The 117487-nt window shown below is 43.8% G+C and overlaps 4 protein-coding genes across 8 annotated transcripts; 2 read left to right on the plus strand and 2 right to left on the minus strand.

Annotated features, from left to right (window-relative positions):
- Positions 1-6176: 6176 nt before the first annotated feature.
- Positions 6177-31454, minus strand: LOC134427649 (protein spinster homolog 3-like). Its single transcript, XM_063173672.1, has 11 exons — positions 31117-31454; positions 27162-27227; positions 26544-26680; positions 25887-26038; positions 24950-25016; positions 24017-24207; positions 22008-22160; positions 18113-18302; positions 15515-15580; positions 10758-10856; positions 6177-7227 (listed from the first exon to the last, which is right to left on the minus strand). The coding sequence occupies exons 1-11, from the start codon at positions 31322-31324 to the stop codon at positions 7060-7062; spliced, it is 1497 nt and encodes a 498-aa protein (XP_063029742.1). The 5' UTR covers positions 31325-31454; the 3' UTR covers positions 6177-7059.
- A 15537-nt stretch (positions 31455-46991) lies between these two features.
- On the plus strand, positions 46992-72372 carry UBE2G1 (ubiquitin conjugating enzyme E2 G1). 2 transcript variants are annotated; one of them, XM_063174150.1, is made up of 6 exons: positions 46992-47277; positions 61758-61860; positions 64512-64609; positions 65673-65851; positions 68994-69117; positions 71175-72372. In XM_063174150.1, the coding sequence occupies exons 1-5, from the start codon at positions 47232-47234 to the stop codon at positions 69078-69080; spliced, it is 513 nt and encodes a 170-aa protein (XP_063030220.1). In that variant the 5' UTR covers positions 46992-47231; the 3' UTR covers positions 69081-69117; positions 71175-72372. The 2 variants fall into 2 exon arrangements, with proteins under 2 accessions (XP_063030220.1, XP_063030221.1); XM_063174151.1 differs by lacking the exon at positions 46992-47277 and having other exon boundaries at positions 64517-64609.
- A 3389-nt stretch (positions 72373-75761) lies between these two features.
- Positions 75762-109067, plus strand: ANKFY1 (ankyrin repeat and FYVE domain containing 1). 4 transcript variants are annotated; one of them, XM_063173748.1, is made up of 25 exons: positions 75762-75859; positions 80376-80568; positions 82653-82771; positions 85121-85259; positions 86704-86827; positions 88004-88153; positions 88633-88798; positions 90820-91024; positions 91768-91836; positions 92565-92764; positions 93160-93257; positions 93657-93882; positions 94824-94922; positions 95292-95445; positions 96351-96519; positions 97678-97796; positions 98139-98295; positions 99262-99462; positions 100693-100869; positions 101978-102125; positions 102387-102477; positions 102867-102991; positions 103238-103384; positions 103868-103958; positions 104927-109067. In XM_063173748.1, the coding sequence occupies exons 1-25, from the start codon at positions 75850-75852 to the stop codon at positions 105057-105059; spliced, it is 3510 nt and encodes a 1169-aa protein (XP_063029818.1). In that variant the 5' UTR covers positions 75762-75849; the 3' UTR covers positions 105060-109067. The 4 variants fall into 4 exon arrangements, with proteins under 4 accessions (XP_063029818.1, XP_063029819.1, XP_063029820.1 ...); XM_063173749.1 differs by having other exon boundaries at positions 85124-85259; XM_063173750.1 differs by lacking the exons at positions 75762-75859; positions 80376-80568 and adding an exon at positions 83034-83115 and having other exon boundaries at positions 82729-82771; positions 85124-85259.
- LOC134427700 (neuferricin) lies at positions 108649-115401 on the minus strand. The gene is made up of 4 exons (XM_063173753.1): positions 115179-115401; positions 114444-114584; positions 113779-113965; positions 108649-111526 (listed from the first exon to the last, which is right to left on the minus strand). Exons 1-4 carry the CDS (start codon positions 115399-115401, stop codon positions 111310-111312), a joined length of 768 nt encoding a protein of 255 aa, XP_063029823.1. The 3' UTR covers positions 108649-111309.
- Positions 115402-117487: the final 2086 nt, after the last annotated feature.

Here is a 117487-nt window from a genome sequence, read left to right on the forward strand (position 1 = left end):
CTGCCAGGCCTGGGCATTTTGCTGAATGGCACTAAAACTGCATTGCTCCTCTAATCTGTGTTAGGAAAAGAGCTGGAAATCCAGGGGCACTGCCAGGGAAAAGCCTCAGGGACACTCTGAGCCTGTCTGGGGCTGCTGCCACAGGGTGAGCTCAGAGAGAAGCACAGAGCAGGGAACAAACAGCCTGAGAGTTCAGTCAGGCTCAAATCCCAGCTCTACCTGAGCAAGACACTTCTCTGGGCTTTACTGCCATTAAAAACAACCCTGCAGATGACACTGTTCCCTCTCAGTAAAATACTGCTCAGTTGGGGGGTTTTTGGTTACTTACAAGGCAATTAAGTATTAAACTCTTCCTTCCCTCCCATTTCCTTTCTTTTTTTTTTTTTTTTTTCAAGAGACACAATTTCAAAAGATGGGAGAAACTGCAATTCTGGTGCCAAAGTCCTCCTGTTGGTCTCTTCAGAAGCTGAGAACTGCTGGCACTAGCCCAGGAAAAGCAACAAAGAACAGGAGGAGTCTGGAGAGCAGCTAGACTTGCAAACCCCAGAGTAGTGTAGAATTAACCCAACACAAAACAGAAAGATGATTGGCAGGGATGGGATGACTCTGCTGCTGGAAATGAAAGTGCTATGAATAATCAGGCACCTCTGACCCAGGAAAACATTGACTTCATTTGCAACACAAAACTGATTGCAGATGGTATTTGGGGAGGGGAATCCAGCTATTCACTGTGCTTTCCCCCCACCAGAAAAATTCATTTCCTCTCTACTGTTGAGCAATGAAATGCACCTGATTGGACCTGCTGAGACAGGTCCACATAGAAGGTCTGGGATGAAAAACTAAAGAGTCCATGGGGTTGATGCTAAAGGTAATCCTATTAAAACAGTGGGCTGAGGGGGGGATGCACATATAACTCCTATTTTAATAAAGAATTAAAACAAATCCCTTAAAGGAACAAATTTATTTGAACATTTCTTTGAAGATAATAAGATTGTTGCTGAATTGGATGCTGGATGTCAGTGCACAAACAAGGACATCCCTCCCAGTTGTTCCTGTTGCTGCTCATTATTCCTATTGCTGCTCACTTGTTCCTATTGCTGCTCACCCCTTCCTGCTCCCTGCTCCCACCTGGCTGTGCTGGGCACACCTGCCAGCCCCCTCTGCCCTGGCTCACAGCCCTGGGAGTGCTCCTGGTGCCCCTGTGCAGGGACAGGTGCCTGCAGCCCCTGGGGCTCTCAGTGACACATTTCCACAGCCAGGGCTCCGAGAGAGAAGGGAGAGCAGCAGCAGAGCCCATCCTTGCAGCAGGCTGATGGCCCTGGCTGCTCCTGCCCAACACCCTGTCCTGTCCCCAGCTGACACCACAAGAGTGAGGCAGCTCCCACTGGGAAGAAGCCTGAAGGTACAGAATTACATTACCCCTCCTCACTTCTGGGCTCAGGGGAGGACAGGGTGGAGCAAAGCCTGGCTGGCAGCAAAACAGCTCAGACTGTTCTGAGTCCCTCTGGCACCTCCATCCCTTCAGCAGGTGCATGTGTGACCTGCACAGCTCCTGGCTGCAGCTCAGCTGTCACAGACCCTCTGAACAAATGAGTTTAACACTGCCTTTCCAGGGCCACCAGAAATAAAGCCCAGGGAGGAGGAGGAGGACAAGGACAAGGAGGAGGACAAGAAGGAGGAGGACAAGGAGGAGGAGGATGAGGAGGACAAGGAGGAGGAGGATGATGATGCATTTAGATTTTTTTCTTGCACCCCCTCAGCATCACTGGAGGGCAGATGTTTGTCACATCAGGAAATAAAATGGGGGAAGGAGTAGGAAGCTCAGCTTGAGTTTAAGGCAGGTTTGCCTCAAGAAGAAACAGATATTTTCCTGTTGCAACACAAGCAGAATATTTTCCTTTCTTTTCCTAAAGAAAATGCCTACAACCAAGATTTCAAATGCATGTGACTGAGATTAGTCAGTTCTCAGTCAGTCCTCAACCAATAATTAAATCTTTAAGCAAATGGCCTGATCTTCTTCAGTGTTGATCACACAGTGACTTAACCCACCTTCATTAGGAACTGAGGGATGCAGGGCTCTTGGGAAAACAGGAATGAAAAAAGAAAAAAGTCAGGCCCCTTCCTAGGGTACATGCTGGTAGAATTTAACAGGTACCTTGAAGTCAGCACTTTCAAAAATTATTCCCTCCCTCCTTTTACAGTTTCAAGCCTACTGCCCAACACATTTGATACTGAAAAGCAAATTATACCTGCATACATGAATGCATAAATTTACCTCTGAATTCAATTGAAAAGAATTTTCCACAGTAATACAGAGAAATATTAACTGTAGGAAAAGCCTCACCAGAGTGTATGAGCAGCTTAAGTCAGACCTTGGTGCCACAGTGTGAGCTGAGTCCTGGGCAGGTTGGGTTTGCTCATTGCACTCCTGGTTTTAGGGAATTTGTTTCCCAAGCCTGCTCCAGCTCCTTGGGCAGGGTCAGGCCTGCTGGGACACAAACACATTCCAAACCTGGGCACTTCCAACAGGGCTTTTACAAAGCACCTTCCTGCCATGGGATTTGACAGCATGCACATTAATCTCTGCAATTACAGCCATTTGACTCTTGCAGGGTATGTAGGCAATTTACATATTAATAAAAAATCTGTTAGGAAACATGAAATTACACAAAGTGAGACTCACACAATTTTGATCAGCTACACAGCATCAGGATCAAGAGCCTCCTCATATTAACCTTTGTTTCCCTTGTAAGCCAAAAGCTTTCTAAGAACCTTTCCAAGGCTTTATTGGATTACAAAGAGGGTAATTATAGCACTGAGATGAATCCAGTGGCTCTCTTGTAATGGAATAAAGCCAGTTCCAGCTACTTGACAGCCAGCCTGCCTTGGCAGGGCCCCACAGACACTGTTCTTTTGTGGGTTTTTGCCTGTTCCAAGGGATGAGGTGACTGCACCCCTGTCCCAGGCACCCTCACAGGCAGAATGGGAGAACCCGGTGCTCAAAGGAGGTCTGAAGAATGAACAATGTTTGCAATCAAGCAGAAGGATCTCTCAAGAAAACTTTTTCCATGAAAGTTTGGGGATAATGGAGGGTTTTTAGCTTTCTTGAGTTATTTCAGAATTTATTTCAACAGACACTGCATGTGCATTGTATTGTGGGGAAGAGAAAGAAAGAGCAGAGGTGATGGATCTACTGCTAAGAAAAACTAAAATCAGCTACAGCATAAATATGGTTGATTGGGCCTTTCTGCACTCCTGTGATGCTATTCTCAGATGGAGAGTGTCTATCTCCTTTAGCTTGCTCCCCATACAGCAATTCTACAGCTTCTGAGCCAAGAGGACACATGTACCTAAGGGTGAAGGCACAGGTGAGCTCCAGTCACTGGACACTGCAGGGCTGCAAGGGGAGAGGAACAAGACAGAATTCAGCCATCTATTCTGAAAGAGTATGGGGGAAACACCAATTTTCATTACTAGAGTACTGACCCAGGGCACCTGTGCTGGTGCTGAATTTTTCAGTGGATGTTAGCAATGAGTTAGTAAAAAATCAGCCATCAGGGCTGGTACAACTCTGAGTAGTCATGGCTGACCCAGGCTCAGCACCATCAGAACCATCCCGAGCCTTTTTTCCCACTTTTGACACCCAGGGCTATATCAACAGCATTATACAGTTCACAGTTGTTCTAGAAAACAGCTTGCAGAAGACATTTCAGCTGCAGAAGCAATGAGGGCAAAGAGGAATAAACCACAAGATGTTCTTAGGAACAACCCAGGCAGGATCTCCAAAGCTGCTGCCTGGGAGGCCAAGCTGCACCTTCAGCTGTGGCACAGGGTGTTCCTGAGGGGCTGTGAGATCCCCTCCCAGGGCAGAGCACAGGCTGCTGGTGTGGGAAGGAGAGAAAAACTCACATGAAACATCTTTGGCAATTCAATTCCTGCTGGCAGCAATGTCACACCACGTCACTAGTGGAAGAAGTGAACCCTCTGGAGAAGTGGTTACACAACCTGGTATTGTGACTTAGACATTTCCTGTCCACTGGATGCCTTTGCAGGCATTTGGCAGAACCTAGAAATAATCACAGCTCTGAGGGCAATTTTTATGCAAAGCAGAGCTCTAAAACTTGTTTAAAAAATATCCACACAAACAGCAATAAAGGTCACCTGTCCCTGCTTTGGGAATGAGAGAAGATGAGGAAAAGATCAAAGGATTACCTGAATGGACTTATAAAATCCCACCTTTTGGAGCTGTTTCAAAATTCCTCTTACTCACTATCTTCAGTGGAAAGAGCCAAGAACAAATCTTAATAGTAGGAGGCTAATATACAAACAATTACAGAAAATATACATTTTAACAACTTGTTTGATTATCATTCAGTTGCTCCAAGGGACAGATTCCCTGCAGCAGGAATGCTGCAAAACAATCTCAAACAACCAGCAGCAGCTCTTTCCAATGCAGACAGAGCAGCTGATTTAGTAACTTTATTTAAAGCCCTCCATTTTTCTCTTATTTGTACTTAATTAGAACTATAGAAAACAACTGGTATTTCAGTTGAGGCCTGAAAATCTCAGTTCCTCCACTGGCCATGGCCAGGACTCTGTGACTTTCCCCAACACAGGTTGTTGGTGGCATGACAAGACTGGAATGTCTGAAATAGCTCCAGTGCAGCACAGCCCCCTCCAGCACTAAGGGAACCCCTCCATGCAGAGTTTGGTGACACCCACTAGGAAGCAAAATCAAGATACGCAAAAAATGTTAAGAAATGCTACTCATACAAATCCTAGTGAGGGAGTTCCATCTTTAGGAGACAGGACCAAGCAGCTGATGGAAGCAGCTCCCTGGGCTGTTCCAGGCAGGGGCTGCATCTCTCCTTGGCCTCTGCCAGCAGCTCTCAGTGAGACAGGGCAGCTCCAGGGAGGCCCAGGCACAGCTCAGATTATCCACTTGTTAGTCCTGCTAAATGCAGAAAAAAATAACAAAAACACACCTTCTTTGCCCATAAATTGAAATGAAAAGAGGCAGGCATTTGACAAGATGGGATGACTAGTCAGTGTGATCCTGCTCATTTCTAGGCACTGACTTTCACAGAGGAGATTGGAGTAGGAGGAGGGAGGAGTTTGCTTGTACCATTTACAGAACAGCATTTGGCATCTCTTGCTCATATGTCAAATACGTGCCTGCACAGTGGGCCAGGTGCAGCTCCTGATGAATTTTTTAAAGAGGAATTTAATGCTGACATAACAAAAGTGATAAATTACTCAACTGTTTGCAGGGCAAATCCTGAATGTACCAATAGAGAAGCACATGGAGCTGCTGAAATCCTGCCATGGCTGAAGCACTTAGGACCTTTGCAAGCATTCATATCCAAGAGCAAAATCCCTTCTTGGATATGAGGTCCCTGGCAGCACAGGGATTTCCAAAAGGTCAGTGCTATAATGGCCATGGCTAGTTTTACAACCAGAAAAAGTTGCTCAATCTTTCAGAATACAAACTTTTATTTTAAAGACAATTATTACAATCTCACTGAGTACCACAAAGTTTCTCTATTATTTCCCACAATGGTCACATTTCACTACCTAGGTTTAAGACAGATTTCAGAACAGATTTTTTTAAATACTAGGTAGACAGAGGGAAGAACAAAAACCTGCAGTAACTGAATTATGCTATTTACAGTGACATTAGATATTTATTACAGGAATATTGTGCTTATGATTTACTGGGAAAATCATGCAAAATTTACAACACTTTACAATTCACTTGCCAATATCTTGCTTGGGCTTTAAGGTGCTACTGGGAGCTAAGCCAGGACAAACAGTGGAAATTGGCCACAGTGGTCATGTCCTGTTTGGTACCTGGCATAATATTGTGACAACAGATAGCACATCCAAAATCCCCTTCACTTTGGAGATTAGAGTTCAAATGGACAGTTGTAGTTAAGTGGTTCTACAGGTGCTACTGCTCACTCATGAGAGGAGATACTTACCCAAGGCCTGAGGATACAGTGAGGAGCCTCCAAGTATTAGGAAGAGGCACACCATTAAGATGTTACATATAAAATAATCCCAACCCTCCAGTCTTGAATCTGACACGACTTTGATTGTTTCTGCTTCTCTTGGTCATTTTAGACAACTTAAACCACTCTTTTTAGTACCTACATGTTCCAAATTCTACAGGCAAGTCTCATCCTGCTGAGAGCTCACAGGCCTCCCTGACCTCCAGGAGATGTTGTGCCTCAAGAGGTTCTGCCTTGTTGAGGTCAGCAGTCCTGCTGGTGACAGCTCTGTAAAACACCCTCTGGAGCTCCCCAGCCCACAGAGGACAAGGGCCTGGTTATGGATGGGGGAGGAGTTGCCATATGCCAAAGCATGAGCAATTTTGACTTGCAGTCAAAAGCATCCAAAAATTCAGTATGCAGGATTTGGTGCCATATGGAGAAATTGTGATTTGGCCTTTTCCCCAGCTGTATCTCATTAAGCAAAAAGGGAAAGAAAAAAGGGAGGACATTCTTTTCTTCTGGGCAAACTCTCTCCCAGAGTTCATCTTCCTTTGAGGGACAGTTCATTGCTGGTACCTAGAAAACCAAGCCTGAGCAGAAGGGGGCTGTAAGAATCCAGGTGCTTGAGGACAGGTCTCTGTCCAGTTCAAAAGGTTTTTTGTAAATCTTTTTACTTTGAACATGACTTCTTTTAGGAAAGAGGGAGAAGTGCTACAGAGAGACAGGACTGGTTCTACAGGGCTGAGAAAAATCAGAGTAGAAAAAGAACCTGATGTTCCATGAAGTCTGCAGGGGTGCACTACAGTAAAGGATGTTGTTTCCATGTACTGCAGCATTTTGCACTAACAGCATTTTGCTTGTGAGCTCTGTGGTCTGTTTTGCTCAGTGTGAAAGGTTTGTTTAATCTGAGACTTCACTGAGATTTTGTCCTTATCTTTTTTATAGAGACTGATGTGGCATTACCATAAGGCAGACATTAACATGGTTTGATGTTACAGAGACAATCCCATGGCTGGTGTCACACAGGTGACCACATCCAGGTTTCAAAGTTACAAACACAGACACCTCAGAGCCTCTGTGCTTCTTTCCGATCTTCCTCGACGTAGAAAGATGTCAGGAGGAAAAATCCTCCTCCAAAGACCCCCACAAAGGCACAGGTGACAAAGCTGTACTGCATGCTCCTGAAACTCCACTGCAGCGAGGGCACGTTCCTGGCCTGGATGGCATTGGAGATCTGGGGAGGGAACAAGGCTGCATTAATCTGGAATAACACCTCCATCCTCTCCTGCTTGAAACTGACTCTTCACACTGTGAGCCTTGAAAAGAATAAAAGAGGCAGGCAGGGATGAGAGTTTGCTCCCAAAGTTTGCCAAACCAGTACCCAGCACAGCTGTACTGCACTGCTCTCCAGCTTATCCTTATCCATCCTTATTCTGTGATTCTGTGATTCCAAAGGGTCAAGAAATCTCATGTTGTTTTACACCTTCAGTGCCTCCAGTCACAAGAGCAGGAAACATTTTACCATTTTCTAGCCCACCTCCAGACTACCAGCACAGGCTGGGCCTTGGGCAGTGACCTTTGGCATTTCTTGATCCTGTTCAGTAACTTCTGCCTCCCTTGTTGAAACTCAATGTATAGAAACAGAGAGTCAAGCAGCAATACAGGCACAAGAACACTCATAAGACAGGGAAAAGATTGAAATTAACCTAAGACAAGAGTGGGGTCTGCTTTTGAGCCAAAAGGCATTTGAGGAGTTATGGAGTGACACTGTGAGTAAGTGGGAGGAAGAAAATACCAGGCAGGTGCTTTTTGCACTGGTGGGAGAATGAGGGTGTAAAGGCTATAAATGATAAACATTAATTTTATTTTTGTAGACAGAAGGAAAATCTGATTTCCAGAAACTCAGTTAGATTCAATACTTAACCCAGGAACCTGAAATCTCTTCTCAGCATAAACAAAAAGATAAATGGTGAAAGCAGTCATTTTTATTCCCACATTTGTTCTTGAAGGTTAGAATATACTGTGTGACTTGAAATGCATAAATACAAGACTCTTCAACCTTTGCTGGGTTTCTATGATTATTTATGACAGTTTAGGAAGATAAGAGGAAGATCAACTCTAAATGGGTACCTAGGGATTACAGCAAGCATAATGGCCATGATACAAACCTAATACATTTAATTTTAAAATGTTTAGTGAAAAAAATCTCTGGGGTGCAGAGGGAAGAAAAACAGGCTTTGAAAAAGAAAATTCCCTGATTCTTCAGATAGATTTTTAAGCTAAAAGTTTGGCTGAAGCAGGTTAGGAAACACTATCAGGACATGAAAGTAGAAGATTGGTGTTTCACCTTCAGCAGTCATGGGAAGTGTTGGTGTAAGGGCTCACAGAACATTCCAGAGGACAGAATGGGTGCTCCATACACAGGAACCCACTTGGACACAGAGCAGTTTTATTCCTGGGTTTAATGCCTCTGTTCTGAGATTAATCTCATCTGGATAAGCTTTTTTTAGGTTTTAGGGTTTTTTAGGGTCTTCACTCTTTCAAGAGCTGCTCTTTAAGGTGACTTCTGCTGGTCCTGCACACAGTGACAGGCAGGATCAGCACAAAGCCTCAGTTCTGCCCAAACAGGGCAAAGCACAGAGCAAGGGGCACAAACAGTTTCATCTTTCAGGTAGAAAGCCTAAATCAATACATTGGTCAAAGGGAGAATGAACAAGACACATTTCAGCTGCTGGGGTACCTCCCATTTTTGCATCCCATCTCAGCATTTTCCACAGGGATGTTGGTTGTTGTGTTCTCACACATGTACAGTCAGATATGTGTGAGAGCAGGAGTTCCCTAACACCAAGAAGCAAAGTGATTTCTTCATTTGCCAAAAAAAGGAAGTCAGCAGGGGTAATCCCTCAGGGAGAGAGGCTCTCTTCTCTTCCAGACAGATGACACAGTTGAGACTCTGGGTTTCACCCAGCTGAGGACAAGGGGAACCCCCTGTGTGGCTGGGCCAGCAGCAGCTGTGCAGGCACAGCTCACTTGGGCATTGCTGGCCCTGTCTCACCCTGACACTGTTAACAGGGGGTGAACTCTTTAAATAAACTTTCATAAAAACTAAACTTTAAATCACTGACAAAGACTCAATCTCCCATGTCAAGTAAAGCAGAAAATTCAAAATGGGTCCTTTGTTAGCTACTTAAAATAAATGGAGGAAGGAAATGATACTGACAGGGTCCACTGGAACTAAAATTAATGAACTGCACAGAGAAAGCAGAATGAGGCTGATTTGCACAGAAGCACCTAAGATCAAGTAAATGTAGGAAGGGCAGAGAAATCAGGTCTCAAGGAATGTGGGAATTCAGGGTTAAGGTGATTTGAGACCACAGCTTTAAAGGTCAAGTAGTATTTAAAGACAACCATTGCACCACTTTTGTTCTGATTTTCAAGACTTATTGCAAGATTTCAAACTTCAAGATTTGAACTAAGTCTTGGGTTTTAACACATTGAATTAATTTCCATGAAACTCTCAAACTTAGCAGAAAGTGCTTAAATCCTATGACACTGTCTCTGCAAAAATGTATGCCTCAAAAAATATATGAGTCTGTAAATTTCTACACACTGCATAGAACTATTCACACCTGCAAGCAGTGTCACAGGACCAAGTGCTTCATGCAGGTAAAAAACATTTAGGAAAATATCTCTGTGTCTTAGACTCAGGGCCAGCAATTTGAGTAATTTCTGGTGTTGGACCAGGTAGTGCCCATGATTCTGTGAGTATCTGTCTATTAGTTTCTAGAAGTTTTACCCTAAGGAAAATTCAGTAAGGAAAGAATTCACTTACAGCCTTGATGAGGTATGGGCTGCCTGCATCTCCCAGCAAATGGCTGACCAAAATCTGCAAAAATGCATGCCTCTAAAAATATATGAGTTTGTAAATTTCTACACAGTGCATAGAACTATTCTCACCTACAAGCAGTGTCACAGGACCAAGTGCTTCATGCACTTAAAACAATGTCTCTGTGTCTTAGACTCAGGGCCAGCAATTTGAGTAATTTCTGGTGTTGGATCAGGTAGTGCCTGTGATTCTGTGAGTGTCTATCAATTTCTAGAAGTTTTACCCCTCAGTAAGGAGAGAATTCACTTACAGCTCCAATGAGGAATGGGCTGCCTGCATCTCGCAGCAAATGGCTGACCAAAATCTGCAAAAATGCATGCCTCTAAAAAGATATGAGTTTGTAAATTTCTACACACTGCATAGAACTATTCACACCTGCAAGCAGTGTCACAGGACCAAGTGCTTCATGCAAGTAAAAAGGAAAATGTGTCCTAGACTCAGGGCCAGCAATTTGAGTAATTTCTGGTGTTGGACCAGGTAGTGCCCATGATTCTGTGAGTATCTGTCTATTAGTTTCTAGAAGTTTTACCCTAAGGAAAATTCAGTAAGGAGAGAATTCACTTACAGCCTTGATGAGGTATGGGCTGCCTGCATCTCCCAGCAAATGGCTGACCAAAATCTGCAAAAATGCATGCCTCTAAAAATATATGAGTCTGTAAATTTCTACACACTGCATAGAACTATTCTCACCTACAAGCAGTGTCACAGGACCAAGTGCTTCATGCACTTAAAACAATGTCTCTGTGTCTTAGACTCAGAGACAGCAAATTGAGTAATTATTTGGTTTGGACTGGGTAGTGCCTGTGATTCTGTGAGTGTCTATCAATTTCTAGAAGTTTTACCCTAAGGCAAATTCAGTAAGGAGAGAATTCACTTACAGCTCCAATGAGGTATGGGCTGCCTGCATCTCCCAGCAAATGGCTGACCAAAATCTGCAGGGCAATGGCTGTGGATTGTCGCCTCGGTGCCACCACGTACTGAAACAAAGCAGAGCCCACAGAGAGGGAACATCAACACAGGAACTTCAGCAGTGCCCAGCTGCTTCCAGAATATCCCAGAGACATGGACAGAGCAACACTGATGTACTTCAGATTCAAACACTGTTTACAACTTTGTAAGACAAATTTCACAGAAAAGCACTGTGATGTCATGTTGCCATGACACTGCATCCAGTCCCCAGGCAGTGTAGGAGCAGAGCTGTGTGAGATTGGCTGTTCTGAAATCCTGGCCACCCATGGGATGGAGGAACAATCCAACAGCTCCTCCTCACTGAGGCCAAAGCACACCATGGCCTACACTGAGGCTCTGCAGTCTACCCACTTCTTTTTTCTCTCTCAGAACCTACCTGGATGATGAGCATGCACACTTTGTGAACAGGCTCTCTTGTGCAGAGACAAAAAAACTACAATAGGAAACTCTGAGCTTGGGGAGCAGACCTGGCTGTGACAGACTGTACTAGACTGGAGCCTGTCAGCTCTTGGCTCTCTGAGGTTTTCATGTCATCTGTCCTAGACTCAAATTTCTTTTATGGATAATGACAGGCTGTGTTTGAGAGATGCAAATCAAATATTGTTATGCACTCAATATATCATGGGCATTGCAAGCATGAGAAAGGCTAAATGTACTTTGTCTCTCCAGTGCCTTGCACCACTTCCTTACTACCTTTATTTAATATCCCATATCTGCAACTACAAGAGATGGAACAAAACTGTAACAAGAAAAACACAAGAGAAGGATGGGGCATTTCCTATAGTTTCAGGGCTCATGCAAACTCTGCTATCACTCAGGTTCCTCTGCACAACAGAAACTATTCTCAAGAGCTCAAGGCCCTGTGGGATCCACCAGGAAAAGAAGAAACAAAACAGAGTTCCACAGGGACTCTGAGGAAGCCGTGGGGTCCTGCCTGGTCACAATGACTGCCCAGGACCCCACACCATGGCAGGAGTGGAGGTGACATCCTGCACACTTCTCCTCTGAGGAGATCCAGCCCAGATACTGAACAGAAGCAGGTGCCCCAACAGGAGCAGTTTGCAGATCCCTTGTGCTGCCTCTGGAGGTTTGAGACCTCCTGCAGACTCTGCCTCAGAGCTGTCAGCTGAAAAAGCAGATGGAACACACAGACTGGTGAACACTTGTGTACCTCCCAGGGCACTTCCAAAGACAGGGACGCCTTGGTAGCCTTCCCAAACCCCTCCAATTCCAACATCTCCTACACTATTAGCTGCCAAAACCCTAAAAAATAGAGTTCCACAACCTCACAGATGGCAAACATTTCATAAGGAACACTCCAAGAACAGCCTCTGAACAAACCAGCAAGGCAGCTACAGCACTTCTCCACTTGCACATGAGGATTGCAGTGGTTCAGCAGGTACCTTTGTGTTTACACTGAATAGGAGGCACAAAGGTGGCTACATGCAATGCCTCTTGATGAATAGGCCACAAAGGGAGAAGTCCTTATCATTCAGGCAGCATCTTCCTTGCCTTCAGCTCCACAGGTCGCAGGAGAAATGAATTCCTGGCTACATTGTGTGGTTATAGTACCATGGGAAGAAAGAAAAGTCATTTTCATGGCACACTAAGAACATGCATTAGCAAATCCAGCTACATTATCAGAGATCCTACCAGTTCATACAGGAAACAAGGCAGAAAGAGAAATTACTGCTGTTTTCTATGGCACCCTTCAGTCAATATAACAGCAGTAATACACTGAGCCCATGGGGTTTGAACAGGATGAAACCCAACTCCCAAATGAGATTGCCACTGAATGAGCAGACATCTACAAATTCAGCTCAATTCCATCATTTTCTGATAAAATAATTAGTAGCATTTAGAATTCAAGAGATCCAACCCAAAGCACATTTGTGGTAATAAAATTGATATCTGTTCCCAGGGTAACACAGCACCCCAGTGCTCTGCTATGCCAAACTTTTCAGCTCCCCACTTGTTCCCAGTTGATACAATATTGCTGCTAACTAACCCCACAATATTCTAAAATAAATGGAAGTGAGGGATGTTGGTCACCTGGGAGACAACTTCCTTCATTTCTAGATTTACATGGATCCAGGATATGGCAATGATGCTCCCCACAGATTTCCTGCAGGCTGCAATGTGATGCAGCATTCCCTCAGAAAGCTGAGATTGGAGTGATGGAAGTGAACAAAAGCTCTGTTTGGATTCAGTAAGGAATTGAAATAAAGAGCTGATAGCAACTATCTGCCTCTCTCTCCTCACCATGTATCACCATTTCCTAACTCAGTGATGTCACCTTCCTCTTTAACAGTGACAGAGGACAGAATTAAAATACAGATGTAGGAGTTCAAAGAAAAGTAAATTGAGAAACTTAAAAAAGTTGGTGCCTCAACTCATGTAAAAAGAATGGCAATGGTATTTATACTTGCTTCTGGTGCAAAAAACCCCAATTATTTTAAAATAAACTGAAACAGAAGATAAGTAAACCCATCAGTCTGGACCAGTGATAGTTGTTCTGCACCTGTTCACTGCTGCAATTATCTCATAGGATAATTCTTTCTGACCATTCTGTGAGAGTTAAATAAGAATCAAAACCCTCCTGGCTGCTGGCTGAGATTTTAAGCAAGCAGCCAATTGACTAATGCTGACTGCATTATTTACTATTTTATTAAAATTCCAGAGTGCAGAAAACTGACATGTAGAGAGCAGCACCGTGAAAGAGAACATAATGCACAGTCAGTGTCAGCAGGACTTTGCTGAAGACCCATGAAATGTCAGTAGTTCCATTCCTTCATCTCAATCAGAATGTAAAGAGAGGTTCTTCAGCTAGGAAATACAGAGATAAACAGACTCACAGCAAGGCAGGGTCAGGCAGTGCAAGGAGAGCTCTGTAGCGCTTCCCAGCTGGTCCCTTTGGTCACTACAGAGTGCTCAGCATTTGGCAATGTGCTTTCTGATCCTTTTACACTGTAATAGGGGTACTTTCATCTCTGCTCAGCTTGTCCACTTCTAGGGTTCAGTTAGCCAGTAGAGATACCAAGCAATTTGTATATCTGAGCAACTCAGACACAGTGCCAGCAATTTCCAGCTCCTGTGATAGCAAGGGCCACTGACCTGTGCTCCACTGGAGCCACAGGCTGCAATGGTTTTTCCTTTCCTTCTTGTGAACTGCTATTGTGCACCTCTGCATGTTGTGCTACACATGAATGCACTCACTGTGGTTCTTAAATAAAACTTTTATTATGACCATGAAGTTTGCAGCAGCAACCTGCAAATAGATTTCAGCTCCCTTAGAATGAAACACTATTACATAAAATGGGGAACACTCTCATTTGCTTGGGAATAAACAAAGATCTCTGTTCTGCTGTCCCTTAACTTTGTGCCTTCTCTCACTTGTCCTGATGACTTTACACAATTTCCCCACCTTCAGTGCCACCTGCAGCAGCATTGTGCCAGTACCACACTTGTCTGAACAGTCCCTGTCTCACAGGGAGCCTGCTTGAAATATTAGGGTTACCATCACATCCACAGTTTCTCAGCACAGAGATCCCAAAGTAGAGTTTGGGTCCCTTGGGTGATCTACGCCTCAGAGAAAAGGGTAATGTTAATTTTAATATTTTGTTTTATGCCCACAAGTAGCAACAAAAGAACTGTCAATCATATAAATAATTTACTTTGGTATTTAAATCAGCTTTCTGCAGTCTATCAGATATGAGCATTTTTTTGCTTATTGCACTGATAAACCATATTCAAATTGTTCATATTATGGGTTATTAAAAAAAAGTCATATAAACTACTTGATAAGACTATAATGATCTGTGTAGTGCAGCAATCACAGTATCTGCCCCAGGGTTTACACAGACATCTATTAGTGACTGTGGAGCTACAACCTAAATGAAAGGTTGCCAAATTTTTATTTACAGTAAAAACCTTTGAAATGATAAAAAGAAGCTGCTCATCACAGTCTAGACAAACTGTGCTACAAGATGTGTGCTATTCACATCACTCCTTTCTGAAGAAATTACTGATGACAGAATCCAAATGAAACCATGCACTGCTATTCCCTGGCTTGTGGTGTCAGTCCTGGAATTCCCAGGAGTCCCTTAAGCATCACTGCTGGCCTGATGCTCTGGCAGTGTAGCACACTTCTGAACTGGACTTGCAAGAGCTGGAATTCATCTGCCCTGTATTCTGAACTAAGGGAACTTGCTAATAGTTCATGGACTATCAACTTTGCCTCATTTGGATCATCCTTTCAAATCTCTGGAAAACAAATAGAAAACCTGATTATAGGCACAAAATTACCTTGTTTCTGGTGCAGGCCATTTTCTAGTAGATATCTGACAACACAGAGCTGTACAGAAGCCAAAATACAATGGGTACACACAGCACTAGAGAATACCATGTGCATGACTTCCATCCAAATCAGGACATCTTCCTGGGATTATAATAACTTGGACTACTGCACCACCACACCCTTATTGCCACTGGCATCCTTGCCCAGCAGTACATTGTGGCAGTGATTCCAAGCAGGATTCCAACAAGGGGATTCTCTGTAGGAGTTTTTTTCAGCTGTCCCCAGAATGCCACCAAGATGATGCAGGCTTAGGAACAATATTACATTGTCAAAACCTTGAAATAAGGAAATAGTTGCATGAGCACTTACCAGCAGTATGTCTGTCACAACAGCCCAGTTTACAGACAAAAACAGTTCTCCAAATGCAATAAAAATCTGCAAAACAGAAAAAAAGCAGTGACTATACTATGCTATACTCTGCTGTACTCTGCATTGCCCCTCTATATTGTGAAGATGAGGCAGGCTCACTGACTCTGCTTATCTATGCAAGAGTTGTCCTACTTCTAAATTACTTCTAAATTAAACACCTCTGTCTATGCTTACAAACACTAACTTCATCTTAAAGGTGGGGAAAAGAACCAAAGAAGGTGTTTGAGTCACAAATCCTCAGCAGAAGAGCCAAAATAGGAAACATATACCACCCTCCCAAATGAACTGCTATGAACTACTGAACCCAAGAAGAGAAAAGCAAGATCTATGGAAGAGGAAGACTCAGCACAGGTTTACAAAGTGCACAGGGATGGAAATGAAGCCAAGTGAACACCTCTGGGTCAGTACAAGTACTCTTAAGGCCTCCTCCAGAGAGAGAACCTCCAAAATGGGATGGACTCCAAGGAACAGGCAGTCTCCAAACCGTGGTGTCCTGTGGGAAATCTCTAATCCATCACAGATGGAGACCCAGCCATGAGGAAAAGGGGTAGGGCACTGAACAGTTCTTATAGCTGAGGGCCTCAGAAAATATTAACCCTTTCAGCCAGCCCTGGACACAGATTGGAGCAGCCTGCCCAGACTGAGCAAGACTTAAAGGAGGAAAAGGATTAAAGTTACACCATTGAGGTGGAGCAGTGCTAGAAAACAGAATCTCTTCAGAAATACAGGTCACACAGTCACATGGCACGGGGCACAATGTTCTTATCTACTAATCAGACTGATGGCACATTGTTACAACAGGTGCCAGCACTGTGTTTGGTAAGGTCTTGGTCAGGATGTTGTCCCTGGTTGATAAAAACACAGCATAGGAAAGGCACAGTGACAAACTCAGGTATTTTTGTAGGGGTTGCTTTCATTCTCCTAAGGAGAACTAGACCTAGAATACCCAGGATACCTATAGATATCCTGTAGGTAATAAATATAGATAATAGACCTAGGATATCCATACATCCTGTGGTTCTTCTCTGTTCTGTTCATTTGTTTTCTTCCCAAGCCAGTTTGGGGGAAAAAGTTCCTTGAAGCACTGATATACTTAGTACAAACCATTATCCAGACATCTTCTCCTTCACAATGCTTTAGATACAGATATTATGATTAATGTATTAAATTATTAGATACAAGGAAGAAATTCTTCCCTCTGAGGGTGCTGAGGCCCTGGCACAGGGTGTCCAGAGCAGCTGTGGCTGCCCCATCCCTGCAAATGTTCAAGGCCAGGTTAGACAGGGCTTGGAGCAACCTGGTCTAATGGAAAGTGTCACTGCCCATGACAGGGGAGTGGAACTAGATGAGCTATAAGGTTCTTTCCAACCCCAAACCTGATTCTATTATTCTGTGATTCTATGATTCTAATAAAAGGTATGTTTTGATAGTTCCAACCAAATATATTGATTCACTCATCTAACACAGACTGGCAAATCAAACTGCTGTTCTCTACCTCCAGTCTACCTGGAGCCTGTGGGACTCTGAGGAGCAGAAAAAGACAATGTGTAATTCTTGTGGGCACTCAGATCCCCACTATTGAATCCAAAATAAACTTCACATTTCACATTCTGCTTTGTGTAGACACACTCAGGCAAATCCACTTGTGTTTTCTTTTGGTGTAAAGGTGTTTTTCCACAGGAATACACATTCCTGACGAGTCAGAAGGAAAACCTCTTTGAACAAGCATTATTCTTAGAAGCAAAAAACATGCAAAGTGCCCTTTTGCAGAGAACTGTTGATTACTGTAATTTACTTTACTTTACATGTTAATCATGGTGATTTTGGCTGTGGAGTCAGAAAAATGCACAGGAGTCTTTCCCCAGCTGTTACCAGATTACAGTTGAAATAGGGTTTACATTCAGTTCCCTCTTACAGGGATTTTTTTCTCATTCCTAGTAAGTTTCTGTTTTCCCTTTGACTGAGAATGGAATTTAAGTGATTTATACTTCAGTTTGTATTGCCAAAAGCTTGACTTTGAAGATCAGCTAGTGATCTGGGCCTTTGAAGGTGAGGGCTAAATTATTCTTAGCAAGAACAGTGTATATTGCACAGCCCCAACTACACCAACCTTTAAGTACTCAGAGAGCAAAAATAAATAAGAATACTAAATTAGGCACAAAGCATTAAAAATTAACATAAGATTGAGACTTGCTTTAACTACATTTTTGCATAAGGGCCATGTTTCAACCCAGCTAAATGCATAGTTACTATTCTGTTCTTCAGTGTGGGCACTCTGCAGGACCCCAGGCCCAGGTTTTGTGCTCTGTCTGCTCTTTATTCTGTACCAAGGACTGCCCAGTGTGGCTCTCACAGGACAGATCTCAGCTATGGGAGCATCAGAGCCCTCAGCTTACCTGGAAACCTTGCCACAAGTCACTGAAACCTCTTGATGGTCTGAAAGACTGCAGAAAAATCTGCAAAATCACCCCTTGCCTCCTCCTCCCCCTTCCCATTCTCCCTAGGAGGCCAAAAGACATTTTGCTAATTGTCACTTACAAAAGTGGAAAGGATGTTTGTCTGGGCCACCATCAGAGCTATGTAGAGGCACAGGGCAGAAAGGAACATGCTCGTGGCACAGATCAGAGGATCAGCTTTGTTGTTTATCTTCCTTAAATGTCTTGCAGCTTCTGCCCCAGCAATAATACCCAGGATTCCTGTCCCAATGGTGATGCCTCCAAATATTAGGCTGGTGACAAAGCAAAGGATTCAGCTGAGCATTGTAAAACTGTACTGTGGAAAAATAAATGGTGTTAGCTTGTACCTGTAGTTTTAGAGGAATCTTTAATAGGGAAGCTGAATTTTATTCCATTTGATGTGACCCTCCCACTCCTTCTAAATGGATGCAGTCCCAAGCCCCAGCTGAAGCTGTGGCTTTGCAATGGTGGCTGTATCCCCTGGAGAAGATATTTTCCCATTTGCAGAGCAGGTGTTGTGCACCCAGGCTCAGGCAGGGCTCTGCTCAGTACAATCTGGCCTGGACATGCTGTGATTTAGAGGAGACAGAGTCATTGTGGTTACCCTGTGAATCAATCCAGCCAACCATCCCTGAAACACAGATGGAGTAACCCTGTATCACAATCTGCTGCCTTGGAAGGGATCCTAGCACGTGGAATGATCCACATCTAAATTACAACCCTCTGCTTAGCACAGCTGAGATGAGTCACTTCTCTGACTATGGGAAACACCTACCACTTCCCAGAAGAGTTCAAAGAGTACTGAATAGGTCACTACTGGCAGCTCCATGTAGCATTTTCTGAACACAGGGTTTCCAATACCATTCAGCTTTGTGTGTCTGCAAATGCAAATGTGTTCTTCAGGAACCACAAGTTCATGTTTTAAAAGAACATGTCAGAATAGTTGAGAAGATTCAGCTTCCAAAGGGACTTGCATGTGTGCTTTTTGTCTCTCTCCCAGTGAGATCCCCCCAATGACAAACAAATCTCTTGCACAAGATCACTGGTGCCACTGCACCATAATTCTCTGGAGGCAAGCAGGGGCAGGATCAATGTATTCTGAGCACAAGCACTTCTGAATATTTTAGAGTGCTACATGGCAAGTTCTGTACATTTTCCTGAACTTTTCTAACTGCAAAGCAAAGTAACCAGCTGGGACATGATCTGTTCCTTTAAACTACAGAACATCCACTTCTTAATTTCTTTCTGGCTGATTAGGAACTCAATAATGCTACAAGGAAAAAAAAAAAAGGTATTGCTATGCAAGATAACAAACTTTAAGAAAATTTGTACTCTCCCTGCATGTTCTTCAGGATTCTGATCCATCACTGACTATAGCTTGATAGTGACATTATAGATTGTCACTTGGCAGAATAATCTCAGACATTTGTTCAAGAGAGGCAAGTTCCAAGGTGACATTAGTTGATTGAAGCATTCATGGAATTGTGTTTAGAATGCTCATGTGTAAACTGTAGTTGAAATAAACCTGCAGCTGGAATAAAAGAGAATGGCCAAAACTAAACCCAAGCACAGTTCAGTTGACAGGGAGTAGGAAAGTACAGAAGCCTGGTACTGGGGAAAGGCTCCTATGGGATCCTTCAGGGGCTGAGAATGCTCACTTATCTCTCTGATCTGTTTGAAAGTGTTTGCACAAAGACCTGAACAAAAACTTCACACTGCCTATTTATCTACCTTGAAAGCATCGAGACTTGAATCAGTTGTGGTGCCATTTGAGTCTGTGTTTCCAAGGAGTCTGTGACACAGTCCTGATCCTTAAACAAAGTCTGCAAGTGCTGAACAGCCAGAGGGAAAAACATCTTTAAAAGTATCCCTGGGCAGGTCTGGTAATGTGCAGCTCAGTTCCTCCAGCACCATCAGGTCTGACACAGTAGTTTATGTTCTCTTTCTTTACATCCCCTTGGAATAACAGTCCAAAGCCAGCCTTATGCTGCTTCTGGCATGAGCTTATGCCAAGGTTATTTTTAAAGCATCCTATAAGAAGCTGTACATGAGGTTAAACTATCAAATGCTCTGTTTCACTTCCCTGAAGACCATGTCTGGTCTAGCAACACTACTGTGGAATAATAATTCAGAAGTGGATTAGAAAACAAACTAGAGGCCAACACCTTCAAATTAACAAAGGAAGTACTTAAACTGCATGTGTGAACAGATACAGACAAACATCTTAAACTGTTCAGCTTCCCTCATCTGCCTACCCTGAGCCAGACTCCTGGGCTTCACTCCCTTCCTAGTACTGTTCATTGATAAGGAATGTGCCACTGGTGGCATCCTGGAAGGACAATTGATTTCCCTTGAAAGGATTTTGGGATGACTCTTCAATCCATCTGGTTTTGCTACAACTGAGAAATCACATCTGAGTTGACTCAATTATTCCATTGCAGAAAACCAGAAAAATCCCATTAGCAGAGGATACATTGAAGGTGTGATTACTGCTTTTCCCTTTAATTGTTTTTATCTGGAAAGGCCATGCAATAAGCACTTAGTTCTCTGAAATCCATTACAAAAGCAGAGACTGAAACAAGACTTGGGATACCTCTGGGAGAAAGGGATATTTGTATGGAGACCACTGCCAGGAGTCAGCCCCAGTGCTCACTGTGACTGAGGGAAGCTGTGAAGACTCAAGAGGAACACTGAATACATATTTGTATTCTGGACAACACACTGTGAAGAAAAACTTCTCTTTCTTGGTGGGGAAAAGGGATCTACAAAAAGGTGTGTCATGACTACTTCAAATTGTTCTACTAGTGTAAATTCCCCTTCCTTTACAATATTTGATACTATTCATGAATCTTCATTGGTCTGGACATGCTTTGTAAGCAGAGCTCTGCTGGCAGCTATTCACAAGATCCTGGTTTGATGTGATGATCTGATACTACATCAAAATCAGCAAGCTTTCTTCAAGCTGGGACCCACAGTGAACTCACCAATATGGCATGGATTACAAAAACAGAATAAGAAGATAATAGACAAGTTACTACAACACAGGATTTAAATATACTTAAATGGATATTTAAGTAACTTGGGGTGCACAGCCATTTGTCAACTAAAAACTCCTTGCTAAAGCTGCTCCCTTTTCCCCACAACTGTTGCTATTACAGCTTCTTCCCATTTTACTGAAATAGGGCTGGCAGCATCTTTCCAGTAAACTGAGTGATTATAAACAAACAACCAAAGGGGAGTGTCTCAGATAACTGGAGGCAATTTAACATTCACACCCCATTGCCTTCCCAAGAAGTGCCTGGTCACATCATGTGCAAACCCAGGGCACACAGGGAATATTTCTCTGTCTGCTCTGGGATGTCCTGACCCACAGGGGAGCACTGACTTTGACCCTCATTCATGGAGAAAGTTTCCTAAACTCCAGAATAGACTGGAATCCATAAAAATGTGAAATAGATTATAGAGAGTAGTGTAGGTATATCACTTGGTGAGAAATTGAGGTTTTGGGATTTTTGGTGAGTTGTGGATGGAAGCAAGATGGAGGGCACAGGGTGTCATCCTGGGTTTCTTCTTCTTCCTTCTTCTTCCTCCTTCTCCATGGGTTTGGATGGCATTTTGTAATTGGGCAGGAAAGTCTGCATTGAGGGCTCTTGGGATCAGTTACTGGGTTAAAAGGGAAAATAATCCAGGTGTCAGTTCTTAATTGGATAGTTTAGTCTTAAAAGACCTTGGAACAAGAGATTGTTGGCCATTTTGTGCCTTCTAATGAAAAGCTGCAGAACTCACAGTAGTGAGACTGTTTTACTGATAAGAAATAACAAACACCTGAGTCCAAACACGAACTTCTGTCCTGAGTGCCTTCAATCCAGACCCAGAGAAACCACAACTGGAACCACCACAGCATCCTCCCCTCAGGAAAGCAGCTGTGATTGAGCCCCCTGCAGTGTTTCCAGGAATGCTCCCAAGGCACAGCTCACCTGTTAGATGAATTGCAGGAGTCCTGGAGGCATGGTGGGACAAGGCCCTGGACAACCTGAGCTCTGTACAGAAACAGTGGCATCCACATTCCCAGGGCTCCAGTGACAAAGGCCATGGCAGTCAGACCCAGTGAGGAACAGACAAAACTACAGCTGAAAGTATGAAAAAACCAAAAAACAGCTGAGAGATATTAGAATGAATGGTGTGTGAGGAAAAAGGGAAAACCTACCTGCAACACCCAGGATTTCAAGCAATAACACAATAACAAAACAATGTGTTCAGACATCTGGTAATCAAAATCCCCTCCCTTGAATATCTGAACTCTGATCAGGCTTTATTATGAAATTCAACAATAAAGTACTAATTAGAGCAAAGGGTATGACCTACTGATTTGATGTTAAATCCTGGTCTCTTGCAGATTTCATGCCAACTTCTGCCAAAACAATTGCTGTGAATATTTTGATAGCAGAAGTGTAACAATAGAGAGTGAGCAATAATTTAATGGTTTTGTATAGCTTAGTACCTAAAGGAAAGGGTTCTATGTTCAAGTTTGAATGCCTCGGGTTTTAAGCTGTTTCTGTAACCAGTATAAATGAGAGCAACATCTGGGTTTGGGCTGGGCTGGAGCACTCCTTAACTCTACCTGAGTAAAAACAGACTCAATCTCCACAGCAAGGTTCAGACAAAAGGAGAAGCATTTTTGAAAACTGTCCAAACCTTGTCTCCTTCCTGCCCTGTTCTAGGAGAAAATTAAATTTTTGCCAGACTCTTTGTCATTAATACTTCAGGAGAAAATCCCCTTTGAGGTCAATAGGGATGTATGAAATCTAAAGACTGCTGCAAATGATCAGGTGACCACCAAACTAGAGGATTTGTTAAGAAATTAACCTAATTCTCCATTTCCTAAAGATAAAGTGCTCTTGGACTTGATTAAAAGTGCAACCACATAGTTTTTCAGCAGTATGTCTTTATGCTTTGGAAATCAATTGCCCAAGGAAAAGAAAATGAGAATCAATTGCTAAAGGAAAATAAAATTAAAAGATATTTTTTTACACTGGAACATCTCTGTAGGAAAGCAATTTTGGAGATAGTCTAGTTGTTGAAATGTCAGAAAGGTTCATTTGGGTTTTTGATTCAGGAAAATGTATTTTTTATTCAGTTCTGGATGTAGTGCCTACAAATTGTGATCCCACAAAATTGATCTCTAATGTACCCGCTGATCAGGATGTAAAGAGGATGCAGATTCAGCCGGCAGTTGGAAAACGCTGGACGGTCTGGAAGAACACTCCAAAGAGAAACGATGTCCCAAGACAGCAAGTCTTGAAACGAAAAGCGCCGGACTGGAAGGCAGCGGCAGGCGCAGCCGGCTCCGGCGCAGCTGCACAGCGGCACCTGCTGTTCCCTGACCGCTGCAGCGCCTCGTCCTGCCCTGGCACCGCCTGGCACCGCCTGGCACCGCCCGGCTGCGGGGCACAGCACCGAGCAACCTGTCTATTCCACCCTGCAGGGCAGCTGCATCTTTAATTTTTATGTGATTAAAAGGAAGATGTCATCTGCCAGCCACAGCTCAGCCCATCAAAACACATGGATAATTACTTTATAAAGCATATCCCACAAACTTTGACTTCATGCACAGCAGGTTCCCAAATATCACAGAGTGCCTGAGATATCCTAATCCAACCTTCCTCAGGTGCTAAGAATTATAAATAAATTTACATCAGAAAATTATGCACTTTCACCAATCTAGCTTCTGTAGGAAAGGGAAAATTTAGTAAAAAGTAGAGCTTTGGATTCAAATAGGAGCAAACTGCCATCATAACTTCTCCCCTTTCCCCCTCCTCAAAATGGGAGGATAGAAGAAGCAAAGAAATTTTTTATCTCTTTTGCAGAATTACTTTTAAAAAGTAGAAGAAAACTTTTTACTAATGGTGTTTCCACCCTCTTTCATAGAGCATGTGGCTCAAAGGGGCAAAGTGGACTCAATGGACATATTTCTTATACCACTTACTTCTTGACAAGTGACCCCACATCTTGACACCAACTAGTCCTGGTAGCTCTGTAGACATCTGGCTTCTCATCTGCTCCTCCTATCATGCCAGAGATGCTCAGGGCTCTGTGGGCTGCTGTCTTTCTCTGGATCTTGTGAGGGACCAGTAGAAGCAGGAGAAGCAGTGCCAGGCCTCCCATGCAAGGAGTTACCTGTAGACACAAGGTTGGTTAGATCAAAGATCTGTTTTCTTATAGTGAGAACTCCACAGAAATTCCAGTTGCATTAGAATCACTAGTAGAAAATTGCAGATATGTTCAGAAATAGATATGTGCTGGTTTAGGTCATATTTGTAAAGAAAAATAGTGACTTTGGTGGCTTTGAAGAAAAGATAATAGAGTCTTCCTCTCTATCATACAGGTACCTAATTGCTCCTCCCTCTGATTAAAAAAAAAACATGTGAAAAGAAAACTGTACTGTATTCTAGCCACAAACACAAGAATCACTGATGCAGCCACCAATGTTACCTGAACAGCATCAGAGTTATTCCAATAAATACTCTGCCCCACTCACCTGCATGTGTTAGCTGATTTTGTATTCAAAGGAGTTGTTCCCAACAGCATTCCAGAACTCTGGTGCTACCAGTATAGTGATAATTTTACCTTCAAATTCCTCTGTTTGAGGAGGTCTTGGTGCAGTAACAACCATTCCAAATGTGCCCTCAGGTAAGAGGAACATCAGCACCTGCCTGGCTGCTGTACAATTTCACCTACACCTATCAGAGCTAGGCAGAAAGCTGCCACTTGTCCTGCAGGAAAACTTCTCCTAAACAGCACATTCCTGACCTGTCAGAGGGTAGGAAGTCCTCCCACTGCTCACCTTTAACACAATGAACATAAAAGAATCCAAACCCCAGTGATGATTTTGATTTTACAGTGGATTAAAGTGACTCACCCTGAATGCCCAGTGCCAGTCTCCCGTGCTTTTTGCCATGCCAGCTGCCAGCATATAACCACAGCCACTGCAAACAACAGAGAGGAATGGTCAGTAAGCACCAGTGAATTTTGGATGGCTGAAATGACATGTCCTGCCAGCTAAGGAGAATGTTCTGTCATCGTTTTCCAAAGGGATAAACAGAAATAACCCCCATGGTGTGTGCTAGTCTGCTTGCCAGCCAGTATTAAAAAGAGAGTCAAACCTCCTCAGAGCAGACTTGAGATGATGACAGAAATGTCCCAGATTCCCCTTGGAATACATATTCTGTAGAATGACACTGCAAACCCGGATCAAAGAGCCCATAAAACATTTTATTACCTACTCCCTCCTGTGCTAGCCAAAGGAATTATGCCCTGCAGGAATTTCTTTAGTTTTTTTCTACCTTCTGGGCCCAGCCTTGGCTGCCTGCTCTGATACAGAGTATGCCTCTAAACCATTTGAAAAGCTCTTCTCCACCTTTTCTTCAGATGTGAATTTAACTAAAAGAGAAGAGGGAAGTAACCAGCTCTTCCTTGGGAGACACTTAATGGAGGGTTTTTTAAAAATCTGTCAAATGAACTAATATCTAAAAGCTTTTGTCTCCCAAAACACAGAAATAAATTACATACTCTTGTGCACATATTTCTTTTAGAAAAGATTCAATATTTTATTCAAAGCCAGAGTTTCCGGAGTCTAGACTCTCCCTAAAAATGTTAGGGGGGAAAAGTGAATTTTTCTCAAGGTAAGTAGAGAAATACAACTAATCAGCTCTATTCAAACTTGCCAAGGAAGTGACAAATCCCTTTGTAAGAGCCAATGAAGAAATACATCAAAATAAATCTGATTAGGGCTCAGGGTATATTGAATTGCAGGTGTGGTCAGACAGAATTTCAAAAGGCCACTGCAAGAAACCAACCTGCCCACTGGAATGAAGATGTAGAAGATAGATAACACTGTGGTCCTTTTTCCTTCCTCAAACAAGTCTGCAATGATGGTAGGTGCTATGGTGGAGTAACTGGCAGAGCCAATGCCAACCAGTCCTCGTGAAAGAACAAATATCTTGTAATGCTGCAGGGAAAAGACATATTAAAGTCAAAAAAAGTCCATGCAAGAAAGAAAAGAGGGGCATTTTAGTGGTGAAATCAAGCAGAGGAAATCAGAATTCAACTGCCTTTTGCCTGTGTCTGTATTCCCTCCACTCACACCTGCTCCCCTCACTTCTCACTGCTTGGCTTTCTCTTTCTGCACAGCAGTGACTTCCCAGAGTGACACCCAGAGGGAATTTCAGGACAGGGTGAATAGAGCACATGTAACCAACAAGCTGCCACACTGTAAGGTCATAAACAAAAATCATTCACGACAACAATGAAACCCCATCAATCACAGCAATAATGTGTGGGTTCTCTATTGCCTAGGCTGGACTCCAGAGTCCTGGAGTATATTTAGTCCAAGCTTAAGGCTTGGGAAATGAGTGGTCACTGATGCTTTTCCAAATGTGATTAGAGAAGAAATCTATCAAGTGCTGCAAGATGTGTGCAGTTATTTTCATGGCACCCTCTAAAAAGCAACATACTGACTGAGTGATGAACGAGCTCCCCAAGGTCACACCAGACCAGAAGAAAATCCCAGCTCCAAGGATGATCTTCCTGTTGTAGCGATCTCCCAGGTACCCAAAGATGGGGGCAGCCAGCATGTAACACAAGGTGAACACTGAAAATCCAACAATGAACAAAGACAATATTGATCTGAATATTTTTGTCATTTATGTACTGCTCAGCCCTCAGATAAACTCAGGTTATTTTACAGCAGGGGTTAAAGGCAGGCTGAGTTTCTAGGATTAGGAGGAGGATTGATATTTGGAAAAAGACAAATGCAGACTCAAAATATCTATTCAGCAATAAAATGGATGTGAATTGAATTAAACAATGTGAATGTATGTGAATTACTCAACTTTCTTGAGAAACCCTTCATCTTTTGTGATTCACATACTCACATACTGTGGGATTTTTGAAGAACCCAACTCCAGTGTGACATTCAGTTTTGCACTATAGTCAGCCTGCCCACAAGTGGAAGTGAGCAATGCCACATAGAAGGAGGAACTAGAGGAGCTAAGTAACTGGTCTGTGTTTTAGGAGCAGACCACAGGGGGGCAAGGCAAATTCAGCTCTCTGGACTGAGGAGATTTTATTACCTGTCTGCAGTAGACCTGTCTTCCCATCACTGAGCCCAAAGTATTTCTGTATATCCAACAGGATCCCTGCAACAGAGGCACACATTGAATGACAGCAAAGCACCCTGCTCATCCTGGTTACTGCTAACCCAAAACCAGGGCTTGCAAGAACTGCAGCACATTTAGATTTTAGTTTAGATATAAGCCATTACTGTACCACAAGCAGGAGATGCACAGAGGATTAAGAATTCTTATCAATATAGATAAAAATAATGATCTTCCACTATAAGGGTCTTATGAGAGTTAGTTTACCCACTGTTTCAACCACTCCTGTTCTGCTTCTTTTGCACCATTAGCACCTAAGAACATGAAAAATTTAGATTTCAAAGTTTAATGGGCACAATGCAGAACAAAACAGTGGATGTTCAGACAAAAAAGTCATTTTCTTCTCTATACCATGCCAGAGCTGCAGATCTTCCATCTCTTCCATCTCACCTCTTGTATTTCTATTTACACTGCTGAAAACCAACTGAAAATACAAGATACTACTTTGAAAAACCATACCTGTACTCCAGTGTTGAAAGATATCAATTATAAAAGACATTTACTTCTCATGCCACTTCAATTTTGTCAAAATAGATGAAGTCATAACATTGTTAAGAGGATGAAACCACCACCACTTAAGAGAACAAGTTCTGTGTAGTTTGCCTGCTGTGCTCACAGGAGCTCATCTGCAGCAGAAGGGAGTGGGTGAGGTCAGCAGGAGGCCCCCCCTTCTCCCTTCTTCCCTTCTGTGTTTTACACATTGCGCCATGAACTACACTGCTCCAGCCACTTAAAAGCAGTGTGGGATCACTAATTTAAAGCTAAATCCATTTTCTCCCCATGGCTGCAGCATCACTCCACTCACTATTTACTGATGTGACTTCAAGTCACTCTAGATCGAGGTCCAGCCTAACAGCAGCTCCAGAGGTTTACAGCTGTTTCTCAGTGACTCTTGAACAAATTTCACATTTAGGGGTTTCCTAACGGTTTTAAAAGTTTAAACAAAAGATTTAATTCAAACATTTTGCATCATTAAAACAGGACAATCAATTATATCCTTCCTTTCTGGCAGCCAGTGATCAATGCACAGAAATACTATATTAGAGGAATTCAGGTTTGGTCTCGTGGAGTATTTAGAAAAAATCACAGCTACCAAGCCTTGAACAGAACCACAACTTCATCTCAAACTAACATTCACACTGAGCACCATTAAAATGTCATCCTCTCCACGTAACTAAAATAACTGACCCTTCCAGATCCTGGCAAATTATAAGGAATGGTTTTGAGCAGTTTGGTGGACAGAAAAGAGGGGAAAGGTCTGCATGGTCACTAGTTTCAACAGAAACTCCCACACTCGGGGCACGGCCCCACACTCGGGCATAGCCCCACACTCGGGGCACAGCCCCGCACTCCTGAGGCACGGCCCCACACTCGGGCACGGCCCCACACTCGGGCACGGCCCCACACTCCTGAGGCACAGCCCCACACTCGGGCACAGCCCCACACTCAGGGCATAGCCCCGCACTCCTGAGGCACGGCCCCACACTCGGGCACAGCCCCACACTCAGGGCATAGCCCCGCACTCAGGGCATAGCCCCGCACTCAGGGCACGGCCCCACACTCCTGAGGCACAGCCCCACACTCGGGCACAGCCCCACACTCGGGCACAGCCCCACACTCAGGGCATAGCCCCGCACTCCTGGGGCACGGCCCCACACTCGGGCACAGCCCCACACTCCTGGGGCACGGCCCCACACTCGGGCACAGCCCCACACTCAGGGCATAGCCCCGCACTCCTGGGGCACGGCCCCACACTCGGGCACAGCCCCACACTCCTGGGGCACGGCCCCACACTCCTGAGGCACAGCCCCACACTCGGGCACGGCCCCACACTCCTGAGGCACAGCCCCACACTCCTGGGGCACGGCCCCGCACTCCTGAGGCACGGCCCCACACTCGGGCACGGCCCCACACTCGGGCACAGCCCCACACTCCTGGGGCACGGCCCCGCACTCCTGAGGCACGGCCCCACACTCGGGCACGGCCCCACACTCGGGGCACAGCCCCGCACTCCTGAGGCACGGCCCCACACTCCTGAGGCACAGCCCCACACTCCTGAAATCAGCAGACAGCTAAGGGGAAGAGCTTGTTTTCTGTGATGCAAACACTGTCACAGCCTGGGAGCAGAACTATCCGGAAACCACAGCTTGGTAACTGCTGCCAGTTCACTTCTGAGCAGATCCTCACACCTCCCCTTCCTCCCCTTCCTGTGAGCTGAATCTGACAGCATGGTCACACACTGGGACAGCCAAACTCAAATGTGCTGCTGCAAGAATTCTGCAGTGGCACTGAATTCCAGCAGGTGAGCAGTCAGTGCATATTGCTGTGTATAAACTGCAGCTGACAGACTTCCCCATGGCCCAGCAGTCACAGAACCCAGTAAAATGGGGTTTGGTCATGTAGTGTAATTAAAGAGGATGTTTCAAAGGGCTGGGCACTGTCCCCACCTCTGCTCTTGAATTCTTGCATGTCCCTGAAGGTACCTCACTCACAAGAGCACAGTGGGAGAATTTTAAGCTCTTAACTGGTTCAGGAGCCCCTGAATAGTTGAAAGCCTGGAATGAGCCAAATGGTTTCTTACTCTTAACCCTCCAAGGGGATACCTTTCTAGCATCCAAGCTCTTCCTTGAAGGTATTTTCATTCTCTTCTGTCCCCTGCCCTTCTCCAAGGAAAGCTACTTCACAACAGAAGGCACACACAGGAGTTTTTCACTCACAGCCTTGCAGTGACATTCAGCATGCACTCCTACTGCACTCCTACTCTGCTTCCTTCCCTCTTGTGTTGTTAAAAAGTACTCAAAAAACCAAGCTCAAACTCTTAAACCCACTACACTCTCCATTTCTAAAGACACTGACTGAATGTCCTAAATTTCTGAATGGTCAAAGTAGCAAAATTACTTTGTATACTGTAACTAGGTATTAATTCCAAATCAATAATCCATCCTTTGGGTTTTTTCAAGGTTTAAAACAATTCTGTTTCCCAGCCACTCAGAAGTAAAATACAGCAAGCTCACAACAAGTGTTTTCCCTATTTTCTAAGTCAGATCCCTGGAAGCATGGGAGATGCTTAGGAGTAGTACTAAATAGAAGAATTTACATAGACCACAATTTATGTGGGAGAAAAACCCCATATTTTCCCTCCAGTTTACTGTAAGCAACTCTTGGTTGTTTTCAGCTGGGAAAAAATAGTTTAAAAATCATATTTAGGAGGAAGCATATTATTTATTAGACAACAAGTCATAACTTGGGTGGGGGAAGGCTTAAGGAAGTGGGTCTCCATTCTTTTTCCACAATCATGTTTCACTCTTAATTGCAGAAATCACATGGCTGCCAGCAGCTCACAAGGAAGTTAAGCCTCCCCTAAGCAAACTACACTACCATGGATAACAAAGTTATCACAAAGATCACATAGTTCTTGAATTTGTAATGGAGGGAATAGCATCAGTATTCTTCAGCTAAAAGAATAACATATAGAATCTGCTAGGTGCAAAGAAGGCCTTGTAAACTGCTCTGCACAGTAAAGAGAAGCTCCCTACTCACATTTCTGTAGAATCCAGCCACAAAAATGGACCAGTTGCCCTGTATGCTAAAGTCTGTTTACAAGAGACCTAGATTTTAAAGTACTCTTTTATTTTTATAAGCATTCTACTAACTATTAATACCTAATAAATCCCTCCTACCTAATAAATCCCTCCTAGGTATTTCCAGATTTATAACTGGAAGCTTCATTAAGAGCATGATCAACAGGTTAAAGCAGATAAATGAGAGAAAGTAAAAAGACATAAAGCATATCCTTACTTTAGAAACATTTGTAGAGAGCTGCTAAGAAATTAAATTTCTTTTTCTTTAGAAGAGAAAAATGGGTTCTCACCTGGCACAATGAACCAATCAATGAAATTTATCAAATTCCCAAAGCACAGCACAGCAACAACCAGGCAATCTCTCTTTGCTGGGCTGTTCCTTGGCACAGCCACTGATGGACACTGGGTCCCATCTGCTGCAGCAGCTCCATAACTCTGTCCCTCCAACAGTGGCTGGAGCAGCAGGTTTGTGTCTTCATGCTCACAGGGGGGTTGCATGGCTCAGTGCAGACACTCAGCAGGGATGTTGAAGCATTTCCTCACACAAAATTGATGTGTTGGGGCTATGAGGAACTTCAATCACTACGGTCATTTCCGGACTGAAGCACAGGCACCAAGAACTGAAATGTTCCTTGCAGTCAGAAGAACTTAAAAGAAAAAAAACTTCAGTGCTGTGTTTTGCAAAAGTGGCCTTGAAGACAAGGCAAAGTAAGTGTAAACAAAAGCAAAGTAATCCATTGTGCACCCAAGAAATAAAACAACTCCACAGTGTTCACACAGAAAGTACAAATGCAAAAATAACAGTATTCTATGTTGTCAGTGAGTTGTCAGAGCTAGAAATAGTCTTTCTGCAGAAGAAAGAAAGAAAGAAAGAAAGAAAGAAAGAAAGAAAGAAAGAAAGAAAGAAAGAAAGAAAGAAAGAAAGAAAGAAAGAAAGAAAGAAAGAAAGAAAGAAAGAAAGAAAGAAAGAAAGAAAGAAAGAAAGAAAGAAAGAAAGAAAGAAAGAAAGAAAGAAAGAACACAATCAGCCTTTAAAACAGGGATGTTTTCCCCTTTCTCCCCCAAACAACAGGTCCAAAAGGGGAGGAGGAGAGGGCACAGGAAGGCATTCTTGCTCTTTTGGTGCATGTAGACACTTTTATCTGCCTTTTTTCTTCTGTCCACTCACATTTTTAGAAGTATTCAGTCACATGTCTTTTGAGCGACTTTGTGGATTACAACTTGAGAAGCTAATTTATTTTTTGCACTCTGTTAATAAAATTTAAAGTGAAAATTACCAGCAAACTCTAAGAGTTTAAGAGTGAGGCAGCTAATTTGAAGAAGGACTGCTTATGGTTCGTGACTCATGCATGAAGACACAGGTCTGTGGTTGGGCTTTTTTTAAGAACTGGGTATTTTACACTTTAGACTAACTGATAAACAAAATAGCACCTACCATTTTTGGCCCTTTTGCAAAATGCACACTCCTTTGCTTCCATGTGCCCAACTCTACTATTTCATTCTGTCTTCTTCTTTTATCTCCCCTATTCTCTGCTGTAGACCACAGGATGTTCTCTGAGCGATGTCACCCTATCCCAGTGCTTAACTAACACAGCGAAATCAAGAGTTCCTTGGAAGTTCTGGGAACCAATAAAGAATCAACACAATATTGTAGACAGTAAGAGTTTTATCTCAACCCCAGTGGTGCACAAAGGCAAATCTGAACCACAATTCCATCACCAATTCACTGCCTGTGAGCAGCTGGAGCTGTGGCTGTGCTGGATTCACCGCTGGGTGAATCAGAACCACTATTGGTCTTGGCTATTTGCCTTAATCAGAACCACTCTGCTGGGCTGGGGGAGTTCTGAATTTGTTCATGGGGAAAGTTCCAGACAAAAGGGTCAGAGAATTCCTTCAGGATTTGGCCCATCTCCTCCCATTTCCCACACCACTTAGGATTTTCCACACCTGGGTCTACTCCCAAGTCAGGGGTCTCATCAGCCCGTCTAGAAATCTGAGCCCTCATTCTGGAGAAGCTGCAGATTGTATAGAGGAAGCTTACCAGACTGAATACCAGAAAGATGGTCTCTTTTACATTCAGGGGAAACTGAACTTTCTCCAATAGTGATGTAACAGATTCAGAGGAGAAGAAGGAAAGCAAAGGCTGAAAAGCCCTCCACCTGCTCCTCCTCTAACAAACTGGATGCATAACCATAGCCATGAATTCATACCTGGAGCAGACCCCAGCATGTTTATAAACTTCTTACAAGTCATTACCACCACCCAGCAGGATAGCTATTCTGGTCACTGCCAGAATAAAAACTGGTAAAACTGGTAAAATCTGCTGTAAAAACTATGTATTAGGGACAATACTAGAGCTATTTCTGGATAAGAAAATAAACCTAGGGACCATAGAGATATTAAGATCTCAAAGAAACCCCTAGGGACCAGAAATTCATGCAAGCCTTCACCCCAAGAGACATTATGAATTCAAAAAGCATGGCTATTAACTGCTTTATATAAACACAGAGTAATGGCAACCAAAATGCACTCAAAACAGGGTTTTTTCCACTTCTCTCCGAGGAATCCTTCCCGAACCGGTTGCGGGGAGGGGCCGTGTGGGTTTGCTTTCTGGAGGGGCCCCCTTTTGGAGGTTTTCTCCCAAATTTGCCCTAAACCAGAACAAAATTTGGCGAATCAGAAGCACAATTCCATCACCGATTCGCTGCCCGTGAGCAGTGGGAGCTGTGGCTGCGCTGCCCCGCTGGGTGGCGCCCCAAGGCCGGCACGGCGCCCGCCCGGCCCCGAATCCTTGCCCGGGAATGTTTTCCATGTTTGATGCCCAGGCACAGCTCAGGCCTTGTAAGGAAGGACTCAGGGGCAGCTCATCAGGGTTTAACTCTCACTTTGGATAGTTTCAGTCTCTCTTGATCCAAGCGTTGTCGGAGTATCCAGGGCAAATCCTGTATTGCTCTCAGTGTCGTTCACTGCTGGAGCTGATGTTTTGACATGGCCAAAAGCAGGTTTCTAATGTAACTGCTGTGGCAGAACACGATTCTGCTTTTATAGAGCAGAACTTCCAAATTCTGACTCTTTCTTTGGAAAATCTGGAAATTAGAAGGGCATATAGAAGGCCACTATACAAGTCAACTTTTGTCAGAGCAGAACTTCCAAATTCTGACTCTTTCTTTGGAAAATTTGGAATTTGGAAATTAGAAGGGCATATAGAAGGCCACTATACAAGTCAACTTTTGTCAGAGCAGAACTTCCAAATTCTGACTCTTTCTTTGGAAAATTTGGAATTTGGAAATTCTGCTCTATAAAAGCAGAATCATGTTCTGCCACAGCAGTTACATTGGAAACCTGCTTTTCGTCATTTCAAAACATCAGCTCTAGCAGTGAACGTCACCAAGAGCAATACAGGAAAAAGTCAGATTAAACAAAATGTTCCTCACAAACACAAAACCATCAGTTCTGAGCACTTCTTTTGATTCTCTTTTTGCCCTTCATTAAAGTTTCCAGATACCACTTGATGCTTTTTGTTGCTGTAGTACCTGGCCACTGGTGCCATCACCTCTGTCTACACATCCCCTTCTGCCTTCCCTCGATGTCACAAGCACCTCCTTCCAGCCACTCTGGGTTTCACTGCTGGGTACAAATCTGCAGTGGTTTTTGGAAGGGCCCCTGTGACTTTGCCTTCCTCAGCTCCTATAGCCATCATTCCCTGAGAGCCACCCTGCCTTAACTGCATGCTTGTCCCGTTCTCCAACCACAGTTTTCATGTTTGCACCAAAAACTCCCACCCAAAGTTTGTGACAATCCCCATTGTGGGCATATAGAATGCCACTTTACAATACAAGTCAACTTTTGTCAGGCAAGATCACAGCTCACTTTGTTATAGCCAATTAAATTTTTTCCTTATTTGTTCTGTCAGTCAGGCAGTTCCTTTCTTGGAACAAAGTGCAGTGTTTGCCTCCACAGCTTACCCTGTCGGTGCCAGGTGCCCATGCAATATAAAAAGCAGCTTTTTATGCCTGTCATACTCCTTCAGGAGCTCTGTTCTCTTGGTGGCTCATTTGAGCACAAGATCTCATAGCTGTGCCATGCAGTTAAACCCTCCCATGAGAGCAGCAAGTCACAACCTCATTATTCTCATGTTTGGCACTACTCCTGACACAGAGCAACATATTTTCTTACACTATTTGGAATCTGGCTGAGGTACCAAAAGTTGTTTTGGTGGCTGAACCTGACAGAGGCAACTGAGCCCCCCCAGATGAGCAGAGATGTTTGGTGATAGTTAAAGGGGTTGGCTGATCCTCAGCAGGACAACAAACGTGCCATGCCTGAATCCTGACAGGACTGCTTACACTCAACCTATGTGAGAGCTTCTGGCTTTCCCTGAGAGGATTTCCAAGTATTTACTACAAAATGCCTTTGAATGCATTTATTTATCCAAATATCCTCTAATGGTGGATGCTGCCACATCTGTGAACAGCTCTGGAGGTTTGCCAGAGCTTTCCCAGAAAGATACATCAGAAGGGCATTAATAGTGAACCAAGATGTCAGAAAGATATAAATTGAAAATATATTCTTATCCTGACTCACTCTAAACCATTTTCATGCATGTAAAGAAAAAAAGCTTATTAAGCCACTGAATAGCAAACAGCAACAAAATCTAAACTAAATTAAAAACTAAGTATGAAAATAATATTCATTGTTGACTAGATGTAACAATACTGATTTTAGGAAGAAAGAAATAAGCTGTTTTTGGTATCTCTGTCCTGCATTACCCAGCCAGAGAACATAAAGTAACCAAAAGAAAATATATACTTGTGTGTATTTGCAGGTATATATTTAATTGCTGCAATATAGTTAGAACCAACAAGCATGCATTTAATGCAGAACATATAAGACTGGTCTGCATTTTAAGGTGTATGTATTTTAAGCCTGTTGTGATGGAAGCAAATTCATAAATCATGAGATTCTGCAAATAATTGACATTTGGATTGGTTCACAACATAATAATTTTAGTGTCTGACAAGATCAAAAAAGTGAAATTTAACATCCATCTGTAGACAGACAGCTCAATAAATGCATGTCCAGACCCACGTGAAATATTCCACTCCAAGAAGATTCAAAGAAAATTATAGTGACTGCAAAAGAGCTGCAGAGTGAGACATTCAGGTAAGAGGCTGTGGGGGTTTAAGGTTTGTCACTACTTGTACAAAGGCTGCACCATAACTCACTTTGGTTTGGAACCCAGTCTGCAGTGCTAAAACACAAAGGCAGACTTGGAGTGAGACATGAACACCTGGGCTGCATGTCTGCAGGGGCAGAGGTTTGACAGCTCAAACCAAGCAGTGACCAGCCTGACAGGAGGGCAGGCAGCTCAAGAAGTGTAATCATGTGTAAAAGTAGCATAATTTTCAGTTACAGATTTATTACAGAATCAACACTTGATCCTGTTCTCATAAAAGTCTATATTACAAAACTCCAGAGATGACTCATCTACTAATGTGGATATTTTTCTTGCCTTTCAGCCCTCCAGACTGATGCACATTTGCCAAGCTGTTATTGCCTTGGAATACACAGCTGAGAGGGAGCACAAGCACTCTCCTTCCAAGGGAAGTTTGAGAAATTCTACACCTGGACTTTGTTGAATCTGCTCTATCTCTGTGTGCTGTTTGCAGCTACATTAGCCATGATGTCAAAAGCTGTTAGGAAATATTTAGTATTTTAGCATGAAATTTCATACCTGAATAATCAAAACTAGATTGCCAACAGTCTTTCTTCACCTTTGCAGGCAGAACTACATGTGTGAGCCATTATTTGATTTGAGTCTTTGTCCATATCTGCCAGACTAACAATCTTTATAGTAGTCCACTACTACCAAAAACTTCAAGAAAACCAGTAGGACAAGCTGATCCACTATACACTTAATTGGAAAATATCTGTTAGGAGGATTCTCATTCTGTGAGTTTCAATAAATGCTGATTTTAGTCACCACATCCTTTTTTTTACCTCCTCACCCTGAATTTCTTTCTAAAATGCTCTCTTTCTTATTGCCTGAGTAATAGCACAAAACCCAGGGTGGATTCACTGGAACATATTCTAGCATTGTGATAGCAGCAAATAAAATTTAAAAAGTATAAAACCTACTATTTCAATATTACTGACAAAGCTCTGTATAGATTCCTACTTCCTGGAATGCAGATGATGCTTTTGGTTGGGCAGGGAAGCCAGTTCAGACTCTTCTCCTTCATCTTTTAAATTAGGAAACAAACTGCAGCTTTACAAAAAAGTTCTTGGGGTGCTTACCTAGATAACTTATCTCCCAGGTGACATTCTCCTTGGTTGTATCCCTATAATTCTGTCCCAAAAAGTATAGCAGAAGAAATTACAGTTCCAGCACATAATCACAGAGCAGCAAAAGATGAAGACACTTCAATTCTATTAACTGCTCCCTTCTTCTTCTGTGGGAAAACAGAAAGAAAAGCAAAGACCTCCTTTGCAAATGAGAATATTTTGCATTAATATCAGACAAAGGAGAAAGCTACACATTGCTGGAACAGAGCTGCCTCTTCCAGCTGAGATTTAGTCAAGCACAGAGCAGCTCATGGAGGTCAAGAGAAGTGAGGAATTGTAGTAACTGTGCACCAAAGATACTATTTCACCAACCAGTTTATCTGCTTTGGCCTTTACCATTATTTAAAGCTTATCTTTGTTGGTACAGCTGATAAGAGAATTTCTTGCATTTTGGGATTCTGGATGCTTCTGACACAATTATAGCAGAAAAGGGCTGTGACATCTGCTTGGATTCTGGAAGAAAACAGTGGAATTAAATGTCTATTTAACCTGTGTTTGACCTTTAGACCACAGTGAAACATTCATCCCCAGAAGAATCATTAGTTGACCACTGCAGTCTTCACTGTGATACACGAGAGTCCTTTTCATTAAGACAACAGCAAAGGAGACAGGAACCATTTATTATGAGACATGACAAACAGACAAGCACTGACAGAACAGAAATGGAGGCCTTTCCCTATGAGGCCTCTCTCTTTCCAGCCTCACTACCTCCAGACTGAAAGGGAAGAACTGCAATGAACACAGTATTTTAATCACTACAGAGAATGTTAAGGTCAGGGTTAACTAAGAATTAGAATAAACATTGATTTAAATTAAAAATAGTCTAATTAAGTATTGAGAATGTCTTTATTTCCCAGAAGTAAATCCTGCACAAAGAGATTTACTGTCACTCTCAGTGCTTCCAGCAAGGCACAGTGAGGCTGTGCTCACCCTTTTGGGAAGGGTAGGTCCATGAATTCACTAAAGCCATGCTTCATTCACAGCACTGGGAAACAAATTCTGACAGCAACAAAAGAAACTTGGTCATTTTTAAGCACTAACCCCAGGATGTTGATTTTTATGATAGTTATCATGCAAATTTTTTGAAGTTTTTAAAGGTATAGTGCAATTTAGATAGGGAATTGGGATTAAAATACCTCTATAGTATCATTGATAGGTACCCACCTTAGGCAGAGGGCAGCTCCCAGTTCAACAGCAAGAGAACAAATGGAGAAAGTAGCTAAAGTCACTCTTTCCTGGGCATCTTCTGTTTGATTTTAATCCAACAGAGTTTTAAAGTCTGTAAAAATCTTTACCAGTCAAATATCTACTTTTAATGAAGTAAAATACAAAAAAAAAAAAAAGTATTAGAAAATAAAGAACATGGAGAAAAATCATCTATCAGTTATATTGTAAGAAAAGGGAGAAAAGAGTTGGGAAGAACTCCTTTCTCTTCTCTAACTTCCTTTGCTAAAGCAAAGGGACCTCAAGCCTGATGTCCTAAAGCAAATGGCACCATAAATAATTTAAAGGGAGAAAGAAAACAATAAAGAGTAAAACTTTGAAACACTTGCACAGTTCTATTTAACATCTGATTCATGTTAACTAATGTACAAGATGTTTTCAGGCTTCAGCACTTGGTTCTCAAAGCTCTGGTTTGAATACAGTGTTCTTCACAAAATTTAAAACCAGAGTAATAAAATTATTATATGAATCATTTATTAATTACTTAGCAATATTACAGTAAAACTATAGACATTAAACTTCTTTCTATTCATTTCATTCACAATCTCCTTCCATTGACTCTTGATACCAGAAATTTTACCTGCTCTGAAGATGGTCCCAGGATGTTTTACATGTAAGATGCTGAGGTATATGAATAAACTCTGGCCTTTCTGTTTTTCCTGGAGTCATGCAAATGTTGGCATTTGCACACTTCACACACTTTTGAGAAAGTATAAGAACACAGAATCTCAGGCTGCTAATAAAAGAATTTTATTGACATTATTTTAGAAGCTACTTTTGCTTAAAACAAGCTCAGTACCAGTGGAAGAACTATTATCTCTTTATTCCTATGAGCCAGCAAGCAGCAAAGTCTCCTTGCCATACTTCAAAGTAGCTTTTTGGATACTGTTCATAATAGAGCATTAATATCAACTTCAGCTGATACATTTGCTTGAAAAAAAAAGTGTCAGGAGATTTATTATTGTAAATCCTGAAGTTAAATGAAGCTAAGAAGAGGCTTTGTTTCAAAGTTCAGAATGGTTGCAGGAATTAACTGGCAGTGATGGAAGAACTGAAATAAATCAGTTTGCTAAATTATCAAAAGAAAAAACAAAAAAACTTTACCTTCCAAAAAGCCTTATGTCAATAGAATGTCTTCTGACTTAGTTCATTAAAATGTTTCCTTAAGAAATGATTTAAAAGTACAGAATAAGGACAGTGTAAATCAACAAAGTGATTAATCTGTTCAAGAAGCCAAATATAACTGAAGCCACCTGTGTTTTCACTGCCTCCATTCCCCCTCCCCCTTTTCTCCTCCTCCAACAAGTTGTGAGCCCTGACAGAAACCAAAGCAGTCCTACACAGCCCCACACTGACATCACCAGACTGGTCCCAGCTCTTCATCCCTTTTGTCCTCCCACCTGTTTCCACCACAGACCTGCCTGCTGCTCCACAGCCCAGCTCTCCCCTGGCCTTCAGGTGAAATTCAATTCAGTTCCTGTGGATAATATAAGAATTGTGCTTATATAATTTTCTACTAGAGGCAAATATTATATTTTATGATACCAGTCTAGCCCATTGATGGCTGGACTTGCACTATCTTAACCTATTTTGCCTCCCTGAGGGGACTAATCCTCACGTAACATCTCTAAGTGCATCCACATTAAGGGATTTGGCCCCTGAGCTGTGCAGTGCAGGTCGTGCTGCTCGTGCTCTCCTTGTGCAGGTTACACCTGAATTCCCTGCTCCCTCCATCTCTGGGCAGCTCTATCCAATCCCTCCCTGGTTGCACACATATTTCCTTCCCTTTTGTGCACTGCACTAATTTTGTACTTGCAAAGGCACCAGAATGTGTCAGGTACAAATATGAGAATATCTCAAAGAACTGCAAGTTTACTGCTCCAGGAAAAAATTGACTTTCTTGCCAAGCCCTTTATATATATCTCATAATCAACAATTTCCAGCCACAATTTGAGGTAAGAGGCATCAACCGGGATGCATTTTGCAAAATTAATTTCTGGGATATATTTTATAAAATGTGAGCAAAATAAAGAATTTAGCAAGTTAAACGGAAAAACAACTTTTAAAGTGTAATTCTTTATTTTAAACCAAGTATGTCTGTTCTTTTAAAAACAGCCCTATCTAAAATAAAATGTGAAATAAGGGCAGCCCACACGCCATGGAATCCAGCATCACAAAGTACAGAATATACCAGTAGTTCAGGCTTGCTGCAGAAATTTCAGAGAAAGTCAAAACACTGAACTGGTGGGTGTAACTGAGTAAGTGGCTGGAAATAGCATGTGGAGTGCTGAACCAGCTCCTTCCAGCAGAGCTTCATCTGCAGGTGCAGAAAGAAATTTCTTCATCTGAGTTTATTCAACAAGTCCATTTTGATGCCGGGTTCATTAAGAGATGGAAAGCAAACATGGATTTGGAAAAGGAAGGCAGTTTGATTTTTCCTTTTCCAAACTTTGTGCAAAATCAAGGTGTGGGATGCTTAGCTCTAACTTGTGGGAGGATGAGATCTGATGATATGAATATCTTGGAAGTGGGGGGAGCTAAAACCAAATTTTCATTTCTGATTTTTAATGATTCCTTTGTGCATTTTAACAGAATCCCATCAAATGTAACTTAACAGAAAGTAGCAGTTAAAATCTCACAGCATCTAATAAAGAAAATAATACTTGATGGAATAAAGAACAAAATCAGAAGTTTGAAAATATATGTTCACATATCCTAAGTCAATTACTTCAGTCCTACTCACTGTCAGAAAGTAATTTCATGCCAAGCACATGGAATCTGCTATTTAAGAACGTAATTAAAAATTATAAATACAAAATAAATTATGTAAATTTGTATTTCCAGCTTGCCATTTTAAATGATGAATCAAGTATTTAACTCTCTTGTTTAAGCCAACAACAGAAAAAGGAAGTATTGAAAACAGTATTTTAACTTTTGGCATCAAATTTACATACAAATAACCATGCTTGAGTATGTGTCCTTGTTTCTTCAAGAAAGAATTCTGATGTTTATTTTCTTCCATGCCAGCATGCCAGCATTTCAGAAAAGGCAAATCAATTATGACCTGCCTCATATTTCAATCCTTGTGTTTGTTCCAGGGACTGAACACTGACACAGCAGTGGATCTCATGACTGCTTTCCATCAGGTATATTAAACTGATTGTCAATTAGGTCAGGCTTTCAGGTTGCAGAGCAAAGCTGTCTTACACTCCATCCTTTAGAAATATGAATTAGAAAATAGCAACTTTCATTTTAGTTTAAGCCTCCCCATAATTATGTTGGATTTAAGATAGTCTTTCATCATTAATTTCTGTTGCTTTTGTTTGCAGATTTATTTTGATGATGTTTTTTAACTAATAATAAGGAAAGAAATCGAATTCTGAGGAAATCATGTCCACGTTGTGTAAAGTGAACACCTCCCAGGGGTCATTTTACCCTCTCCTACCACTAATGACCAGGCCTGTCTGCTTCCCAGCTGAGAATGTTATCAGTTCAAGTAATAGTTTAAGCTTATACAAATAAAGTTTGGAACAAAGTCAGTTTGGTTTACCCAGCTCTGAAACAGCACCTTTCTGCCAAAAGCCTGAATCAACACCTCCATAAGAATCCATAAGGATTTCCTGCACTTCCAGAGACTATTTTACCACAACCATTCCTGTCAAGCCTGATTCATAGCAGAAATCTTACCCAAAAGTCAGGTCAAAACACTTGGATTAGGTGTCACCCTTATTCTACATCTACATCTGCTCTCCTTGGCTCAAGCAATCATGGTCCGTGCTTCATGCCACAACTAAAGCCTTTATCTGTGGTCAGTGACCTAGAGGGAATACTGCTGGATTTATTAAGAAATGACAGACAGACACATGGTGAGGTTTGAACATTAGGGTCACTGTGGTTTCATTTATCAGGGAATGTAAGTCAGGACTAGCTCCTATTTCTGGCTCCAGGGCTTGCTCTGGTATCTTGGGCAGGAAAATTTAGCACCATGCACTGCCATGAATGTCCATGCTGACTATTGGGGCTGGTGGGGAAAAATGGAGATCCTTACCTGTGCAGGAGATCATCAGGGATTAGTGTTAACACAGCAGGAGCTGATCTGAGCTGGAGAAGCTGAGCACTGCAACCACACAAATCAGTGTCAGTGTTTTCATCATGCCCTGCATAGGAACAAATTCTGAAGAAGCTGAGCACTGCCACCACACAATTCAATGTCAGTATTTTCATTGTGCCCTGCATAGGAACAAATTCTGAAGAAGCTGAGCACTGCAACCACACAATTCAATATCAGTATTTCATCATGCCCTGCATAGGAACAGATTCTGAAGAAGCTGAGCACTGCTACCACACAAGTCAGTGTCAGTATTTTCATCATGCCCTGCACAGAGGCAGGTTCTGAAGAGATGCATTACAGCAGCTGCAGCAATTCCTGTGCCAGGCTTCTCCCTGTTTGCCATGCCACTGATTCACTGGTCCATGTTTTTCCAGGAAATCACACTTCTTCACACACACACCCACTTCCAGTGAAACGTGAGCCCAGCAGCATCTGGGTAACAGTTAAACTTTTGAACCTGTTCTGTAGGAGTAGCCTTGAACTCAGCACAAATACTTGAGCCCAGACTGATGTGCTCAGTCCAAGTTTAGTCCCCACTTTATTTATAGGTGAACAAAACAGCTTTTAGTCTTTGTTGTGCTCTTATTCAAGCCAGCAAGGAGCTGTGAATCAAACAAAAAATACCATGAATTGCTACCTCCTTTTTCCCAATTCCTCTCTTCACAAGGAGTTTTCAGAGCACTTTTCTTTATGATGCATATCCATGGTAATGGCCAACTTTCACCTCTACATACAATACATGAAGAAATAACTTAGATTTTATTACTCACAAGTAAACTCAGTCAAAGCTTATTCAAAAAAGAGATTCCTTAGAGCAAACTGCTTATGTATCAATAAAAGCACAGCAAAAGCAAGTGCTAGGGGAGAGACAGGAACACAGAACTGCTCAGCAAACTGATATTATTTCCTGGTGACAACTTGGATCTGGAATATAAGCCTTTAAAACACTCAGCCTTTACTGTTTACTAGATATAAACTGCAAGAAACCCAAGCCTGCAAATGTTCAAAAGGACAAATAAATGGTCCCCTTTTTACTAACAGGAACTGTTTTTAAGCCTAAAAACTGATACTTCACAATGCTACCATTTAAAATGTCCCTTCAAATGACTCCAGCCTGTAAAATTAGAGGAGCCTTGCAGGACATGTTACAGGGAGCTGTGTCTATCTTACCATCAGCTTTTTGAGTTTGCCAGGAAGCTAAAGTAGGGGAGCAGATGATGTTAACAGTGTGAATGCACCTGGAAGACTCTACAGAACACAAACAATCTATCAGTGTAATCTGTGATTTGTGTTGTGAAGGAGGAACTGGGGAGAAAGTCAAAGAAAAGATTTCATATTCAAGAAAAGTAAGATGCTGAATGTGAAGCTTTGATCCTTTTTAAGGTGACAGAAAAAGTGCCAGGATTTCCTCTTCTAATCATGAGATGAATTATTATGATAATATAGCCTTGCCAAGGGAAAGATTAATGCAGTAAGGACCACAGCAAATGGCTGTCAGAGCTGAACAGTCATTATACCAGAAATGGTCTCAAAAAAGAGAAAGTAATCTAAATTCTTATTGCCCTTCCACTCAATGCAGAGATGGGAAAAATGGCTGCAGAGAGGCTGCATGCCAGGGACAGTAAAACAAATTCAAAAAACCAATCTCACCTATCTGGAGATCTTTTCCTCAAATGTGGTGCACGTTGCCTCAACAAACAGAAGGACAAGGTGTTTGTGCATAGGCAGTACAGAAAGTAGATATTAACAGAATAAAAAATCACTTCATCTAGCAGGGAAAGGCTTTCCAGACAGCCTGGTGTGTTTAAGGACAGGCAACATGAGATGCAAGCCAACAGAGTTCCCCTCTGCTGTGGCACAGCAGCTCCATTTTCATGATGGGATTCCACAGAGTCTTCACTGTGCAAGGAAACACTAAAGGAGTTTGTGCCTCAGCCACACACCTGCCCTCACACTGTGCCCATGCTGGACACTTTGCAGCTGCACACCAGGAGATTTCACAGAGCAGTGTCAGAGCACTTCAAACTGCCAGTGTTCCCCATAGTGACACACACTGCTTTTATAAACCAGGGTTGAATTTGTTGCCAGAAAAAAGGAATCCAGGTCATTTGTGACAGCATACACCAAATCCTTTCTTTTCCAACCTACAGGCTCCTATGTTCTTTACAAGGAAAATCATGCACAAAGTAAAGGAGACCACAGAAAACTTCCTTTCTTAAGTCAGGTAATTGCCACTGAGTGACCTCATGGTGAACAATACAGAATGATTTTGATTAACAGAATGTAATAGAAATAGAGTTGTTTCATACAACCTTTCAGTCTTCAGTGCTGTAGTTAGGTCCTCTATTAATAGAACTGTCAGAAAGTGTACTCATGCCTGAACTGACATCAGGTACAGAAAGTTGAGTGAGTGAATCTAGTGCTGGCTTAGCTGACATTGTGAACAAAGCCTACTTTTTATTCCTGAAAGAGAAATACCATCCACAATAGTGTCACTTCCCATCAACACGCCTGAATTCCAATCTGGGGAACTGTCTCTTAGCATAATAAGTTTACAAAATGCACTTGCACATGATAGCCTCCTATGGAAAGATTGTTTTTTAAGATTGAATGAACCTGACTCAAGCAATACAAAATACAAATACAAAATACATTTAGGAATTAGAGTCAACCTACAAAGGAGAAAGGCTTTCACAAAGACTTTCTTTTTGGCTAAGGACACCCTTATGAGATGAATTTCAGTAATGGTATCATACTCTATGGGATGTCCTCTGTCATCCCAGTTTAATCATTGAAAAGGACACAGATTTAATCAGAACTGGAAGAATATCTGGGAATAGCATTCTGATTAATTGTACTAGCACAGTAATGAAACTCTCAGACTATACTGGGCCTTCCAAACTGGAGCACAGGAAATGATGTTACCATTGCTCATTCTCTTTCCTTTTGTTGCAAGCCAAGTTTGGTGTTCACAAAATAAAGCCCTTGTAGTACAAAAGTAAATTCCAAAAATTCCTTTTTATAAAGGATTTGAACATTTTGGCAAACTGACACAGGCTAAATCAGTTTGTAGTAATTTCTGCAATAGAGTAGGGAGTTTCCTGCTTTCTGTCAGTGGTAATAATGCTTCATCCAATTAGCTAGGAACTGCATATACTTGAGAACTGAAATATAAAACTAGGGAATCCAATGAAATGCTTAAAGTCAGAGGAGCAGAATATGTTTTATTTTAGAATTGCACACACCTATTTATCACACTATCTTTTCCACAGTCAACACGTGAGCCTACAGACAATTTGTATTTTTGTCAGACTTCTCCTGGCAATTTTCTTAGTTCCTTGGGATAAGCTATCTTAATTTTTAGTTGTTTCCCTCCGTAGTGCCTGTCCTCAGACTTGTAGTCATCTTTCAAAAGCCTGTTTTCTAAAGGTTTTTGCTGGACATCCAAACCCAAGCCTAAGTTGTCCTTCAGGGATACACTAATGCAGGAAAGCCCCCTTTGCCTCCTAAGTGTAAGGGCTGATTTAGGCCTTTTATCTCTCTTTTTCTTCCCTGGGTGCATCCTCAGTGCAGCAACACAGTGCTCCAAAGCATCCCCATCACACACAGAGACAAAAAAGTACATTTTGCAGCAATCCCGAGTAAGCAACTATTACCTGGCAGCTGGTAACCCTTTTAACCTGTTGTGTTTAACTGCTCCTCAAAACCTCCTGTATGTAGTGGGCTGGAAGATGGCAGCAGCCTGAGGGCCAGCAGGGCTCTGAGCACAGACACTGTTGTTACTTATTCCTGTGTCTGACAGTCCTGTGCACTGCTGATGGGGGCAGATGTGTCTCAGGGGCTGCTGTACCTCAGCACAATCTCGATCCACACCTTTCACTATCCCAGTTTGCTCCAAACCCCGTCCAGCTTGGCCTTGGACATTTCCAGGGATCCAGGAGGAGCCACAGCTTCTCTGGGCAACTTATGGCAGGGCACCGCCACCCTCAAAAAGAAGCATTCCCTCCTAATAATGGCCTTCATGAGGGCCTCGGCAGATCCCAGAATAGTTAGGGTTGGAAGGGCTCTCTGGAGATCAGCCAGTGTAACCCCTGCCAAGGCAGGGTCACCTGCAGCAGGTGACACAGGAAGGTTTAGGTGAGTTTGGCATTTCTCCAGAGAGGCAGACTGCACGCCCTCCCTGCACAAGTCTGTCCCAGTGCTCTACCACGCTCACATAAAAAAGTTCTTCCTCAAGTTGAGGTGGAACTTGCTGTGCTTTAGTTTGTGTCCCTAAATGTCCTTCGTGAGGAGATTCCCCTCACGGAGCGCTCTCCCTTCCTCTCCGCTAACTCAGGCTTGACTCAGGAAGGGCAGGCAGGGACCTTCCCAACATGGCGGCCGAGCGCGGCTCCCGCCCCTCAGCCGCTCTCAAGATGGCGGCGCGGAAGCCCAGCGGCCGGCCCGAGTGCGCCTGCGCGGGCCCGAGTGCGGTGAAATTCCTGGCGGGGGGAGCAGGAGGTGGCGGCGCTGAGGGCTCGGAGCAGGAGGCGGAGGGCGGCTCGGAGCCACGGCCGCGCTGCCCTGCCCGGGACCCTGCGTGCTGTGGCGGCCGGCGCCGAGCCAGACCCCCGGCGGGCGCGGAGCAGACGGGCTGAGGGACGCTCGCCGCCACCTTTCCCAGCGCCAGGAGCCGCGCCGTCCCCGCCGCCGCTGGGACTCCCTCCCCGGGCAGAGCGGGGGAGAATGACGGAGCTCCAGTCCGCCTTGCTACTGCGGAGACAACTAGCAGGTACTTGGGCCGGCGGCGGAGGAAGGAAGGGAGGGCGGCGGGTGATCCGCCGCGGGGGAGCAGCGGCTGGGCGGCCTCGGAGGGGCCGCGGCCCGTAGCGGTGGAAGGAAGGGGCGCCGGCTCGGGGAGGGGGGCGGGCGGGAGTGCGTGTGTGTGTGAGGGGGAAGGGGAGATTACGGCCCCCCCTCGCCGTGCTGTGCCCAGCCGGGAGCCGAGGGAACTAGGCCGAGCGGGGGAGGGGGAGCCCGACCGGCGATTGCTGCCAGGGGAGCCGGGGGAGGGGAGCGGGGCCGGCACGGTGGAGGAGCGTCCCCTCGGCTGTCCCCGTCCCGCCGGGGGAGCGCGGGGTGGCCCCGGCTGCGCTTGTCGGCACCCCCCAGCCCCCCGGTACCAAGGCTGGAGGACTCCTCGTCCCTTCCCCTTGCGGTCCCGTCTCCCTGAGGCGGGGGGAGAACCGAGCCGGGGCTCGTCCCGCAGCGCGGGGGTTGTGTGCGGGCTGATGTTTGGGGGTGTTTCTGAGGCGCCGGAAAGAAGCGGAGCAAGAAGGATCGTTCCCCCACCCCCGGAACGAGGCACTCTGGGCCCAGGCTGGCTCCCCGCACTCGCAGCCCTTCCCGAGGGGACCTGCGGTGCCCTCGTCCCGCCTCCCCTCGCCGGCTCCCCCTCACCTCCCGTGCCCGGGAGGGGGAGGCCGCCGGCCCCTTTGTTGTCAGGAGAAGCGGCGGGGGCTCCGCAGGCACCGGCGGGGGGGACATGACCGGGCAGCAGCGGCTGCGGGCGGGGGAGCGGGTGGGAGCGCTGCGGGGGGACCCGCGGGGAGGGGCGGGGGGGTCCGCCGGGGGCGAGAGGGCGGGACGGGCGCGGGGGAGGAGGAGTTGGGCACCGGGCCGGGGGACGGACGCGGCCCGGGCGCTGCGGGCCGGCCGGCGGCCGAGGGGAGCGGGGTGTCATCGGGGTGTCACACGGGCTCGGTGTCGCCGCGCCCCCTCCCTTTGTCCCCGGGCGGGCGGCCGAGCTGGCCCGGCCCGGCCCCGCCGAGGGGCCCCGCATGCGCGGGGCCGCACAATGCGGCTCCATGTGTGCGCTGCCACACTTAAAGGGAAACGAGCCGGCAGCGCTGCCTTCCTCCCTCCCCCACTTGCACATGTTCGCCGCATCCTCTGCCTGCTGGGCCGGGATACGGCCATCCGCTCGAGGAAGCGCGCGGGTCTGCACGGTGCCTTGGGAGAATCGGGTCCCCTTTTTTGTCTCTTACGTCAGAAATTGCTTCGTACCCAGTTAAGGAAACGTGTGCCAGGTGTACCTAAACTCGGGAAATTGCCAAGCTGGCTGGAGTTGGCCGAGCAGCCATACAAAGGCACGGGGTCACTGGGTGGCACAGGAATTCCCGGAGCAGGATTTTGGCCCCAAACTTCAGTTAATGTCGTTGGAAGCCTTAGGGTGGAAAGCAGCATTGTTAGCAGTAAGGAGATGAGGTTGCATAACCGGGTATAGCGAGCTGGATGATGTGTTTGTGCATCTCCAGCCCTGTTTTCTGGGTTTGGATGGTGATCAGTTTGAGAAACTTCAGTATCGTTAACTACTAGCACAAAACGTTTTGCCCCTTTAAGGTAAAGGTCTTAAAAAAACCCCAACAAATCTTGTACTGTGGTTAAAAATCGCATACGGTGGCTTTAGTCCTGAACATGAGCATGGACTTGTTAATGCCCTGGTAACTGCTGAAGTTATTAGTGACATTCAGTGAGGTGTCTGCACGTTCAGATAAGCTAATAATGCCTCGATATGGGCTTACTGCAGGGGCTCCAGGCTAGATGTGATGTGAGGCTTCTCTCTCCTATACATGATCCCGACAGGGAAACAGTGTAGAATAGTTGCTTTCTAACTTGATTTAAATAAAAAAACATTTGGTAACCTAGAATAGTTGTTCAGCTGTCTGGAATTTCTCTTTTAATCTAGTAATTGTGCTGCACAAAAGAAAGTTGGACATTTGGTTGAAGTCTCTTGATAGTAAGTATTCAGCTTCTGTGGTGTATTTATTTTTTTAATTTTTTTTTTTCTTGTGAGGTCTTAAGGCCTTGTGTAAGCACAGAGTGGTTGGATATGTAAGAACATTGGTACACTGCTAGATGTAGGGGTTCACTTCTGTTTAACTTTCTGCCCACTCTTATCTGAAGGCTTTATGTGTACTGGTAAAACTGGTCAGCTTTTCTAGTTGCCCCTATTCCTGATTCAGCTGTACTGACTGCAGCCATTTTCTTGCATCATGCAGCTATTCTGGGGGTTTTGTTTTAAGTAATATCAATACCTTTGGTATCCCTTTACATGTGCTAAAAGAAATTGAAAGCATACTAAAAGTGACTTTGAGTGTGCATGAAGTATGGTGAGCGTTGAAGAAGAGTCTTGAACTCTTCAGAAGTCCTACATGGAATAACTGACCTGAGAAAGTTCCCATGTATGGAAGAAACTATTTCCTGTGTGACATCTGAACTGGGCTGGCACTGGACTGGCACTGGTTTTTCTGGTGTCAGGCCACTTGCACTCTGCTCTGCAGAATCTGAGCTTCATGATTTCCCTTCCCTGCTGCTGACTGTCTTCCAAGTCTCACCTGCTCCAACGTGTCCCTTTGTTAATACCCACGTTGTTTCTTCTTCCTCAGACCAAAAGCCACCACTCTGGTGGTGATTGTCCTGGTGGGACTGATATTCAGTCTCTCTGCTCCCTGCAGCTTTTGCCTGAATCAGGTGTGGTGAGTCATGGAGTTGTACCTGGTGGTTGGGTTTGGAGAACAGTAAATACACAGTTGATGTGAGTTATGTGCTCTAAGCTACTTTAAATTGCTCTGGATCATTCAGTCATGCTTTGATAATGACAGATTTGATGCTGAAGCAAGACATCCAGAAATGAAGGGAGGCTGAGGTGAGAATCTGAAACCTGTACAATGGTGGAGGGATATAAAAATTCTTTGATGGTGAGGCCCTGACTGTCCCTTTTCAGTGCCCAGAGGAAAAGACAATGGCAGGAGGAGAGAGGAATATTAAACAGTAGTTCTCAGAGTAGATACCTGTTTGGTCCCCCCTATGCTTTGGCTCTTAATTATGGGGAGAGAAGGTGTGTGCCATGGAGCACTTTAATGAGCTGTTTTAATTCCTGAGCACTTTGCCAAAGTACAGGTCAACTGATGAGGCTGCTGGCTGTCAGTGAGATGTGAAACAGTGGCCTTACCAAACACAAAACTTGACAACACAACCTGAAGTTGCTTTCCAATGCTCCAATGAGTGTATGAAGACAGACTTGGATTTTTTTTTTTTTTTTTTTTTGAAAGCAAGCTGGCTTGTAACTTGAGCAGGGAGCTGGTACCGCAGCACCATGTACAACATGCTTGTGTGCTTCAGTGGCATGTTCTGGATACTGATAATGCTCAGAGAGAAGGGACATTCAATGACAGTCACAAAATATAACTTCAAGTTACATGTGGGTTATTTTTTAATCTCCCAAGTTCTGTGTGGCTCACAGTGCCTTTGCTAATGAAATACTGAGCTGGATCCCCAGGGACTGAGTGTAGTAGCTGTTTTTATATTGACATGTGCTTGCCCCCATTTAGGCACAAGAACAATTCAAAGCAGTAAGAACTTTGAGTAGTTTTTATGGGTTTGGGTTTTTGGGGGTTTTTTATGTCTTAAGGAAGTGATGATTTGAGATCTCTTAATATCAAAGCCATTTAAAAAGGGTGGTCTAATTAGAGCTGGAGGATCAGATATCTGTGGATATCTGCCAATTAAATTAAATGTGGTTCTCTCTCAAATCAATTTAATTGTAAGCAGTAGCAGCTTCTGGAAATATCTTAATTCAAATATATTTGTTCCTACGTTTGGTGGTGTTTGGGTTTTTTTGGTGGGTGTTGTTTGTTTGTTTGTTTGTTTTTTCAGGGGGGAGGTTTCTTTTTGATTTTGAGGTTTTTGTTTATTTTGTATGTTGGGGTTTTTTTGGGCTTTTTTTTGGAGGAGGGGGACACTTTGTGGCTTGATAATAATGTGAAATAGAAGCCATGACCTGTCCATTTCTTCCAGGCAGAGTGTAGGAAAAACTAAAAGAAACAAGTGCCCCTTAACTTAAAAAAATTTAGATTGGTTTAGCACTGGGTTAGCAGAGTTCACTCCTCAGGGGAGCTGGTAGAGGATAAACTTCTTTTTACAGCCCCAAAACTTTATGCTCTTTAAAAAGAGATGCAGACAACAGGGTGTAAAGCTTCTCTCCCCGTCTCCAGCACTGTCAAGCCCGAAGGTTTTACAGACTGAGGTATGTCTGTGAATACTTTTATTTCATCTTTCTGCCAAATTCTTGCTGACACAGAGACTTTAGAGCAGGCAGACTTGTCTGGTTGAACCAGCAGAATCACAGGGAGGACGCAGTTAAAGCAGCAGCACACAGTGGAACTAGAAGTGCGAGTTCTCTGGAACATAAACATGGAGCACTGGCAATGGGAATAACCATGCCTTTGTTGGCTGAAGTTGAGCTGGGTTGTAAATAATCTCCAACTTAGGATACAGAAAAAGCCACTCTAATGCTTTTCTTAAACGTGAGAAACATGGCATTATTTCAGGTTAAAGTGTATGCAGCTTTTGTTTCAAAGTAGAAATGTCTAATTAGAAACTAGCAAGTTGGAAAACTACTAAATACTTAATGTGACAGTTGAACAACTTTTACTTTCTTCTGAATCTTACTGGGTAATGTTGAGCTAGTTGAATTCTTGGCAGTTAGGACTTCTTTAAAAATCTGTTTGAGTAGTGAATGGAGAGGGAATTGCAGAGTGAAGATCACTTTATAAATCAAGGCTGAGATGAATGTTTCTGGGGTGGCTGGTGTATAAGAAGCCTTTGTTTACACTAAGTTTGTCTGTAAGGTAGTCATTTGAGTGCTTCTGAGTGAAATCTTAATTTGGTACTAGATTTCCTGTTATCTCCTTTATGAAGGTCTGTTCATATGGACACTAATACTCTGTATTATCCCAAATAATTAGGACTCTAAGGTCCTGCACATGTAAAACTTAGCATTTTAATTGGTCCTGAAATTATAAACACCACTGCATATTGTTTTTAGAAGACTCTTTCATGTTTTTAGACAACCATCAATTTTTTTTTGTCTGATGCTTTTTGGGTTACTTAGGCACAGCATGAGTGTAGCCCTCACCTTAACCCCTGACAGCCCTGTTATAGCAGATGAGCTACTCCTGTTTCTGTGAGGTTGTGCTGACAGAATTATCAAAGCTGACTTTATAGACAATATCATTGCTAAAACACAGGCCTTGCTCAGACTCCAGTCACTCCAGCAGCACCTGCAGCCTGAATTTCTGTTGCACTGTAAATAAATGATAAATGTGACTAATGGCGAACTTTGCCTGCTACGTGTTGGTTTTCCAAATGCTTCTCTTGTAGAAATAATCTGAACTTTGCATCTTCAAAGGAAAGAATATTTATAACAGCACCACCAGCAAAATTTCAGGGGTGCTGGCAGTTTTGGAAGGTGAGGTTTAGCTAAACAGAATGGAAGGGCTTGATGACTCAACCACTTGCTTAAACAGGATGAAGCAATAACCTGCCTCACCAAGGAGTCACTGCCTTGGCTCTGCCTAGGTCAGCTTACTAATCTTTCAGGGAAAGAACCAAACTTACCATTAGCTCTGAGTTATTTCCTTCCCTGCTACCCCCAGACAAGGCATTGTAAGTTACACCGAAGTAAGGGCATATCTGGATCTGGCAGTACAGTGATTTATTTGTGTTTGCTTTGAGAATAGTGAATGGGAGGACATTGCTGGAGATCCTCTGAAGTAAGGAGCAAAATTAATACCATTTCAGAAAATACTTCCATCAGAATTTCTGCTTTGTTGGTAAGAGCTTCGTTTGGAGATGTTAAATCATGCAAAAACCAACTAAAATGTCTTTATTGTGTGATTAATACTGATTCCAACTTCAGTATTATAACTACTTGCTGCAGAACTGCAAGCTAAGGATTTATTGATTTGCTATCTATATATGTATTTGGTTAAGAGAAACTGATAGAGAACAGTCAAGTAGACTGAAGGGTTTTCAGATGAAGCCACATGTAATTATAGCTGATTCTGCCTTGGCTTTTCTGTATATTGTTGAAATTTCTGTTTAGTGCAAGGTAAACTTGGAACAATATGTACATATTCAACAAATGTAGGATTACTTGATCCCTTCTGTGGTTGGTACAATGTAGTTTTTAGTACCCCCTATGCCCTGTGTTAAACAGTTTGAAAATAAGTGACCTTTGTAGGTGAAACCTGCTTGCCTCAAGTGGCATTCTGCTAAATTTTCTTCCTGTAGTGTGTTTAATCAACTTCTGTTTTGATGTAAAATACAACAGTTTGTTCCTAGCATAGAGATGGGGTTCCAGTGAAGTGGAACTGATCTGAAGGGTGGCTGCTCTTCTGAAAGCAAGAGCTGACAAAATACTAAATGAGTGTGCAGCCTTGGGTGCCTGGAAAAAGGAGAGCAGGTGGCTTGTGTGAGGAGGGGGGTGTGTGACTCCTGAAACTCCAGTCTGCTTTTTGTTCCAGTGTATGGGAACAGAGTCAGGGCAGTGCAGGCCTTTGCTCTCACCCAGCTGCCCCTCTGCTGCAGCTTTCAGTGGTGTGTGCCCACCTTTCAGTGTCTGGTCTTGAGATCTTTCACTTACAGTCTCTCTCTTGAGCTTTAGGTCACCCTGCAAGTGTAAATGTTCATCCTTGCTTTTCTTTCCTGCTCTCAAGTCCAAGGCATATCAGCTGGAGCAGAGATCAGATATCCAGACCTTGTAAGAACACTAAGTATAGCAATCTAATTGAAATGGGGTTCCATAAAAATATCTGCTCTCCTGGACAGAAATGTTAGCAGGTTTTGCACAGGTTTAGAATAATCACAAAAACTTTGATAGAAACCCTCTGTAAAGGTTTTCACATACAGTCTCTGTGTGTGTGGATTGTTAAGGGAAACATTTCTGTGCTGTCATCATACACCTCATAGGTCAAGCTGGCTGTTTTTTTAGCTGGCTGGCATTTGCTGTTGATCTAGAAGATGGTGCTGTCAGGAGTCATTTAAAGGAATGTCTTAAAACAATTCTAAATAACAATGTGGCTCAAGTTAGGATATGCAAGCCTGTTATTCATATTATAAGCAGGAGAGAAAACAAGCTGGAAAATTGTTCTTGACTTGCACAACAGCTTAGACGTTAACATCTCCCTCAGATGTTAATGCCTCCCTGTGGCATGGGCAAGGCATGGAGCCTTCTCAGTGGATTTCTGATGTTGGTCTGGTTTTGTCTATGAACCATACACATCCTAGAACCCTTGGCTCAGTGCTTCATGATTAATGTGTATGTGACTGCTCAGAAGATGCTTGGATGGATTTTTTTTTTCCTTAGCTTTAGTCTAGTGATAATTAGCTCTTAAGGAGTTAATCAACTTGTCCTGTCCATGGCAAATTCAGCTGCATTAATGGCACCTGTCCTGCCAAATTCCAGCAGTTGTGTGCAGTAGGCATATGAAACTTGTAGTCTCTCTGCAGGTGAGAGAAATAAATGTGTGTAGAGTGTGATTCATCTGACCTGGTTCTGACACCTGCTTCGGGATGGGATAATCAGTGGTGTCTCAGGAACCCCCCTACCCTGAGAAGATCTCTTGAGTGCTGCTGAGGTGACCATCTCAAATGCAGGTATGCTTAGACAAGTGAATACTTAATCTAACTCTTAAGAGTGGAAACAGGCATGAAACGTGGAGGACAAAGTGGAGGTGGCATTTCTGTTACACTGAGTGTGACAGGTGAATGTGGCTCTGGGCAAAGCACTGCACTGAATATTCCCTGCTGACATAATTGCTTCCTTTTACATGTGGGTTTCCCAATCAGGGCTGTTCCAATTTTTTTTTGCTGTCCTTGTTTTTCCCTTCCTCTTAACTCTTCCCCTCAAAATTCAGAACTTAGTGGGAATGGTTTTGTTGTGGGCTTTTAACAGACCTTATTCAACCTCCATTTTAACCTGGGGTACTGTAACTGTGCTGGATTCTGGTCTGATGTTATACCCAGCATGCTTCTAGCAAAGAAAGCTATTCAGGAAATATCTTACCTTGATTTCTACCAAAATTACATGGCTGATGGTAATTTGAGCATATATTCTGAACTTCCTGCTGAGAACCTTAATTCTGGAAGCATAACTTTCAAAACTTCAAACAACACTGGCATTCAAAGGTTTTCATCAGATGAGTATGTTTTCTATTTCCAGTGATTTGGACAGGAAAGTAATTTGAACACCACATTTGTTTTGAAAGAAGAGATTTGTGGGTTTAGTGGGCACAATGTGTCCACAGTAACTAAGGTTTAGATATTTGCTTGATGGCAAATGATGGCATTGAGGGAGGGGGAGGCAGACCTTCCTTCTGTAGCATGGGATGTTGGAAAAGGACTGGTTTGAGTGTGCACACAGAAGGGTCCATGTATGAGCAGTGCTGCAGAAAGGAAATGCCTCAAAACAGCTTGTGACTGTTGTTGCCTGTCTGTAGGACTCTGAGGTGAAATGGTGCCCAGGAGCAGACTGTGGGCTGTGAAACTGGGCTGCTGGGTCAGATCAGGTGCTGGGTGTCTGTGTTCCACTTGAGGCTGTCTAAGAGCTGGTTTTGAGACCTGGGAGAGAGAAATCTAAAGGAGCATTGGCAGTGTCTGCTGATGTCCACCCCTGTGGGCTTAAGGGATTGTGGGGAGCTCCTTAAGAACCAAGGCAACACCAAAGACCTGCAAGTTCCTGGTTGGTGTGTTTAAGACTCAGTTTTCCACTAAATAACTGATCTGGACTAACAATTGTCTGTCTCTAGACAATTGCCATGACTCCTATGACCGTGCAGCTACAGAATATACAAAATCAAGGAGCTCAATTTTTAGCTTAGTTCTAGAATAATGTGATGTGTTACTCATAAAATAATTCCAATCTCTATTTACAGTTTCTCTAGTACCTTAATCCTCATGCTAGTGGCAGTTTTAGGGACTTAGGGCTAGTGCTGCTCTCCACTTGTTTGCCAAGCTGACCTATGGCCATGGCTAGCAATTTGACTGGGAATAAAACCAAAGATCAAACAAGAAGCCTCCAGCCTTGTCCTCTGTCCTTTCAAAATCTGCTTCCTGTGCAAATCTAAGGAAGACTTCACAGGTATAGCTGAGGAGATGGCAGGCGAAGCAGTACACAGAGATGTGTGGCACTGCACTGAGATGCAGCTTGCCTGGTATTGTGCAACCCTTCTTACACATTCTCTGAGCTCAGAAAATTTGATTTGTGAATGTCTGAAGTGCTGCCCTTATTAAGGAGTGATGTGTGGAGCACTGGAAATTAGTTACCAGGCTAAAGTCAAACCTAAAGCTTCTACTGAAATGATTGGTAGAATCTGCTAAAGACAGGTTTGTCTTTACTACTTTAGTCTCCCTTTAAAATAATTTGTGTCCTTCAGAGGCTTAATCTGTTCTAAGTGTTTGTTTGTCACTCCCACAGTGGCTATCAGGAGTGTGTGTGTATTTGGTACTAGGTTTTGTCTGAACTTCTTGAATGAGCTCGTGGAGCAAGACAGAACATGATGAAAGGTGAAATGGAGAGCTTGGGGAATACATCTCCACAGAGAGATCTTGTTACTTTGTCATAATCTCTGACTCTCTAGAATCTGAGATGTACAGCTGGGTCCTGTGTGGAGGGAAGTTTAGGAAATTGTAAGTGACCTCAGTGAAGTAATAGGACTGTGTGGAAGTCACAGAGAAGAAGAGTCTAGAATGAGGATTTTCAGTGTGAACAGTTTATAGACATTTCCTGACTGGTGCTGAGACAACACAAGTCTGAGGTGCAGCAGGTATGAAGTGCTGGAATGGCCTGCTTGCCCTGAGAGCTGTGTGTGACAGCTGGAGGGTTTGTCCAGGAGCCTCAGCCAGGACCTGGGCTCCATAGTCTGGTTTTGTGTTGTGCTCTATTCACTGGCTGCACAAAACTCACACACTGTGTAACTTACTAAACAGGCTGCTATTAAAAAACTATAGGAGCTCATATTTTTGAAAGCTTTGTACTGCAGTGTAGCTCAGATACTGGAAGAGTTGATCCTCAGTGGCTCTCTGGGTGTCAGGCTGAGAAGTTTGGATGCCTTACATAGCTGTCCTAGGGAGCTGTGGGCCTCCTTCTGCTTAGTCATTTCTGCTGCTGCTGTTTTGCTCTGGGGTTGGTGAAGTCTCTTGGCTAAAATAAAGGCAGTTTCAGTGAGTGTGGGAACATCAGTAGCTTGATGTAAACTGAACACTGAAACTGGAAGTGCTGCCCATGGTACTGTGTTGGCTCAAGTTTAAGGCAATGGTAACTTAGTTCTGCTTTGGGAAGAGCTAAAGGGACAGACAGTGAGTTGTGTGGCAGATCATGTGGAAAGGGAGCCATGGGGCTTTCAAATCTGCTCTGGATTTAAACTCTCTTGGATTATGGGCCTTTAGTCTTCCTCACCTCCCAAATCAGGTATTGGATTTAATCCCAGGTTCAGGACTGGGATTATAGGAACTGAATGTCTAATTTATAAGCAGACAATGGATTCTGTTCCAAGTATGTTGCTGCTTGGCAGCTGTCCAGGTGTGTGCTGCTTGGGCTGTCAGCTGCTGCTTGGTCTGCAAAGGGCTCTACCTGAAACTGCTTCTACACTCAGTGAGTGTTTTAGATTTTTGTTTTATTTTGTTGAGTAGAAAAATGCCTATTAAATAATCAGAAATGCAAAAACCATTGTCAGAAATGCTGAACAACAGACTGTAATGTATATTAGTTGCAAGTAAATGGCATTTAGTTAGGTATGGACATAATGGAAATATGTTAATGTACTCATTCATGTTTAAAAAGTACAGCATATCTTTAGCTGAAGAAGAAATCTCAAAGTAAAGCTATTGGAAAAATAATGTGTAAAGATCCAATTCTTCACAGGTGTCTGACTTCTCTGCTTTTCCAGGACTTCTAGGGCAGCTCTTTGGGCTTTGTAGAGGCCCTGCACTGAGGGCAGGGTGGGTGAAGGATTGTCCCTGCTGAACCCTCTGGGCAGCTCCTGTTCAGGCTGCAGGCAGTTAATGCTGTCCCTGCTGGGGCTGGCAGGCACGGGGAGCAGGTGTCCCCTGCCCTGGCTGCAGGGCTGCTGTCCCTCGCTCAGGGACAGTGACACCGGCCTGGCAGCAGCCCTGGCACTGAGCTGTGTGTGGGGTCCTTGTGTGCCCTGCCTGCCTGGCTGCTCCCTTGGGCTCTGGTGCATGGATTTCACTGCTGGGTGAGCCTCAGCTAGAGCAGAGAGGCAGGTGGAACTGCTGGTGAACTTTCCTGCTCCGCAGCACTCACTATATCCAGGGAAAAAAAACAAAGCCAAACAAACCGTGGGCCCTTGGTGTTTGCAGGTTTTAATGAGTAGCAGCTACTGGCGTGGTGAAGCAGCCAAGGATGATGCTTTTCATGTCTCAGTGCAGAACTTTCCTGAGACTTCCTTTTTTGTCTGCCTGCCAGCCATGTTGTTTAGTTTAACATAAATAATCTGGATGGAAAAGCTCATTTTTAAATTGCTGATGGTAACTCTGCATACCTCTCGTGGGGAAGGTGCACGAGCTTATATTCATTGTTTTTCCTAAGAGTGTTTCTGCAATCAGCAGCTGCTTGAGCTGTGCTTCAATGCTGCTGTCATGGAAGGAAAAGAACCTTTTCACAAGCTGAGACTGATGGCACCTCCTGTAAAAGAAGTGATGTGCTCATTTGCTTTATAGGCAACATCCACTAAGCAATCTTCTTTAACTGCTTGAACTGAAGATTTTTGTTAATCATTGTCCCTTTCATACAGTTTACAGATGTTCTACATTAAAGGAGTTGGCACCCAGCAATCTTACCCCTTCTCCCAAGCTCTCCTGCAATATAGTGCTACATGGTCCTGGGTGAGAGTCAGAGTGTAAGAGCTGGCTCTCTTTGGGAATAAATACACAAAAAATGTTTTGAACTACTTAGGGATAAAGTTGTTTGTGGTTGAGACAGACGTAGAAAGAAATTGAAACAGTACATGTTAAGAAGTAGAGAAGAAAATGTGTATATTTGCTTTGGAAATAATGTGGCATATTTAAATAGAGAGAAACATTCTGAATTTTTTTAGTCTTAAGTTCTGGCAGTCTTTAAAGTCTTATCAGTGAGCAGTGATAACTTGCAAACAAGAAAGAAGCTGAATGTGAGCAGTTTGAGTTACAGCAGTTCACACAAAACTCCACAAATCCTTTTTTCTATGTGGAGATGCAGAAATGATGGGGTTGTGTTTCCCAGGCTTAAATTCAAGTTTGAAAGTCTTAGGTGAGATAGAATTCAAATAATACATTTTACTGACTTCTGTAGTTACTACAGTGGGTATTCTGTATTACAGTATTAATAATATCTGAAGAGATGATGTAAATGTCCTGAGCAGAGATGGCTTTTTTCACAAGCAATAGGCAAATTTTTAATGAAATCCTGCCTGAAAAAGCAGGTTATATTCAACTACTGAGGTGGTGGAACTTTTAATAGACCATGCTGAAGAAATGTTTGTATTAAGGAGGTAGTAAGAGACTGGTGAAACTCTTTTAAGGTGAGATGCTCACCTAGGCTATCTGCCCTTCCAGCTAAGATTAAATAGTTACTCAAGCTTGTGCAGCTGTTTCCACAAAGTTCATAAATACCAGAGTCTGAACGCTGATTTGCTTAGAGGAGGCATGGCCATGCTGTAGCTCTTGGGTTTGAGGTTTGCACTTTGGTTAGAGAGCCTGTGATGTTCCTTTTCTTTCTTTTTACCCAAATCTTTGTCCTGCACCTTGGGGGCTGGATGGCTGACCTTAGCTCCTGATTACACCCAGGGAAACCCCTTTCAGTGTGTCCCTTGGGAATTTAGAATTGAGAAATCTTTGTGGATAAGTTTGACTAAATTAGTCATGACTAAAGTTGATGTTCTTGCTGTCTCCCTCTTCAGGACCTTGGTTCCTTCATGTGAGCTGAGCATTTTGTTTTCCCAGTGTGGACTTAGACTCCTCTGTGTAGGGCTTGAATTGATTCTTCCTGCCTTTTTCAGCCTCACTTTAATAGTTCAGAGCTTAACTGGCCATCAGTGATTGCAAGCTTAGGGGCAAATCAGTTTGGACCTAATGGCAGCTTTTTCTCCAGAAGGGTCCAAGGTTCTCTCTTGAAGTTCCTCTGAATGTCCCTGAGGGCATTATAAGGCCCTCTGAACTTCAGTCTTTTTTTAGGTTTGCAAAATGGGAATATGTAGACAAGCTGTGCTGTGGAGCAGAATTGTGAGGACTGCATAGAGTCTGACAGGTTAAAATAAGTATGCTTGGCTGGTTTTTTTCTATTTTTCCCACAATAACTACCATTCTTTATTTAATCTGCAAATTACTGACCAGTTGAAGGAATGACTTGTTTCCCCCCTTCCTGTATCCTAAGTACCCAAGATCTGTCAGGACTTTGTATCTACTGTTGGAATAGCTGGATGAAGAATTTAAATTTGGCATAAATATTGCATTTGATGTAACTTCTGACTTGAACCTGTCAGTTAATAGATGTTCTCACCTTCCTACCCTCATCACTGGATTATAGACAAAACTCATTGGAGGGTTTAATTCTAGATCTTACAGTTTTTTTTCCTGGAGCAGGCTGATAACAGAACTTCAGTGAAGTCTGGACCTAGCTGTGACTTATTTGTGTGTAGCTGTTTCCAGAGAAGCCTCTATCTGGCAGCATCTGTATGAAGTAGCCTGTACACTTAGAATGCTCTGTAGTTTATCACTGATGGAAAACACTGTGAAGCAAAAGGAAGAAATAAAACCACACAACTCCATATCTGAACAGCAGAGCAGCTTATCTTCTATGTTCTCTTGTACTAGTTGAAAATAAAGTAAATCATTGTCTCCAGAATTCACTGGCACAGGCCTCAAATGCTTCCAGAGTCTGAAAGAAAAATCATTTAAACAAAGGAGGATGTTGCTTTTAAATAAAAACATAATGGGACTTTGGTCTTCTGTTAACATTTTCTAGTTAAAGACAGACTTTAGTTAAGCTGGCTTCTTGGGGCTCTTGTAAAGCTCTTGTATTATTAGAAAGCCTGACTTATTAGAAGTTATTATTAGATATGTTATAGCCTATATTATTATTAGAAGTTTCCTGACTTAAACACTTGTTGGTATCTGGTTTAGGATACCATGCCCCATAGTTGTGTGTTGTTCTGGCCCTTTGCTCACGTTACACTGGGAGGATTTTAGGGTCAGACATGGTCCCAGCTCTGACTGAAGTGTTTGTGGTGGGGGAGCTGAGGGCTCTCACTCAGGCCATGAGAAAGCACCAAATGTCATGGAGGTGTTTGGTCGTGTATGGGCACAGGAGCAAAACCAGCAAATGTGTATTATAGACACTTAAAGATCTCTTAAATTCTTTTTCCTACACAGAGCTCAACAAAAATCCAGTGGAAGGCTTTTCAGCGGGCTTAATAGATGACAATGACCTTTATCGATGGGAAGTCCTCATTATTGGTCCTCCAGATACACTATAGTAAGTACTGATACTTACACAGAAACGTGAATGAACTCGGGTTTACTAGTTCTAATACAAGCTCACCAAAACCTTGTGCTAAATCAGGTGATGCTCTCCTGTTGCTGGCAGAGTACCTGTAAATAGCTGGATTTGCTTGTAGAAGTTCTAAACTGCTTTGCTCCCCTGGGAAAATGCAACACTGATCTCTTTGTACTGGTATGGAAAAGAGAGACAATAGGTGCACTTAGAGGCAGCTTCTGCTTTCTTTCACATGTAGGTAAGGCAGATAAAATGCACTGTTTGCTGTTGCTGCTGGGAGCCAGTAGTTCAGCTGATAGTGCCTTGTTAAACCATTACAACTTCGTGTGTGGTGGTGGGGAAATACTCACTTCAGGTGGGGTGTAGTTGGAGGAAACCTCAGCAGTCCACAGAATTGGCTCCAAATCCTGTCAGATTGAGGTGGGAGAACTTCCAAGTGTGCCCTGGAGTACTTTGGGGTGATCATCTACTCCAGTTTCTGGGAAAAGGTTCTCTGCCCAGGAGAGGTCAGTTTAAAGAGTACTCCTGAAGATGACCTCTGTTCTCTTCATTGAGCTGTTGCAGTGCTAAACTGCTGATCCAAAATCCGAGTGACGTTTGCTCGAGGTCACTTTTGGTTGCAGCATGAAGTTGTGTGTGTCTGTCAGCAGACTTTGAATAAGTATTTAAACCCAGTTATCAAATTGCTTGGCTTTCCCTCAATTCCCTGCACTGTGGTTTTTCCATGAGATGGTTTCTCCAGCTCCTATTGACCTTTTCTGAACATGTTATATTCTCATGGCTATTTTATAAATATTGTCAATAAATTAATGCTGCTTCTAATTGATTGTCATCTTAGGTGTTAAAAGTTGCAATAGTGTTTTTTTGTAACTCCACTTTTATAGGGTCCTGAAATTTTTTTTGAGGCTTTTAGGTAAGAAACTCTCTTCTGTTCCAGTCCCTGGTTGCTGTTTTTCAGGGTTGTATTACACTGAACCCTTTTTCCCTGGGCTGTTTCATGAGGATGGTCATATATAATAATTTAACTTAAACAATTTTCAAACATGAGTCTTATTCCTGGTCCCACTTCGTTTATTCTGAGTTTGCTTGAAAAGACTTTAGATTTAGTGCATTACTCTACAGACAGAAACCCTTTTATGAGGAATATTGCTAAAAATGGCATTGATGTGCCTTAATTGACAGCTGTATTTCATTAACTGATATCTAATGTATATCCATTTTAAAACAGGCTGATCTGGGGCAAGCAGGGATGCCCTACAGCCTAGTAGCTTTAGGATCTGCTTCTTTAAACAGGGAAAGAAGGATGTTTTCAGTTTGAAAGAAAGGATTTAGCTGGTTTGGGGCTATCAACAAATGCAATCCAGCTCTCCTTTGTCTTGACATTATGGATGTTAAAGCAATGTTTCTGGAATTCTTACCTCTCCTGGGATGAAGGATTCTTTGGAAACTGTCTGCCATTTCTAAAACTTGTGAAAAATAAATGCTGTGGGTTCAGATCCCCTCAGCTGCTTCAAAGAGCCAGGTTACTTAAAGGCAGTGCTTTTTGGGGTTGGTTTTTTGTGTTTGTTTCTTCGGTTTTCTTTTTCTCTTTTTTTTTTTTTAGACGCTTGCTAGAGCTGCACCCCTTAGGTTAATGATGATAAAACATGTGATTTTTCTTTTTTCTCAGTAGCCAGTGCACTTTAGAGACTCCTACTCCTTTACAAATACAGGAAAAAATCCCACTGAACAGTTTTCTGTTCACCTCTTGTTTGTGTGTGTGGCTGCTGAGGAGTAGCTTCTCACACCGTGCATCTCATGCCATCTTTGGGGTTTATGTTCCACTTTCTGTCCTGCCTTTGCAATTCCAAATTTTGTTACAACCTTCACTTAGAAGAAATGACAGTAGCAGGACAGATATTATTGACATTAGCAGAGTATTCCATCTGTAAACCTTTCCATCTAATACAGACCTTCACCTTTTCAAAAGGACTATTCCTGGCCTGTAACTGCACATAAAACCAGGATGTCTCTTGTTTATTATTGTTTTCCAGTTGAGTGGGTAACTAATGCAGAACACCTCACTGTCATGCCTGAGTCACTTTAGTTTAGTGCTGAAAAGGTGGCATTGGAAGTCTTTTTACATTTAATGCTCTACACACAGCCAGAGCTTTCTGCATTTTTTCCCTGGGGCTCACTGCTGCAGACTGAGACCACAAAATTAGGACTGAGGCCTCTAGCAGAGGAAAATGGGAGTCTGCTGGGCTGGACTTGAGAGAGGCAGTTATTTGCAATATCTTTTTTTTTTCCTCTTAATAAATGTACTGTGAGGAAAGAAATATAAGTTGTGATTCCAGATGGTAAATTCCTTGGCAGTTTTTTTTATTTTTTTTTCCCCCTCCCTTCCCACTCCCATGGTTTTTTCCCTCTGGAACATCTTCCTAATTCTAAAAAAAGATCATGTTGGGGAACTGGCAGTATCTTGTGAAAGGATCTTGTGAATGTAGAAACTCCTTGCATTGCATATGGAAGTGTTGATACTGTTAATTACCAACATGATGTTCAGTTGTGTGAGGTGTAAACTTAGAACATCAGTAAGTTCCGATCTTCAGCTTACAAGAAACTCTACTAAGATATTTTTGATTCCCCAGTGAAGGTGGTGTTTTCAAGGCTCATCTTACTTTTCCAAAAGACTACCCACTGAGGCCGCCAAAAATGAAATTCATCACAGAAATCTGGCATCCGAATGGTAAGAAATGTCAAAGTTTCAATTTCTTTGTGCAGTTCAGAACTAAAATGAAGAAAGTGAAGACAAATAAAATACATTTCTGTTCGTGTTAGAAATATGAAACTCTGCTTTTACTTTGCCATCCTCACTTAACAGAGAAGTAATAACAATGGCAGAGTTTTAATAGTGCTACTCTGAGAGCATAAAATATTCTTAAAGTATTTTCAGAAGCTGTTCTGAGTAGGTTCTTGCATACTTGTTAATTGTTCAGGGATTTTTATTTTTTTTTCCAAAGTGCAAAATTCTGGTCTGAGGAAAAGCTTGACTTCTATACCTTCCTTTTGTTATACCTTCAATTATTTCATCTTGCTGTTACTGACTTGGCAGCTCAGTACAGAAAGCCCAAGGTTGTCCTCATCTAGTGAAGCATGAAAAGAAATTTTCTAGTCTCTAAAGGAGACTTCTCCTAATGTCTCATTTACCTATGGACTGATGGAGATTGGATGGGAAGGTGAAATAAAACAGAAGATGGTTTTACTGGGAAAGAAAAATTTTCTTCAACTTCAGAAACTGTAGATGTTGAAAGGTGGGAGGAGACAGTGCTCCCATCAAAAGGACAGAGAATATTTTAATGCTGTGTCAGTTTCAGCTCTGGAAATACCAGAGTACTTGTCAGGCACTTTCTAATTCCAGCAGTTTAAATCATATTTCAATATGTTCCAGTAATATCCAGCTGATGCTGTTGCTGTGGAAAAAAGTCACTCTCGAGTTTGCTGAACTTAACAGAAAAGGCTTTAGTGGAAGCCTGGCTAAATAAATATTCTTGAGAGCTGCAGTGTGATGTTAGACTGAGTCCCTCCTCCCCATGTGCCCTCTGTCAGGAGCCCAGGCACATTCAGATTTCCTCCAAGCCCTGTTTATTACAGTTTAAGCTCTGCAATAGTTAATGACTTTCCTTCTTTATAAAGTGTTTTCTCTAACAGTGTTTCAGAGTAGCTGGAATGAAGATGAGCAGTTCCTGACTGTCCTGAAGAAATGCCAGCACGTTGTTCATGACTGAAATATGCCTTGTTCTATTTTGTAGTTGACAAGAACGGCGATGTCTGCATTTCAATTCTTCATGAGCCTGGGGAAGACAAATATGGCTATGAAAAACCTGAGGAACGTTGGCTTCCCATTCACACAGTGGAGACCATCATGATTAGTGTTATTTCTATGCTGGCAGATCCCAATGGTGATTCTCCTGCTAATGTTGATGCAGCGGTAAGGCTTTCCTTGCTCTGCCACTTGTCTTCAATGTAGAAACCTTGCAATGCACTTCTGGTTTAGCAAACAGGAACTTTGGGAAGGACATTTTCTGTCACAGGCTAAGGCTGCCATTGTGTTGGGAACAGCAGTGATGTTGTCAGACAAAACTACTGATTAGCTTTGGGAAGTTTATTTCACTTGTCTGTGTTTGTCACTTCCTGTCCCATGGATTAGAGCAGTGGGTTTGACTGTGTAGGTCTGTGCTCTTGAGAAGGTACACAAAGGCTTTAGTGGGCATCTCACCTTCAGCTGAACAGCATGGGTTGTCCCAGACTAGACTGACTGGCTCAGCAGTGAGGAAAAATTGTCTGATTTACAGCCAAACACCAGGGTGAATCTGCAGGTGTGAGATGCAAGCATTTGATGCAGTGTTCTGGACCGTGGCCTGTGCTGTGAGTGTGTATAAACACAGCTATCAGCTCTCTAGAAGAGCTGTGTTTAGAGCAGAATGTAAGAATGAGGATGGAAAATGTGGTGAGGAGAGAAAAAAAGTCTCAGTTCTGGAAGGGCACGGGGGGACAGACTTCAGGCCCTGCTCATCTGACATAACACTGACATGCTCCTGAATTGCAGTTCAGCAGTGAGTGTTGTCTTCTCACAAAAGAAAAATTCCAGCTCTTTTAACTGTGGGAGTGAGGAAGGAGATAGGAATTGTGAGATGCAATTTTGTAAAGGAATGTTAACCTGTTCTGTCAGCCAAGCTGTACCTTCCCAAAGTGGGTGGGAGTTCAGTAGTTTCCCAAGCCTTTGATCTGCTGTGTTGTGAGTATTTTCAAAGGTGGTTGTGCTCTCTGAAAAATCGTAATGGGAACAGACTCATGTGGAACAAATTGAATGGGAAGAAAACAGAAAACAAACAAAAAGTTGCAGTGAACAATTTCCTCATTTATCCTTTTTAAGTGTTGGACCTCCCTGTTTTGTGTCATGTTGCTGGTGGAAACAGACACCCAGGAAATATGGACATTTCCTGCTGAGAGCATTAATGAAATGCTAAAAGTGCAGTTAGAATTCTTCAGTTCACAAACTCATGTATGTTGAATGTAGCTGGCCTAACCCTGGAGAAAGCACATGCTTTTAGCTGTGCTTGTCACCTTCCTGACATCAGACTTTCTGTATTGTGCCCCACTGACAACTACTTCAGGAGTGGGTTGTTGTTTTTTTTTGTTTGTTTGTTTTTTCTCAGGAAAGTTAGACACAAAATGAATTTGCCTAGGGTAAAGGTCAAAAATGAAACCAGCTTTTTCTAGCCCAGCATGAAAGAACAAAAAAATCTAAATTTGACTGAAGATAGTAGTAAGGCATCACTTTGGATGCTAGAAATTATTTTTGACTGTGGCATTACATGTTTTAAGGAACTTCTGAAGAACTGTTGGTTTTCCTGCTGGATTGTAGCTCTCTTCATATATGCAAAAAACATACTCAGGGTAATGAAGAATCAGCAGCTCCTGTGTTTAGAACAGCAATAAACTTTGGCAGTTACTATGAGATACTTAATCTGCTGTCAGTAGTTTCTGCTTTTAAGTGAGTTTAGTGAATAAGGTGTCACAGGCAATTCACAGGATATACAGGAGCAGGGGATTTACCTGCCTTCAGGAAAAATGAACTATGCATGTTAGAGTACTGTCTCTTGGGGTGGGAGAAAAATGAGGATCAAGAACCTGAATAAATATTTTGAAAAGCAAATAGAACAGTTCATGACCTAAAATTACATTTTTGGAGAATCAGCTGTCAAATTGGAAACTTTGCTTGCTATTCAAATCTGAACAATTCATAGAACTACAACTAGAAAAAGTAGAAACAAAAACGAAGGCTCTGAAGCTCAGAGGGCACAAATTCAATGCTTTTCTTGGCTTTAAGCCATCTTGTGTAAGCTGTCCTATGTCCCAGTCCAAGGAACCAAATGTTTGCTGCATGAATTGCTGAAAAAGAACAAACTAATTAGTAGCCTTATTTGTGCTTTCATAGGGGAGTTAAGACATGCTGGGCTCTCCAACTGATTGTTTAAGTGAGCTTGGAGGTGATGAATGTTAGGTTGTGCCATTTATCACTCAAATGTGCCACAACCTCCACTCCAGGTGGGGGTGAAAAGGTGTTGTGTGCTAGGTTGCATCAGGTGGAACAGGTTTTAACCCCTTCCCTCATCCTGCAGTAAGAATATATTGCTTGTAGCAGAAACTAAGAACTGTAGAACTTGATGAAATAAGGGGTTCTTTATATTTTCCCCACCACTTCTGACTGGAAGGCTGGAAGTGCCCAGCACATCAATCTTAACCACACCTGGTGCTCCTGTGCTTTCATCTGAGCTCCTTGTGAGCCTGGCACAAACCAAACCTGGCTGCACTTTCTCCTGTAGGTTTTTGTGGTACCTTGATGGGTGCATCTCTGGGTTCAGGCTTCCCTCTTACCTATCTTCCTGCTCATCTTTATCTTGGCTCTTCATCTCTGCAGCTCTGAAATCACATCCCTGTCACAGAGAGCAGCCCTGTAGGTGAGCTGAGTGTTCTCCCAAGGTCTTTCTCACAGAGCCAGCATCTTACAGCCATATCTAACTGGGAGCTGTTTGCTTTCTAAGGACACTGCTGTGCCTCTTCTAGATACTGTCACTTCTGTATTTCTGTCCTGGAGTGTCCTTGCTAGATTGAAGAGAACTGAAACTGTCTTTTAAAAAATCTCAGAGTAACTGCTGGCTCACAGTACCTGTGTACCTTTCTCAGCACTGCAGTTAAAGACACTAAATAACAACAGCTTGTGGTCTACAGATGGAGTTTGCTGCTACTTTGCAGGCTGAAGCAAATAGATTTTAGCACAGACACTGTGAAATACTGGTAAGCCACCAGGTTAGTCTTGGAGTGTGCCTAAAATCCAAGGGGAAAATTACATCCTCACTGTCTTGTAAGCAGCTGGCACAGAAACCCAGAGCAAACTTTAGGAAGTCCTGAATATCACAGGTTTTCAGTGAGGAGCTCAATGATTGTAAGCAAATTTAGGGGTTGATAGATGGCTAATGTCTGAAAACATAAACAACAAGAGTCTTCCTAGAGCTTGTACAACTCCTTGTTGTAGGACTGACATCTGAAAGCTGTCTATTCAATTACAGAAAGAATGGAGAGAAGACAGAAATGGAGAATTTAAAAGAAAAGTTGCCCGCTGTGTAAGAAAAAGCCAAGAAACTGCTTTTGAGTGACACTTATTCAGCAGCTAGTAGCTTCACTTTTTTCAGGGTAAGTATCCTTCTCGAGATGAGTCAGTTACCTGAGTTGAGGATTTCCTGCTTAAGTGTTGCTGAAGTATTTTTCTCCCCCTCAAAAGCAAAAAGAAACTCCCAAACCTTTCTTCTCAGCTGCATGATCTCAGTGGAGCTCTTTGCCTGTATGCAGTACTAAAGACCAAAAGAAGTTAAGTGTACTTGACAGCCTGTTCTGCCAAAATTGGGGAACTTCTCTTGTATTCTTGTGTTTTATGCTGTTCAGAAGTTGAACTTCTCTTTATCAAAATTCATCCTGCTTTATTAATGGCACTTAGAGGTTACTAATAGAAGGGGGTGACAATTCCTTGATACTCATTATTGTGAAGAATACTTACTAGAATCTTAAGCATCTTGAAAGTCTTGTTATCTCAGGAGTTGTGGATTGTCTTGCAGATGTTGGTGGCATGTTGCACATAGGAGTTAAATGAGACTTCAGTGAGGTTGCCAGGAGCCACTGAGAAGGGTTTGTTTCAGGTATCTATGGGAGTTTTAACAGAGTCTCCTGGCACAGCAGAAAGCATCAAATTGAGATATTACCAGTTAATAATATCAAGAAAGGTGGTGTTCTCTTCAGCAGCCCAAGAAACATCTTCAGTAAGGAAGGCTTGGGAATAGCTTCATAAAAACAGCTGTGTTCTGCCTGGAAACTGAACTGTGGCATATCTGAGAGCTTGGACAAGTTTTCACCTGAGAGTAGCTGATGTGATATTTGCATTTTTTGCCACCCTGTTAAAGAGCTTCTGACTCAAGATACTTACTCTAATTTATACAATCCCATCTCAGTTTTAATGGGACTTTTTTTTTTTAATAACCTCTTGTAGAAAGCTCTGTATTAAATCATGGCCCTTAAATCCCTGGCCTTTGGTCACTTTATCTTGGGTATGCCAAGGAAAAACTTCCTCCATGAGCTAATAATTTCCCACTCTTGCTTTTCAAAGCAAAACAGAACTTCATGTTGAAGCTGCCTTTTCTTAATGGTTGGTTTGGCAAATAAACTGCTCTGACCCATTTGGCTGGCAAATCCCAAATCCACATTTACTGGTTACCTACAGCATACATAATTCACAGGGACAGAAAAATGGCACTGTGTGTAGTTCAGACTGAACCAGAGCAGCTTACTACATTCTTCTGCTGGGTAGCTTTTTTTAATTACAATTGTACAGGAGAGAGTTCCTTTCTTACCCTTTTGTAAACATGGGGGGGATTGGGGAAAGGCTCCATATGTGACAAATTAGTTCTGCAGTCCCTTTGCAGAAATGCTTTGATTGAAAGGAACTTTCTCCAGTATGGATTAAGCATGAAAAATGCTTAATATTGACCAAAAGACTAAGCAAAGGAACAGAAAGTCTTGTACTGCCTATAACTGGAGTGCAAGAATTGTTAATGCTGCTGACTTTTTTTTTCCTGTCTTGGAGAAAGGGAGTAACTGTGAGTAACACTCCAGAGTATCCTTAACTAACCTCAGCTCTGTTGCCATGTTGAACTTAGCTATAGTGAAACAATGCTCTTGACAAATATTTTAAGTAATTGGCTGTGTTGCTTTTCTGGAAGGCAAAAGCTTTTCTGAGTCTGGTGACTCCTCCCAAGTGAGCGATGGGCAGGGAGTTGGATGAGAAGGGGCCACAGCTGGTTTCAAACCAGCCCAGTGTGACTGGGGGCTGTGGTGTCAGTGCTTGCTGAGCACTGCTGTGCCTGCCTCTCACAGTAAGTAATGCACAGATTTCCAGTGATAAATCTGCCATCTTTAGCCCTGTGTGTGAATAATCAAAGCTTTGCACGCTGCGCGCTCGACAAGCAACACGAGGTACAGGAGCCACAGTCTGATAATTGAGCTTGGACACTCAGTGTGCTCAGCTAACTCCAGGCTTTCTCAGGTGATGAGCTTGGATTTATCCATCTTCTCTTCAGAGGTATGTGAAGCTCTTGAACAAGTAATAGTTAATCTTCCTGAGCTTGAAAAACTAATTAACATCATGAAAATAATTGAGGGTGAGGAGGGGTTTTATTTTAATACCTGTGATTTCTTTGCAGGTCTCCAATTGAGAAACATGGCACTGTTTTTTTTCCTGCACTCTACCCACCTATTGCTGGACTTCTGTTGTTACAAGTTGGCAAACACTGGCTGGAACTGGGCTGCAATAAAACATGCCAGTTATCAATGCTGACAAGAGCCTAACAAGTGCCAACACAAGATGATTACGCATTTTGAAATCTAATGAACTGCTTTAACCTTCAGGAAGAATTGTAAAGATGTGTACATAGCACAACATGATCCGGATAATATATATACTGTTCATGTACATCCACAAATACACATTGTACCAAATAATGCTGTCTGTAGTTAGGGATAGAATTGTGTAAATTCTAAAGATTTTAGCAGGTTTTTTCTCTCCCTGTTCATTGTTTCCTGAGTTAAAAAAAAAAAAACAACAACTTGTGAAGCATGTCAAAACCAATTAGGATACTAAGTTGGTTTTTTTGGTTTTGTTTTTTTTCCTCCCACTTTAATTTTCCTTTGACCCACCAAGGCTTAATTAAAATTTCTTGCTTATTAAAGTTTAGTATCTCCTTTTTTCTTTTTTTCTTTTTTTTTTTTTTTTGGACATGTGGTCCCTTTTATTTCCCCCATCAGAACTTACAATTTTCCTAATTAAACCCTGAAAGGATTTGCTATCAATTACTTGTGGCTTCTTTTATGATGACCTTTGTAGTCTCAAAGGTGCTTTTTTTTCTTCCCACCCCTTTTTTAAACCCAATTACTCATCTTTCTTGAATTTGGTATAGCAATAAAACTGGCCATGGAGCACCCTTGAGCAGCCTGATGGATTTTTAACTTCCAAGAACTTGAGTGCTTTCACTTGGAAGTTTGGTTGACTAAGTTAGTCCAAGATAGGAATGAGCTGCTTTTTATGGGTGAAATTTTTGGTTTGCCTTTTTCATTGCCTGTTTGTGGGATGGGGTGTGTGGGGGGGAGGCTTGTTTTTTCTCAAGGTTGAGTTCAAGCATGCACATGTAGGCTTTCAAATGACTAACTTCTGGGTTTGGTATCAAAAATAGTTTCCCTCCTTTACTCTTTTCTGTGGCCCTTCATCTGCTTTGCCTTCTACTTCAGAGTTTTCCTCACCTAATGTACAAAGAAAATGGCGATGTATATTTTCATGTAATTTGATTTTTGGAATTCTGTCACCTTCTGTAGTGAGTTCTTCCAAAATATAATTTTTTCCAATAATCATGTGTCAAACTGGCTGTTTTGAGTATCACAATAGGAGAAGGGTACAGTTGTAGCTGGAGCACAACTTACCTGAACATCATCAACATCACAAACACTTGAGGAGTTGGACATGCTGTGCTTCAGCTTGAATTATGAAAGAGCAAATAAAACACACAACTTTATCCCTATTATATATTGTCCCTAACCATCTCTAGTGAGCAAATACTCATCTCAGAGTATCTGCTCAAAACAGTTTTCAAGCCTTTGACTAAAGAAACTTTATAGAAGAACTTAAAACTTCTCATCTCTTTTCTTTCCACAGCACAGCAGCACCCACTGATAAATCAAGAGTTCCAGTGTCAAAGAGTCAGCATTTTAGAAGCCTTCAGTCCTAATTTGCTGTCTGGACTCCATTTTATGTTGCTGTGCAACATGCACATGCTGAAAGGCACAAATTGCAGGTTTTGTGAGGGGGGATGGGGTGGAAGGAGGTGACAGTTGTTAGAGGCAAGGCAGCCCTTGGGGACAAAAAGGCATTTAATGTAAGAAGACTTAGAGGGAAAGGTACTACTTCCTCCTATGGGTGGTTTAGATAAACAGGTATGTTTGATATCTATATTTACATATTTGGATTTTTTTTTTTTGTGAAATCATTAGTTAAATTTGCTTTTAGGTGGCTAGCTGCTACTGCAGCCAGGCAGGTGCATGCAGTACTTAATCCCTCAGACACACAGAGCTGATTCAAGTTCCTGTTGGAGCACTTGTCCAAAAGGTCTTCAGAGCAGTTTTCTTTTCCACCAGCTGACTGCCCTTTTCCACCTGAAGTTGGGACTGTGCAGAATTTCAGTGCCATGGTGTCATTCTTTCCATTAAAAAAAAAAATAGAAAAAAGCTGATCTTATTAAACCTACCAATGGACTTGCTTCCCCACAGGCTGACCTTCCTTTTCAATTTCCACAGTGTATCTGGAACTGAGGCAATTCAGGTATCTGCTGCTTTCAGCGAGTTAAGAGTGGTCTCTGTTTTGTCTTCTAAATTAACCACAGACAGTACTCACAGACTCACCTGTAAATTCACAAAGTTGTTCAAAGCTTTCTGTCTATGCTCTCCAGAATTGCTGCTTGTTTGTTCTTTAGGAAATGTTTGTCTTCCTTCTGTGGTATGGAAGAACTGGGAATTCCACAGCACTGCTCATCCCTCTTTGTAAATTCAGATATACATTTGGCTTACCCAGATGGTTTGTGATCCCACCTGACCCAGATCCTCCCCAGGGAGGAGCATTACTGTGGGATACTGCTAAGATCTACAAGCTGCAGGTATGGCTAATGCCTAGTGACTGAATGAAAGAGGCAGCTCAGGCTCTGCTGCCAAGTGTCCAGGTTATAGGAAGCCTTTGGCAGGCAAGGAAATGGCTTATTTCACTTTTCTGTGATCACTTGGCTCCTTGTTCCTGCCCCACACTGAAAGGGGCACTGGAGGAAAGCTATTAGTGATGAAACCAGGTGGGAACAGCTTTGAGGAGCTGCAGGATTGACAAGTAGTGTGAGGATTCTTGGTGAACAAGGAGGTAAACCAGCATTCCTCAGTTTTTCTTGTAGCAAGACTTTGTATCTGGTTTGCTTCATGCAGGGTGCTCAGTTATCACTGTAGGTTCTCCAGGGGTTTGTTACCCTGGCTGAGGGTTTGAGCTGATTTTTGTCCCAACACAGCATTTGCTCTGCATTCCAGATATCTCTGAATCACTGGGGGAAAAGAAAAAGCATCAAATACTGATGAATGTCTTAACTGGTGTGGCCATCTTAATTCCCTTTTTCTGTTTCTCCCTGCTGCACCAGAAAGGATCCCTAAAACTCAGAAGGACTGTCAACTATCTAAAATTTCTTCTGCTGCAGTGTCTGAAAACACTTCTTGGAACTAGATGATTAATAAGCAGAGCACACGAAGTCTGAAGTGATTAGAAAGGTATTTTGGGCTTTGGGAAGCCAATGTGGGGTGGACTCCACTGTCTGTACCATCTGGTGCCCTGCTCTTGGTGTAGTGCCATCACTGCACACAGAGCAGCAACACGAGGGATTCTAAACCAAATCAGAAGCTGGATGGGGTTTAGAGAGACTCCTGCAACAGCTTCCTGCCCAGGCAAATCCCTAGAGGAGATTACAATTCCCTTGATGCAAAACATAGCAGTGGTTTGAAATCTGATCCCTGTAGTTACTGTGAAATTAAACTCAATCTGATCAGGAAGCAATAATTTGCTTTCTCACAGTTCCTCCAGAGGATCAATAGCACCATGAGCAGTGGAGTGATTTGCTGTACAGCAGTCATACACAGCTGTGTAAAATGAGACAGGTTGTTCCATGGTATGTCTGGAACTACACTGTATGGCCTTCATGGGCCCAGCTCTGGATGTGCTGTTTCATCCAACACCAAAATAAATGGGATGCAGAGCAACTTTTCAAAGGTCACTGCATGGTGGAGTCCAGAAAAAATTATGCCTGTAAAACAATACTGTGCATAAAGTTTTATACTGTGCACAAAGTCTTCAAACGTTTAACTCCAAGTTGCTCCTCAAAGCAAGCAACAAGTTTGCTGTTGGACCAGTATGAAGTATTTGGCATTTCTGTAGCATCTAAACAGGAGCGATGATCAACAAAAACAACAGCCGAGGGGCAGCTGCGTTGTACGCGTGGCTGGGAAAACGATCCCGTTACCGGTACTCGGTCACTGCCGGTCGAGTGCAACCATTCACCCACCGGGCACCAATCCCGCGTCCGGGGGCACAGATTCAGTGTCCGGGATTGCTGGCTCCGAAACAAAAGCAGGACCTGAAGTGGCGAGGAGCCCCCGTGCCCGAACCCTCTCGCCGTGGCTCCCGCAGCCGTGGCCGGGCCGGAGGCGCTTTCGGGACCCGGGCCGGCGCTCCTGGGGCGGGTGAGCGGAGGCGATTTCCCCGCTGCTGGGCGGGATTTTCCAGTTCCCCAGCCGTGCCAGCCGCCGCCTCGCCGTTCCCCGCCAGCCCAGCGCTCCGGCCGGGATCACCGGGCGCCTCCAGCAAGCGGGAAGCGCATCCCGGGGCGGCTCCGCCCGGCCGCGCTCCGCTCCCGCCACGGTCCCGGGGCTGCGCCGTGCCGGTGCCGCCGGAGGGGCGGGGAGGAGAGCGGGAGAAGGCGGGTGAAGGAAGGATAACGCGGGAGGAGGCGGGATAACTCCGAGAAGGCGGGATAAAGCGGGAGGAGGTGGGATAAGGCGGAGAAGGCGGGACAGCTCGGGAGAAGGCGGGATAACGAGGAGAAGGCGGGATAACGCGGGAGAAGGCGGGATAACGAGGCGGGATAACGGGGAGAAGGCGGGATAACGAGGCGGGATAACGCGGAGAGAGCGGGACCGTCCCGGCAGCGCGGCCGGTGGCGGCGCTATTGCTCTGCTCTCGCGAGAACGCCGCGCTGTGGCGCTGGGGCGGGCGGCGGCTCTCGCGAGAGCTGCGGCGCCGGAGCCAACATGGCGGAAGGTGAGGGGGGGAGCCCGGGTGAGGGGCCGGGCGGGGCCGGGGGCCGCGGCAGCCGGGGCCCTCCGCCGCTCCCGGGGCACCGCGGCGTGAGGCTCCCGCCGCTCTCCCGTGCGGGACGGGCTCGGCCCTGCCCGCGGCGGGTGGGGCGGGCCGTCCCCGAGGTGAGCGGGAGATGGCGGGGGCTGCGGGCGGGCACCCCCGGGCGGGGCCGGCTGGCGCGGGCGGCTTCGCCTCACGGGAGGGCGCTTGGGGTGGCCGGGGGCGGCGGGAGCCGGCCGGGAGGTCCCGCCGAGCCTTCCCCGCAGGCGCTGGGTCAGGGGGGGCTCCTGCCAATGTCTTAGGGCTCATCCCGGGGCTCATCCCGGTTTTCCCTGGGCACCGCCGGTGCTGCAGCCTCCGGGCACTGGAGCCCTTTTGTCAGGCTCAGGTGAGGTTTGCAGAACTCCTGGAGTGCTGCTGTTTTGCTTGGAGGCTGTCAATCGCACCATTCAAATTAATGTCACATAAAGGGATTAGGAAAAACACCGCATGGATTTTTGCAGTTCTACTCGTTTCTGCAAGACAAGCTTCCTCTTTTTCTTGGAGGAAACGGAGTGTGCAAACGGAGCTAAAATGCTCCAAGTTACGAAGAAAATGAAGTTAGAGTCGTGAAAGCAGAGCCTTGAACTCTGGAAGTGCAGCTCTTGGACAGTGGTGAAATTTAGGAACACTTGTAGAATATTGGCTAAGATGGAGCAGATGCTGCTGGACTGGCGTGCATCAGCTGAGAGGATGCTGTAGTCAAGCTGGTTTGATGAGTCCTTAGAGGAATGCCTGATTTCTTGTGTGCTGAAATACCACTACTTCATATTTAGCTGACCAGTCTCTTGTGCTTGCTTTTAAGCCTTGGTGACCCCGTTCTGGAAGGCTTTAGTTGGCTTCAGGTAGTGAAGGTTTCTCCAAAGAGACCCTCAGGGATGTGAGGCTGTGGCTCAGGGTCCTCCTTTGCAGAATTAACCTGCAGCTGATATAAGCAAGCCCTGTTTCAGACAACCTGTACTTCTCAGAGATTCTTCCCTGCCTTAAGTAATTCTCTGATCTTTTGGCTGAATAAAGCACATGACCAATGAATGATCTGGTGTGAACTGGAATAACAAGCTGGGGTTTTCACCCTTCTCAGCTCCTTAGGTTGTGTTGGAACAGGGGCTCATTTTGTCCCTACCTGCAGTCACACTTCTCTGGTTAAGGGCTACACGTGAGTCAGCTGTAAAGTGAAAGCTTATTAAGGAAGGGAGCTTGTCAAATTGTGGTTATTAGCTCAGAAGCCAAGTGCTTCTCATAAGGAAGTGTTGCCTCTGTCTAGAAAAATCCTGCATCAGATTTATTGCAATTGCTACCTGCAGACTGAACATTTTAGTGTGTAATTTTTGAGTTCTGTACTGCTAATATAGGAGGCTTGCATGCAAGCATGGGTAAGAATTGTTGGATTGATGCTTCAGTGGAAAGAAGCAGTAGCTGTAGAGCTTTGGGGTGGTAAAGATCAAAAATAAGCAGAAGTGAGGAGGAACCAGAAAGCAGTTCTTGTACATCCTTGGGGAGATAAGGGTCTGAGTGTGGAGCAGTGGAGGGGATAAGGGAATAATTTGGTTTTCTGAAATATTTCACTCAGGTCCACTTTGTAGGGAAACAAAGTTTGTGTGTATGGCTTCTGGAACTGCTTTTGATGGGTGCAGTGGGCTGTGATGGATTCCACTGGAGCCTCCCTCTGATTTTTGATATCTGCTGTCTGTCTCCTCGTTCCCTTTTGCCTCCCTGTTTGCATTTACCTGTTTGCTCCCGAGTACTTCTGTGCATTCTCCTGTAAGAAAATGACAGTGGCCTTTCCTGAAAACTCTTCAAAGCCTTTGATATGGAATATAAACTACTGCCAGTTCACGAGATGCTGATCAGTCTGCCAGAAAGCTGTTAACAAAAGCTACTCTTATTTACCTGGCTCAGAAGAAGAGGCATTTTGTGTTTTCTGCTCTGGGAATCCTCCTCACCGAGGCACTGGGGTTGGTGTTTAGGCAGAGCTTTACTGGGATCTGGCTCAGCCTGGCCTTTCAGTGCCTTGAGCAAGGACCATCATTAAATATGTGTGTGCCTGCAGTAATTGTGCCTTTTATTTGTTCACTCCTTAAGTGAGCAGTTTATAAGGGAAACTGAGCCTTTGCTCTTGTGCTGTAAATGTTGATTAACTGGACCTTGAGAACTCTCTTGAATGTGCATTTGAAATGTGCTGTAGGATCAAATACTCAAGTCTTGCTACTACACAACATGTGTGCAGTTGTCACAAGAATAACAGAAACTTTATTTTACAGTTCTTGCAATTGGTACAGTAACAAATACCTGTCAGCCCTTCTCACTGAGTTTGCAGGAAGCATCTGGTGTCAGTCTGAAAGCAAGAGTGAGTTCTCAAAGCTTTGGGTCTTTGAGGGACTTTCACTGCTAGAGGGGATTGTCTGGGATTGCCCTGACAGCAGCAGTGACCAGCTGGATTGTTGGTCATGCACAAAGCTTCAGCTGCTGCTCTTTGGGGGTTTAAGGTAATTCTGCATTGGATCCTAGTGGTCTCAGGCTAATTTGGAGCTAGTGAAAATGACAGTATTTATGGTGGTATCAATTCTTTATTCCCACCTTTGCACTCCCAGGCTTGGCTGGAAGATGCAGGATTTCTGTAGGGTGGTGCATGCAATGAGCTTCACTAGGCAGCTTCTTATTCCTAGCATTTGAATTTGTATGCCATCTAAAAACTCACTGAATGAACAGTGGTGCTGTTCATACACTAATCTTTGGTGCAGTTCTCAGTGTTATTTACTCTGGGCTCCTGTCAGACTCCTGCTCTAACAGCAGGACTTGCTTTGTGCCTCAACACCATCCTTATGGAGAAATGAGGAACAAGGGACATGTCCTTCTAGTTCTGGGAACACCAAAACTGCACTCATCCTCACACAGAAACACTGACCACAGCAGGATTTCAAACCCTCCTTGAGGCTGTGTGGTGCTGATGGCACAATTCTGAAATCAGAGTATATTTCAGTAGGAAGAGAAAGGTATCCCAAAGGAGGTGGTAGCTCTGAAATTTTGAAGGGTGAAGCAAACAAAAAGGCTGTTGAAGGAAGTACCTGCCAAACCTGCTTATGTGTTAACTGAAAAATAAAATGGGACGTGTTGCCATTTGTTTATCCATTTCAATTGTTAAGTTTAGAGAGTTCAGAGGCAGTGTTTGCTGCAGGGTGTGTAGAGGACAGGCTGAACAAGGTGCTGTGTCTGCCACAGCCTGATGCTCTGCCCTGGGCACCTCTGTCAGAGCAAGGCCAAGGTCAGCTGCACTGTTGAACTTTTCTACAGGAGCAAGAAGAAAACACTTGATCAACAGAGCTCGGTTTCTCCTTGTTTGTACTAGTGATGTTTAGTAAATATTTTGGAAAAGTCTTTGAAATAGGAATTCCTGGCCAGTAGGGAGTAATCTTGTAGGAACTTTCCCACCTAAAATCACTGGTTAGCATCTGAATTTATCCTCCCTGCCCCCTCTTATTTTAGGACTGGTCTGGGATTTGGCTTTACTTGAAAAATCAACTTAATGATAGGGGAAAGATAATGAAGCCCTGTGATTGATAGCAAACATACAGTTTTTGCAACTAATCCATAAATAAGCACTTATAAGTTGGATTGGTTTTAAATACTTGTACAGATGTTTCCTTCCAGCAGTGAGCTGTAGAGGTTTTTCATAGAGGTGGCCTGGGTTGATTTACCCTAGCATGTTGTGGAGTGACCAGTTAAATGTGGTGGAAAAGTGGCTTCTGCAATGGGATGGAAATACCTGTTCAAGGATCAGATTCCCAGGTGCTGTTGCTCTGCTGATCCTGAACTGAAATAGCCAATATGGACTTGACTCCATTTGTGATGCCTCACCAGTGGAGTGCCTCCAGTGTGCCAGCAGGAAGTGGTTTTATGTACTTTTGACTGGCCTTTAGCACGTGGATTCTGGGGATAATCTGTTTTCCACTCTTGCCATTTTTTTGGGAGTTTCTTAGCTGACAGGTTGAGGAGTTTTAAACAGGTCAGTTAAATACTCTGAGGTAGATTATGGTGCTTTAGCAGCTGTTCTAATGCTCACTTGTAGTTTAAGTATCAGCTAAAAAATGAGACAGCATCTTAACTAGGCTGAAAAAAATGGGTAAGAACCAAAGACAGTCCTCTGGCCCACCATAATTCCCACAGAAATGGACTCCATTGCTTTAGGAATTGTGTGGCATTTCTGACCAAACAGAATTCAGAACTTTCTTTGTAAGTGGCTTTTATCACTGTGTTATGATTTTTCAATGTGTTTATGAAAATGATACAAAAGAGAAGGTTTAATAGTGGGGCTGAGATGCTTTGGAAGAGGAGGGACTCTCCTTGGAGTGTTGTAATTAAACAAGATGTGAAGATACCCTCAGATGCCAAACAGAGCTGTGCATGTCTCAGCCTTGTGGTAACACTGTGTGCCTTGCAGAGGAGGTGGCCAAGCTGGAGAAGCACCTGCAGCTGCTCCGCCAGGAGTACGTGAAGCTGCAGAAGAAACTTGTGGATACAGAAAGGAGATGCAACGTGCTGGCTGTGGAGGCCAACCAGGACAACGCCAGCGACACCTTCATCAGCCGCCTGCTGGCCATTGTGGCTGAGCTCTACCAGCAGGAGCAGTACAGGTGAGGAACCCCCTGGGACAGGGAATCACAGCAGCCTTTGCTTTTATTGACTGTTGTGGTGTGCTGTAATGTCCCATTTTGGCCTTCCAGGTCATTCCCCCAGGTGTGCCTGTGCCTCTCTCCCTTCCCCCTTGCCCCCATGCTGAGTGAGTCCTGTCAATCAGGCTGAACATTCCAGCAAGGCGTCGTGTGGTTGGTCAAGTTCAAAGGATGCCCCTCAGGCCCGGGGGTCATTGGCCTGACTGGGTGTCATCTTCCCCTGAGACCCTGCCCCTCTCACCTGGTTGGTGCTCACCTGTACCTCCCCTCCCCCTGTCCCTGAGCTTAAAAAGGTGATCAGACCATGCGGCCGAGTTCTGTTGGAGCAGTTGCTCACGTTCAGACCTCTGTAACCATGGAATAAACCTCTGGACATTAAACCCTCCAGCAGAATCCTCTCCTTTTTCTCTTCACCATCGCCTGAAGCCATTCCTCCTGAGGTAAACGGGGTTCCTAACAAGCCTGGACTTGTTCAGTGCCCAGCTGCAACCACCAGCAAGCCAAGGTGTCTCTGGGGTGACACACCACAACTGCTGCCTTTGGCCCAGCAGCGAGGGTCAGACTGGCCCAGGCACAATCTAACTGGGAATATTGGGAGCCTTTTTTCCAATAATTGACTGCACAGGGTGCTGCTCTTACACAAGGAGAATTCTTCGCTGCCACATGTGAGCAGAGTCCTGAGTTGCAGCTGTAGATGGAGGAGCTTGCTAAGGTCGTGGCATACTGAATCCAGTTCTTGAATGGAGAGCTCTTAGCAGAAGTTCATCTCAAAAAACTAACCACAATCACTGTCAGCAGCAAAGCTTGCTTTGACAAGAAGGAGTTTTGAACTGAACCATGCTCAGTTGATAGATTAATTACACAATGTGTCTGGAAAAACTGTTCCTTTCTTGAAAGGCTTTGTCTTAAAACATTTTCAGTGCTGTATTCCTGTTGTGTATGAGGAAGCCTGAATAATTTTGTTTGTCTGGTTGTATTAGTGATGTATGTGACTTAATGATACACTCTATTTTTGAGTCTCAACACAAAATTATGGTTAATAGTTTCTTTTCCCTAGGCACACTAAGGATCCCTTCCATATTCTAGATCCCTGAGCTGATTAATTTTTGAGATTATGATGATATTTATCAATTTCTTTGCTGTTACTGAAAGCAAAGCCAATATAGTAAAGGAGTTTAGTCATGTAAGGGAAAATCTATTTTAGTTAAGATTTCCTTGCACCAGCATCTCTTCATGAGCCTCCCAGAGATAAGGCTCTGTGACTGCAAGAACTTCTGTAGCCTGGTGGGTAAAAGATGTGTTAGGTAGTATATGTCAGAAGAGTTGGAACACTTTATTTCTGTCCATCTCCTTAGCTTTAAAGGCATTGAATGCTTGTCTCAAAGGGCCTGCATATCACAGAATGAGAAAGGTAGCAGGTCCCAGTGCAGGTTTCATTAGGTAACATCTCTGTGTGTGCTGTAGTTTGTAGCAGTGCTTTGATTTGGAAAATGGTCTGGAAAGCACACCTACACAGTCTGAACATTTGCAGGCCATGGGATTTCCAAATGAGCAGGACAAGTGGATAAGCTGGTGTAAAGGGTCAGGATGAAATGGGTGTTCCTGACAGCTGGTCTCCTGGGAGCTGGGGATTCTGCCTTGCACTCAGCCTCCTGTCAGACAGCATTGTTCTCTTGCTGGTCTTGCCTTGAAGCATTGGTGCTCAGCTGACAGTATTGGTATGGACACTGTGACATAAATATTTAACTTCAAGATTGTTGGCTTTTCCTAACTTCTACAATAATTCTCTTGCTGTTTATTCTGAAATGGTTTAAAAAGCCAAACCAACCAAGCACTTGAAAAATGAATGACTCATTGCATTTCTCCCTAGAAAAATATGAATTGTCATTTGACAACATGTTCTGCTTAACCATTTGTGTTTTAATGTCTCAAACAACTTGAACCTGAATGTGGATACCCAGATATAGATACCATGGAGAATCTATACATACCTAAGTGCAGGAGAAGTCTGCATAATAGGTTTTTGTGGTTTTTTCTCCTCTCAGTGATCTGAAGATAAAGGTTGGGGACAAGCACATCCGTGCTCACAAATTTGTCCTGGCGGCGCGCAGCGATTCGTGGAGCCTTGCCAACCTTGCCTCAACTGAGGAGCTGGATCTGTCAGGTCAGTCACTGCTGAGTAATGTGATGCCTCCCTTGGCTTTAGGGTGACTTGTGAAAGGGCCCGTTGGGAGAAGGTTACTTAAGTGCCTTCCAGCCTCCTGCTGTGCACTAAAAGTGGTGCTTGATCTGTTGATAACCGAGCTCTCTCTCTGGAGTGGTGGTGAGCTTGTGAAGTGGGTGCTAGTGGTAGTTAAATCAGTAACCTGCCTTCTTTCTCTTTAACAAACAGGAGTTGAGATTGGTGGCCTGTTTGTCTTTTCTAGAGTCAACTAAACATAATGAAAAACAAATCTATATGGAGGAGCTTGACTTCTTCCTTTTTGAGGAAGGACAGGGCTTTTTGAGGTAGTGTGCATAATTTCTCTGAAGCGTGTCATGGAAATACCTTGCTGCTTGTTAACACAGTGTGTGTGGGAGGTGAATGCAAGTACTGATGTGTTACTGAAATTGTTTGCTTTGGCACTTAGAAAACTTCTCTTCCTCACCTGTTTTATAAAGGTATCAAACAGACCATTTTTTACACGAGTGTTTTGCTCTGTTGTAGCTGTTTCTTGCATGTACTCACACTGGGCAGTGCTTCTGCAGATTGAACCTCTCAAAAGGCTTTTCTGTACTTAACAGTGTAGGAGAGCCTTATACAATTAATTTGTGAGCAATAAAACCAGCTATGAAGTTAAGCAGGCCTGCTGACTGGCATGTTGAATATTAAGTATATTTAATATTAAGCATTGAATTGAATATTAAGCATTGGCTTCACGTTCTGCACTTAATCTTACAGTGAATTCTAAGTGCAGACAAACTGGAAAGTAGCAAGTCACAGCAAGCTGCTTTTATGGGACAGCACAGGTTTCTTGCAACACCATTGGTGGATCCTTCTGCAGCCACAAGAGAACAGATGCCAAGGAGTTTTGAAACTGAGTGCTGTGCTAACAAAAATAATTACTAAAAAGCTCTTATGTGAATTGTAGTGTCATTACAAGTGGCAGTCCAAAGCATTTCTAGCTCCACATCTAAGCTAGTCTGAGAATCTCAAATATAACTGCAGTCTTACATGTTTAACAATGCAAACACTGCTTAAATATGTGTTAGTAAATGATACTTTCCACTGTAAAATTGCATTATTGATTTTTTAAAAAGATTGATAAATGGCACAAGGAATAGCTTATGAAGTAGCTGGAGGAAGATACAAGCTGTTCCCTGCAAATTGTTTTCTTAAGGTAAGAATTTGCAGGCTAAGAGTGCCTGAATCTTATCTTTAGAATGCAGGCAGCATTTGAGATTGAGCACTTTTAGAGTTCATGTAATCTGAAGAATTTTCTAATCTTTAAAAGAGTAGAAAGAGATGAACCCATGTTCTCTTGTTGAGAGGGAGAAAATGCACTCTCACCTCTGCCAAGGCAGAGCTGATAGTACATCTCAAGGAGGCTTTCTGATTGCTTTGAGTTTGGCAAAAATACTTGTCTTACTAAAACCTTGTGATTCCTGAGAGGCAGTCTGCATGCCAAGTACTTCTACTACTCTGCAGATAATCTGGGCCAGCCCAACATCTAAAGGAGATGTTTTAGGATGGGTATTTCAGGTTCTTTAAGGTTTTTAATCCAAAATATTTTTTTAAAGAACAAAGCAGCTCAAAGGACTAAGGTTAATTTTTAAAATGGATGGTGTTTCTGTTGTAATTGATCTGATCTTCTGAAGTTATTCTTATCTACATCCTTGTAAGATGGATTGTCATTTTAACTGTGAGTGAGTGACAAAGGTCCTTGGCCACTGGGCTTGTGTAGTGTCTCATGGTGGGATTTTCTGGTTTTCCCACTGTGTAAAAACATCAGTTTGTGATCAGTCTTGTAAAGACCTGAAATCTAACCAGCTTCTTAAACTGGCTTTTTTGCACTTTTCCTAGAAATGGCTAGCAGCAGTTTGAAGTGCTTTGTAGTTCCTACCAGTGTAACAAGGTGTGAGTACCTTTGTTGGGATGCAGCAGTTCATCACATATGGCTGTTAAATTAAAAGGGGCTTTGTTCTTGTCAGGTGTGGATGTGCCTTAGGCCATATGTGAGGGACCAAGGACTTTATAAGGATCCCTAAATATGCAGCATTGGTAGATGTTACAGTGCTCCCTGCATTCTGCACAGTGTTGCAGTGTAAGATTATTTTCCTGCTTGGTGCCAGCACTGTTACTCAACTTCTGACCAATTTCACTCATTTTGACATTTTGAACAAAGTACAGTTTCAAAACAAGACTATCTTTTTCTTTTTATGGTAGCTGTGACTTTTAGAAGTGAAAGGAATAGCAATTACTAGGATAGGTGATTGTTTTTGAGTATTTTATTAATCCTGTTGCTCCCTGTAGCAGATGCTGACCCAGAGGTAACCATGGCAATGCTGAGGTGGATCTACACAGATGAACTTGAGCTGAGAGAAGATGATATCTTCTTGACAGAACTCATGAAATTAGCTAATAAATTTCAGCTCCAGCTGCTTAGGGAAAGGTGAGTCTTAGTAAATATACTTGAACTCTTAAACCTTGTTTGAACAGAAATAAGATGATAGCTGCTGGCAATAGGATAAAATTATGCTTTTTCAAAGTCTTGAGCTTTTAATAATACAGCATGTCATTGAGTTTATCAGGGGAAATGAAGCATTGCACTAGAGTTAAACTGTAGCAGACTTCTCATAGGTTTTGTGTTTATTTTTCAGTTCTTCTCCCAGCCAAACTAATAACCCTAATCTTGTGTTGAGAGATCAGTAGGATAGCATCAGGTTCAGGAGAGTTGCAAGAAAGGAGTTGTTAGATAATGCTAGCACGAATCAGTGGCAATTAGTTTGCAGTATTAAGGTGGCACAGGTGAAATTTTTCTAACTTCTGTGCATCTTGTGCAATCTTTCTTCAGAAATAAGGTTAGTGTAACAGTATGGTGCTTTCCCAGTCTGAGACTGTGATTACACTGTGGCACTAGGGGCTAGGTTGTTATCTTGAACTCTTTAGGGTGTTCTAAACCATTTAGAGTTAGTGAGAAGCCTGAATGTACGAATTGAAACCTCCTCAAGTTGTGTACAACTTCAAAGCCTTCAATTTAGTCTAAGTACCCTTTGATAGAATAATCCATTGCCCAAGGGATGTCTGTAGCAGTACATGACATTCATAAGCTGTGATTTGTGTGCCTTCAATGTGAAGCAACTAAATTGCTGTCAAGTGTTCTGACCAGAGGAGTTGAAATCTGTAAGGCCAAGGCTAAAACTCCTTCAAGCCCTGTACCAGCCTGAAAGCTGCCCTTATGTTGGACTGTGAACTTAGCACTTGTCTGGTCAGCAGTCCAGTGACAGCTCCATGTGTAGGATGCCATTCATAATTATGAGATGTTTTTGTAGGTACAGAATCACTGAAAAATGGAATTGTTTAGGCTGGAGAAGACCACTGAGATGAGTGGCCAACAGCCCAGCACTGCCAAGTCCATCATTAACCATATCCCCAGGTGCCACATCTGTTAAATCCTGCAGGGATGGTGACTCCACCCTGCCCCAGGCAGCTGTGCCAGTGCCTGACCACCCTTGCAGTGAGACATTTTTCCTGATGTCCAACCTCAACAGCCCCTGCTTGTGGTCACTGTAGTACATCTCCCTGCTTCATGGCAGTGAATGAACTGCAGTTTGTGCCCTTGGGAGAGCTGGGGTGGGTCTGTGCTTGCAGATCCTGCAGTGTGGTGTTATCATGGGACCTTGGCTATCTCTCTGATAGAAGTCTGTTCTTTGGGGAGGTGTCTTCTAGGGCTGCTGATGAGAGTGTATTTATGCAGTTCAGCCTTCTAGTGAAGTTAGTCCAAGCCATATTCTACCAGCATCTATGAAAAGCAGTGTTAGGACTCTGTTACAGCATTGAACAGTAATTAAGTAAATATTTTTGATTACTGACCACTGGCTTTCCTGTTTTGACAGATGTGAAAAAGGAGTGATGTCACTGGTTAATGTCAGGAACTGCATCCGTTTCTACCAGACTGCTGAGGAGCTCAGTGCCAGCACCCTCCTCAACTACTGTGCTGAGATCATTGCTAGCCACTGGGTGAGTCCTGGCACAGGGAAGCAGGATGAGAAATGTTTGCACATTATAGAAACTCACTGGTAGGATTTTGCTTCCCTTACCACACTGTCTAACATCTGGTCAGTTATCTTGAGAATGTCTTGGTGGGGAAGAGTAACTTCTGCCCAAAGTCTTGTTCTGTTGGTTGGAAATACTTCACTGTACAAAGTGTCTCAGTTTCCTAAACATGAAGAAGATACAAGGGACTGTCTCCTAATAAACAAGAGGGTTGTTTATCAAATCTGGGTTTCAAAGTGTTTATAAGTGCGTCCATAGTTGGTCTCTGTCTATACAGATCACAAATCTCAGGCCTGCTTTTACTTCTAAAAATAGTTCATGGAAGCCAGGGCAATTTGTCTTCTGTAATGGAGAGAGAGGCAGCCAGTCCTGCAACCAACTTGCAAGTTTCACTTGCTCTGATCTCTTATTTTGAGGAAAGTTTGATTAACTGAGTAATGAATTAGCCTTTAAAATAAGAGTTGTCAACATTAGACTTGAGATGGGGCTTTAGCTTATTCTAAATCTAAAATGCATACTCTAGATGTGGAGGTTTCTTTCCTTGGCTAATTCTGAGGCAGAGGGAAGTGTTTTAATATGCTAATACATAAAAAAGATTATTATATGTGAACCTGTGAGTCAGCAGTTTTAAGTCTTGACTTTCTTCTTGACTCCTAACTTTTGATGCTTACCTCTACCTGGAAATGAAGTTGCTTCTGTATAGTCAAATGAGCACTAGCTCAGACCTAAGATATTTTCATTCCTAAGCCTCTGCTTACTTTTGTTTATAATTTTATGAATTAGTCTTCAATAGTTGCAGGACTTTTTGTCAGTGTTAAGAATAAGTTAGTAGAGGATTATTTTAAAGACTAAGTGTTAATCTACCATAGTAGCATTAAAATGCTGCTTTTCCATGTCTGCAGACAAAAAGAAATAATAATTTAACCTACTGATCTTGAAACTCAAGTGCAAGATTTGAAACTTCCTGATTGTTTCTTCCTAATCTTAACAGACTATATGGGATTGTTGTTGCCAAAATGTTATCAAAATTGAACTTTTAACTGAACTTGTTTTGTGAACTTGAGAATTACATTGTGCAATGCCTTGTCCATAAATAAAACAGGAGTGTTGCTTACCCTTCTCTTTCTGAACTGCTCCTAGGATGACTTGAGGAAAGAAGACTTCAGCAGCATGAGTGCTCAGCTGTTGTATAAAATGTTCAAGTCCAAGACAGAATATCCCCTGCATAAGGCCATTAAAGTGGAGAGAGAAGATGTAGTCTTTTTGTACCTTATTGAAATGGATTCTCAGGTATAGTGAGACTGACTTGATCTGTCTAGAATTTGATGTTTCAGATAACCAGTTCCTAAGTTCCAGTCTGAACCTTGTTTGTGATTTTTGTCACTAATTCTTATTTGCATGTTTAGCATTGCCACAGCTACTTCTGTGTCTGTAATGGAGATCTATCTAGCAGTAGCTACATAATTTAGAAGTGATTCATAATGCTTAAAACATCTTGCATGCAGCAGAATATATCTAATAAAAGCCATTACCTGATACTGCTCTGCCCATTTAAAGCTGAGTGGTTATAACAGACAACTCTGCTGCTTCCTGGCAGTTCAGTAAGAATCATTTCCTTGAACAACTTTTCTGTTGAAAGCTGAAGTAACAGCTGTTTGTTCTGCTTAGATGAAACTCCAAACAACTTGCAAATAAATTGTCCCTCAATAAAGTGCAGGGAATAATTATTCAAACACTTTTAATGGCAGTTGGCTGTGTTTGTGTTGTAGCTTCCTGGGAAGCTCAATGAATTGGATCACAATGGAGATCTTGCTCTGGATCTAGCCCTGGCCCAAAGACTGGAGAGTATTGCAACTACACTGGTCAACTACAAGGCTGATGTGGATAGGGCAGACAAGAGAGGCTGGAGTCTGCTCCATAAAGCCATCCAGAGAGGTAAGTAGATGGGATGTGAAGCTTTGTTAACTTCCAGTTGTTCCCAGTGTGGAATATATATTTCAAAGTTTACTTGTGTGTCATGTTGTAGTTGACATTGCAGTTAGAAAATCGTAGTGAAATATGAACTTTGTCCTGTTGTGGTTTTGTTTGTTTTGCCTTTTTTTAGACATAAAAGCAAACAGATGAATATTTGAGATCTGAGAACCAGTCTCCTGGCTGGGGAAACTTATGCTGTGTGATATCCAGGTGCAATCTAGTACAACATTGCCTGCTAAGAGGAGAAATACAGGCAGACACAGAATATTCTAATTTAACAGTGTTCTTTCTGACAAATAGTTGAGTGGGGCACCACGACATAAGGGTCACAAAGATGAAGTCTTTTCCTAGACTTGGGTTGAATGCAGCATGTGCCTCTTAGAGATGTGGTTAACAGTGAGGGTCCTCACTGCTGCACTGCAGTTTCAGAAGAGGAAAATCTGACTGAAAGAAGATGAGGAGCAAGTGGAGGTACCTCTGCCCAGCCTAAACATTTTCAAAGCTCCAGTGCAGTTATCAGAGTAAAATCTGAGTACAACTACATGATTATATTGAGCTGTTCTCCACCTTAGAGTGGAAAATGCATCTTACAAGAACTGGAGCACAGCGGGTTCTGGTTGCCATGGCCACAGTGCTCTGAAGGGTTTGGATCAGCAGCATCTTGGCCTGTGGTCAAAGTGTGGTACAAATCTGCAGCAAACACCTTGTGCTGCTCCTTATTTCTGCAGTGTCTTTGGCAGCTCTGTTCCAGAAAGTTTATTTCTAGCACCAAACTGTCTCAGACCCCTAGAAGTAAAGGAAGAAGTTGGGAGCTGTATTTTAAGCTCACAAAATTTGAATTAATCTCCTGATGTCTGAACAGGGTAATACTGGCATCTGATCCTGTGAGTGAGAGCTCAGCTGCAGGAGTAGGAGACACTGTAGGCATAGGTCAGTGTGTGATGGCTGCAGCCCTATGAAACACAGGATTCCAGCAGGCTGCTCTTCATTCTTACTACTGGCATTTGTCTCTAGTTCTAATGTCTGCTTTCAGTCTGAGCTGGAGCTCTGGGAATGAACACTTGCTTTTCAGTAACCACAGCTTCAGTGAATTAATCACAGTTAACAATCACATGTTCTGGAAGTGGAGCTAAAGCAAACTGCACTTGCCACATGATTCTTACTACTTATGATCACTGAGAAGTGGGAGAATGTCTGATATGGAAATCAGAAAATGGGACTTTTGTTTTTGTTGGCAGAGGTAATCCAGCACTATAGATTGTTCTTTGTTCTCTGATCTTGCACTCAGGCCAAGCAATATGTGAATATGTCTGTGCAAAGTAGCCTTTGAAGCAGGGGCAACTAGTATTTTCCTGAAATTATTCTTTGCATTGGTGTTTCAAGTTCAAGGTTTCATGTGTTGAAGTGGGTCTAAGTTGGGACTCCTGAGAAGCTCTCAAGAAGGAGTTCTTGGGAATGCTGTGCATGGAGGGTCTGCACTGCTAAAGCCCTTACCCTGTATATGTACAAGGCCCTGATTTTCCAAGAGCAAAGGCAGTGTTATTGCTTGTTTACGTAGTAACACTCAACAGTCTGACTTGAACTGGAAACTTTTGACTAGTGCCTTGGAATAGTACCTGTTGTTCCAAAAATATTTGTTTGTTTAGCATCACAGTTTGTCCAATGTTTTATTAAAGCAACAATGGATATATCTTGATAAAGGAACAAGCAAAGTCAGTATCTCTACAACAATAAGCTGGTGTGAGAATTTGAATCACAGGGAATCTGTGAGCAAATCACTTTTTCCAAGGGCTTGTTGTGAAATATTTTAATCCTGACTTTGCTGTGAAGCATTGTTGAAGTTGCCTGTTGCTGAGGCATTCTAGGAGCAGAAATTGTGTTGGAATGAATGTATGGCATGAAGTCATGTGCACCTGTTTCCTGGAGTATAAAATATACAGGCTACATATATCCATTAATAACCTTGTTTTGTTTCACAAAAGGAGATAAATTTGCTGCAAACTTTCTCATTAAAAATGGTGCCCGTGTGAATGCTGCTACACTGGGAGACCAGGAGACTCCTCTGCACCTTGTGGCATCCTACAGCCCCAAGAAGCACTCCCCAGATGTCATGGCAGAGATGGCACAGATTGCTCAGGCCCTCCTGCAGGCAGGAGCCAACCCAAACATGCAGGACAGCAAAGGCAGGTAAATACTGGGGGAAGTGAAGTGCTGCAGACAATCTGCTCCACAGACAATGCTGTGGAGATCAGATGCAACCTCCTAACAACCTGTTCAGGTCTTTCAGCAAAGTACAGCTGATGCTGGAAGCAGGAGCTCATTCACCCAATTTGAGACCTGTTGGTAGCACTCAAAGAAAGCTGTGCAGGCTGAATGGTACCTTGGCATGGCAAATTAAACATAGCCCAGCTACAGAAAACTGGGGTGAGTTGATGGTGTTAGAACACATGGAATACAGCTAAATTGCCTTTATTGAGTCACTGAATGGTAAAAGCTAACTAAGATGACAAATAATATACCTGAAGCTGTCAGGGAAACCAAAATGTTCTCAAAAATGCCAGTTTCTACAGTGTGTTTTCTGCAGTGTAGGGCCTGTAAGGTTTTTTACAGGTTAGGTTAGGCTGGCAATCAAGTTTATAAAATAATATAGAAGACTTGGAATGTATCAGCTGCACGATTCTGATAGGTGAAGCTGTTGTGCTTCTTCCTTTAAAGTTACTTCTTACATTAATGAGTTCCTTACTACTAAATTAATTGGAGTCATGTTCACTAAAAGTTTAGATTTGTCTTTCTTTTAATAAATGCTTGTGCCTTTCTCCTTTAAGCAGAGATGAAAGCCTGTAGTTCTCTAGGGGCACATTGGTGGCTGGGGCCAGAGTCTGCAGTGTCTCACTCATTCCTGCTGTAACTTTTCTCTGCTCTAATTCCAGGACCCCCTTGCACGTGTCCATTGTGGTCAGGAATGAGCCTGTGTTCAGCCAGCTCCTGCAGTGCAAGCAGTAAGTCTCACATGAATGTAAAATGAATGCACCAAGGTTACCTTGGACAGTGAAGATGTGAAAACTGGTTTTCCAACTCCTCTGTGCCTTTTTGCCTTATAATAAGACTAGTAAGAATTTGGGATGCAAAAGTGTAAAGGCTTTGCATAAATGAGATGTTAAAACCATATCAGAAGCCATGTAAGTTTTTGCCCTACTGTAAAGAAGCAGCAAACTGCATCTCTGTGTTTTATAAAGAGGCTGAAATAGTTCCAGAGGTGAAGGTTGATTTGTAGTGGAGCTGAAAGGAGTAATAACACTCTTGAAATATCTCAATATATTCTTGAGTTCAACTTGGGTTCTCCTTAGAGATGAATTCTTAGGATGGTGAAGCAGGAGACTTTATTTGACTCAGTTTCATTGCAGCTGAATTTGCAGTTCCTGTACACAGCTTACTCAAGGGAATTTGCCTCTTTGTTACATTTAGTGGGAGCCCAATCTACCAGGGAATCTACACTTCCCTAGGAGCAATGAGCTTGACTCTAGTAGTCACTGAAAGGTGCTGTGCTTGTTTCAGAGTATTCACAAATTGTCTGAAGTAACTGGAGCTACAGTAGCTTCTTGGCAAGCAGAAGTTGTCAGAGAGGTATGAGATGAGTTAATATGGCTGTTCAGACACTTGGATTTCAGCTGTGTTGAGGAACCACTTTTTAAGATACAAACTGGGGGACACTAACTCTTATTTTTAGACTAGACTTGGAGCTGAAGGATCATGAAGGCAGCACAGCTCTGTGGCTTGCAGTCCAGTATATCACTGTGTCCTCTGATCAGTCTGTGAACCCTTTTGAGGATGCCCCTGTTGTGAATGGAACCTCCTTTGATGAGAACAGTTTTGCAGCAAGGTTGATCCAGCGAGGCAGCAATACAGATGCTCCAGACACAGTAACAGGTAAACCAGAGGTTTGTATTTCATTGTAGGTGGAAGGCTTGTGTGTTAATTGCTTAATGCTGACTGCACTTGGAGGAGCTGCATGAGGTTTCAGCAGCAATTGCTCCATAATAAATGCTAGGTGGTAGTTGCTTTACCCAGAGCTGGTGCACTGGCAAGCTGAGATGGACTTGCAGGAAGTGACAGAAAATCTGGACTCATTGCCAGGTTCTAATATTTACAATTTCAAGATGTGTAATCACTAAATGGAAGTGCATGTGACAATTGGAAGGGGGCTTCTACCAACCTAATAGCAAGGGTTTTCCTTGTTGACTTCAAAGTGCAGTGGGGAAGGTGTTAGCACACTTCAGTATCAAAGTGTGGTTGGAATAACAGTGTCCATGGTTTTTCTTTAGGAAACTGCTTGCTTCAGAGAGCAGCTGGTGCAGGAAATGAGGCAGCCTCTCTCTTCCTAGCAACGCATGGAGCAAAAGTCAACCACCAAAACAAATGGGTAAAAGCAGAAACTTAGTCTGAAAGTTTCCTTACTTCTCTTCAAAAATAAGATAGCAGAGATCTCTTATAGCTAAACCATAGCTTAAAGCAAGTTGGAGCACTTTGTGAACCTTTGCATGTTTTCAGGTATTTGCTAGTGACCACTTGCATTCTTGTGGTGCTGTTCTTGCAGAATCACCAGCTGTTAACATGCTCTAAGCACTTACTGCAGTGCCTGGTGTAATAAAATCCTTAGTAAAAGCTAACTCATGTAGTTTGGAGCTCCTAATCAGCTTCAGTGACTAGGGGTGAAACTCTTCACACCAGCTCTTGTAATTTTAATAGTTTAATTTTAAGAGTTTAAAAGCTGCTTCTCCTCATGTCTCAAGCTGTTAACCCAGCACCTTGTTTATTAAAGGGAGAAACCCCACTGCACACAGCCTGCAGGCATGGCCTGGCAAACCTGACAGCAGAGCTCTTGCAGCAAGGAGCCAATCCCAACATCCAGACAGCAGAAGCAGTGCCTGGGCAGAAGGATGCACCTGCTCCTCCATCAGCAGAGAATGTTCATCTGCAAACTCCCCTTCACATGGCTATTGCTTACAACCACCCAGATGTGGTGTCAGTCATCCTAGAACAAAAAGGTGGGTGTCCTGACTTGATGCTGCAGTGAATTGGTGTGTCAGGATGGCATCCAAGGTGTTCTGACAAACTACTAAGAAAGCAGATCTTCCTGTAAGCAGTGTTTAAGTATAGCAATTAATAAGACTGGCTAACTAGTCTTAAAACATCTGCTTGTTTAAACAAGGAAATTATTTTGTCTGTTTGTAAATTCCCCACTGTAGATAATGGACTTGAGCAGTTACTCTTGGGTTCTGTTACAGCTGAGATAGCTTCAAAGCATTTGCTTCAGGTGGATGCTGGAAGCAATTTTGGATAAAGACATTTTTCTGTGGTGAGACTTCTGCCTCCCTCAACTCCTTACTAAGAGGACTTTATACAGAGCAATGCTGGTGTTATAGTAGAGTTGAGACTTGAGTACTCAAATACCAGCAGATGAGTTCATTAAATGCTACTAATCAGCTTTCTAGCATCAGGAGGGAATTTGACAGCTGAAGCAGGGCCAGTTTTGTCTCCTGCCATAAGTGGGATTTAGCAGGAAGTAGGTAAACTGGGGTAAATATTGCCCATCCCAGGTAAATACTGCCCATCCCAGTAGGTGAGCTGGGGTAAATATTGCCCATCCCAGGCTGCACCATATTGTGGAGCCTCCACTCTTCATTCTCAGAGCCTTGTATATACCACTCTATTTGGAATTGCAGCTAGAAAGGGACAGGTTAACCCTCTTAGCTAGAAAATTGATTTTTTTTTCTCTGTATATATGTTAAGATCAGTCAGTAGTGGCAATATGGTCTGAATCCTAGGCAGTGTCACATCAGGGGAGCTGAAGGTGCTTTGCTCAGATCTTACACACTGACTGCTAAAGGAACAGCTTAGTACAAACTGTGGCATTGCTGCTGCAGCTTTCAGGTTGTGACTGCAGGTCAAGTACAAGCATACCCTAATTCCTTGTGCTTTCTTGTAGCTAATGCTCTTCATGCTACCAACAATTTGCAAATTATTCCTGACTTTAGTCTGAAGGACTCAAGAGACCAGACTGTGCTGGGATTGGCTCTTTGGACAGGTATGTGCCTTCAGGATGTGAAGCTACTACAGGAACAAGATTTTCTTAAAGATAAAACAGCTGCTGTGTGTTCATGTTCTGGCTTGTGCTGCTGGGGAGGAGTTGTCGAGGAGAGCTTTAGATGGTTCTTCATATTTTAAAATTAGTGTTCACATATGACTTAGTGAAAGATTTCTAGTCCTGCAGCTTCTGCCCAGGACTGTGCTTGCACTTTAGTGAAATTCTTCCTCTGTGAACCCACTGGTAGTTTTCATATCAGATGAAAACTATTAATCATATTGTCTGTGCACATTAACTTGATTCTATTAGTCTCAGTGTGTCTGTTTTATAGAACTGAAGGTGAAATACTAATGAGCTTGTTCTGTTCAGGCATGCACACAATAGCAGCCCAGCTGCTGGGATCTGGGGCATCCATCAATGACACCATGTCAGATGGACAGACACTCCTGCACATGGCAATCCAGAGGCAGGACAGTAAGAGTGCCCTCTTCCTGCTGGAACACCAGGCAGATATAAATGTCAGGTAAGCTCCTAACTGACAGAACTCTCACCTGTGTATGTGTCTAGGAGCAGGTGCTGACTGCCTTTGTATAATGGCTTGAGATTTGTTCCAGATCTGATTTACACATAGTTATGTGTTTGGCACTGTTTTGTGGCACTGGTTATGGCTGAGGGATTACATGTGTTAACTTGGTCCTAGGTACAGCTCCATTAGTCAGTACCTCCTCTTGAGGCTGCAGAAGGAGGTGCCACTTAATTCAGGGTAAAACAGCTTCCTCTGTGGCAGACTGAAGTCCTAGAGACAGCCCTAGAGGCACTGAGCTTCTATTGTCTCATCCATTTGCCAGCTTGTTAGAGCTGCATGTTTGCTACCATCTAAAATAATTAGATACTGATCCAGCAACAGGAGTCTGATAATCTTTCCTCCTCATTGTCTCCTAGACAACTTACATTAGACTTAACAGAACATTTGTCTGCTTGCATGACTGACAGGCTGTCTGTTAAATTTGGCAAGCTGTACTGTAATGAATGTCATGGGTACAAACTGCCTAAAGCTGCTGTTCTGACTTCAACTTTTTAACAGTTGGTATTTGACTGTTGCTTGAAGTGTTCCACGTTGGAGACAAAGCTGTTTGCTTCTGTGGCAGCAGGCTGGCTCAGAAAGAACTCTGTTCAAATAATGGCTGCACTGAAGGAATTGAATGTCTCTGAGCTAAGAACACTGACTTGTTTTTCCAACTGTAGAAATCAATCACTTGCTAAAAGTGAAGGGGAGAGAAAGGTAGACTAGAGAGCTGTGATGAAATACATGGTGTGTTTGTGATGCAAAAATACATACAACAGGAGTCAATTCTTGGCTATGCCAATTAAGTGCTGTTGCTGAACTTTATAATACATCTGTAACACTTGGAAGTGTCCCTGCTGCAGGACCCAGGATGGACAGACAGCCCTGCAGCTGGCCATCCAAAACCAGCTCCCACTGGTGGTGGATGCCATTTGTACCAGGGGAGCAGACATGTCTGTGCCTGATGAGAAAGGAAATCCTCCCTTGTGGCTTGCCTTGGAAAACAACCTGGAAGACATTGCATCAACTCTGGTAAGAGTCAGGTGGCTTTAGTCTCACTTTTGTTCATGTTCCTAGCAGCAAAAGGCTTCATCAGCAAAAGCAAACTCAATGCATGAAAATAACAGACTAGTCCAATATTACTAATTTCTGGAGGTCTTTTCTTCACCAGAAATTCCTCTTTACTGCAGGAATCTTCTAAATACTGTAGTGTGCATGACCAAATATCTGGCAGCCACTTTAATAAAAAAATATATTCTATATATATCCTGCTGTTTGGATTCCTGATCTGGATGGAGTAAGGATCTGCTTAGATCAATCTGTAGCATACACAACTTGTGTAATTATCAGCTTTCTGAATAAAACTAAATAGTCATTTTATGCTTTAATGTATGTGCTTTTTATTGCATCTTAACATTGAACCAAGAAGGTCTTTAAATGCTCATATTTTCTTTAAAGACTGTTTACTTTCAGGCGTGGGTGATACAACAGATTTCCTAGGATACACAGGTAGACCTCCTTGTGTCTTTTTCATAAGGGGGTTACTTGGAAGCTTTGTCCAATTGTCTGCTAGAGACAACTGGTTAAAAATGTGACGTGAGAAATATGTTTTGCAGCTGTTCTTGACTGTGCTGGTCCACACTTTTTTAAGGAGTCAACAATCTTAACTGCTCATCTTTAAACCTTGTCAATAGTTTGTCAAGTGGAGTAGAACAAGTCTTAAGTGCCTCATTGCTCAAGTACATAGTTCTCTAGTTGAAGAATACAAATATTAGCAATACAGTTCCTGGAAAAAACCTCTCTCTGTTTAGCTGAATGTCTGAGCAAGCAGGGAACTGGGCCAGACCTTCAAAAGCAATGTCTGCTGTTGCTGCTTGATTTACTGTAGGTGCCTGTCATTGCTGAAAATGAGGTAACTAGTCCAACCTGCTTTAGATCTGTCTATCAAAGTGTATGGACAAATATTTGAATTGTTAGTAAATACCACCCAATTAAGGATTACACAGTAAACTAATAAAGTATTGATCTGGAAGACTTTAAAATCGCTTCCTGAAATTCAGTGACTGTCACAGGAATAGACAAGACAAGTTTTACCTCTAGGGGATAATGTTCCAGAAGCATTAGTCAGGGCTATAGTTGGAGCCTGTTGAAAAAAAACCCTTCATTGTGTCATTGGGCTTCTCTTTCCAGGTCAGGCATGGCTGTGATGCCACGTGTTGGGGGTCAGGACCCAGTGGCTGCTCACAAACCCTTCTGCACAGAGCCATTGATGAGAACAGTGAGCAGATTGCTTGTTTCCTGATCCGCAGGTCAGAGCCCTTCCCAAGCACAAAGCTCTAACATGCATGTGGGGTGTTCCTGGCATAAATTAATTGAATGCTCTCTTAAATCAGTAACAACTGTGCTTCCTTAGGCTTTTGCTGGGTGGGTGATGCTCAGGGAATTGTGACCAATCCAAAGGACACATTCTGTTATCTATAATAGCATCATTTTCTTGATGACAAGAGTCAAACCAAAACCAGGAACTTGGGATTTTGTAGAATGTGTCAGCAGTTGCTGTGTCAGCTCTTGGAATCTTTTCTGTAACCTCTATTGAAGCAGTTTAAATCTGGATTAAACATAATGAATTGACTGCACTGTGTTTGTTGTAGTGGGTGTGATGTGAATAGTCCCAGAAAGCCAGGCCCAAATGGGGAAGGAGAAGAGGAAGCCCATGATGGACAGACACCCCTGCACTTGGCAGCCTGCTGGGGACTGGAGGAGGTGATCCAGTGCCTTCTGGAGTTTGGTGCCAATGTCAATGCTCAGGTATGTGGACAAATCATGCACAATTTTTAAAAGTAAATTCTTTTCCCCCAATGTACTGAAAACAAACTTTTCTCTCACCTGTGTATTTTGCATGATAGAGAAAAGAGAATCTTGCTCTTAGAGCTGAGCCATGGCAATGACTGGATGTAGCTCTGCTTTCTCTCCTCTCTCCTGTCCCTTTTTACCACACCTGGTGCTTATCTGCCCATGTCGTGGTTAATTCAGGAATTTCCTTCCTGTGCTGAAGGAAAATGATACAGAAAACTTACTGCAATGTTGGTTTTCTCGTGGAACAGGGGGATGCAGTGTCTCCTGTCCCTAGTGTGAGTTAAAGGCAGGAGCACAGCTGTAATTAATAATTAAACCAGCTACAGTGTAAAACCCCAGAATACTCTGCTTTGTTAGTATGTTTGGGAAATGTCTTCTGTTATTGAGTAAACTGAGGTGATGTAAGTATGAGTTACACTTCATTTTTGATTACACAGTAATCCTTAAACAGAAGCTTTATAAATAACAACAAAAGAAATGAATGGATAACATTTTTAGGTCCCGATGCTGTTGAAAGTGACATTAAAATGAATTACAGAACACAGTCACAAAGCAGCCTTGGCTGTAAACTGCTGCTTGATGCAGACAAATGTTTAAACACCTCAGCTGACTTTGCTATTAAATTTGCATGCTAATTTCTGCCCCCAAAATGACTGACTAAATGGGAGATGTTATGGTGAGCTGTTTAAAAGGCTCTGTAGCACAGAATTGTGGTCAACCTGTTGGGAGAAACAAATCTCAATTTGCTTTTCTTACACTGTGTGTTTGAGCCTGCCCTGCAGCTGTTTGGTGTCCATGCTGAAGGAAGCTGGGTAGGTGACAGGACTAAACTACAAAGTTTCCTTGACCCTTCAGAGCTAGGGAAGGATTTCTGTACTACTGAGTCTATATTTAACAAACTTTCTGGTTTCCTTCTAGGATGCAGAAGGAAGAACTCCAATCCATGTTGCCATTAGCAACCAGCATAATGTTATCATTCAGCTGATGATTTCACATCCAGATATTAAGCTGAATGTACGTGACAGGCAAGGAATGACTCCCTTTGCTTGTGCCATGACATACAAAAACAATAAAGCAGCTGAAGCAATTTTGAAGAGGGAACCAGGAGCTGCAGAACAGGTAAGCTGGGAGAGTGCAAACCATGCTGGTTTTGTTACTGCACTAGTTTGTGGTAACAGCTGTTTCACAAGCCAGTTCTGTTTTATCCTTTTGTGGCTTTACATGCAATGCATTTGCCAGATGCCAGTTCTCTTAAGCAGGATTTATTAGGAAACTGTAGGTGTTTATGTGATATGTGTAAGAACATTAAGGGTTAGTGTCTTGTCAATTCTTCTTATCCTGTCAATACTAAAATGGGAAACAGGCATATGTGTGTAGAAGGAGAAAATTCTAACTCCACTCTTGTCTTGTGCTGGACTAGTACAGAAATAATCTGTTACCCAGCTCTCCTAAAGCTATCCACAACAGAAAACCTGACCTAAAATAACTGAATAATAGACGCTATGCTGCCCTGCTGAACTATAAAACCTCCAACTGTATCTTCAGGCTTCTGGTGTGACACCTCAGGCAGCTGTTCAGGAGATTCTTCCTATCCTGTGTAAGTTTAATTGCCAGTAAAATATGTGAGTGCTTAGTGAGGTCTTATTTTATATCTAAAACATGGTAACAAGTACAGCCAGTTTAAATATGCTTTAACATCAGCTGCAAGGCAAAGTTGAACAACATGTACTTGGTATTAGGCCAGAAAAATAAATTCTCAGGTTGCCCAGAGCAGCTGTGGCTGCCCCATCCCTGGAAGTGTCCAAGGCCAGGTTGGACAGGGCTTGGAGCACCCTGGGATAGTGGAAGGTGTCCCTGTCCATGGCAGGGGGTGGCCTGGATCACCTTGGGTGGTCTCTTCCCACCCAAACCCCCAAACCTATGTTTTTTTGAATACATTTTACATCATTGTGGCAGGATCCCATGTTGCTTCCTTCTCCTGGATGAATTGCCAGATAGACTCAAGCTTGTTTCACTTAACTGAGTTTATCATTAACTGCTCCTCTGTACTTCACCACAACAGCTGTTTACTTCTTGTCTGTCTAAAAATACTGTCCAGTGTGTGGTCAAGAAAGGACAAGGTTGTAAAATAGTGTGAGGCAGACTGGACTGAGCAGTTGCAGCAGATAGTTTCTCAGTTCAGTTGTTCAGTAGTCACATCTATCAGATAAGTGTCAACCAGTGAAAGGAACAGGATTCTACAGTTCAAGCAGAGGGAGCAAGTGTCTCTTAGTGCAAACACATCCTGCTCCATGAAACCCCTTGTTCTGCAGGAACAACAAACTAATTCCAGTGCCCTCTCTGCCTCAGGTGGATAACAAGGGTCGGAATTTCCTGCACGTGGCCGTGCAGAACTCGGACATCGAGAGCGTGCTGTTCCTGATCAGCGTGCAGGCCAACGTCAACTCGCGCGTGCAGGACGCCTCCAAGCTGACCCCGCTGCACCTGGCGGTGCAGGCTGGCTCCGAGATCATCGTGAGGAACCTGGTGTGTGCTGGGGCTCAGCCTGGCCCTGCTCAAAGAGTGCCCTCTGCTCCCTGCACAGTGCCTGCAGGCTAGTCCCTCACAGCACCGACACCCCTTGTGCTGCAACAAAGCCCCCTGAGCTTGGGCTGTTGGCTGAGCTGCCAGAGCAGCCTTCACAGGAGGGTGCTGGGTGTGCAGCAATCACTAGGCTTGGTTCTCTGTTAAGGAATCTTCCCTAGGTCTGGTTCTTTGTAAAGAATCTTCCCTAGGTCTGGTTCTTTGTAAAGAATCTTCCCTAGGTCTGGTTCTTTGTAAAGAACCTTCCCTAGGTTTGCTTCTTTGTAAAGAACCTTCCCTAGGTTTGGCTCTTTATGTAAAGAATCTTCCCTAGGTTTGCTCCTTTGTAAAGAATCTTCCCTAGGTTTGGCTCTTTATGTAAAGAATCTTCCCTAGGTCTGGTTCTTTGTAAAGAACCTTCCCTAGGCTTGCTTCTTTGTAAAGAATCTTCCCTAGGTTTGCTTCTTCTTAAAGAGTCTTCCCTTGCCCTTTCTGCACATTTGAACACAAACACACTTGTAGCAGCTCAGTAATTGTACCATTTTATACACTGGAGGCCTGGAAGTATCTCTGTGCAGTAGAGTCCTGTGTGCTTGATTCACAGATATAAACTGTTGGCTAAAATAGCCTGAAACCATCTTTGAACATATTCCTTCTTGCCTCCTGACAGCTGCTTGCAGAACAGAAAACCCCCTTAGCTTGGACTGTTGGCTGAGCTGCCACAGGAGCCTTCACATGAGGATGTTGGGTTTGCAGCAATCACTGGATTTGGCTCTTTGTAAAGAACCTTCCCTAGGTTTGGTTCTTCGTAAAGAATCTTCCTTAGGTTTGATTCTTCATAAAGAACCTTCCCTGGGTTTGGCTCTTTGTAAAGAATCTTTCCTTGCCCTTTCTGCACTTTGATCACAAGCACAAGTTGTAGCAGCTCAGTAATTGTACCATTTTATGCACTCTGGAGGCCTAGAAGTATCTCTGTACAGTAAAGTCTTGTGTGCTCATTCACAGAAATAAGCTGTTGGCTAAAATAGCCCTGAAACCATCTTTGAACATTTTCCTTCTTTCCTCCTGCCAGCTGCTTGCAGGTGCCCAGGTGAATGAACTGACCAAGCACCGTCAGACTGCTCTTCACTTAGCAGCCCAGCAAGACCTGCCCACCATTTGTTCAGTCCTTCTGGAGAATGGAGTGGACTTTGCAGCTGTAGATGAAAATGGAAATAATGGTAAACTTTACACAAGTAAATGCAGAACACTTCAGTAGGTCTGTTAATGATGTGTCCTAGAGGTGGAGAGCTCACTGTGAATGGCCTTGCACTGCAAAGGTGAAAGAATGAAAGTCCATGACATCAAAGCAGATGGAAGGAGCTGTTTGAGAAGGAGGGTTGGGAAAGTGGAAGGAGGTTGTTCTGTTTAGTTATTAGGTTGTAATTATTGTTGGTACTCAGAGTCTTGAACCTTCTTTTTCTCTTTTTCTAACTGTTCAGCTCTGCATCTGGCAGTGATGCATGGCCGGCTCAACAACATCCGGGTGCTCCTCACAGAGTGCAATGTAGATGCAGAAGCCTTTAATATCAGGTAATTATTTATATTCTAATAATATCAGGTAATTAAAGCCTTTAATTTTAATATCAGGTAATTATTTATATTTTAATAATATCAGGTAACAGGCTAAAAGAACCATTTTGTGTTTTAAAATACATGCTGCTTAAAAATATATTTTTGGCTTGTATTATATTATTTATACACAAATTTGGAAGTGTGCAGATGATGCTGTGTCTAAATTCTGTGCCAATTATATCTATACCCCAAGGAAGGAAAGTTAAGTAGGCAGTTGAGTGTGATGTACTGAATTACTGAGATGTAGCATTGTTCAAGTCTGAACCAAACTTGAAAGCAAGGAGAGTTGGATGAGTAACTGCAGTAGCAAGCAGACTTTGATCAGGGTAACAATCTCTTTTCCCCAGAGGCCAGTCACCAATGCATATTTTGGGACAATATGGGAAAGATAATGCAGCAGCCATCTGTGACCTCTTCTTGGAGTGTATGCCAGAATACCCTCTAGACAAACCTGATGCTGAAGGAAACACAGGTAGGTGAGACTCAACAACTACTAAACTTGAAAGTAATCAAGTTGTATTCATGGTATGTCACTTTTAAAGCTGGAATAATTGCCAGTAGTATGTTAAATACAGTAGGAGGCACACAATACATGGAAACTTAAAAACTAAAGATCCTGTCTGGACTGGATGTAACACAATCTACCACTCTGTTAGCTGGCTTTTATTTTTCAGTGCTCCTCTTGGCTTACATGAACTGTCTGGCTTTTATTTTTCAGTGCTCCTCTTGGCTTACATGAAGGGAAATGCCAACTTGTGTCGTGCAATAGTGAGAGCTGGGGCTCGCCTGGGAGTTAACAATAACCAAGGAGTCAATATCTTCAACTATCAAGTGGCTACAAAGCAGCTTCTCTTTAGATTGCTGGGTAAGTACCACTTGCTGTGGTGGGAAAGTATTTCTGGCTTTTGCTTCCAGGATACTTCAGAGGAAAACACTCTGGGCTTCTGACTTAGATGACAGTAATTCCAGAGAGGCAGAACTTGTGAATTTTGTACTACTAACAGTGCAGAGTAGAAATACTAGTTCTTCTGGTGATTAGCTGAAAAGTTGTACAATGCAGACTGTTAGATGCTACTTTTTTTGGAAGGATAGACATGGAAATCTTGGCTGGTTGTGTAGTCCAATGTAGCTTAAAACACAGACACTGCTTTTTAACTGGTGCTGTGCAGTTGCTGTGGACAATGTGATGGAAAGCAACTACAGATTATCTACAAAGGAGACTCCAGCTCCTGCAAGGGTAGTGAATCCATTACACTGAATGCAGCCTAGAACTGGAAAAGCCTTCAGGTTTAGTGTACTCAGAACATGTCTGAGCCCATTTTGCCTTCACATTTTTACCTCTTAACAGATATGCTGACAAAAGAACCTCCCTGGTGTGATGGCTCCAACTGCTACGAATGTGCTGCCAAATTTGGAGTCACGACAAGAAAGCATCACTGGTAATATGAGCCCCCTTGCTGTGCTTACAAGGAAATGGATTCCTCCCCAAATGCTGCTGGGCTTGCTCCTAATAGCTTAGGTGTTAATATAGGTGTACAACCACTAATCCAGCTGAAATATTCCATCCTGTCTTAGATCAGAAACTTGTAGTCTGACTGAAATAATATTTTAAGCAGCGTGTGCATTTAATATTTTGATTTGTTATAAATGAGAAATCATGTCCAAGTTCCAGTAGTGAAACAGGATTTAAATACCCAGTTGTCAGAGAAAGAGTGTGAGGCACTTCACTCCACAGAAGAGCAACAATACATTTTATTAAGAGAGTGAGTTAATAGAAGTTCGGTGGTAAATGTGGCAGTGGTTTATCGGGAGTTGATTATTTCCTGCATAGAGGTTGGGGTTGGGGAGAGCCTCCTGTGGAGGCAGGAGGTTCAGAGAGAGCAGCCACTGGGGCTGTGGCTGACACAGGAGAGACAGGAGGGAGCACACCACCACCACCACCACCACAGTGGTAGGATGACCTGCTCCAAAAGAGGTGGCAGATTTGGGCAGGTGTTGGCAGCTTGGGTTTGGGATCCTATTTGCAGTGTGGAAATGGCTGAAGATGAACATGAGCTGCTCTTGTGTAGATAGGAGTTGCCTTTTTAAAATAGTGTGAACTTGTACAAAGCATGCTGGGTTGGAAGGGTGCTAAGCTAAGATTTTTCTTAGCTCAGAGAAGCTACACATGCCTCAGTTGAAGCAGTACCATGTGACTCACTAGTCACAGCACGTGCTGTTGGCATTAGTCAGTTATTCCAAAATATCAGAAAGATACAAGACAAATATCAGAAGATACAAGATAATCATAGCTTTTCAACTGCTAATGTGTATTTAATGCTATCATTGATAAAGAATGTCAGACAGTAACATCCTGGTATTCACCAGGAGGGAATTCACTTTTCTCCCACCCCTCTTCTGTCAACAGCCGACACTGTGGACGCCTGCTCTGCCATAAGTGCTCAACAAAGGAGATTCCTATCATAAAATTTGATCTGAACAAGCCAGTTCGAGTTTGCAACATCTGCTTTGATGTCCTGACTCTGGGAGGAGTCTCCTAGTATGCTGTGGAACCAAAGGGATTCCCAGTCAGTGCTCCTGACAGCAGCTCTGCTTACAAGCCCTCTGGATAGGGAAGAGGAGGCTTACACATGTCTTCTGCAATAGACTGAACTAATTAAGGACCCTGTTATGATATACTCTGGTATAAATGATTTTGTATGACTGTAAATGTATCAGGCTGCGATAGACTTCACTAGGAATCAGAGTGGATTGTTGGAACCAAGTGACAAAAGAATTGAGACCCTCTTCTAGTTGCAGTGGGGTATGGAAGCTGAAATTTGTACTGATTGAATCTGCATAAAACAGGTCTGTCCTCAACATGGTGCTTTGCACTGAGCAACTCTATTAAGTCCTGTGGCTTTCAGGCTGCTTAGTAGAGATGGTATTAAGTTTCAGGGTAACCAGGCATCTTTCTTTGCTTTGTCTTAAAGATAAATGTTCCCCTTCTCTAGAGAAGACTTTTTGTGAAGCTAAACTGAGCTGTTGCAACCACTGTTCAAGAAACTCTTCAGACCTGGGGGTAGTTCTAAGTATAGCTCAAGAATTGTGGCCTTACAACAGAAAGCTTTACCACATCTGATGCAAAGCAGTCAGAATTGCAGATCCACATCTTGATACCTCCTCAACAAATGACTCGTTAGCTTTAGCATGTTCAAGAGAAGTGCAAGATTGTTTTAGGAAAATGCTCTTGCTCATACCTGCTGGAACTGTCAGTCTTCATTGCACTTTCATATTTATGTTGCTGGTCCTTGCAGTCCATGGCACTTGTACAAATGACCATGAGTTTGCTGAAAGGCTGAGCATGTGCTAAAGGAGAAACACTAACAGTGGTGGAGTCTAACTCCCAGTACAGCAATAAATGCTGAAGTGCATTAGGAGTCCCAGGAGGGAGAGAAACACTTTCTGGGGCTTGAGGGGCCTGGTAACTGCTGTGGGAGAGTCAGAAACTCTGCCAAGTGTGGAATGTGCTGCACCTCTAGACACTAAACCTGGGCCCATTTTCAGCAGGATTGCTGGGGAGTGGGAGTGTACATGGAGGCTTCCTGTTAGGAGTAAGCTGCAGGGTTTTAATCTAGGCTGGTTGTACTCTCTTCAACATGCTGAATCTGTGGAAACCTACCACCACATTGTCTGGGTAAACAGGAGAGTATTTGACTGGCAGACCAGCTTGTGATTTGGTGGGCAAAGGCTTCAGTTAGAAAAATGGGTACTTAAGCAAAACTACATGAGGTAAAGCTAGTATAGACTCAATTCAGCATTCCTCATCTTTACTCCATGAATTGGTGTGCATTTTTTAATGACTGTTATCTCCAGTGAACTGGATGGACAGGTGATGATGTGTTGCCCTGTTTGGAGCAGTGACTTGTTGGTCTTGAAGAGTGAGAGGAGATGATGAACCAGGCTGCTCCTGTTACAGGAAACTTTCTCAGTTTTTCTCAAGCTTGTACAAGGAGAGGACAGGAGAGGGTGCAATTGCTGACATTTGTATGATTAATTTCACATCAAGTCTCACTTGATCTGCACTTTGATCTTCCAAAATGCCTATGTTGTAACTGGAATCACCCCTGTACCACTAGGGAAGAACAATGGATGAAACACAAACTTGCCTCACTGTTTGATGTCTGCTGCTGACATGTTGCAACAGAATGCTCTGGGTAACACAGCTGGTCTCTAACAGAGTTCCTAATGCAAATGGGGCACCTCTGGCACAATGCTGTGGGGTGAATGAGGGAAAATAGTGCTGTCAGTTAGAGGTAGCTGCAGTAATTGTTGGTGTCAGTTAACTACAATCTACAGTTTGGGGCTTTTTGAGTGAAAGACATGATGGAAAACATTGTACTTCTGGTATTTCAGGGTGTCACTGGTTGCAGATCTCTAGCAGTGAAAGAATGATGGAAAGTGCATTTGGTGAAAGAAGTCTTGACTGTAATCCCATGGTAACATGTTGTTTTCCTTCTTGGTTTGGAACTGAAGTGCTGTGGAGGGGTAAGGGTGTGCTCAGAATGCTGAAAGTGCAGAGGAGGGGTTTTCCTGTGGGCTTCAGCCTGGTGGGGAAACTGCACAGCATGTAATTGCCAAAGCATCACTGTTTCAGTGGCTTCTCTGATGTAAGGGCAAGGGAACAGGAAAGCAGTGATGGAGAATGTGGATCTGGTGAAAATTCAGATTAACCGAATGGCAAGTTAAGGCTGGGTAGTTGCTTTCTAAAAAATAGGATCTTGATTATAACTGTAAAACTGTGGGAAAGATCTGGAAACCACCTGTAGTGCTCCTGGTTTGCTGTTTACAGCCAGTACTCTCCCAGCTTACTGAAGTCTGAAAGGAAAGTAGATTATTGTTAAATATACAGCCTGAGGTGTTTGTTTAATTTAAAGCAACTAAATTCAGCAAATTTGATCTTTTAAAGTGCCTTTGAGATAGTTTCCTTCCAGCCAACTCTAAATAGCTTTCTGCCAGAGCTAAAGAGGGAAAGCTCACAACTTGAACCAAAACCCACCTTAGTTCTTTTCTAGTTCAGCTGAGGAGTTGACCCCTCCAGACAACTGCTGGGGCTCAGTCCCTCACACACTCTGCCTGGTGTTGGTCTGAGCTCTCAGACCACTGAGGTTTTTTGGGAGTTTTGCTGGCAATGCTCCACTACAGGGTACAAATGTGAATGAGGCACTTGGTAATGTAGTGGTGGTCAACACATTTCTAACTCTAAACAACTGCTCTTCCCTTTTTGTAGCATAATACAGTTGTTACCAAACCCCCCACCCCTCTTAGCCCTGCTTTTAGTGGTGAATATTAACTCGAGTCTGCCAAGCATTGAACAAAGGGTTAGATGGGAACTCAGTTTGTGTCCCTGCAGTGCTGCTGTCACACGAGGCTCCAGGCACTTCAGCAGGGGTGCATGGGAGGTCGGGTGGTTCCTGCTGTAGTTTTTGTTCTGAGACTGGATTCCTTTTGCCTGCAGTCACCCAGCACTCTCACACAAGCACAAGCCGTGGTCTGGCTGGAATTTCCGCCTGTGAAAGGTGCAGTCACTGTTTCACACCACTGAGTGGAGTGAGAACGCTGCTGTTGGAGGCACTAACAGAGCAGAGTGAGTTGCTGGCTAAAAGCTGACAGATGCCTTAATGACTTCCCGTGCTGGAGATAACAGCTCATCCAACTGCTCCTGTAGTGCTTATAAACTAACGTGTAACAGTATGGGAGGCCAGGGCTGGATGGTTTTGTAGATCAAATGTTAATAGCAAGTCCTCTTTTTTCTGTAACCAGCAGAGGTGGTCACTGCAGCAAACTCATCTCTAGAAAAATCAAAGCTTGTATGAGTGACAGAAATAACTGAACCTTCTAATACCCTCTGTGAAATAGAAAAGGAAGTCTTAGAACAATGGCATTTTATCTGCAATGTTCGTCTGGAGTTGTTGTAAAAATGTATTTTTCCAATATGCATTACTTTGTTGTGTAATGATTCTACTTGTAATAAAATGCAGAACTAGATGATGCATTGTGAGGTGAAACCTTGCTAAGGAAGTGTCTGCTCCTGTAGAGACAGCTGCCCCTCTACAACTTATCCTGACAAACCACGAAGAAAACCAGGGATCCAACATCCAACTGGGCACAACAGCTTTATTCTTTGTTCTGAGATTAGTCCAGGTATTCATTGTCATGTTGTGGAACTGCTCCAACTGTTCTTTTGGCTGTCAAGGTCTGGTGTTCTGGTTTGTACCATGTATCATCTCAAATGCCTTATACTAGACTTACCTATAATCAGTTTTGTGAAACAAACCCGAGCTCCTGGGGCCAGAGCTGCTTCAGGGAGTTCACAGCTCAGGTTCCCAGCCCTGGGAGCACTCAGAGCTGTGTGCTGGAGGCAGCTCAGCCCCCTGGAGAGCACAGAGCTGCTGCAGCCTCACTGCAGGACAAGGAAAACTCCAGTGCAATAGCAAACCCAGCCAAGGCTTCTGGGTGAGATTGTGATGCATTATTAGTCTTTTATTAATAAAACTTACTGAAGTACAGATGCATGGTGAGCTTTATTAGAGCACTGTCTGTGGTGACTTGAGCCCTCTGTAGCTGTCACTGTTCCCTTTTCCACCATGGGAGAATCCAGCTGAGCTGCTCAGTGAAGATACTTGGAGCACTTCAGGTCACTGAGGGTGTCTCCCTGTTTGCTTTAATGGATGACTTATTCCTGGTGCAAGGCAAACTCTTCCTCCCCACTGTTTCCAAACTCTAAACTCAGGAATAAGCTATGAACTGGTTTCCAACCAACTTTAACTTAAACCAACACCTCCCTGCCCTGCCTTTTTGCAGCAGTTTATTTGATTTTTGTGTAGCTCTTGCAATCAAAACCATCCCCTCAGCACTATTTGCATAGTGAGTGTTCCAGCAAGATGAAACTTGCTCAGAAGGTCAAGCTGGTCTCACCTTCTCTGGCACTGGTTTGCCCTCACAAACTACTTCTTACAGCATTTAATAGTCTGGGATTTGCTGCAGCTTTTAGATGGCTTTAAAAAGCTCTTTTAAAGGTACTTACCAATCATTTGCAGGGATGGTTTCACTACTTTAAATGCAATTTCTTTTTAAAGTGGTGGTGTCTTTTTAAATGTGGCAAAGGCCAAAGTTGTGGAGGCAGTGAAGTGCTGCTTTGCAGCTCTGTGCTGCACCTTTTACACAGCTTGATCTTCAGCTCTGTGTGAAATGAGTTTTCATTTCTCACTCCACCCCCAGAGGTGGCTCAAGCCCAGGGCTGAGGTTTGGTTCTGCCACACATCCTGCTCCCCCTGAGTGCCACGGGCTGGCACAGCAGGGCAGTGCCTGCAGGGGCTTCTCTTCAGGATGAAGACAGGTAAAAAACCCCAAAACTAAACCCACAACCCCACTGTTCCAAGCATGTGCAGGTTTAAGTTTGTGTGGCTCCATCCCTGGTAGCCACACAAATGCACTTTCTCTCCATCCCTGTAGCATCCTCTGATTTTTATCAGTGAGAAATGCTGTGATGTGTCCTGCTGCAAGGGAGGGAATGGTGCTTCCTGTAAACTTGCTAATTAACTAACTCATCACTTACATTTTGGGCCTTTCTTCAAAGGTGGTGAAAGCTAAAAATCAGTTTATAAACACTTCCAGGAGCTTACACACAGGTGGCAGCTGCCTTAAGGACAAGAAGTGACCACAACCTGTGCCACCACTGGACCCTGATCTGTGTGTCTCTCTCAAAGCTCAGCTTGACCAAAACTGATTTTAACAGCAGATTCCACTAAAACCAGCAAATGCTTCCCTGCAGCTTGAGGTTTGTAGTGCAAGTATTTCTTCCTCCCTTTTAGCCCCACCCAGAGAGGGTAATGACCTGCCCTGCATTTCTGGGAGTCACTCACACTGCTGCATTCTGCCAGCTGTGACACAATAAATATGGATTTTAAAAGTGCTGGGTCTTGTAAGGGCACATCCAGCTCAGTCTGACAGGCACAGAGCAGATGGGAAGAAGTCTTATACCAGAATGGAAACAGGAGGCAGATTACAGTAGGATGGTTCTGTTGCCACCCAGGCAACAAAAAGAAAGCTATTTAAAACTACTCCTTCCTGATCAGAACAGTTTGAAAGTGGTGAATCACAGACCAGGACAGTGAGGTTAATATCAAACAACAATCCCCACGGGTGGCTTCAATATCTGGGCTCAGTATCTAATGCAAACACAGTGAGGAAATGCAGCTCTGGCCTTTGCCTTCTCTACTCCAAGAATTTGATAAAGCTTGTGTGTAACTAAACTGTGCAAGTTCCTGATACTGTGGACCTTAATTGCAGAAGAAATTCAGGGTTCTCCCTGCTTCCTTTAAAGTCCTGGGAGTGAGTCAGGTGCCTGGGAAGGAGCATCAGCAGTGCCTGCAGCAGGACCTGTGGCAGTGATGCTGCAGCAGCTCTGTGCTCACTGCCCTCACTGTGCCACCACTGTACACACAAACATCCAATCCCTGACTGCACAGGGAGCAGCTCTAAAACACAACTCAGGCTGTGCATCTTACAGTTTGTTCCCCGGTGCAGAAATATTTCCCATAAAGAAATCATCCTGTTACTTGATTTTTTTAGTCACTGAGCTGGCTGAAGTGTTTCCTCCATCTCCATATACGTTAAAAAGCATCACAAGTCCCAGGAGATTGTTCCTGCTTCCTTTGCAGGGCTGGAGCTGGAGCTGCCCGCCCCAGTGCAAGGTTTCAGGGCAGGGGTTCGGTGCAAGGTTTCAGGGCAGGGCTCCCCCTGCCCGGCTCAGCCCGTGGGCAGCACGCACTGCTCGGCCAGGGGATGGCAGCCCTCGTACTGCTGCAGCCGAGGGTCATCCAGGTCGCCTCTGTCGCGGTGCCGGGAGGAGCCAGGCTGGCCCCAGGGCGGCCCCGAGCTCCGGACGCACACGCAGGGAGCGCCCTGCGAGCCGGGGCGGTGCAGCCTCCGCGGGACCCCGGCCCAGCCTCTGGGCACGCCCCCGCTGCCAACCGAAAAGGAAAATCTGTTACAACTCAAACCCAGGGAAATGCTTCCCGTCAATAGAGAATCCTTAGGGAAAAACCTGAGGTAATCTGAGCTAAATAGTGTCCAGTTAGTTCTGAACTAGAACTAACACTGAGGTAGGCTTTGCTTCCACAGAATTCACAGAATGACTGGGCTAAAAGAGACCTTAAAGATTGAGTCCAACCCAGCCCCAGCACCTCAACTAAGCCCTGGCACCCAGTGCCACATCCAGGCTTTGTTCAAACAGCCACCATCCCACAGCCTTCACCTTTTTATTGGCTGTGCTTCAGAAACCTGTGGCCTGGCCCTGGTTCCATCACTGCTGCTGCAGGCTCTGCCCTTCTGAGACTCACCAGCTCCTGCATTCCATGCTTCCATTGCCAGAGGAATCACAGCCTGATGGAGCACAGCAAAATCCTTTTCTGGAGGTACCTAAATGCTCACAGGTGAGCACACATCTTCACAGAATCACAGTGGCTTGGGTTGGAGGGACCTTAAAGACCATCCAGCCCACCCCTGCCATGGGCAGGGCCACCTTCTGTTGTGGTGTGCTGTAATGTCCCATTTTAAACTTCCAGGTCATCCCCCCAGGTGTGCCTGTGCCTCTCTCCCTTCCCCCTTGCCCCCATGCTGAGTGAGTCCTGTCAATCAGGCTGAACATTCCAGCAAGGCGTGGTGTGGTTGGTCAAGTTCAAAGGATGCCCCTATGCCCAGAGGTCATTGGCCTGTCTGGGTGTCATCTTCCCCTGAGACCCTGCCCCTCTCACCTGGTTGGTGGCTCACCTGTACCTCCCCTCCCCCTGTCCCTGAGCTTAAAAAGGTGATCAGAGCATGCGGCCGAGATTCTGTTGGAGCAGTTGCTCACGTTCAGACCTCTGTAACCATGGAATAAACCTCTGGACATTAAACCCTCCAGCAGAATCCTCTCCTTTTTCTCTTCACCATCGCCTGAAGCCATTCCTCCTGAGGTAAACGGGGTTCCTAACAAGCCTGGACTTGTTCAGTGCCCAGCTGCAACCACCAGCAAGCCAAGGTATCTCTGGGGTGATACACCGCAGTTGCTGCCTTTGGCCCGGCAGCGAGGGTCAGACTGGCCCAGGCACAATCTAACTGGTAATACTGGGATTCATATTCCGATAACCTTCCAATAGACCAGGCTCTCCTGGGCCTTCTGAGCTTGACTAAACACTAAACACAGGGATTTTGGCAGCTGGGGCAGAAGAAAAAGTACTTCCCCAGCTAATTCATCATGTCTCTTTATGTCTAAGTGTCTCTCTGTGGGCCAACTCCCCAACCACTGCAGCTTTTACGCCTCCAACACAAGTCCCTGCCACATCACACCTGGTCCCAAGGCTGTCCCCAAGGTCAGTGACACACAGGAGCAGATCCCTGGGGCACACAGAGCTGCTGCTGGGCTGACATGAAGCCCAAGCATTTTGCAGTGTGGTCTGTGAAATGATTTCATCTTCAAACAAAACAGTCCCTAAGCTGAGAGATAGCTACTAACAGGAGAGAAAGGAAATGATTAATCAAAGCTTAACCTCATTTTTATGTGGTTTAAGTGAAAACGTTGTGGTACGAAACTGTCTGAAAAGCACAGGTTAATGCTTGTATTCCTGAGAGGTGACAGAACCTGTTTGAATCCCAGTCCTGCTGGGATTTCTGCCCTGTTTTGCTGAGAACAGGAGATCAGGTGCACATGTGGTAAATTCTTTGATTCCAGTGTGACAGAAGAGGCTCAGGGGGAACCTTCTCACTCTCCACAACTCCCTGACAGGAGGGTGGAGCCAGGTGAAATTCAGGCTGGGCTCACAGGGAGGGGGTAAAAGGAAACAGCCTCAAGCTGTGCCAGGGGAGGTTTAGGTTGGATACTGGGGAGAATTTCTTTATGGCAAGGGTGGTCAGGCCCTGGCACAGCTGCCCAGGGCAGTGGTGGAGGCCCCATTCCTGCAGGGATGTAAAAGCTGGGGGCACAGGTCAGTGCTGGGTGCTCTCACAGGGCTCTTCCCACCTGAACAACCCTGGGAATTCAGGCAGGGACAGAGCCCGTGCCTGGCTTATTCCAGCCCTGGCAGCACCACTGCCCACAGAACCTGTGCCAGGTCCCAGAGCTCACCTACCCTGGAGTGTGGTGGCTGCAGGGGCCAGGACACCTTCCTATGCCAGGAGAGGCAGGAACACAGCACAGGGCACCCAAAAAAGCCTCTGCTCCAGAGGGGACAGGCTCACCTCTCTCTGGAGCACCAGAAGCGGGTGCCTTTAGCAGAGCTCCACTCAGAGTTGCAGGGTGGGAACTGCTGCTGCTGCTGATCACTTTCTGCCTGCAGCTTGAGAGCTTCCTCAATGGCAGCCTCCACCTCCCTCAGGGCTGCTGTCGGTTCCCCATTTTCATCGTAGAATCTGCCCACCAGCTTCCCTGGGAGAGGAGATCAATTAGGACCACAGTGTTTCCAGACCACAGACCTGTTTCCAGGCAAGGAAAATGCATAGTTCTGGTGGGGCTTTATTTTTAATTTGCTATTTAAAAGGAGATGCCACCATGGCCCAATTTTAGAACCAAACTGAGCTTACATCCCTTCAACCCTTGGATCACACAGCAGTTTACCCATATTAATAAACCCATGCAGGACAAGCTTGGGCATTACAGAGCTGAAAACCAAAGCCAGTTTCACCTGCACAACCCAGAAGCCATTCCCCAGAACAATTTCCCTGCACTGCTGCCCCTACATTCTCCTGAGTGATTTCAGGCTGGCTCCATGCTCTGTGCTCAGCAGAGACAATCCAAGCAGGACAGCAGCCAGGTGGGAAAAGGATTAAACCTTCCCTTGGAGGGAAGCAGACCTCAGAGCCCTGCACACCCATCCCCGTGGGAGCCCACCCAGCCCCAGACGTACCCACGGGCTCGTAGTTGTCTCTGTAGAAGCTCAGCCAGCTGTGGATGGAGAGCAGCTCCGCGGGGGACAGCCCCGACACGGAGTCCACCAGCCCCGCCGGGCTGAAATCGCCGCTGGCAAACGCTCGGGTGGCATCTCTGCCTGCGGGCACGGGGAGAGCACAGGAAACAGGGGTGAGAGCCCTCCCAGAGAGCAAATTCCTCAGCCAAGGAGTGAATCCCTCAGCCGTGGATGAATCCCCAGCCATAGAGGGAATTCCTCAGCCATGGAGTTAATTTCCCAGTCATAGAGTGGATTCCCCAGCCAGGGAGTGAAGCGCCGCCCCCCCCCCCAGCCAAGGAGTGAATTCCTCAGCCACGGATTGAATTCCCCAGCCATGGGGTGAATTCCTCAGCCATGGGGTGAATCCCTAAACCGTGGACAAAATCCCTCAGCCAAGGAGCAAATCCTCTAGCCACGGAGTAAATCCCACAGACATAGAGGGAATTCCTCAGCCATGCAGTGAATCCCCAAGCCTTGGACTGAATACCCCAGCCATGGATGAATTCCCCAGCCTTTGAATACAGCCCAGCCATGGAATGGCCCAGCAAGGGCTGAGCTTTCCCTCCTCCCTGCCCGGGCTGTGCTCCCCGGCCGGCGGTGACACCGGGTGGCACCCACACCTCCGGGGATGGTTCGCCCCCCAGCCAGGCCACCTCAGGCCCTCACACAGCGCTCCCGCCCCACCGCAGGTACCTGCGAACCCGCTGTACGCGCCGCCGGGCCCGTAGTGCTTGCGGCCCCGCTCCACATTGAACACCCGTCCCAGCAGTGCGAGGTAGAGCCCGGGCTCGCCCGGCGCCCCCCGGTAGCGGCGCAGCTCGGCGGCGCTGAGCAGGCGGGCGCGGGGCTCGAACCCGCGGCGCAGGAGGCAGGCGGCGGCCAGGCCCAGCAGCGCCGCGGCCGCGCCCCGCCACATCGCGCCGCGACAGCGCAGCGCTCGCGCGACAGTTCCCTCGCCGCACGGCAGCGCGCGGGCCCAACCGCGGCCGGCGGGACGGCCGGGCCCAGGGCGCGCTTTACGGCAGCGTGGCGGCGGAGCCGTGGAGCGCTCCGGGCTGGGGGGAGATGATTTTACACTGAAATAAACGGAGATGGTTTTACACTGAAATAAACACGAGACCTTTCTCCTTTTTAATTCTACTCACAACAACACCGCCTCCCACCAGCCCAGGCTGCTCCGAACCCCGGCCAACCCCGCCTCGAACACTCCCGGAACGGGGCGGCCACAGCTGCTCTGGGCCCGCCCTCACCACCCTCTGAGTAATGCCGTTGTTCATAAGGACAGTCACAGAATGTGAAAAATGCGTATTTTATGATTGGCTTTTCGCAAATATTAAAATGAATAATATTATATGTGTTGCGTTAGAAGGTAATGCTGTATTAATTCTCTTAAGTAGGGTGGTAAATGTAGCTCTAGGTTATAACAAAATGTTAAAATAGAAGGAGTGAATCCCCCAGCCAAGGAGTGAATCAGCCATGGAGTGAATTCTTTAACACCTTCTGGCTGTAGAAGGGAATCTCTGTTGCACTACTTCCTTACAAGTTTTCCAAAAGTCCTACTTTACAATAAAAGAAATTTCACTGCTGCTTTTAAAAAGCTACAATAAAATCCATCGTGGTAAACTTTGACTTGCTGATAACGCTAGTATCAAGAGGAATTACTCAGGCAGGATTTCCTACCCGTGCTAGAATATAGAATATCCTATAGATATAGAATATCCTATGCAGGATACTTTTTTTTCCTAAAGAAAGGACTCACACTGAGAGAGCAGCCACAGGACACCTGAATCTTACAAAGAAAGAGAATTTATTGCTCCATTATCAGGAGAAATGAACTTCCTCCTGCCTCGCTCAAGCCCAACAGCATCATCCTGCCTATGAGGAAGAAGTTGACACTGACCAGACAGAATCCTGTGTTTGAATGGAATTTATGCATCATGTATGAGGTGTATGAATATGCAACAAGCTATTGTTTTTAAGGGTTAATGCTCTGTTAACTTGTGTCCTTTTTTGGGCTTATTTTGCCCAGAAAGAGGTACCTGGACTGTCCCTAACTCTTTGTTTCTATTGTCTTATATTGTCCTAATCCAAATTGTCCAAATTATTATTACTCTAATTGTATTACTATTTTTAGAACCGTTGTATTACTATTAAACTTTTAAAATTTTAAAAACAAGTGATTGCTGCTTTTCACACAGAATCTCTTGTTGTCAGTGCCCTATGGAGATCACTCATTGTGACCCGCCCAGGGCAGGGGCACCTGGAGCAGGTGACACAGGAGGGCTCAGGTGACTTTGGCATTTTCCAGGGCAGCAGGAGCCCGAAAAAGGACAACCATTAACAAAGGATTAACCCTTAAAAGCAACAGCCTGTTGCATATTCATACACTTCATACATGATGCATAAATTCCATTCAAACACAGGATTCTGTCTGGTCAGTGTCAGCTTCTTCCTCTGAATCCCAACAGCGCCTTCGAGGCAGGAGGAAGTTCATTTCTCCTGATAAGTGGCAACAAATTCTCTTTCTCTGAAAGATTCAGGTGTCCTGTGGCTGCTCTCTCACTGTGAGTCCTTTCTTTAAAAAAAAGTACCCTACATAGCATAGTTTCTATATTAACATTTTTTATAACCTAAAACTATATTTAACACAGTACTTAAGAGAATTAATAGTGCATTACTTTCTAACACTACACATATAGTATTCATTTTAATATTTGCAAAAACCAATCACGTTGTATTCTTGTTGTAGTTCATATTTCCCAAGTCCCATACTGTACCAAGCTGTTCTCCTCTGCAGTACAGTTCTTCATGTGTCTTCTCAGGGGCTCCTCCTGGGCTCTCGACCCACCCCTGTTTACTCCAGTTACCTTCACGAGCTACAGCTGCTGCCCAACTAAGGACTTCACAGCTGTGGCTCGTTTGGAGTAACTAGGACCCACACACAGCTCTTACAGGGACTCTCTCCACAAGGATCCACTTATTTAATACATAGATCTTACAAT

This window comes from Melospiza melodia, chromosome 21 (genome assembly GCF_035770615.1).
Source record: "Melospiza melodia melodia isolate bMelMel2 chromosome 21, bMelMel2.pri, whole genome shotgun sequence".
In the NCBI taxonomy this organism is placed as follows: Eukaryota; Metazoa; Chordata; class Aves; order Passeriformes; family Passerellidae; genus Melospiza; species Melospiza melodia.

Bases quoted from the DNA above. Each gene is read 5' to 3' on its own strand.
- UBE2G1 (XM_063174150.1), top strand. From the start codon at position 47,232: ATGACGGAGCTCCAGTCCGCCTTGCTACTGCGGAGACAACTAGCAG. The intron at 61,861-64,511 runs GTAAGTACTGAT...TTGATTCCCCAG, and splicing joins GGTCCTCCAGATACACTATA to TGAAGGTGGTGTTTTCAAGG. The intron at 64,610-65,672 runs GTAAGAAATGTC...TCTATTTTGTAG, and splicing joins AGAAATCTGGCATCCGAATG to TTGACAAGAACGGCGATGTC.
- LOC134427700 (XM_063173753.1), bottom strand. From the start codon at position 115,401: ATGTGGCGGGGCGCGGCCGCGGCGCTGCTGGGCCTGGCCGCCGCCTGC. The intron at 113,966-114,443 runs GTACGTCTGGGG...CTCCTCTCCCAG, and splicing joins AGACAACTACGAGCCCGTGG to GGAAGCTGGTGGGCAGATTC. The intron at 111,527-113,778 runs GTGAGCCTGTCC...TTCGGTTGGCAG, and splicing joins TTCTGGTGCTCCAGAGAGAG to CGGGGGCGTGCCCAGAGGCT.
- ANKFY1 (XM_063173748.1), top strand. The intron at 85,260-86,703 runs GTGAGTCTTAGT...CTGTTTTGACAG, and splicing joins CTCCAGCTGCTTAGGGAAAG to ATGTGAAAAAGGAGTGATGT. The intron at 91,837-92,564 runs GTAAGTCTCACA...TCTTATTTTTAG, and splicing joins CAGCTCCTGCAGTGCAAGCA to ACTAGACTTGGAGCTGAAGG.
- LOC134427649 (XM_063173672.1), bottom strand. From the start codon at position 31,324: ATGCAACCCCCCTGTGAGCATGAAGACACAAACCTGCTGCTCCAGCCA. The intron at 26,039-26,543 runs GTATGTTGCTTT...TTTTCCCTGCAG, and splicing joins GCTCGTTCATCACTCAGTCA to CATTACAAGATATTTGTTCT. The intron at 18,303-22,007 runs GTGAGCTGTGCC...CTTTGTCACCAG, and splicing joins TCCTGCAATTCATCTAACAG to CCTAATATTTGGAGGCATCA.